General features: G+C 33.7%; 1 protein-coding gene across 5 annotated transcripts; it reads right to left on the reverse strand.

Moving 5' to 3' along the window:
- Nucleotides 1–4216: 4216 nt before the first annotated feature.
- On the reverse strand, nt 4217–66207 carry ZFX (zinc finger protein X-linked). 5 transcript variants are annotated; one of them, XM_074300906.1, is made up of 10 exons: nt 65816–66207; nt 63092–63159; nt 58041–58188; nt 48681–48769; nt 37930–38499; nt 12852–13001; nt 12307–12450; nt 11426–11560; nt 10718–10858; nt 4217–9753 (listed from the first exon to the last, which is right to left on the reverse strand). In XM_074300906.1, exons 4-10 carry the CDS (start codon nt 48739–48741, stop codon nt 8570–8572), a joined length of 2385 nt encoding a protein of 794 aa, XP_074157007.1. In that variant the 5' UTR covers nt 48742–48769; nt 58041–58188; nt 63092–63159; nt 65816–66207; the 3' UTR covers nt 4217–8569. The 5 variants fall into 5 exon arrangements, with proteins under 5 accessions (XP_074157007.1, XP_074157006.1, XP_074157009.1 ...); XM_074300905.1 differs by lacking the exon at nt 63092–63159 and having other exon boundaries at nt 65816–65983; XM_074300908.1 differs by lacking the exons at nt 48681–48769; nt 63092–63159 and having other exon boundaries at nt 65816–65949.
- Nucleotides 66208–144179: the final 77972 nt, after the last annotated feature.

Raw genomic sequence — 144179 nt, forward strand, 5'->3', positions numbered from 1 at the left:
ATAATAATGACTCTATAAGATTGTTTTTCGAACATATATTCAAATATATAGTCCATCTGGCAGAATGGATTGAGCCAGCTGCAGTCAGGAAGACTTGAGTTCAAGTCCCAACTATGACACATACTATCTCTGTGTCCTGGGAAAGGGGACTTAACACCTTATTTTCAGCTCTCATTCCCAACTTTCTAAGACTCTAAGTTACAGAACAATTGTCCATCTTTTCAGATGGCTTATTCAACATTTCCCCATACCAACAAAATCATAGGGAAAAAAAATTGAAGCACACTGCTTTACATGACATAAGACTATATCCTCCTAAGAACATACAACTGACAAAAGCATTTTCTTAAAGTGTAGTTTCCTTGCTGACAGTCTTTCCTCAAAAATGTTCAGTAGTTCCTCATAACTATAGATTAAAATACAAACTCCTTACCAGCCTCATTTCATGTTATTTTCCTTCACAAATTCAATATTCCTGGAAAAAAACTGTACTAGCTGTCCCTTGAACTCAACATTTTTATCTCTGCCATCTTTGCACCTCTATATATCTAGAAAGTATTTTCATCTCCAAAGTTTACAATTCTTATTTTTCAAGGTTTAGTTCAGGTGCCACCAACTGAACTGAGACTTTGAGTCCCCAATTATAAGTGCTCTCCTCTCCTCAGTTTTCTTCTACGTATTTGGCAATATGCTGTATTCCCAGTGCCATCCCTTTAGAAACTTCCCTCCTCCTCTTCCCTGTAAAATTCCATGGGCCAAAAGCTGCTTTACTTCCATATTCCCAAGTGCTTAGGATTTTTGGTTTTAACCCGTCATTTCATTTGTATAGAACTTCTATAGAAACATTCTCCACTAACGTGATTCTAGAATGTGTCATAAGAATCTAAGGAGTACTCTATGAGTGATTTGTACTTGGTAGTATTTCAAAGATAGCAAGTTGTCATGTTGCCTCTTTAGGTAGGCATTTGAATTTTTATTTGAATCCCTATTGACAATCTATAGGCAAAGGAGAAAAGTATAGCTGAGATGGGGCAAAAAAATAACTATCAATAAGACTTTTATGCCTGGTGGTCTTATCACTCATGTGCCCTTAAAATAGGAATGAATTATCCCAAAACATTTCTAGGCTTCAGTTTTCTCTAGAATGTCTTTTATATATTTTCCCTTAAAGATATGGGGATGAATAGAAAGTTTTTTTTAGAACAAGCAGCAAATGAAAATATGGAAAGTAGATTCTACACTTTAAACAAAACATGGAGGAAAAAGCTAGGATATTTGCAGAGAAAAGCAATGAAGAATATAATCCAAAGCATCTAAAGTATCTAAAAGACTAAAACCAAAATAATTTAAATGAAAAATTCAGCAAATATAGGACTTCAGTTCCCATGTAATTACCTATAAAGATCACGCCTCTTCTATAACTTAATATTATTATTATAGTTGAAAATTTCATCACCAGTGATTCAACCTGGTGAAGGGCTTTCTTTGAAAGTGAATGGAGGATTCCAGGAAGATGGCAGAGTATATCAGTAAATTTCAAGTTCTCCAGATTTCCTTCACAAACAGAACAAATTTGCATCTCAGGGTGAAAAACCAAGATGACTTGGGGCAGAACTGGGGTCTTCCTGGCACAATGCAAGATCTGAAGAAAGACCCCAGGCAGATATTAACCTGTATGATGTGCAAACACCTCCAGGTTAACTCCACAGAAACACCAAGTGGAGACCTAGAGCTAGGTGGGTTTGGCTGGAGCCTCAGTAGGAACCACAGAAACTTTTAACTCTCGGACTACATGTGAAGCTGGGGGTCTGGATTTAGGTAGACTGAGGAACCTGTTATCAGGAACGCCAGGACCAGCAGGCTGCTGAAATGCAACGCCGGGCAAGAAGGAACCAATGAGTCCAAGGGTAGGAAGGTAGGGATACTGCTAGCTGCTAGAGGAGGAAGCTATTGGTTCGGAGTTCCAGGTCAGAGGAAAGAATTGAAGTAAAGCCAGAGGCACCATCCTCCCACCCCCATGATTAGAGGTGCTTATATTAATACTTATTAAAAAAAAAAAAATGAACCAGCAAAGAGTCCACCCAACTATAGAAACTTACTATGAGAAATGGAAAGACTGGGGTTCATCTTCAAAGGACACAAGTAAAAAAAAAAAAAAAGAGCTTCTTTTAACCCAAAGAGTAATGTGAAATGGCTTCCTGCCCAGAGAAAATTTATTAAATTCAAAAAAGAATTTTAAAATCAAATGAGAGACATTGAGGAAAAACTAAAAAAAGAAAAAAAAATTTTAAAATAAAGATCACCCAAAAACCACAAGAAAATTATGAAAAAAAAGTTAACTAGAAAAGGAATTACAGAGTCTTAAAAGATGAAAATGAGAAATGGGCAAGTCAGGAAAGCTATAAAAGACCAAGAAATAACAAAATATAAAGAATGGAAAAAATAGAACAGAATATGAAACATAATAGCTCTGGAGAATAGATTAAGTAGAGAAAATATAAGAATTAAACTACAGGAAAACTGTGGCCAAAAAGAGAACACCGACACAATAATGAAAGAAATAATTCAAGAAAATTGTCCTAAAGGGAAAAGTAGAATTAAAAAAACTGATTATCACATCAAAGAGATACCTTGTGGAAAACACGTAGGAATATTATTGCCAAATTTCAAAAACCCCATATCAAAGAGAAAATTTTGCAAGAAATAAGAAAAAAGCAATTCAAATATCCTGGAACTATAGTTAGAATTGTACAGGACTTATCAGCAACCAAAATAAAAGACCACAGGTCCTGGAATCATATATACTGGCAAGCAAAAGAACTAGACCTGCAGCCAACATCATATCCAGCAAAATTATCTACAATATTGAATGAAAAAAATGAACATTCAACAAACTTGCAGATTTTCATGACTTTCTATCAACCAAAACTCAAAATAAAATTTAACAATATTAAGAGCCAATATCAAAGGTCACTTTCAAAGAACTTAACATGGACAAATTGTTTTTTACATGGAAATGTATACCATATGTTTAAGACTGACATCAGCAACTGGGTAACTCAAAAGAAAGATTGGAACAAAGTTGAGTATGATCTGACACAAATGAGGTACAGAGGCATTAGAGAGGGGAATAGGGCTCATAGTTCTGAAAATCTTCTCACATTGGGAATAGGTTAAATAGGCAACACTAATATATACCATGAAAAATACAGTACCCTTCAAAATGTATAATGAATAAGAAGGAAGGGATGGGTGAAAAGGGGAAGCAAAGGGTGGGGGAAGATGACAAGGGAGGGATCCATAGGAGGTCAAGTAATAGCAAGACAAGTTTAGGAGCAGAATTAAAACAAAAAGTCAGCAGAAATATGAAAGATGTATGTGTGTATATGGGGGAAGAGGTGTATGTCTGTGTATGTCTATTATCTATATAAGTATACATAAATATATCCTTGCTTAACTATAGCCTGCTTGGGGGAGGTGGGAAGAAGGGGAAAGTTGTAAAGGGGGGGGGAGAGAATAAAGTAAAAGATGTGTCCAGCAGAGAACCTACAAGGAAGTAAGATGGACACGAATATAATTTCTTCTATTTTACCTACTTTCTTGAACTGATTATTATATATTTTGAATCTTCCCTAATGTTCCCCTGGACACATGACAAATGTTCTATTTTATTTTGTTGTTTTCCTTTTGTGTTTTGTGTTGTTTTGTTTTTTTTAATGAAATTAAGTGGATACTCCTTGGATAGCATTCATTACTGGAATCATGGATGTATTAACTACACAATTAAATGCTATTTGGAATAGTGAAATACTCATGTACAGGCTCATCTCTCATTTATCTCAATTGGTTGACCTGATGCACAGGAAAAAAAAAAAAAAAAGGAGGCTATGTGGATAAGAAAAATCTCTGAATAATTCAACAGTTTTGTAGATTTGCCCCAAATTAAAAAATCAAATTGTTTGTTAGACAATTTACTTCATAGCATGTGAAAATTAAAATTCTATGTTGTATATGAAAAGTACAAAACAAATCTTGGTGCTATATAACAATGCTTATTAGATTATTAAAATGGTGAATTAGCTCATTCATAACAAATTAGGAGTGGAACAATATTCTTACCCCTCTCAGCTCTCTCAGCTTTAAGAACAAAATCACCTCATCTTGTTTGCTCACACAAATATACCTTTATCCATAGCCAACACTCTACTAGAATAGCTTAAAACAAAATAGGAATTTATTTACAAACGATAGCAAAGCTGTCAAAAGAACAAAGGAACAATATGTAACAAATTCAAGAATTACTTTATAAACAAAACAAACAATATATACATGATGGAACATAAAGTAACATAAACCAAAAGGGCAAATTTTACCTAGACCATACCTAAACAATTGCAAGAGGTGGAAAGCATGTTTTTTGAGAACTTTTAAGAACCCCTATGGTAAGTAAAAAAATAAAACACAAAAGCTGTCTTTACCTTTTACTTAGCTGACCATCTGTCTACATAAGGAATGTAACATATTGGAAACTTTGCAAAATTGAGAAATGGAAGAGATGTTTTAACCCTTTGACGGACATCTTATTGAACTTTTATCATCCAAACAAGGTATAAATAAGAGATTCAAACTTTGCAAGCTATGTTTCAACTCCAACTTCTTCATTCTGATGTTTTGTAATTCTTTCCCTTTTATGTCCCATACAATGAAATGTCAAGACTAGTGATCCTAATTTCTGCCAGTGCTCTAATGTTGCTTTTCCTTTCAAAAATAGTGGGGGGGAAGGAAGGGGGAAGAATAACAATTATTACGCATACCAAAAGGATAAAGAGTTTACAGTCTCAAGAGAAGGCTAGATCAATTAACTGTCTTAATTAAAATTAGTTAGCTAAATCCTGGATTGCTATAGTTTTTATATTTGATTCACAACTTCAAATAAATTAACAATTATGGTATTTTGTTTCACTTAACTGTCTTGAATGGTAGTTTCAATTAAGTTGGTTTTTTCCCTTGAAGATTTTCTCAATAATCAGACAGTGCATCAGATAAGCGAGGCTAATTATTATTTTATATTCAGAAATGACATTTACTAAACTAGTTCCTGAATATTAATAATTGTCACCTTATTCTTATCTTGTCAGAGTTCCTTGTTGGACTCCTGCTAGCTAACTTCTTACTTCAAACTTGACAATGACCAGTCAGCTCTCAATAGACTAGACACTTGAAAGACTGAAAAACACCATGGGATATTTTCTGCCACAGACATAATGAAGACTCATGAAATTAAACACTGATTCAATGTGTTGTGAGTATAGAAAAAAAAAAAAAAGAAAAAAAATTTAAACACTTTCAAAAACAAGCTTTATGGACATTGTGGCATTACTCTATACAATATATTTCTTCTTTTTATCTCTTCCTCTCAATGGCTAATGAGATTAAAAAAACAAACAAACAAACAATAACCCACAAATGAATTTCAAGGACATACTCATCAAAGATCTCACCAATTACCTCAAATTTTATAAAATATTGCTTGCAAAATCACAGAACTAAAGGATTCTCAATATTTGCATTTGTGTCAAAAATTCAAAGCAATGACATTTTGCATTCCAGTACTACACAAAATGAGTTAAGAAATGGGGAAATGAAAATAATCCACTGTATTTTGTTTATTAGGTTTACAAAAACTGTACATTTTTTTCTTAAGAAAAAGCATTAACTTAGTACTGGTATCAAATAGACTAAACATTCATTAACAGGAAAATATTCTGATTTTTATTTTTGCACGTTATTCTCAAGTACACAATTACAATAATGTCACACTTCCCTATATGATTTTCTTTTTATGTATTTTACTTTTTTACAAAGTGTACAGAGGGAGGGACATACAATATTTAATAGGATATTTCTACAGAACAATAACTTATATTATGTCCTTGTAAAAATGCTGTACCTCTTTAAAACATTTAACTGAAACATCCATTTTATAGCATTTGCTAAGCAAATTGTTTTAAGAATTAAAACTATCCTGTAACTAATGTCAGTACATAACAATAACTACAATTTCATTTTCTCTTTATACAGACGAATACATTTTACAAAATCCACTTGACCAAACCCTTAATTACCTTTTAAAGGTTTCAATATTGTGCTTTAAAAAAAAAAAAAAAATGTGTATGATTCCAGACTATGTAAGAGAAATACAAAGTGTGTAAAGTGTTGTGTTCTTTATCTTTCAGTTTATTTAAAAAAATATAGTTAAAATGGCTACTTTCATACTAATTTCATTTTATAGCATGTTCTTTCAGTTCTTTTACACTGTTTAAAAGAAAATCAAAATTAACAGGGGAGACTTTAAAAGAAAATATTGTGATGAAAACATTAACATTTAGTTTTCAAGGACAACACTAGACATCAATGGATTGCACAACCATATGTGAGCAATGAAATATAGAATGTGGGACAGTATATTATGGAGGACATTAAAGTACAGAAAACATAGCTTTGATTACCATCAATCCAACTTCATAACAGCCTGAAGCATTTAACTTACAACTAAATAAATCCAATACCCTGGGGATACGTCAAATACTTTGAAAAATGTAGTATTCTACACAATTCTGAATCAAAATATTGGGGCTAAAAGATGAAAGATGAAAATCTGAAAGCAAAGGTAAGACAGAGCAGCGTGATAGTAACAGGCAGCACTGGTATCATCCGACTTAACATGTAGCAGGCAAGGCAATGGGAAGAGGTATTAGAAACTTCCAATAAAATGCCACAAACAAAAGGGAACTGAATTAAGTGGCAGTAGCCATTTCTGGGTACTTATATGTACTTCCCTCCCCCACTTCAAAATTCATATTAATTTCAATAAAATTTATGTTAAGAATGTCTGGAATCTATTATCTATTATATCCTTGCTTGTTTAGATTGATTTAGCATGGCTTAAAAAATTCAATTGCAATGAAAGACCAAACAACAAAAGACTTAATAACCAATACAAGGTCTTAGCTCATTTTTTTTTTTCAGTATACTTAATAAAGCTGTAATCTTCAATTCAGTGCTGACAAAGGTGTTGAACCATTTACATTTTCACCCATTGCAATTGCTTAAGGTATAGTAACTTGAACTTGCTACGCTTATATAGTAATCAGTACCCATTATCTATTTCAGAGATCTATAGCTCCTTCATACTCTTCATACTCTCAGCTTGGTGAGATAGATACATAGTGTTCTCTCAAGCTGCTTATATCACAGAACTGAATTTAGTTGTGTATGGATAATAATTACTTTTCTGGAATAATAAGAGGCTGAAATATCATGAAAAACATTCTATTTAGATATGTATCATTTCTATTTCTCAATTATTAAAGATATTTACTGAAAATACCTTTATTCTTTTAAAAATACTACTGTACGTATTTTCTTTCTACTTCTTTACCTGAGATCTCTTCTCTAAATAGCATGTTTTACAAAATTGTCTATCATATACATCCCTGGATTTTTCATGAATTACTGTAAATTAAGTACTTTTTTAGTTTGAAATTTTTAACTCAGCCATTGTCTTAGGATGTGTGTATAAATGTGTAAAATAAATAATACACACAAATATATGTATACTAAAATTTGGGGTATACTTACATACAAAGTTGCAAACTATTCTATGAGCCATAGGAATGATCTCTCAAATTCCAAAATTCAAAGTATTGTTTCATTTGTAGTACACAATCATTCCAAGACAAAAAAAAAGCACAGATGGAATAGCAGACACAATAGTAAAGAGCAAAAATCTTCAGTATGTCTTTTTAAAAGTTTGTTGTGCTGACAAAAGATGTAAATACTCCAAAAAAGCCCCAATTTTTTCTGCTAAAAATGAAAATTTAAAAACAACCACAGCTTTTTCATTTAGTAATGTTACAGACTTAAAAGCTTAAATGTAAAGTTCTGTTGTCACGTGATCTTAAGATATTAAACAAGACAATTAAATGAGTTCCGTATTATGACAGCTAGATCTGACAATAAAATCTCCCATATATATTTATATATGTATATATATATATATATTAGATGTGTCTACGACAATTTCATCATGAGAAAATGCAAATTACCTTTAAAATTTGTGACACAAATGAGTCAACATGAACACTTTGCGAGTTACCAATCTTAGATTACCTTTAGTTAAATGGTATTAGATGAGTACCAACAAGGTAAGCAAGGTAAATATTTAAATAAATATAAAAACTACTAGGATTGAAAGATTCAGTATAGAGGCAGGGATTACTTTATTAAATGCAACTTTATTGTTGCCATCTTTTCCTCATTTATTAAACAAACTGAATAGAATCCAGAACACGCTATTGAACAAAATGTAAAAAACAAAAACAAAAACAGAAAAAAAAAAAAAAAAAAAAAAAAAAACAACTAGAAGCAATAATCCTATTTGTATACAGCATAAATCAATGCACAGTATTTTTTTTGTAATCACAACTGATTGGCTTTAAAATGAATTGACTGTCTCAAGGCCAATATTCTTTACAATTCCACTCCACAGAAGTCAGTGAAATAATTTTTATGGCAGTCCGACATCTTTATGATGTCGCATGATGTGCTGGTTCTTTTCTGAGGGTCTTCGAAACCCTTTCTTGCAGTACTCACACCGATGGGGATAGTCTTTTGTATGAATGGAAATAACATGCCGCTTAAAGCCCGAGGCATCTGTAGTGCTATACTCACAGTACTCACACTGGTAAACTTTCCTGCCGCTATGCGTCTTCATGTGTTTTTTGAGCTCATTTTGCTGCCTGAACCCTTTTCTACATCTCTTACACCTAAACGGAAGATCCTTTGTGTGAACAGAGAGAATGTGGCGACTTAGAACAAATGGATCTGCAATCTTAAAGTCGCAATGTCTACATTGGTGCATTTTTTTACCCTTATGGGCAGCCACGTGTTTCTTGAGTTCTGAAGGCCGATGGAAGCCTTTATCACACATGTCACACTTGTGGGGGTAGTCCTTTGTGTGAACTGAAATTATGTGTCGTTTCAAATCACTTGAGTTCGAGCTCTTGTGGTCACAATGCAAACACTGATGTGTTTTGCTTTCTTGGTGGATAAGGGCATGCTGCTGCACCTCTTTGGTATCCGAGAAAGTCAGAAGACAAATCTCACACTTGAATGGCATCTCTTTACTATGTTTAGTCTTTACATGAGTTTTCAAGTTAGAAGAGTCAGCAGACCTATATTCGCAGTACTGGCACTGGTATGGCTTCTCACCAGTATGAATACGCATGTGTTTCTTGAGCTCTGATGGGTGACGGAAACCTTTGCCACATTCCACACAGATATGGGGAAAATTCTTGCTATGGACAGCCAGAAGATGGCGGTTCAATAATCCTTGTTCAGCTGTCTCATAATCACAAAATTTACACTTGTGCATTTTGTTGGCTCCCTTTTCCTTATGCACCATTTTGTGAGTAAACAATGCTCCAGCATGAGAGAAATGTTTCCCACATTCATCGCATTCAATTGCCTTTTCGGTTTTGTTGGTCAACTTGTGGCTCTCCAGATGGTTGTGTAAACTAATTTTTTTATTAGTAGTGTAATCACAGTCTGTGCATCGATATTTTTTCTTGGTAAGGTGCTCTGGATGGTTTTTCATATGCCTCTTCAAGAATCCTCTAGATTTAAATTTCTTCCCACAAATCATGCAAGGATAGACAGTCAATGGATGACCATCAGGGCCAATAATTATTGCTGAAGAGGAAGAAAAAAAAATATTATGAACATTAAAAACAAAGATTTCTTTAAGAGCATTTAAATGATATGTTCCTACATATTATTAGGCAAGTATAAATTACAATTTTTCTATAATTCAATGCTCAAGACATCTTCATCAGAAAAGTTATGTCCATGACCACAGACATAGCTTTTTCTTATTACTATATACTGTATTACTACATACTACTTTACTTAAGTACTATCCTAGTAACTCCCATAGGTAAATATCATCAGCTCAAAACAGCAAATGAAGCTATCTCATGTTGAACTCTACAGTAACAGATCAAATCGTCAAGGGAAAGAAAAAATAATATATAACATTTCCACATCCTGTCTAATCTTTCCAAAACTGTTATTTAAACTGGACTTAACATATAACTGAAATAGATTTTTAAAAAAAACCAAGAATTAAGAGACCTTAAAATATTTCTGCAAAGAAAGTACAGTGAATATCACTACCATTCCTAGACAACATGGTTTCTTATTTCTTTTAAAAAGGCTACATTATACCCTTGGCCCAGAAAGTGAAGGAAATGCACCCTCCAACCTTCTTTACAGAACTGAGGGATCACAGGTTGGTACATTCATTAGCTGCCAGGGATGGACTATACTATTTTCACCCCCTTAACAAAAAGAAATCTCTGTTGTAAGAGATGGCCTGCCAGATATGTGACAAGGGAGGGATACATTCAGGTATAAACATGATATACACAAAAGATATCAGTAAGTTTCCAAAAAGCAATAGCATCATGGTGGTGAGTGGGGGAGGAGGGAACCTTTCCATCTGAATTGAAATCAGTCAAGCTAAATCTTCCTTACTCTCCAAATCTCCGAAGTTCTCTTGCATTTTCAGATCTCACACACAATTCCAACTTAAACAGCACAGCATGTCCTTAGTAGATAGCCTCAGCCCAGCCCACCAACCTCCTGGCCCCCTCACCTGTTTGGTACTGCCTAGAATCAGGCCTTCTCCTCTTCTTTGGTTTTTGTTTTGCCAGTCTGCCAAGTCCAGCAGACTCATCTATGTGCAAGAGGGCACTTGCAGTGCCATTCCGGTTTTCAATTCCATCAGTATTATTACCTAACAATGCGCATTAAAAACAAAATTATACAGTATTATCACTTTGAAGACTATGTGTATCATGGATTCTTTATTAATAACAACATTACAAGAACAGCCATGATCCTCATGAAAAACAAAAATTCCCCATCCTAAAAAATGAGCTTTAGAATTTTTTTTTTGGGGGGGGGTGATGGGGGTCTAGGAAACTCCTAGTTGTCAATTAAAAAAAAACACATTACAGCATTTTGCCCCATGGAATCCCTTGTTGTCTCCCAAAATTGTAAAGCCACAGGGCAGATATTATCAAGATGGAAATTTTCAGCTTGGAAGTCTGTGTACTTCTTGCAGTACTTCCTTCTACGTAATATAGACATGAAGGAAATTCCTGTTAAAAATAGAGACAAAAAGTAGACTTTATAATCTTCCTCTATCCTTGCTGAAATTAAATAACCTTTATAGGCACTGGTATTTTAGCTTTCTGGGTTTTACACTACAAAGAGGATTCTTTGAATGTGCACAGATGTTTACAGAAAAAGCACCAGCTTTTCTTGTTCTCAAGGCCTGAAGAGTTTGCATGTGACTTACCATATGCTGCTGCCCAAGCTATTGGCATGAAAGTTTTTATTTCAGTGTCATCAATTTGTTGTTCATGTGCCACTGCTGCATCTTCCTCACCAACAATCACTTCCATATAAACTTCATCAGCAATTTCTGCAACATCTAAAAAAAAATAAAAGACATAAGTATTAAAATTTTCCATAAGCAGATCTCTAGATATTTGTAGCAAGATAGGTAAAACTATGCAACAGTCATAAATCCTAGAATGAAAATCTGCACAGGTTCTATTCCTCAGTCACCTCCAACAACTCGTTTTGTGCTCTAAGGAAAATTACTTTGCTTTTCTAGACCTCAGTTTTCTTATCTGTAAAATCAAAGAGCTAGACTTGATAATAAGATCTCTTTTCTAGTATTAATATTCCATGTCTTTCCTCTTCTAACACTGTATAAGTTGAAATATGATGGGGGCAGCTAGGTGGCGCAGTGGATAGAGCACCAGCCTTGAATTCAGGAGGACCTGAGTTCAAATCTGATCTCAGACACTTAACACTTCCTAGCTGTGTGACCCTGGGCAAGTCACTTAACCCCAGCCTCAGAAAAAAAAAAAAAAAGAAAGAAAGAAATATGAGATAACATTTTTTCAATTTAATAGTTATTATATCAATAAAGAAAAAAATGAAGTTCAAATTAAATAACCACCTAGTCTTATTTCCCCCATAGGTCTGTCACCCGTATAAAAGTTTAGGCACACAAAGAAAAGCTTCATAGAGCATCTTTATTTTTTAGTTTTTGGAAGTCACATAAATTTTTTAAAAAATGAACACTGCCATTATTGTCAAATATCAACTGAATAAGACAGTCCTAAAAATTATATAAAATTTTCTCCCACAAAAAGGCCACCTACTTACTTAAATCTTCATCTTCTTGCTGAGAGTCATTTACAGTCATATAAACCATCTTTTCCCTTGGAACACGAATACTGCTACTCTGATCAAGTAGTCCAACTCCATGATCATTCTCAGGTTCACTCTCTACAATATCCACTGTACCACCTAATGGGAATGATTAAAGAACAATTTATTTTCAAATTTCATATCCAATTAGTTATGCTACTACATTGGAAAGTTTTGTTCAAAGCATTAACTTTTAACTGTATAAATATGTATACATATATTGGATTCAACATATATTTTAACATATTTAACATGTGTTGGACTCAAACCTGCCATCTAGGGGAAGGGGTGGAGGGAAAGAGGGAAAAATCTGGAACAAAAAGTTTTGCAAGGATCAATGTTGAAAAATTACCCATGCATATGTTTTGTAAATAAAAAGCTTTAATTAAAAAAAAAATCAAAGCATTATCTTTTCACAATAACAATATGTCATAAAAAATATAAAAAGGGACAAGAAATTGGATTAAGGTATACAGCACATAGTAAATATTTCATCTTACCTAAATCATCTTCTCCAGGATCAGCCTTAAAAATATAAACTTTGATGACTTCAGGGCAGGTACCATCTACTTTACATGGGTCAATTTCAGATTCAGCATCCATGGTGATTTCAGAAGAGACATCATGTTCTATCTTTCCAGCATCATCCACTACAAAGCAAATTGTAAAATAGAGCAAGTAAAACTAGGTTTCAATGAGGCTTCTAATACAGAACCATAAATGGAAAATATGTGGTTTTCTAGAAAACTAAAAATGGGGGAAAATATGTAGCCTTCCTGAAACACACTGATAAATGTAACTTTAAAACTATGTTTGGGGGCAGCTAGGTGGCGCAATGGGTAGAGCACCAGCCCAGAAGTCAGAAGGAACTAAGTTCAAATCTGTTCTCAGGCACTTAACACTTCTTAGCTGTGTGATCTTAGGCAAATCACTTAATCCCAATTGTCTCAGAGAAAAAAAAAAAAAAAAGCAGCAACTATGTTTGTAATATTTAAGCTAAAACTACATACCCATCACAACCTATTCATTTCTATAGAAAGAATGCAGTAATGAAATTAGAAAAAACAAAAATATTTCCTAAGTCATGACTACCTGGTAAAACTTACTTTTGACAATTATTAAATAGGTTCCAAATAAACCCTTTGGAAAGTTAGATTGTTTACAATGTTACATGTTTAACTGTTTAACAGTTAAAATTCAACTTAGTCAAAAAAAGACTGAAGCATTAAGATCACTATATAATATAGTATCAAAACCCTTTAGAGTCCTAAGAAAAAACATGACACAAGCACATTTATTTAGGTAGTATTCTTGATATTCTTAGTCAACATAAATAAAACATGAAGGAAATTATGCATCCCTAGTGTAGAGTATATAGTGTATATAGTATCTCAAAGGAGATACTAATGAATCATAGTCTGGAAAGGCTTCAAGTGTGAATGAGAGATTCAGAGTCTATACACCGAAGAACACTATCAAAATTTATAAATACTCTTCACCAGATTGGCCACCAGGTAATAATTATTTCTTCTGGTTTTAAGAATTCATAAGGAGCATAAACTTTTACTCATGATCTCTATTGTTGGAGATGAATCTACACCAATGAAATAAATGGCTCTTTAGAACCATTTAAGCAAATATAGTACTTATGCCAGAGGGAAAATTTATTCAATTTTTAAAAAATTAATCTCCTTAAAGGAAGAGTTAACAAAAAAGCTAAATACCATTTGCTTATTTCAATTGATTTGGGATCTTCCCAGTACAAATCCATTCCTACCTTGGATCCTCCGAGAATGTTAAAGATTATTTTATCTAAATTCACAATGGTGAATATTTTGTAGGTATCAAGGTAACTACTGAGAACAACTTGATTGATCTTGCCACTAAATTAAGCCATCTTTTTCCAGGCACATGTGTCACAAATGTTTTCTACATCATTTTTGAAAAGCAAGTCTCTGTTAGTGACAGGATGTAGCCTATTTATGTATACCAGGCACTTTCCCACTGCCCTTTGGATCATTTACAAATTTTGATTTTTTGGAGAGAATAGTGTTGTATATAGCAGCAGAAGAAGAACATAGGTGCCCAAAACATAAGATTTTGTGCCAAGCAGCAACATAAAATCACTGGAAGCATCAGGCAACTTCCCAAAGGCAATTCATCTTGTTCTCCTATTTATCTACACTCAGGTTAAGATGAATACAATGACAGATTAACTCAAAGGATACTTAACCAACTTCATATATAATGTGAGTAATACCAATTCTTGGGCTACATCTCTGCTTAAAAGTTAAAAAGCCATAAAGTATTTGCAGCATGACTGATAAGCACGTCATGTGTTAACAAAAAACATCTAGAAGTAGATAGTAGATTCTTTCTTCTCTTCAGCCTCTGGAAAGGCATGAGTCTTCACCTCTAGTGAATGAATGTCTCTCACCTCATGTCTCAGAGAGCTAAGACTGGATTTTGCACTAGAATTAAATGACTTACAATTAATATTAGTCTTTTTTTTTTTCCCTTTTTACTGTTATGTGTGGCCATGTGCAAGCGGGTGCACACACTCTCTCTCTCTCTGTCTCTCTCTCTTCTTCTCTCCTCTCCCCTTCTCTCCTCTCTCCTCTCCCTCTTCCCCGCCCCCCCTCTCACTCACTACATGCACAATTGTGTTGCTATGGTCAATGTAGCCACTAAAATTATATGCCGTCTGAGAAAGATCCCAGAACTCCATAAACACACTGGTTGAACAACTTATTTAGAGAAGTGGTATGAGCAATAAATTAGAAGTTAGGCAGAGATGCACAGAGAAGGGTCATTTTAGGAATGGGAAATGATATGAACAATGGCCCAGAGGGAAAGCATTAGAAAGAAAAGACTTCCAAAATAGCTGAGTTACCATGTCAGTAACTAGGTCCAGTAAACAGAAGCAGATTACAAAATAATATAAAAATTACAAATTAATATAGTATAATAAAATAATACAAATACAAAGTGTTAACTAGAATTATACACACACATACACACACACACACACATGGTTTATTTTCAACGGAGGTAAACTCTCAGGCAAAAAATATTCAGGAGAGGTTGGATGACTTTGGTTCCCAACTCTGAAATCCTATGAACATAGGAAACAATACAAATAAAGGCTGTATCCAATCATCCAAAAAAGATGTTATGTGAAACTATGAAGCTGGGGTCTTCATAGATTTCTGCTAAGTGTTTTTATTTAGTTGGGTTGTAGCTTCATTACTGAGGTGTCTAAATGGGGTAAGGGAAACTACTCAACACAGCACAGTGCTAGTGCTGGTCAATCTACAGTGGTAGATATTTTTAATCTACTCCTGGACCTTCAACATCTTGCTTATAAGGAAAGTCAAAATTATTATAACTTCATGTTTTTTCTTTCCTTCTATAGTTTATTCCAACTTTTATCTTTTCTCTAATCAGCTGATGAACCATGTTAAACTGCCAGTTGGTTCTAAAATGCTAAAATGACTACTATGTCAGTAACTAGTTATTCCCTTTCTGTTAAGACAACCAATTTCATTAGTTAAATCATCTGAATAATCCAGAATTCACAAATTTCTTAATCTAGAACCATATTCTCCAGCATAATTTGTGCTGTCAATTGAGCCCACCTTCATAATGAAGTCACCAAGTAAATGGAGATGAATGAGGTGATTTAGCTTGAAGGATCCTGCCAAGTTATTCAAACAATTTTTTTCCTCAAAGAAGAGATACCTCCCCCTCCCCCAGCAAATTCTGGTATACAAACTTTAGTTATTATTGTCATCTTATTATACTTATTATGAATAAATCAATTCACTGGTGAGAACCAAGTATCTCATGAATTAATATTTCTTATTGCCTTTGAGCACAGGATGAAAGTAATGCTACTATTAACTCCATCACCTATCCAGAAAAAGTTGCAAAGTCCTTTCATTTAATTCCCACTTTCCTAGGTCTTCTGTATCTGTTTAAAGCAAAAACATCAAAATTGATATATTTCAGTTCCTTAATAGTTTATCAACCTCTTGGTTGCTAGACAAAGACAAAGATACCTACTCCTAAACTAACATATAGAGAGTCTAAAAACGTCATACCTTCATAGAAAGTAACACATGGGTTCAAAAGGAAGTTAAGAATCCTACACAATGAATTAAAATTGAGGAGACAATGTATTCCAGGAATAGGGGGATAGTATATGCCAAGGCATGAAGATGGGAGAAGGCATGCTGAATTTTGGAAACAGCAAGTGAGCCAATATGGTTAGAATACTGTATTTAAAATAAATATGCATTAATAGGAATAGAAAGGTAGACATTATAAAGGGCTTAAAAAAGTCAAATACAGGTTAGGCCATGTCAAGATAGTAAAAATGACAACACTACAAAATTTATTACAACTTTAATGGTATATTAATCAAATTACTAAAGGGATACTTTACTGAGCCCAATAAAATAAACTCATTTGAAAAACGAAATCTGGAATATTAAGGGAAATAATTAAAAGAGGTAGGAAATGAAGCCAGGAATGGCATTTCCAGACCTCAAACTATACTATGAAGCACAAATCATCAAAAATCAAACTAGAAAAGGAAGTAGTAATCAAAAAGAACTTCATGATTTCATTTAGATCAGTCTAATTTGGTTTCCGTTTTTGACGGTTGACCACATTATAAAGTTAATCTACCAGTTTTAGGAAAACATTTAGCAGTTTTTCTTGATTTTTGTGGACAAAAAAGCTTAAAGTGCTTTTAGGTGGGTTGAAACCCTATCCAAAAGTCAGTCATGAATGAATGGACTGAAGATGATGTCAGATTGGCTAAGATGACAGGAACAAATAATGATGAATGTTGGAGGGGATGTGGGGAAACTGGGACACTGATACATTGCTGGTGGAGTTGTGAAAGAATCCAGCCATTCTGGAGAGCAATTTGGAACTATGCCCAAAAAGTTATCAAACTGTGCATACCCTTTGACCCAGCAGCGCTACTACTGGGATTATATCCCAAAGAAATACTAAAGAGCGGAAAGAGACATATATGTGCCAAAATGTTTGTGGCAGCTCTTTTTGTTGTAGCTAGAAACTGGAAGATGAATGGATGTCCATCAGTTGGAGAATGGTTGGGTAAATTGTGGTATATGAAGGTTATGGAATATTATTGCTCTGTAAGAAATGACCAGCAGGAGGAATACAGAGAGGCCTGGAGAGACTTAAACCAACTGATGCTGAGTGAAATGAGCAGAACCAGAAGATCACTGTACACTTCAACAACAATACTGTATGAGGATGTATTCTGATGGAAGTGGAAATCTTCAACATAAAGAAGATCCAACTCACTTCCAGTTGATCAATGATGGACAGAGGTAGCTACACCCAGAGAAGAAACACTGGGAAGTGAATGTAAATTGTTAGCACTAATATTTGTCTGCCCAGGTTGCATGTACCTTCGGATTCTAATGTTTATTGTGCAACAAGAAAATGGTATTTGCACACATGTATTGTACCTAGACTATATTGTAACACATGTAAAATGTATGGGATTGCCTGTCATCGGGGGGAGGGAATAGAGGGAGGGGGGATAATTTGGAAAAATGAATACAAGGGATAATATTATAAAATATATATATATAATAATAAAAAATTTAAAAAAAAATTTTTTTTGTCAGGAATCAGAATTATTTCTATCAGCTTATCTTTTACAGAATCATTTGGCGAGGGAAGGAGAAAAAAATCAAGACAACCTTTATCCTCTCCAACCTGTAGTTCCATAATTATAAATTGTACAATGGTGTCTCTGCAATCACACCAAGTTCTCTCAGGTTACTACTCTTAAGTCCTCAGGTCTATTCCACCTGTAATATTAGCCCTAAACTATCTGCTATCACTGTTGGTGAATTCTTACTTCAAAATAACTTTACAAAAAAAAAAAAAAAAATTCCACTGAAAAACATAATTATCCCAGAACTTTCACAGCTTATTTGTGGATGGACAAAGTAATTTTTTTCTAATTGTCTCCAAAACATTTTTTCTACCTTCAGTAAAAAAACATTTCTAAATTAGAGGCTCCCCTTTCAGCAAACAACTGCTTGAGAGCATGATCTGAGAATATGTGGTAATATACTTTTATTTCTGCCAATGTTACTTTACTGATTCAACCAAAGTTGTATCCAGGAAGTCAAATGTTATAGAGGGAATGTCACAGGAAAGAAAAATCTCAAAATACTGCTTATGTTTAAATTCTCTTAAAACACAAACATTAGCAGAAAATCATGATATAATTGAGTATTGTCTCTTGCTTTAGGATCAGAGTTCAAATACTGGTTCTGATGATTATTACCATTATGGCTTTATACAAGTCAGTTTCCCCTAACCATCTGTTTCTCATTAATAAGGTGAAGGATAGAGAGCATGTTGACATATGATGGGAGCATTTGAGGTTTCTTTTGGGGCTACAGTTATGATCCTTTGGGAAAATTGTTGCCTGGTATCTTCTCTGAAGAAGTATATTTTTCTAATTGTGATTATAGAAAATTCACATCTGGTAGCTTAGACCTTCACAAAATACACATTCAAAAATAGTTATAAATTAGAACCTTCACAAATACACATTCAAAAATAGTTATAAATTTATACCTCATTAGCAAAAGTAATGATATGTTTATGGCTTGATGCTAACTAGGAGACTAAGGCAGACATCACTCTATTAATAATATAGAAATAACATTTTAATGATGCTACGAAGACAAAGGGCACTAAAAGTGACAACCCATTCAAGTTCATTGCCTTTAAGTATAAAGATTCCTGTCTATACATACTATTACATGAACAAACAATGCCTGTCTATAAGATCTTAAGTGTGCAAAAAAAAAAAAAAAAAAAAAAAAAAGGGGGGGGGGGAAATAAAAATTATAAAATGTATCCTATATCCTAAAGGCATTAGAAATATGTTAGAAAGATTTCCATCAAAAACCATTATAACCAAAAGATTTAGGCTAATCAAAATTTTTAACAATGTTCAATTTTCTGTATGTCTCATTTATACAGAACATCTCAGTCCTACTTTCAGGAAAATGAGGAAGTATTTTAATAGGAAGTGAGTTGTTTCAGTCTCTTCTCATCCTAAAAAATCTAAATTAACAATACAATCTGAAATTCTGAAGATATTTTCCCCCTTCTTAAATAACCAAAACTCATTTACTGGGAACTAAACAAACTTTAAAAAGTTATCGTGAAGGGAACCCTTTACCTAAATGATATCTAATAGTCCTTCCAAATCTATTTCAGGCTATGAAACTATTCACTTGACTATGATTATCCCAAAAGATTAAAGTAATATAGACCCATTAAACACAAGAACTGACAAAGAAACAAGACTAAAGTGTCCAGAGCTTGAGAATTAAAGATTAATCAGAGTTGAACATAAAGGAGTTCTGAAAAATGGGAGGGAAAATGGGATTTGACTTATATATGATTTTCTAAGTAACCTATAAAGAAAGTTATGTTACTATAATCCCTAGGATTCCTTTTTTTCTTATAGCATTGACAATGGAGTGAGATTTGTCACAAGTCTCCTTCACTACTATTCCTAATTCTTTCTAATTAACTTTTGTAAAATGTTTTAGAAAATGCCTGTCTGTTTTATGGTAGCAGTAAAAGAGTAAACAGATATCCTTTGACAAAAGTGGCATTCTAATAAAAAGTGCTTTCATTTCTACATATAGCTGCCTCCCTTCAAGTAAATCAAATTTATAAAAACTTGACTTTGCAAAACATAAACTTTTTTTTACAGAAAAGATTCATAATAGTATTTCCTTCAATAAATACCTTCCAATTAACACCTAAAAATTCAATTTATACATACATTTCTGGAAATATTATATTTGACTACAATTCTCTCTCTCGATACATAGCTAACATTTATACAACATTCAAGATGTACAAAGCTCTTCACATATTTTATCTCATTTGATCCTTACAAAAACCCTATGAAATAGACATTATTATTATCACCTCCCATTTTACAGATGAAGAAACTGTAGCAAAGTACTGTACTTTTCTGTTATATAAAATGTTAGGTTTTGTCAAAGAAAGAATAGCAATTAATTAGAATAGTTCTTCCAAATCTGAGTTACAGTATTTCATTTTCTTTCTGAATGGTTCTCTTGTTTCAAGAGATTTGTAATTTGCCAAGGGTCATATGGCTAGTAAAATATGCGATTTGAGATTCAAACTCAGGTCTTCTTAGCTCTAAACCACTGCTCTATCCAATTTACCGAGTCTTGCTTATATAGTTCTTAAATAACAATTTTGGGAGAAAAAAGCAATGTAGTAGTTTGGCAGTTATTAGATTTAGAATACAGAATCTTACCCCCATATAACAAGATGCTTTATATAAATATTTGTCCTAAATAGAAAAGGTTACATAATAAGTTTGAAAGCAAAAGAAATACATTTTATTGTTATGGCTATGGGAGAACTTGTAACTTAACAAAGGACCATAAAGGTGAAAATGAGGCAATTTTGGTTAAAACAAAACAAAACAAAACAAAAACCTTAAAAGCCTTTTTGTACTAACAAAAGTAATATAGCTAGAAGAGGTTGAGTAGAGGGAAATCTTTGCATTAGATAGCTGTAAAAAGTGATATAAAGGGATATACAGAGAACTGATACAAATATGAAAGATCAAGTGTCATTCTCCAATAGACATGGCAGTGATTATGGTTTCAAATGAAGAAATGCAAATCACCAACAATCATATGAAGATTACAAATCACAAATAATAGTAACACAAAAAACAAAGTTTTACTTCATATCCATAAAAATGGACAAAACAATAGAGACCATGAAAAACGGATGCTAAAGGGGCTAGATGTGAACTGGTCCAACCATTCTGGAAAACAACTTGAGAATTACTTGAGGAAAGTCACTAAACAATTGACTTTTGGCCTACTGAATAGCATAAAATATATATAACAAAGAAGATAATATTATATATAACAAAATATGTACAACTATAGTCCTTGTGGTAACGAAAATATTGGAACAAAAAAATGAGACTAATCATTTGGGGATGGCTAAAAAAGTACCATGTAAATATTTAGTAATATTAAGAGAAAATTTTAAAAAATAAGACTTGAAATGATATAGACTGAATTGAAGCGGACAGAGAACATTAAGCAATATTATAATAATGCAAATCATAATATTAAAAAAAGCTTCACTTAAGTGAACTGCAATAATCAAATTCCAGAAAACAATAAAATGGATTTCTAAACAATCGGAGAATTTTAGAATTAGTAATTTGAAAAATGGTACCAGAAGTAACCATTAAATGACTACAATAGTTATTGCCTTTATCCTGAGTATAAGCTACACATATAGAGAAGAAACAGATTAACAACTTTCTCCTATGAACTACCATCCATTAGTAAACCATAAAAGAATATTTTAAAAATATTATTTAAACAAGATATGATAAAATTTAGAAGTCATTCCATTTGAAAATAATGACTTGATTGCTATAGATCTACAAATCAACAAGACCCTATAAACCATCAAGATTGAAGCTTGAAACAAGAGAACCATTCAGAAAGAAAATGAAATACTGTAACTCAGATTTGGAAGAACTATTCTAATTAACTGCTATTCTTTCTCTGACAAAACCTAACATTTTATATAACAGAAAAGTACAGTACTTTGCTAGATATGTTAGTGTTAGTTTAGAAATTAGCGATATACTTCATAGCATTTAATATTCACTTCCACCCCAAACCTAATTAAGCTTGGCAGTTTTCTGACATGTAGTCAGAGCAATCGTAAAATGGGATTCAATGTTTGTTAAAATCTATTTGATCTTGTCCCTAGACTCAAAAATTTCCTAGGTAAGATCATAGTATAAATATCTGAAGTCTTCCCTAAAGCAGTTATGTTACAGTTTATTACTACCATTACCATTACCACTACTACTACTACTACTACTACTACTACTACTACTACTACTACTACTACTACTACTACTACTACTACTACTACTACTACTACTACTACTACTAAAATAAAATCAGATCAATCTTTACAGGGCTGTGTGAGTAGTTGTATTTATTAAGAGAAGCTTTTGTTCAGTCTGGAATACCCTAGATTGGCACTGCTGGGAGAGACTGCTAGCTAAGGATGTACCTGTGAGCAATTCTATTCTAGATTTAAGAACTATTTTCAGGGTATTTAACTGGGGGCACTGTTTGGCTGATACTATCAGTTTTAGCTTTATTTTGGAGCATGAAAGGGGACAGAACCTGTGCCTCTGGAACACAACAAAGTTACTGAAGTCCTGAAGCTATGCATGTCAATCTTAAAAGTTTGTTGTGATCAAATTCCCAAAAGAAGTGCCTAAATCTGTATCCTACTTGTAAGAAATAGTAGCTAAGAGATGATATGAGTCTTCACCTCTGTCTCTCTTTTTCAGAAGCACCAAAAGCTTGCTACTGCAAGGGATCATTGCATGAAATCTTAACGAAGGTACAAGCATCAACATCTGATGATATCATGCAACAGATAAAATAGGTGGCCTTAGCCCTGACAAAAGTATTTTGTAACATTAATTCACCTCTGACAAAAATGGGAAAGAGTGACCTGACAAGCAGGTTACTATCAAGCTCTACTTCTTACCAGTAAGGAAATTAAATGAATAGATGAATAGGACAAGCAACTAAGAAAACAAATTTTGTTCTCTGTTTACACACACTGTTAAGAGATGATTAGTTAGCCAATGTCATATTTTCAGCAAAAAACAAGCAAACAAAAACTCATTTTACCAATCAGATTAATTTTTCCACAGAAATTGAAGAAAAGTCTGAAAAAATGAATTCTAAACACTAATTCAATCTCCTAGGAAACTAATCTGTTCCAAGAAACTCATTCTAATTTAACAGCTGACAGACATAATAACGATTACCAGTGGCAACCATGCTTTTCAAAAAGATAACTACACTTGAATATTTCTTCTGATCAATGTAATATCTAAAAAATTTTTAAATTAATTTTCTTACTCTTTTCCATTTAAAAGAATGGGATTAAATAAAGAGATTTACTCCAAAGTATCCCAGAATTTCAAAAAACAATATGGAATTAAGAGTCAAGAATATAAATAGCAGTTAAAGAAGATTACAGAAGGAAAAAGAAAGCAGTGCCAACAATTAACAAAATTAATGCTATAACACAAAATCATCAAGATATAAAATGATATGAAATAGGATAACTGAATTTTTCTCAGTTTCATTATGAGTGAAAATAGGTACTTTTTCAAAACACACAGTTCTAATGGGCAAATTAGGTAACTGAGAATTTATATTGATAGCACAATTGCCGAAACCTGTATAAAACTTCAAGAATTTATAATTTGTTGATATGAGTATTCATTCCCTTTAAACACTCAAAATAATAGTTCTTCTGTAGATGTCATATGCAGTATTTGAAAATTACTATGTCCTAAAAAATTCATTGTCTTGTGACTAATATGGTGAAAAGTTTCTCAAAACTTATCAAAACTGTTCCTGTAACAAAAAATATAATGTCAATCACCAAGCCAACACTCAAACACTTAAGTCTTTTAGGATTTCCAGATCTTACACTATATTAACATAGCCCTCGAGAACCTAGAATGATCATGGGAGGTAATTTTAGTAGGCCTTGTTTGTGACTTACTATTACTTTTTGTTGCTCCGTCATTTTTCAAATCAACTCATGTCCCAATTAAGGTCTTCTTAGCAAAGATACTGAAATGGGGAATTTTATCACTTCCTTCTCCAGCTCATTTTATAGTTGAAGAAAGACAAATAAAATTAAATGAGACTTGCCCAGAAGACCACATAAAAAAAAATTGTCTGAGGCCATATTTGAATACAGGACAACAAATATTCCTTACTCCAGACTTGGCACTGCATTTATTCTGCAACCTAGCTGCCCACTTATTACAACTACATGCTAAGATAATGGGAAGTCACTTAAGTTTCTTTCCAAGGCATAATAATAAAAGAAAAAAAAGTAACTTATGTTGTTTAAAAAGCAAAGGAAAAAAAATTATCTAGATGGATTCTATTTGGAAAATTATGTCACTAAGCATTCTTAAGATAAATTAAGATAAAAATGGAAGAGGTTTTATGGTTACAGCAGAAAGAATACTGGGTTGGGCCATATGAGTTCAAATCTCTTCTCTTAACATTTCCCACTTGTGTGATAAGCCATTTAACCTTCATGGGCTCCAGTGTGCTTAACTTTAAAATAAGAGACCTTAAATTCCCCTTCTAGCCATAAATTAGGTATTGAGATCTTTACAGTATGTTTCTGACAAGGTTCCACACCAAGACTAAAAGAAAAATAACCGCCTGGGACTCTTGTTTTGCCACTTAACAGGGTTTAGAGAGAGAAGTCTCTTAAGACACTGGTGACAAACCTAGTTTGACATAACTTTTTTTTAATCAATAATATGAAAGACACAGTATCCTATAAATACACTAAAGTCTGTAGGTCTGAACTCTCTTGAGTAGTCAAAAAGTAAAACTAATAGATAAGCCGGAAGATTTTTTTTTTTTTTAACAATCCCTATGTCAAGAAAAAAGGTGGCAAATGAGTACAGTACACACACACACACACACACACACACACACACACACACACACACACACACACATATATATAAAATCTCAAGTAAGAAACATACTTAGAGGAAAATAGCCTGGCTGTACTTTAAATATGATAGACTTTTAGTTATCCTTTATGATCCTGGGATGATATCTCAAAGAAATAGTCCCAATAGACCTCAGTCTAGATTAACTCAACACAACATACTACTATAGGTTTTTAAAAAGTCAACAAAATTATGGCCATTATTAGGTGAAGCAATGGAAGTAGAATAAAAATAAATCTGCAACAGTTTCTTCAAATTCATAATGACCCACACTTCAATAAATTACCATATCTCAAAATACAGAATTCAAAAGAATAGTACAATAACGAAAATGGAAATTATTAAAAACATGGTTTAGGGAAAGGGAAGTTCTCATGACAAAAGATTCTTCGCTCTGGAAAGATAAAATTGACCTAGATTCTTAGTGGAAGTAATCATCTACATTATTTATTAATATACTGTGTAATAAAGTCCTGGGTTTAGAGTCAATAAGATTTGAGTTCAAATCCTTTCTCAGACAAGTCATATAATCTTGCTTAATCTCAGCTTCTTCATCTATTAAATAATATCACAGTTGTCTTGAGGATTAAATAAGATAATATATGTAAAACAATTTATAAACCTTATTACACTATAAAACAATAGCTATAATTAATATGGCAAAAATGGGTTTAATAGTTGTCAAATTCCAGTTTCCTAGTATTAGGGGGCAGCTTTAAAGAGGTCAATCTAAAGCAATAAAAAGGCAAGCCTCTGATGTTCTGTTCTTTACTATCTACTTCTTATTTGGAAATTACATTCACTACTATCACTTCAACTACCATCTGTAAAGAAGTTAAAACTCCCAATTCTCTCTTTAATATTGAAGTTTTTTCTGAGCTCCAGACCAACACACTGCCAACATTTTATATGGTTTAATTTTCCTAATGGCATTCTAAACAAAGCCATAAACATTCCCCTTTTTAAAACTTTTATCCAACTTAGAAAAAAAATTTTTGATACCCCTAAAGCACTGTGCTACATTGTCAGGCATACAAATACTAAAATAATTTACTCTCAAAGAGCTTACACTCCACAAGAAATTTGGGCTAGACTATTTCATAGTATCAACAACTGAGAAAGTACAGAGAAGTCTTCATGGAAGTGATGACTTTACTATTTCTATTTCTATCTGCAGCACTGTTATTTTTATCTATGCTTCCATATTCAAACCCTTGGAACTTATCCATCTTCACCACTTCTTGTGTGTGTGTGTATACATACATATATACATATATATATATATATATATATACATACATATATATATATATATATATATATATATCGGAAGATCCTAAATCCTACCAATTATATCTCTGCATTAAAATTACCATCTGTCTCCTTCCTCTCCACCCTCACTGCCATGACCACTACACCTCAACAATGGTTCTTACTACTACTAATAGTTTGACAGATTCCTTGTTAATTCTCCTCCCATTCCAATCCATCTTTTAATATCATACTAATTAATAATCATGCAGAGTTCATGATCATGTCACTCATGTACTAAGAAAATCTTCAGGGATTCCTTGTTGCCTGTGGAATGAAATTCTTAACTCCTTAGCCTGGTGTAGTGGATAAATCACTTAATTCAAGAATCAGAAGGTTTGAAGGTCTGAGTCCTGGTTCTGATATTTTTTAGCCGTTTGATTTTAGTCAAATCACTTAATACTTCTCAACATCTTAACATTCATAACATGTAAATATTTGCACTATCTTCATCACAGGGCTGTTTTAGAAAAAGCACTTTATAAATGATGTTAACATTTATTGAAAATACTGTATAAACTATAAAAGTGCTGGTAGCTAACAAGATAACAGACTTAGTGGCAAAGGACTTCTGAAGCCCATCTAGTTCAAGCTTTCTTATTTTGCAGATAAAAAAAACAAAGGCTTAAAAAAGGAGAGAAGAGAAAGGATCCTTAAATTGAGGTAAGATGAAAAACGCCAGTCTATGACTGTCATCATGAAGCTGGCCATGAGGATTTTGTGGCCCTGACTCTTTGAAAGCTTATACATCTGATCACAAGGGACTATCTGCCCACTAAACATTCTTTTCTATGACTGGAATACTTCTCTTTCATCATCACTACCCCAGTCCCACCTTTGCCAGTTGAATTCCTATTCATCCTTTAAATCTCACCTCATTTCTCTGTGAAATCCTATTTGATTCCTCCTGTCAGTGACAAACCTTACTCTCCAATAAAAATCAGGCTTTACATTCTCTCTCTTGTTACTTCCTAATATAGAGAATATGTAATCTTGTTTTGTAGTTACCATAATTTCTATTTCTTTTCCCCCCACAAACTCCATATAGAGCATAAAGTCATAAGACTTTGTTATCTCCTCTTTCCTACACAGCACTTTGTACACAATAGGCAATTAACAAATATTTATAAAATGAATTAATATAATAAACAGTATTATTTCTCACCATGTGTACAAAGCTTAAAGATCTAGTTGTCCCAAGCCAGATTCACACACACACACACACACACACACACACACACACACACACACAAATCCATAAATGATTATAAAGAAAAATGATAAGTTTTAGTAGTCTATTACTAATCTTATGAGGCCAGGCCTCTCCACAAACTATCCTTTGGTATACCAAAGCAAGAAACAGAACATTATATTTGATATACCCAAACCTGACTAAGGCTATTTATTGTTTAATCCCAATTTAAGTCTCTCTGCTCCAGAAGCATATTAAAACAACTTGTTTAAGAATAGGAAGCAAATTCAACATAAATTTAACATACATAAGCAGACTGAGGTAAGCATTATACCTCATTTTCCTAAAACTGCAGGAAGATTTTGGCTAAGGATACAATAGTACATCTTTAAAAACAAGGCTCCATTTTTCTCCTGTGGATATTTTTGTTTTTGTTTTTTAAACAATAAGATCTTCACAAAAATATACTGTTAAAAGATATAAAATAACTTAGAAAAGGATTACTATAAGAATAATTTAATCAAACTTGTATATGTTAACACTATTGCTCAATAACGATTTTTGCCAATTTAGCAATCCCATACCAATTTAACCTTTAATCATTCCAAAATATTTGAGTGGTTACTATATGCAAGTGGACTTTCCTATTAAAAGGAAAGCTTTGGCAATGGCCTTTTTTAACTACATAAAAAGTTGTAGTTCTGTTTAGAAAAGATATGCCATTGTATAGTTTTCTATTTAAGGTAGTATGCTGCTTTTGGTTGATAGTAGAAATTATCAATCAACAGTGTATGTTGTTGACTATGTAATGTGGAGGAAGAATAATCAAAAAGTATTTTCTAAAGGTGCTACATAAAAATGAAGTCATGGGCTATAGAGCTTCAAAGGATGAAAGACTTGAGTTTCACCAGACTGGTCTTTAGCTTCCAATTCCCTTTTCCTCTAATTATAAAGTTCTTTCTTCAGGTCAATTCCTACTTTCTATGAAGGACCTGAAATTTCTAATTGCTAGAGAAATGGGAGGGATTATTGTTCAGCAAGTGGCACATTTCATTAAAATAATATGAATGCCATTCAAAACAACAAAGGAAAAACAACTCTAAGATTTATATATGTTATAATGATTAACTGCTGAAAGTTTTCCTCTCATTATATGGCACAGGCATGTTTAGAAAATTTTACAGTCTATGGATAAAATTACACAAAAACAAGACTGAAAAGGTTCTCAAGAAGATCATTTGGGACAGCTTCAACTACAATTAAACAACAATGAAAACTATTTAAGCCCAACTTTTCAAACAATTTCCTAATTATTCTTAAAAACTTAGAGATTTCCAAACAATGCCAAAGCCTTAGGTTGAAATAAAGATCCTTTGAAATCTCTTCCAAATCTGATTATGATTCAAAAAGATGGAGAACTGTGAAGCCATGAGAATGAGTTTTCCTTCTGCACTTGACATATAAACCTTCAGAATTTATTTCAAATTTTCCCCACTCTTTGGACTGAAGTCTATTATAAATGCAATTTTTTTTTTGAAAGGTGAGCAGGGATGATGGTGGTACCTCTATGCTCTGTACCAAATATCTCAGAGCAGTTTCAAGCTTCAAACTTCACAAGACTTTGTCAATGTTTAAAAACATCCTCAAATTTTAAAACAGTTACATCATAAATTCAACTTAAAAGAATAGTTTGATGGTAAAAAAAAAAAAATTTAAGATATGCTTTAAGATAATAAGAGGACTGACATAAGAAAAAGCATTTGTTTTGTAAAGAACTATTGAATAAATAGGACAAAATTTAGTTGATTTGAGTGAATCAAAGAATACAGTATTGCCCCAAATCTTCCCTGAATACATTAATAAAATTAGCTTAAAAATAATAAATACTAACTTAGGCATCAAAAATTAAAACCAAACCAACTTAATGATTTAAGATATCATTCAATTCCCCTATTCAGCAAATATGCAGATTGTTTGGAAATGGTATAGTTCTAATCTTGGGATATCATCCAATTGTCTTGGCCTTGTCAAAATCATGTGTGTCTAAATGCACTTACCCCACACCTACCAAAAAGTGTTAGTATAAACACCAATGGTCATAATAAGAGTAAAACTTAAATGAAAGAAAAAAAAAGTCTACTTGTTTTAAGAATGACAATTACTTTAAAAACGTATTTCATGTAATCTTATTTTAGGATCTATCCATGTTCAAATGCTCTCTCTCTGCAGAGGAAGGAACATGCCTATTTTTCCTTACCATCATCTATAAAGGTGAAGGTCAAAACCCTAATACATTCCCCCTGGAAACTCACTACAGACCTAGCATTCATTTGTCTAAAATTGCTTTTAAATAAACATTTCATTTTAAATCCCACATGACTTCTTCAATGAGTCTCATTTGACAGTAAGTTCCTTGGGAGCCGGCACAGTCTTTTGTCTCTTCTTATATCCTTGGCCTTTAATAAAACACAGTGCCTGATATATAGTAAGACACTTAGTGTTTATTGAATAGCTGGTTGAGCTCCAAAGGGTCTGTTTTCAATTCTACTTTTATTGTTTGATTTGACAAATAAACTTTTGCTGCCTTTACAAATACCATTGATGATTTTATAGAGTTCAAATCATATCTCTGCTTATGCCTCATCTAGAGAGGCTAAAATTTTATTCTTTTTAAAGTCATTCATATAGTAAGAAGTCCTTCATAGCAGTCATTTATATCTTTTCTAAGTCTATAACATTTTCTTGAGGTTTAGGGATAATCATGAATGTGTAACATTTAGCAATAAATGTAAAACAGCATCTTTATCAAATCTGTACCCACGTTTAAAAAGATTAGACAGTTAAAAATAATGCAAATAAAAAAGCACCTGCCTTTTGTTACTCAACTGTCTTCAGCTTCCTAATTTGCAAATAAAACCAAGTTTCCTATTATTACAAGAAATTTGATTTTAAAAAATCAAAATTAGAATGAAAAACGTTTTTCACAATCCTAGAATATTTTATTAAGTAGCAATTTAATAATGACATCCTTCCCTAGAGAACTTGGAAAACAGCTGACTCATGATGAGAAGTGTTACCATTGCTACTGAGAAGCAGAATGGAAAACCTACTCACCTATTCAGAAAACCTCCAGTTGTCACTCCTCTGCTCAGCTGTTTCCATAGAAACTGGGGCAGGGAAAGCATCAAGGACAAGAAGCAGTCAGGGACCAGCTACTGTTTATTATAAAAATAATGGGAGCAGATTTTGTGCTTCTATATAAAACCTCTGTTACTCTATTTAATCAGCTATGAAAAAGTACCCCCACCCCCCAAAAAAAATTTTAAGAAGGCATGAAGGAAAGAAATTAGAAAAGACAAGGAATAATGAAAAGGGAAATAAGAAGAGCAATAAACAAAAGTCTTGGTGGTGCTGGTTGGATAACTGGTAAATTTTATTTGAAAATGTTTGTTTTCCTTTTTAATAATTCTCTCTTTTCTGTTACTAAAATAAGCAGAAATAGAATCGACAAACAAAGATGGAATCTCAGACTGGAGAATCACTAAGCAAACAAATGTTTTGAACCATTATTGTACCTTAAGAAACAATGAATCTGAAGAATAAAGAGAAGCATGGAAGATTTAAATAAAATCAATGCAGACTTCAATAAGCAGAACCAAAACAATATCTACAAACACATCAATAAAAAGGAAAAGAAAAGTTATGCAATTACAATGACAAAGCCAGGTCCCAGAAAAAGAGCAGAGGAAAATGTACCTCCCTCCCTTCTCTGCAGAGGTGAGAGCTATAAGTATTTAATATTACACATATAATCAGACATGGCTGTCATGTTTGTTGCTTTTGCTGAATGTCTCTTCTCTTTTCTATCAGGAGTGGCTCTGTAGATAAGGCAAGAGGGAGTGATAAGAGCTGGAAGTTAAGATTTCAATAAACAAAATATTTCAATAATATTGAGGCTTTTTTTTAATCCAGTATAAACAAATGGATGAAAATTGTCCATTTCCAAAATATGATGAATACAGAAGGTACTTAAACATTGGGGGAATGAACTTAAATCCTTCTGATAGTAAAATTAGAGTCTAATAGTCAAATGAGGGAAAATTATAAGTCTAAGAAATTCTTTTCTCACTTTTGTTACAAAAATTAAGTAGATGTTCAAAACAGCACATAAAAAAACATTTAGAGTAAAGAGTAAAGGATGATCTTGAAACTTGGGGCAATCATAGACTGTAAAAATAAATAACCAAAACTTCAAGGGCTTTTCAGCTAAAAATTTAATGTTCTATGTTTTAGTCCACTACTATGAATACAATGTAGGTACTAAAAGAAGGGGATAGTGGAAAGAAGAATGGATTCGTAGTCAAAGGATCTGGATTCAAATCCTGGCTCTCCCACTATAAATGGCTTTACAAATTTAAGATCTTTTCCCAAAGCACTACTCATTGGTTCTCTTAGCAAAAGAGGAGGAATAAATCAGAATACCCCTAAGGTTTTTCCTTATTCTAAAACTTAGTTACATGCATTATGATGGTTATAAACCTAGCTTTAAACATCAACAGATCTCCTAAGACATCTAAATTTCTATAGTTGTATGAAACAACTGTGCATACACTGAGTAGTATCTGATTCACTCCTAACTTTCCCATTAAAAAGTGGTCATAAAGTAACAACCTGTCTAAATGCAATGTGATACTTCTAAAAAATGAAGATTCATTCAAGGAGCCTAGTGACAAACTCAATAGCAAACTAAAATCATGAACTATATATCCTAAGCAGGTAACTTCAGTCAAAAACAAGTATAGAAACTATAAAATACCATTAGACCTTTTTTTTTTTTTTTAAACAAGACCCACGAAGCATCAGTTGCAAGAAAGAGAGAAATATACGTCAATTCCTTGTAGCTTTTTGTTCCAGAAACAAGATCAATTTCTACAAAAATGGAGAATGAGATTTATTCAACAAATATTTAATGAGCACATAATGTGTACTAAACACTGTCAAGGATAAAAAATAAGACATAAATCAAAGAAATAAGTGAGCAAAGGGAAGTTTTGAAGGAGTCACAAATTGAGTAGCTTTGGGGTTTGTTTGCTATTGTTTAAAAGAATTATATAATAAAAGTTCAGTTTCATATACAATCCTGTTTTCTGTTCTTTATATGTTGAAATGTTCAAGTCTAAGCTTATAATTAAAATACATGAGAATTTTCATACATCTCTGAAATTTCAAGTTTCTTTTTGGTAAAATAATAATGAAAGCAGCTCCACACTTGCCTCAAAAATTTAGTGGGAATCAGATAAAGTAACATATGTTAAGGCACACTGCTAAAACTCAAAGCACTAGCTAAGATCATAGATTTAAAGCTGTAATTTTGTTTACATGCTAATTTAATCAACATTTCCTTTTTTTTTTTTTTTAAATATATATTTATAGCACCTACCATAGCCTTTAGCACAGAGAAGGTACAGTAATTTTATTTAATCAATCAGAAGGTCTGGGATTTATTAAGCGCAACTGAATGACTAAAGATATCCTGTGCTTTTCCATGATGCTAGTACGAGTAATAATGGAAATTACATTAATTCCCCATTATGAAGAGAGCAAGATAAAGCTAGTAAAGCTAGTTTTATTCAGTTTCCGGAACATCAAAAGCATATGTATGTACATAAATACATTGATAATTATGGCAATGAGGTGAACCTAGGTTCTCGAAGGGCATGTAGGTGGAACAGTGAATAAAGTGCTGGGCCTGTAATCAGCTTCAGATACTAGCTGTGAGATTCTGATTGATTGTCACTTAACCCCATTGCCAGTTTCCTCATCTGTTAAATGAGCTTAAGAAGAAAATGGCAAGACACTCCCATATATTTTCTAAGAAAACTGCGAATGGGTCACAAAGAGTCGGACACAATTGAAATGATTAAACAACAAAAAGGTCCTTGAAAGTAATATATTAGCAAATCTCTGGGAAAGTACTATCTAGCTGAAAAGCCTTTAAAATGTTGGTCATATGAACGGAAAATTATGTCTATAAAACAAGGACAGACAAGTTTGGAAAGGTTCGTCCACACTTCTTGAAAGGTGAGAAAATGTCTTGGGATACAATTCCTGGAGACTATATACTGAACTCTAGAAAGGGATTGCAAGCTGCAACAGTAGGAAAAATACCCACACCAATGAAAGACTAGATCTTTGACATGTGGACACATGTGGAAATGTTAAAAGGTAGCATATTAAGAAAAATGTCCTTCCACAAGTGTAAAGCAACTAGTCAAAATTATTTAGTAATAGATTAAGGATAAGTAAACCAGTGAAACCAAATTATCAAAAATAGATCCAAAACTATTTTAGAGTTTAAAGGAAAATCAAGTCAAACAAATCAATAAGGAAAGAAATAATTATTTCATAAATACCACTGGAAAAACTGGGATATAAATAAGAAATATATCACTATAGCTGGATTAAGGATTTACATTTAAAATTACTTAAACAGTAATCATATACATATTCCAATTTTATGGGGAGATAATTTCTTGACTATTGAAACAAGAAAAGTAATTACCAACAAAAGGAGCAGTTAATACTGCATAAATAAAACATTTCTACACAACAAAATTTTCAAATAGGAATATATATGTATATATTCACAATTAAAATTATAGATAAGATTTTGATATTCAAAATATATAGGTAAGTGATTTGATATATAATCTCCAAAGAAGAAAAAATGATCATAAAAAATAAACACAAACACTAAGTAACTATGGAAATGGTTCTTGTTCAGTAATAACTACAAACATAGAACTTTACTATCATACCCACTAAAATTAGAAAAAAATAAATGAAAATGAAAAAGCACACTGTCAATAATACTAAACTAATAAAAACTTTTTATATTCTTTGAACTCAGTAATGCCATTTTGGGAATGACATTCCAAGAAAATAAAAGGAAAAAACTTTACAAAACTATTTATATCTGCATTACGCATGTGTGTGTATGTGTATATGTACATATATATATACCTATATATGTCTAAACGCTTACCACTAGAATGCTTGTTATGTAAATATATGTGGTAATCTATTAATTTGTGTGTATGTATGTGAGACAAGACACGCAGAGACAGAGAGAGAATTAAGATTAGAACATGGAAACCCTTTGAATACTGCAATTTATGAAAATAATTTTCAAATCCTGGAGCTGCTGTTTTCAGAAGACTGCAATTTTCAAGTGTATGTGGGGATTATGGGACAACTCTGTAGAGCTGGTATAGCATTGGTAGATTGAAAAATTAGCCTAAAGACGAAGGTTCCAGATGGCACCAGGAAAATCCTACAGTCTACAAATAAATACAAAAAGTATTTATCATTATTAATGTTATTTATCTGTTATACCTCACATAAGTCAATGAATAACAAAGTAAGCAACAAAACTATTAAAGAAGTAATACTGTCCACTGGAAGTTTTTTCAAGTGTACCAACACAGCAACAAAATCCTAACCATTTTCAATCTTTCACATAACTGAGAAAATTAGAAGCTATTAGTTATTTCATCAGCTATGGCACCACACAAGTGTTTGAATTCAAAGAAGATATAGAGAAGATATTCTAGAATACATTTACATAACAATTAATTGGCAAGGAAGAAAGAATGTAAGGGTTGCAAAAGACAGAGAAAGTAAAACCATAGTTTTCCCATGGAATGTGTTGGTTACTGGAATTTCTGTTAAATCTTCCCAACCAAGAATCTTTAGCTATTTTTCCGACTGTTTTGGGTCCTTTTCACTTACCCCATTATAGATTTCTTTAGATACTATGCTCCATTTGTAATCAGACATTGCTGACAATTCCAAAGCCACTCAAATCAATGATAGAAAGCAAACTCCTTGAGGATAAGAATGTTTCATTTTTGGTTTTGTACCCCAAGTTAACTAGTACATAACAACTACTTAATATTTGGTTGAAAAAAGAAAATAAGGCTGGCACCTAAAAACTACCATCATAGAATCACAGTTAAAAAAAATTAATAATAATGCAATCATCTCAATGGTTTTTCTTAAAAGTTTATCAAATGGGAATAGAAGAGTGTTTCTCCTTCAATATCAGTGTATATTTGCATTATTAAAGAACAATTAATTTCTTGTTCATCTTAGACACCAGCGCAAACTTATTAAGAAAATAAGCCCTCAGGAGTTCTAATTACAAAAGAATTTAATTCTATTTTCAAATTGCTGATATTAAAATATACTATATAGAAGGGAGGCATTGTGACAGAGTAAAGAGAATGAACTGGGTGTTGGGAAGAGTAGGGATTAATTCTCTCCTCAGACACTTATTAACTGTGTAACCTCTCTCAACCCAATTCTTCTTCTGTAAAATAGGGTTAATGGCATTTCTCACCAAGTAATTTTGAGGATCAAATAAGTTATGTACAAAAATATGCAAAAGTTAAAGTGCTATGTAAATATTAACTATTCTTGCTACTAAAACTAGATTGTGCTAAGATTTGCTCTAAAGGTTTTAGCATTTTTTTAAAAAGCTAAAAATAGCTATTCCCCCTTCAGTATTTATTTAATCAAGAAAAAGGAGGATAGGGAAGAGAGTTCTTTAAATTAGACCCAGGGCCTAAAAGAAAGCTAAGTAAAAATGTTAATAAAAAAAAAAAAAGAATGAACTACATAGTAGAGTACAAAATAAATGATACATTGTACCAGCCCAGCCCAGCCCCTCCCCAGGTAAAGACTGTTTTTCATAAGCCCCTTGAAAAGATGTGAAAGGTGGAAGTGATTGGTGTTAGGCTAAATGCCATTAAAAAAAAAAAAAAAAAAGTGATTCTAAGAATTGTACTCCAGGGAAAACTATATTTGGGTTTTTGTTTTCTTTTTTCCTTTGAGATAAGGAAAAAAATACAAATATAAAATATAAATATCCAGAACTGTCTAAGAACCCTGAGGAACTCCTTTTCCAAGGCTCCCACATTTGACACTGTTAGTCTTAATTATTTCGATTACAGTAATTCTTGTATTCCTAAGATCCTTTCATTTCCCAACCTCTAGTCCCTCTTTCATATTGAATCCATTTTATATCCCAGTGCTAATTTAATCTCCCAAATACAGATCTGTTCATGGCACTATGTTGCTCAAAATCCTGCCAAGATTCTCTAATTGCTGGCCCCAAAGAATCCTGGTCCTTCGAATCCTGGTTTCAAACCATACTTCAATAGACTTATTCCCTGTTTCTCTCTTTCATTTACTTTATGTTCAAACTAAACTGGACTAATAATCATTCACTTCCCGGCTTTCATTTCTTTGCTCACACCATACCGTCCTAGGAATTTCCTCTAACTCTGCCCACTGAAATCTATCCTTTCTTCAAGGATCAGCACCTTCCTTCAACCAAACTTCCTGATTCTCCTCAGTTAGAAATGACTTTATACTTAGAAATGTCCTAGAACTTTATTTATACCTTTCATAACCTGAATGTATTTTTGGGAGGATACCATAAATATTTTTCTGTCTCCTCTCCTTATAAATTCTGAAAGGTGGGGACTATGCTTTATCATTCTTTGTAACTTCTTAGCATCTAATACTTTGAACAGAATAAAGACAAGAAATGTTTGCAAAATTACATTGAATCATTCAAAAATTCTTCAATGTTACAGATTTCCTATGCAGAATATTATTTAACAATGCTCTGTATTAAAAAGAAATAATCAAATAAGACTTTAGAGAAACAAATTGTTTGCAGCAATTTGATAGAAAAATTCATTCTAAAAGAATTAAAATTTTCATATAACGAACTGTGATACATTCAATCTTGAACTGTTTCTGATAACAGAACTAAAAACATTTTGTTCAAGGGCACAGCCACCTGAAAAATTTAAAAGATAGGAAAGAAACAAAATATCCTAGGTGCACTCAATCACCAATTTGTCTTAATTCTTTTGAAGATGTTTATACTTTTCTCTGTACTCACCTCTTATCTGTGGTATTGTACATTTCCTTTTATAACTTTTAAATTACTCCATTTGAAATTTTAGATACTGCACCCCCTAGTTCTAGTTTTCAAGATTAGATGATTCAGCACTCTTCCTGATTTAAGAAACCAATTAAATTCCCTTTCAATGTCTATCTTCCTGAACTGAAAAGTGCTAATCTTTTTAGTCTATCTTTAAACACCACCAAGCAGTCCCTTCAGCCCTTTAATTTTCTTAAAGTTCTAACTTAATAGGATCCAACTGAAACACAAATACAGGTAGGTTTATGAGATTTACTTTAATTTTATAAAAAAAAGTTTCAAATAAAGTAAATATCATCCCTAATATCATTTAGAGAAGACATCTTTCAAAATATATCTTTGACAATAGAGCTTTACCCCAAAACTTACAGGAAATCATAAGGTAATCCTCACAGTTGCTTTTATCATCATCTTGTTGTTCCACAGGGATTCCATTGGCATCTATAACAGCTTCTGAGGCACAGTCTGCTACCAATACTTCTTCTGAAACTACATCAGTTGTCAGAGGATCTGTGACAATTTCTGCTTCTACAACATTGTCATGAACAACATGTTCCACATGTCCAACATCAGGTACATGCATAGAGTCACTTGTCAATACGTGTTCTGGTATAGACATAGTAGCTGTAGTTATGTCAGAGGCTAAAACATCATCAGGGACAGTGCAATGTGCTAACGAGACTTCTTCAGTTACATCTGTGTCCAGCACTTGCTCAGGAATAATGACTGTTTCAGACACATCTGCTTCTTCCATGATATCTGGGCACTGAACATCCTCTATAACAACGTCCTCAATAACATCTTGGATTACTACAGAGTCGGGGTCATCAGGGACAAAATTATGCACAGTTATGTCTGAATCCACCACATCTGAAACAAAAACAGTTTCTTGTACTTCCACAACAATCTGATCACCATCCATGTGTGTAGCATCAGCTCCTTAAAAAAATAAAAACAGAAATGAACAATTTGCAGACATACAAGCCTATTTTAAATGATGGATTACTTTTTTAAAAAAATTTCCTCATGGATACTACGGACTTCAAAGTTTTCTCTTATACTCAATTATGTTAAAACTATGAATGTGTGATTTATTTCTATTTGGGGGAGCAGGGTGGGAAAAAACAAACATAAAATACTGATCACTTTTTAACCCATCATAAGTAAAATAACATATTTTTTTAAATTTTAAACATTTTTTAAAATGTTCAGTACCAAATTTTCACCATCCTCCACCATCCACTGAGAAGGAAAAACATATGATATGCCCATTATACATATGAAGTCATGCAAAACATTTTCCAATAATATTTGAAAAAATGTTCTAGGGAAACCAATGACTGGAGATAATCAGAAAACATATTTATATTATAAAATACTTCTGGAAACACAAGGATAAAAAGTTTTACATGATTAATATTAGCAATATCATCCAAGTATTTACAGATGACTATAAAATTAAAAAATTAAAATTAGTTACCAGAAAATTTGGGCTGCAAAATACATTTTTTCCTTTCACCAAACATTCATTTTTCACCTTTTTCCTTCTCTAAACACTCACCCTCTTCTGATTTATCCTTTCAACTTTTTTCACTAAAATACACTTTCTCCTATCTCCTCAAATTTCTTCCCTTCTGTTGTGACAATAATCTGGAATATAGTGCTACATATGGACATGCATATTATATATTCAAGCTGAAAAAAAGACACACCTTGAATTATGGTATAATTACCATGACAGTAAGTTCAACATAAAAGAGATGTAGAAGTAAGGCATTTTGAAAAGGAAGCAAATAAGGTAATATTTTTTGGTAGTTAAGGACTAGGATAAGAAGGGAAAAGCTAAATTTTTAAATAGGGAAAAAACACTAAAGTGTGGCTTCATCAACTATTCCAATATCCATTCTTATACCTAAACATAAAAGTGACTAACCCAATGTCATACACAGCCAACTTAAGGAGTGACCCAGAACTAGAAGCCAGGTCTTTTGACTCAGACTCAAAGATTTTGTCACTACAAGAAAAATAACTTTAATATCTTAACTGAAAGACCGTTAACTCTTTCATCAAGAGATATAAAATTATTACACACACACACACACACACACACACACACACACACACACACACACACACAAAAACTACTCAAATACAGAAGGACAGAAAAGTTTGGTGAATTTCTTAAATACAGTATTCATTCTGAAGAATAAGTCAAAAAAAAAAAAAAAAGAAATCTTAATTGTCAAAAATTATTTCAAATGAATTAAAACTAATTTTATCATCAATTTAAAAGGTATTTTATGTCTGCTATAATTTCTTTTCTAAAAATTTATATCCATTTTCCTTACATTTATATCAATTTTTCTTATTTTATATATATGTTCTCAATACCATGATTCTAGTTTTAAATATATTTATTTACATCTTGAGGTACAAAAACTACTGGATTAATATGCAGAAATCTGGATATTAAGTCCTAGACTCTGCCATCCAACTTGGTAGTTATGAAATCAACTCACCCTGTTTCTGCATTTATGAAATGGGGACAGTAGCTTCTATGCTTCCCTCACAAGAAAGAGGAAAAGAGATAGGGATAGTTCTGTGATTTCATTAACATATGATAACCCCCAGATGAGGAAACTATCAATGCAGTTCAAAACTTTCTCTGAAACTTGGTCTAAAAAATTTGCCTAGAACACTAAGAGATTAAAAGACTGCGATCACGCAGCTAATATGTGTGTAGCAGAGGCAGGACTTTGAAGCTAGCTCACTAGCCATTATGCCATGCTGGCTATCAAATGAGAAAATACAAATTAAAGTCCTATGCAACTATAAGATGATACTCTATAGTATAATTATTTTATACATTAAAATTTATATATCTCCAAATTTAACAATTTACTGAAAGTCCAACAAATTCTTTTAGAGTTTAGAAATCTGACAGCACCTAAATGTCTTTTCCATTCTTTGAACTACATGGATCTGTCATACTATTACTATTATACTAATTTCTTTAAAGAAATTATTTTGATTTAAAGATAAATTTAACTACCTCTTACATATTTCAATAAAGTAGTCAAGAAAACAGTTATCCTATTTAACAATATCCTCCAATTGGATTATAAGAATTAATTTAAAATAAAAAGGAATGTACAAGTAATATAAACTTATCAAATTACAGAACTGGTAAGAAGGCAAGATAAGGCTATGATGAGAAGCTTTAAATATTTGGACATCTGCTAAAGGACTCCTTCTGCCAAGAGCCAAGCATCCTGACTTGCTTTAATGTAATTTCCTATTTTACAAGGTAGAAAAAGTGACTAGAGAAGATACTATTCTGAACCCAATTTTGAATACCAGGGAAGGACTGGTAAACCAAAAAAGTAGTGTTGGGAGAAAACAATCATATCATTTTAAAGCTTGTGCAAGAGGAAGAATACTGCATAATTTATTGTGTATCCTAGAATTTAGAATAATATAACTGACATGTATCAAGAGAAAAAGAGGTTATAACTGATGAATAGCAAATCTAAAACAAGAGGTTGTATGTAGTGTAAGAGCACTGTTTCTAAAGTCCATTTAAATCCTGCCTCTAAGTATGCCTGACAATTGGGAATGGCTGAACAAGTTGTGGTATATGACTATAATGGAAGAATACTATTGTGACATAAGAAATGATAAGCAAGATAATTTCAGAAAAACCTGCAAAGACATAAACTGATGAAAAATAAAGTGATCAAAGCCAGAAAAATAACATATATAGTAACAGGAATACTATACAATGATCAATTATGAATGACTTAGCTGTTCTTAGCAATACAATGATCCAAGGCAATTCCAAAGGACTCATGATGAAAAATGCTATTCACATCCAAAGAGGAATCTGATTGTAGATAGAAGCATACAATTTTTAATTTTCTTATTATTTTTTCATGTTTTGTTGTTTGTTTTGGACTATTTTCTGTCACAACACGACAATATGGAAATGCTATATATGACTGCATATGTACAATCTGTATCAAACTGCTTACCATCTCAGGGAGCAGGATAAAGAAGATAGGAGGAAGAGTATTTGACTCAATTATTTTTTTTTAAAGTAGTTAAAAATAGTCTTCAAATATAATTGGGGGAAACAAATATTATTATTTTTTTAAATCCTGCCTCACCTGTGATGTTGGGCATAACACAACTTCTCTGGACCTCATGTAAAAAAGAAGGAGTTGAACTAGATGACTTTTCTCAAGTCCCTTTCCCATGAATCTATGATCAAGAAGGGTGAGAAGACTTTTAAAAACAAGTGCCCCAAAATCAAATAAACAAGTAAATCCCAAAGAGGGACTTAAAACATTAATATGGCTATATAGATAATTTTCTAATAAGCATTAGATTTTTAAAAAATATTAGAAAATATGGTTCAATGTCTGGAAATAAAAGAGAGCTAAAGGCTTTTAGACTCACACTTGTATGTCATTAATATCTTCTTAAATTTTTAATCAGTTTAATCAGTGGACCACTGACTAACTAGAGCAAAGATAAAAATCTACAAATAAGAACATTACTAAAGATGAGAAGTTACACTGAACAATTAAAACAATTTCAACCATACCTATTCAAATTATCATCAATGATGAAAAATTGAAACTAGGGGAAAAAAAGACAAATAATGACCTTAACTATTAATATCACTATCAACTAGTATAAAACAACCAAAGAAAGAAAGAAGAGCTCACGAACTGCAATAACAAGTAAACATTTGATCTTCTTGTCAAGAAGAATTAAAAACCAAGGGCAATACTGATTTAGACTACAAATCCATTTGTAAAGCAATAGAGAAAGTATGACAAAAGATTACAAATAATAAAACCTCATAAAAAAGCAAAAAGCAAGTCAAAGGAAAATCTGCCAGGTGACCCAAAGGAGCCATATCACCTCAAAAGTAAAATGATGTAAAATGGAACAAATTTATTAATATTTTTATAACTATTTTCATCATCATTCTTAACACCTATATCCAATATAATCCAAAGAATCAGAAATGGCATAAAAGATAAAATCAGGAAGAAAAGATAAACCAAATCATATACATCTTGGAATCCATGCTAGAGGCATTTCAATGTAAGCAGTATGGAAAAACTTCACAAGGTGTATTATAAGAGAAAAAATGTTATCAAAAGAATAGGGGAAAAGACCACAGACACTATTAATAACTAGTCCCCTCAAAGGAAAATGAAGGAACATCAATAACTACCAATTTATATGTCTATGTTCTCAATTTTATGAAATATTTTATGCAAATTGTTCTATGTACTTCCAGGGTAATCTTGAAGAAAATACGAGAGCTAAAATACAAGGTTTTGCCAACTATCCTCTATAGCTAACCAAGGTAGAGATTACAAAAAAACATTTAGTAAAGCCTTAAAAGGGCCTCTCAAATATCTGTTAAATTCATACAAAATTCTTGATAAATGCAAACATAGTGATAACTATTCAAAAGCCTTGGTGATCAATACTAAGTAAGGTATAGAACCAAGAAATATATGCCCATCAAAGGGATCCATCATTGATCCAATATGTCAGGTCTAAATGAAAGGGAGAGATAGTGAGGATGTTTTCCAAGTGTTTGTCTTTTATGAATGATAATGAGCTGATTTCATCAAGTATATGAATATTATAAAGTCTACTCAAGTAGATTATCACTCTAAAGCAATCAAGCAAATAATCTATAGAGAAATACTAAATGGAATACCTATTATCTAAATCATTACATGAGGCTGGAAGCCCATAATAAATTGTATATGTATGAGTGTGATGTATATGATCATACACATGTATACATTACATATATATATTTGAGAAGATAACATTTATACAGCACTTAGTATATGCCAACTGCTGAGCTCAGCATTTTACAATAATCTCATCTGACTCTTAGAACAACCCTGTTAAAGTGAGTGCTATTATTATACCCATTTTATAAATAAGTAAATTGAGTCAAACAAATTAAGTGACTTGCCTAGGGACCCACTACTAGTGTCTGAGTCTAGATTTGAACTCAGATCTTCTCTGAGTCTAAGTCCAAAACTCTATTCACTATACTACCTAACGCCTCATGTTATGATTTAGACAATTCTCAATACACACAATATCTACAGATGGCACTTTAAGTATATAATGAGTGGGGTTCAAAAGTGGGGGGAAAAAGGTAGTAAACTAGATTACTTTGTTACTTCAAATGATCTCTGATATCATTATTTCCAACATGGCAGGCTGCAAACCACCCATCACTGCCTATCTACTGTGACTTTTTTTCCAAGTCTTCCCACAAATGCACCACAGGTTTACCCACAAATCCTTTTGAGATGAACATGCAGGTTTTTAATCAATAATCCTGTTTTTGCTACCTCACCATCTTTTTTAAAAAACCTATCTTTAATGATGTCCATAACTTCTTCATAATAACTTGTTTGTAATATGTGCAAACCCACCTTGTGCTTCTTAATTGTCCTTTGGGTGATTTTTAATTTCCAACCTTTGGAGTCTATAGTATCTCATAACTCACAACCATACAATTTCACCAGAACAATACTAATATTATAAGGATGGGTCTTTGCTTTAGAGAAATTTGAGGTCATTAAAATAATTATGCAGTTTCCCAAAGACAATCCTGTTGAAGTCTTCAGTTTAAAAGTATAATCACAATTCACTAGCCAGTTATAGAGTCTGTAGTGGACAAAGGCTAAAGGTTGTCTATCTAACATCAAAAAGTCTACACCTTTGATCCCTTTCCAAGTACAAATAGTTTTTACATTTTAAAAATAGTTTTGTGATATTTTAATATGTAAAAAACATTTTTACCTCATAGGCCATACAAAAATAAGCCAAGGCTTTCTAGTTACAGTTTGTCTACTTTGGCTAGACACCAGGAATTCTTCATCTATTTTTTTCTTATAGAAATGGTTAAGGTTAAAATTCTAAGGTTTAAAATGACTTTAACTTACATGAACTATTGCTAAGTGAAATAAGCAGAACCAAGAGAACATTTTACACAGTAACAACAAGATTATATGATGATCAAGTGTGATGAATTTGGCTCTTTTCAACAATGAGGTGATCCAAGACAATTACAATAGACTTATGATGGAGAGAAGCATCTGCATCCAGAGAGAAAACTAGAGAGACTGAATATAGTTCAAACCATAGTATTTTCACTTTTTTTTTTTTTTTTTTTGGTGGTCGGCGTTTGCTCTTGGGTTTTTATTTTTTGCTCTCCCACTTTTGTCTGACTTTTCTTGTACAGAATGACAAATATGGAAATAAGTTTAGAAAAGCTGCATATTTTTAACCTATATTGGATTGCTTGCTGACTTGGGAGGGGAAGGAAAGCAGAGAGAGAAGAAATTTGGAACACAAAGTTTTGCAAAGATCAATGTTGAAAACTATGTTTGCATGTTATTTCAAAAAAAAAAAAAAAAAAAAAAGATACTATTTAAAAAAAAAGATTGATAATACAAATTCATAAAAAGGAAACATATAATGATTTCAATCTTTATCCTAGAACAAACATCTATATTTTTCTTCCAGCAATATTGTCTTATTGCAAATATGAATATATCAGAATTTGTAAGGAATCAAAGATGTAGGTGACCCAAAGGGTAACAGATATGATTAGCACAAATAGGAAATGGCATAAGATATATCATTATGAGTGGTCAGAAAAACAAGTGAGCCAATCTTATAATTGAGCACAAAGAATAACAAAAGGACAGCCCAACTATTCTACTGGGACTCACAAAACAGAAAACGACTGAAAGAAAGGCCCCTCAGGAGTATGGGTAAATCTTAAGGAGATATACACAAAAAAATATAGCCAAGAATCAAATAGAAAGAATATCCATACTTATTTAAGATCTCAGATCCATTGAAATATTCAAGACTATGACATTAGGAACACAATCAGGGATGAATAAAAATAAATCTATGAATGGCTAGCTCCTTGAAGAATGGTGTTAAGACTAGAGCTCTAAGTAAGTTGAAGCTTATGAAAAATTCTAATAATTACAAAAACACCCTTGTAATTACACTGGAGGAAAGAATAGAAACAAAGAAGGTTAAACACTTGGGATCAATATGGTAAAGTTAACAGATGATAGAAAAACTAACTACCCAAATATTTCTGCTTTTTATATACTAAGAGAAATTACTTTCGAATAAAAGGTAAAGTAAAAATGATTTAAGATGAAATTAAAATTGAAGATAAGTGAAGAAGCAAAAAACCACCTGACTGTTCTAATTAAATGAGTAAAAGTCGCTTGGAATTTGAGAATTCCTATATGTTGTTTAAATAGATGACAGCTAAATCATAATTTATCTTTGGAACCATAGTGTAAGAAAAGGTGCCTGGACTAAAAACTAACAAATGTTTCAATTTTCAAAAAAATGAGAAAATGTAAATTTGTTCGCTTTTGACCAGACTCAATGGCCATGATCAATAAAATACTAGAACAAATTATAAAACGTTAGCACTTGTCAAGGATATATTGGTGACTATTAGAAACCATGAAAAGTCATGAAAAAATAAGTGATGTCAGACCAAATCCATTTTCTCTCTTGTCATGGTTATTAGGCAAATATATCAGAATAAACATAGTATACCAAGATTTCAGAAAGGTATATCATTATGGTTGCAGGACACAATGTTGCCTATATCACAAACTTAAGTGCATCTAGTATCCACTGAAAACCTGGATCCAAAGAGTATTAATGAATTTATATCAACATGAACTAGAAAAAACTTAAGTTTTCTCCCATTTCACAAGTTTTTATGATCAAAAAATTTAAACACATAAGGTCCAATCTTCTAGTGTTACAAATGTTCCAAAAATACCACAAAAGACATCAAAGACCATGTAAGACCACAAATGATCAGGTATGTAACAAAAATGGGAAGGGGGGGGAGAGGAGGGGAAATGATTACTCCAAATGTGACACTAGATATTGAAAACACTTCAAATAAATTGAGTGGAACTTCCATAGCAGATTAGAGAAAAGATACAAATAAACATCACTTAAGATAAGAAAGCCACTTAAGATAAGAAAGCATAGAGAGATGGCAGTGCATGTTATATAAACATTAAGAATTGGGAATGATTAGCTTGGAGATTTGAGGCAGACAAGGTCACTGCCCTCAATATTTACATGACTATCATACTGATGAGGGATCATCAAACTTAAGTCTACTTGTCTCCCAAATAAATATCTAGGACTAATGGGTAGAAATTTGAAATAGCTCTTCTTAATCTTATCAATATAAGATAAATCCCAGCAATTAGATTTATCTGAAAGAATGAATTATTTCAAGAGGTAAAGAGTTCCCTAGGTAGAAAGAGACTGGATTGGCATTTGTCAGAGTTAAAAAGATTTATCATTCAAGCAGGTAGTTGACCAAAAGAATTTTCTACAGCTCCTTCCAACTATAGTATTCTAGAGGATCATAAGATTTGTAGCTGAAAGGAACCATGAAGATCATGTATTCCAGTCCTTTCCTTTTATAGAAAACTGAACCCCATAAAAAGTAAACTGACTTGCCCCAGTTCATAATTACACTAAGTAGCACAGACTTTGAACATAAGTTCTAAGACTTCAAGTCCAAAACTTGTTGCATAGATCATGTTGTAGTTCAAAGATTCTAATTATTTTAGAAACAAATTAAAAGAGATGTCAAATTTCTTGTTTTCTGGAAATTTGTTGTTTTTTGGTAATTTTACCAATAATATAATTTTAACCTGAAAAAGCCTATAGGAATTAATAGAAAAAAATGCAAATGAAGATGGCCTAGATGTATCAGATCTAAAACTATATTATAAAGCAGCAGTCATCAAAACCATTTGGTACTGGCTAAGAAATAGTCAATCAGTGGAATAGTTAGGTTCACAAGACAAAACAGAAAAAGCCTATAAAATTGATTGTATTATTTTAAAATGTACCTCTTTGCAATGCTGGTGGTTTAGACTGAAAATTATTTTTTTCACTATATTCATTTTTATAACTATTAAGGGATTTTGGACATAGAGATTACATTATCAAATTCATAATGTTCTATGAGTAAATTACAAATATTTTTCTTCAAAATGCATTTATTTAATAAGTATTAATGAAGATCTACTTCTTTCCCCCCCCTTACCATTTAAAGCATGTGAAAAAACAAAATTATTTAAAAGACTCTTCTATTAAGGAGTTAGCTGTAAAGTAAGACTTAATATACATGAATTAAGCATATGCCATCCTGTCAAAACTATATATGTATTTTATTAAGTGCTATGACTGCAAAACAAGTTAAGACCCATATAGGCTTCCCAGAAAAGGTAAATTTAATTATTAACAGATCACATTTATATACTGCTTTACAATTTGAAGAATAAAAAATTTAAACAGTTGGAAGACATTTCAAGCAAAAAAAAGAATTAGTATTAATGAGTGAAAGGAGGATAGTAAGAAGATTCCTTTGCCATGTAGAATATATTCTTATTGTGACTACAAAAAGCAAAAGATTAGATTGGAGAGGGCCAAGACCGCTGGACTGGAGGCAATAGAGAGCCACTAAAACCAAAGAAGAGTAATGGAATGATAAAAGGAGTTTTAAGATGATTATTCTGATGGACAATGACAACTCTTGGGAAGGAGGAGAAATTGGAAAAAAAGGAAAACAAGAGGTTATTATAATTCAGGAAAAAGGAAAACAACAGGAAAAGTAGCTGAATCTGATTAGCAACTCAACAGAAGAATTTGGTAAGATTTAATGCCTGGAAAAAAAGCATAAAAGCAATAGCAAAAATTGCCTCTAAGACTCTGAAGGCAAAAATAGGAAGTTGGGAGGGAAAGGCAATTTAGGAAGAGATCACAAGACTTAGATCTGGAAGGGATCTTAGATCTCACAATCCCTTGTTTTATAGAAAACACTGAAGCCCAGAATGAGTTAAATTTACCTGTCGAAATTTGGGTATAGATATTGACTCTAAAGTAATAGCATAAACATCCAAATGTGTGATCAAGAATACCACTCATTCACAATTTATCCTCTTTCAGTGATTAAGTTAAAACAACCCAAGAAGTTGTTGTGATACCTGTTGCATCAAAAAACGAGTTTGGCTCTTGTGGCTGCAATTCAAGTCCATCTTCATCCATGGCCTTTAATTCTCATCAGTCACTGATCCTGAGCCAGGAAAAAACCAAATCCCATATTAATCTTTTCATAAGTCAAAGTTATAAGCTTATAAATTATGAAGTTATTTTCCTTGCCTCAGAATGAGCATCTTTTTCTTTGATACATTAAATATCGTCAAAAACTTGTCAGTCCAAATTTTTAAAAATCCATACTCTTAAAAATTGACATGTTTGAAAAATAACTAGGAAAACCAGATAGACCAATGAATAACTCAAACTAATTATTCCCAGTCCAAGGATTTAACTTTAATATCTATTTCCTTTAAGTTTAATTTTAACCCATTCTTTAACTACAGAATTCCCACAAATTGGTAAGTATTTAAGCACCCATTATGTGCCATAAATTGTGCAAGGTGCTAAAGCTACATAAACAACAAAACAATCCTAACTTGAAAAGCACTTAATATTCTAACTCAAAGCTTCTAAAAGGCAAGCCTAATCCTAACATCCTTTGCAATGTTGTTAAAACAAATCCTTAAGATAAAAATTCTATATAAACCAATATAGGTAAAAATTACTTAAGAACAGAAGTCAGCAATTTTTGTTTACTTCCACTGAGAACAAGAAGCAGCTTATGCTCAACTTAAAAACTTTTAGGAGTAAATGTAGGACAATGTTGCAAAATTTTTAGCTCTGAAAAATTGTCAAATAAAAGGACGCAGAATATTTCTACAAAGATAATTACATTTAGTATGACATTAATAAAAAGATTGTCATCTTTTAATATTGATAATGAAAAATACAGAGTGAAATACTGTCAATTACATCCTTAAATGATTTTTATCCAGGAAAAAGTATTAAAAATAGACTGAACATGCAAACTAGAGAATTCAAAGTAGTTTAACAAGACAGTGTTAATTCTGCTTAATGAAAAAAACATTGTCAAATAAATTGATGTTCCAAAAAGAGAATGTGGTTTCTCAAGATTATGTGCCCACAGTTCAAAAACTCCTTGTAAAATTTTATTTCATATGTAATGAAACTTATGATTTTACACTAGATTTCTTATAATGATATAAAATCACAATCTTTGGATTTATCTCAATCACACACAATTCAAATGAAGTTCTTTTATGTGATTAGACGCAGACTAAAAATTACAGCAGTTTTTGAAAAAGCAATGTTATCCAATGCTACTTGTAATTAAACATGGTACCTCAGTCTGGATACAACTGAAATCATCCTGCAAAGAGGAAAAAATTTGAATACGAATACACACACACACACACACACACACACACACACACACACACACACTAACAATAATAAAGATTTTTAATCATAAAAGAGTTTTTTTTTAATCAAATAAGAAGCTATTTAATACCATCTTTTAGGTAAACTGTAAAATATTATATTTGGTTGAACAATATTGGCTTTAACTCTAAGGTCTAGGCTAACTTAAAAATTGTATTATTTTTAAGTCAATTTCATAAATAATTTAAGAAAACATTTCAAACCATTTATCCTATTACTTTTTATTGAAATGACTGTTAGCTAAGACAACATTAAAAAAAAAAAAGAAAGAAAAGAAAAAGAAAACATCATGAAATTTTCATTTAATGGAGTACAGCACAAAAAAAAAAAAATTGGAGGACTTTCTTTTTAATCTTGTCTCTGCTAAGTGGGTGATCCTGGATAAATACGTGAACTTCTCTGGGGCTGATTCCTCCTCTTTCAGACAAGGAGAATCAAAGACTTAATAGGTTATCCCTCTTTTCCCTTGAGAAGGTAGGGGACTAGGGGACTACTCACTTCAGAGACATGAAATACTAAATATATTATCAAATATTAGTGTGCTGACTGGTTTGGTTGACTTGATTTTTATTTCTTAAAAAAAAAAAAAAACTTAATCACAAGAAATAGATTGATGGGCAAGGGAGGAAGGAAAGCTTTATCTGCAAATTTAATATAAAACACATGTGATTAAAAATATATATTAGGACTAGAAGGACATCAGGTCATTTAATTCAACACCTCTCATTAAGTATTTGAGGAAACTGAGAACCAAAGAGGTTAAATTACTTACTTAAGATCACACAGGGAGTAACAACTTAAACCCAGGTTCTCTAACTTGATTAGTTTTTTTTACTGCATCAAGCTGCAATATTTAAGCATTCTTACACATAAACAAGTCTTTTCCTCCTCTTCAAACTTAGATTTTGTGACACCAACCAAACATGGTTACATTCCTACCTCTCTGACTGTTCCCACTTATATTCTTCCTCCCATTTACTTCTTTCCTATCATTCCCTAAAACATGGATATGTTTCTCCCAAAGGTCATGAGATTTTCTTTTCTCTACATTCTCTTAGAAATCTGATCCTTTCTCAGAGTTCCTGCTCCCACCTCACCTTGTAAAAGACTCTCCAAAGTCTATCTACACATAACTCTGATTTTGCTCCAGAATTCCCAGGCTACATTTTAAATTCTGAGATCTTTTGTTATTGTATTACCTAAAATTTTTCTGTATGCCTCCCCATTTGCCCAGAAAATCATCCCATGAAACATGGAATATTTTTAAAGGAGAATAAAGTTAGAAAAACCAATCAATACATTGAAAAATTCTGAAAATACTTGTCTTTCCATACTTCTCTGTACTCAACATTTGTCATTCTTAACAGCACAATAATATTTAATTACTTTCATATATCACCATCTGCTTAGCCATCCTCCAATCAATGTAAATTTATTTTTGTTTCCAGTTCTTTGTAACTACAAAAGTGTTCCTACAAATATTTTAGTGTAGATGGGGCCTTTTTAGTAGTGATCTCCTTGGGGTAATATGCCTAATAGAGGAATCACTGCATCAAATAGTTATAAATATTTTAGTCACTTTATGTGTATAGTGCCAAACTGCTTTTTAAAACAATTGCATTTATTATTACACAGCTTCATCAATTCATTCACTGGTATACTTATGTTCCCACAACTCCTCCAAAATAGATTATTGCCTCTCTTTTTTGATCTCTTCAATTTGCAGGGCCTAGGGGGCAGCTAGGTGGCGCAGTGGATAGAGCACCAGCCTTGATTTCAGGAGGACCCGAGTTCAAATCTGGTCTCAGACACTTAACACTTCCTAGCTGTGTGACCCTGGGCAAGTCACTTAACCCCAGCCTGGGGGGGAGGGGGGAAATTTGCAGGGCCTAAGATGAAACCTCAGAATTGTTTGGATTCAAAGAAATCCAAATAAGAGAAGAATTTTCTCTTATTAGTGATTTGGAGCATTCTTTCATAAGACTAATACTTTGCAATTCTTCTTTTGAAAATCATATGTTCCTATTCTTTCATTTCTTATCTAATGGGAAAAAATTGTTGTTCATATGTATTATGTTTAATATAGGTATAAATAAATGTATATTTTTATGCATGTTTCTTTTTGTACATGTTTTATTTTGTTCTGAGGCAGCAGAAAAACAGAGAACCAGTCCTGAAACCAGAAAAGCCTCAGTTCAAGTATTATATTGTCTCAGGTTCATAATGTTGGCATCACCCCAAAAAGTTATTTAATTTCTCAATGCTTTATCTAGGCAACTAAGATGATAAAATAAGTTTCATAGAAGGTATCAGCCTACACTGATAGTAAAAGTTTCCTTAAGGAGAATTCCTTATATAAGTAAAATCACAGGTCAGGTCCCTATGCTATTACCTATCACTTTTAAATTAAATTAACTATTAATTATGGCAATAAACTGAGAAAATAATATGATCTCTTCTTAAATACTAAGGAGAAGAGAAAGTAACTTATCTTTATAATTAACCCTATATCAATAAACTATTGCAGAGTCCCATAATGTGAGCATTGCTCATAAACAGAGAGCTTTGCTAAAAATGAGCTCCAAATTAGCACAGGAGAAAAAAAACACTGAATTTGCAAACAGAGTCCTTGTACAAGTAACTTGACCACTGTAGGCCTGTTTCCCCATGAGTAAAGAAGAAGTCTAAATGACCACCATCTCTTCAAATTTCCAGCTACTCTTCTTATAAACATCAATAAAGGGATTCAGAACAAAATGTGTAATTAAATCTAGGAGTAACATTTACATGGTTGAATAAAGGTAAAATATCTTAAGTAAAGGTTTCACCATCAGTAATGTCAGTTCCCAGGTCTCACTTCAGTTTCAATTATTTTTTTCATAGGTCTGGTTTGGATCATTTAGTCAAACATCACAATTTTCTAATTTTATTAAGACAGCATGGTATAGTACAGGAGTGGGGAACATCTAGTCTGCAGGTTGCATAACATCCATAAAATCATTTGCTAAAGCAACCACAGGCGATGAGCTGAAAGCTGAAAGCTAGGTATGACAACTTCTTACTGAATTGTAAGCTAATAATTTTGCATGCTTTGCGAATGATATTGATCCAAATGGTTCTTGGAAGAAAGAGGATTCCCTACCTCTAATGGAAAGTTGGACTTGTATGTCAAGAAGTCTTAGGTATAAATCCTACCTCTGACACATACTGACTGTATGATGCTGGGCAAAGTCATTTTACCTCTCAATGCCAATAGGCAATTCTCTAAGGCTGTAAATTGAAGAGCAGTTGTTGATATGCATGGATAGAGGGAGTTTCCTCCCTGGGGATTACCTGTATCAATAAAATCACAAGTTCAAACAAAAACAAAAAAAATATTAACTTTAAGTAATAATAAAACCAACTAATAATAGTTTTGCAGACACAGGGGAAACTAAATGAAGGTAATATTGGGAAAGGTTGAAGGCAAATGAAGAAGGGGGATGGCAAATGATGAGATGGACCAATAATGTCACAGAAGCAATGAACATGAGCTTGAACAGACTTTTGAGAGATAGTGAAGGACAGAAGAGCATGACTGGCGATACAGCAGCCAACAACTGAGAATGAATACAAAGGAAAGGAATGGTAACCTCCTTAAAAAAACATCACCAACCCTAAAGCATTCAAGATACTAAGATTTTTCATGGATGATAACTAAGAGAAAGCCTTTTTCAAGATCTATGCTAGAGGCAGTATGAAGAAGATGATGGAATACCCTCACTTGATCACTCACACAATTATGAAATCTGAAGTCATTCTCAACTCTTAATTCTCCCTTTCTCTCAGTCTATACCCATATGATTTTATTTATACCATATATTCTTATTTATACATATCTGTCACTTGTCTTCCCATCAGACTCTGAGCTCCTTGAAAGTTAAGTCTTTTGTCTTTTTTTTTTTTTGTATCCCCAGAATGTAGCATAGTGCCTGGCACATAATTGGCACTTAATAAATGTTTATTGACTTCTTAAATTGATAATTAAGGCTTTCTACCATTCTATCTTTCTAGATTTACTCTTATTCCTCTCCTTGTCTCAAGTCAAACTAGCTCTTGCCCTGCACTTGCCATGCCATTTCTCATCTTTGTGCCTTTCTAAAACCTGTTTTCCATGACTAGAATGCACTTTTTCTACCCCTCCACCTCTTAAAATCCCTAGCTTTTCCACTATACCATGTTTCCTGTCTTCTTTTTCCTCCCCTAACTCCCTCTTCCTTACCTTTTCTTTTTTCCCCTCTTCTTCTTCATTCCTTTTCCCCTTCTTATTTCTCCTCTTTTCCCCCTTCTTTTCCCACTGATTGTTCTATTTGCCTTCACTTCTCTCTTCCCTCTTTCCTGCTCTTACCTTACACATAAAACTTTTAAAAAATACTACCTCTATGCAAATATTCTATTTTCTCTCCTATTCTTTGCTTGTTAGTCACCTCTGCATTTATGTATTTAAACACAAACACAATGTCCTATTATATAGTTGGATTTCTGAGGGGATGAGAAGTGGATGGGGAAGCAGTCTAGACCTGTAATTTCATCTGTGTAGAAAGAAGACCAGTAAAGAGACTCTTATCTATGCAGATGGGCAACTTTGCTGTAGTTTCTTATCATATGAGAAGTGTCTGGGACATTAGAGTGGCTAAATGACTTGCTCAGTTCATACAATCAGCAGATGTAAAACCCAAATATTCCTGGTTTTGAGACAGGCCTCCACTGACTTCAGCAGGCTGTTAAGCTGCTAACAGAAACAGACCATCAACTAATTGGTCTTCTCATTCTCCTTTCTTTACTTTGCATTACTTCATGTCTTTCTATATTACCTTATATTCTTCATACTTGTCATTCTCAATTGTATTTTAATGATGACAGATTTACAACTACAGTTTCATGAATAATTTTTCTACTTAAAGTGATCTATCATTTCAAAATCAACATATCCAAAAATAAACAATCTTGGAATGACTTCTCTACTAATCTAACCTTCCAACTAAATTTTTCCAGTTTGTTCAAAATTATCAGTACTTTCCTTGGCACTAAGTCCAAGTTGTATTTCATTCACTCTGTCAATCTGCCAGTAAATCTTATACTACTTCTCTCAGAGGGTTTCCTTTCTCTCCATTCCTAATGATACCACATCATTTCATATCAAACATATATCACTTTCTCATATATACGTGTATATATGAATAGACATATATATTTATATATATATATATAGAGAGAGAGAGAGAGAGAGAGAGAGATGTTTGTAAATGCAAATATATACATATGTATTGTTAGAGCTAAAAGAGCATCTAATCCAACTCTCTTATTTTAAAGATGAAGTTCATGCAATTAGTTAATGGCAGAAATTGAAATCAAACCCGGATCTCCTGATTCTCTTAGTGCTGTGATAGATAGAAATATCCCACAAATGAAATTTACCACAATTTTAGCAAAGCTTTTGTTAAAGTATATTATCAGTCTAATTTTCAAAGCATCATCTTTATCACATTACGTTACAAATTCAAGAACTTAGATTCTACATTGCCTTTCTTACACATAACAATATTTGAAATGAATTGAATAAACCAATGCCAATATACAGTAAATTATGTAACATAACAAATTGAATATACAACATTAATCTAAAAATAACAACTTCTAAATTTATCCACAAAATTTACTTTGGGATTAAGACTCTTATACAAATAAGAAACCATTAAGGGCAGGAGAATTAAGATGACTGCAAGTAGCCAGTTAACCAGCATTTATTAAACACCAATGTGCTTATGTGCCAAGCATTGTGCTGAGTACTAGAGATACAAAGAAAGGCGAAACAGTTCCTGATCTAAAGGAGTTGACAACATGCAAACAATTCTGTACAAACAATAAATATGTGGAAAAATTGAAGGACAGTCTCAGGAAAGCGCACTAACATTAAGAAAGATGGAGAAAGAGGGGCATATTGCAGAAGATAAGACTTTAGCTGGACTTGAAGGAAGCCAAGGAAGTCAGGAGTGCAGCTGAGGAGAAAGCATTCCAGGCATGAGGGACAGCCAGTGAAAATACTCAATCAGGAGATGGAATGTCTTGTACAAGAAAGCAAGGAGGCCAGTATCATTGGATCATGGGGCACATAGAGAAAAGATTAGAAAGATACGAAGAGACTCGGTTATGAAGGGCTTTTAAAGTAAAGCCAAAGTTTGCAATAAGAGGAGCTCAATATAAAAATAACACAAGTTAAAAGCAAATAAGAACAACCAAAGCAGAAATTCCTATTACACAAACAAGGAGAAACACAAGCTCCAACATGAATTGCAAATGAGCAGATGTGAAATCAAAGTTCATTTTACTAAAATAACACCTGATATTTTTGCAGTTCATTAGAATTACTTTTGTACATTAATATGTAGGTCCTAGGCTTTTTAAAAAGCCAACACAAACATCTTTCTTCAAATTCTCAACATCCTTCTCAAATCATTCTTCATAATTATGTAGTGCCATGTTGCTAACTCATGAGTGCAAACCTATTTTTGACAGTAACCAATTTTAATATTAGGTTTTCCTTAATTCCAATATACAATTAGTTAAAACTGGTTTTGAATTCAACTTTCCCTTGTGATGGGAGGTGGTGAGGGGGAGTTTTTATTAAAAGCATATTTTAAAAGCAAAAAGCAACCTTATTTTTTATTGAATACAGAGAACCATAAAAAAAAAAAGCTGCCATAAAAAGTAAATCTGAATTAAAAACTGAATTTTTTTCTGAAAAGCAATGAATTAGTAATGAATGAATGGATAATGAATTAGCAATAAAATCCACAAAATCACACTTGAATTCTTTGATTTCAACCAAGTGAGATTAATACCAACGGAAAGTTTACACAGTGAAGTTATGTATATAAAAATCTAATCAATACAAAATGCCCCTGGTCAGAAATCACTTTCTCTACTCAATCCATCATCACTGAGATACAGCTAACCTATTTAGCATCATTATAAAAAATTTGTGCTATTCTCCTGATGCAAATGAAGTATTTTTAATAAACAAAATCTCATTTTTCTATTTATATAATTTCTGAGCTTTTCCCCATTCAATTCTGATTTATCTTTATTTACTAGCACATTTCTCCAAACATTTAAGCTTTAAGTTTCTCTTCTCACTGGAGAACTATTCAAGGATTTAAAGAATCATTTGATAAAATTTATTAAGACCTCCAACTTACAAAGCACCATTATAGGAGGGTTATAGCCATTAAACTCATATATTTAATGAACTATATGCCATTTTTTGTAATGTGAATTATTAAAACACCCTAACATGCACCTCTTTTCAAATTCAGATTCTGATAAATCAAATTTCCACAATATGCAGTCTGTATTAATTCATCCAAAAGAAATGACATAAATTCATTCAATAAGCTATTTCCTTTCCCTCATTTAAAATTCACAAATCCTATGTTTTTCAGGAAATACATATGTTAAAGACATGTAGTTTTTCATCCACATCACAGGATAAATTAATATTTAAAATGTTGAAATTAAAACAGAATTAAAATTAAAAATCAAAGTCACAACGTAACTTTGATCATAATAGTTTAGGGAGAAAATAAAATAGGTTTACTTATGATGAAACCATTCAACAATCATTCTTGGATCATAAAGTCATACAATCTAGAGTTGGAAGTAAACTTCTTCATTTTTACATACGAGGAAACTGAGGCCTCTGGAAGTTAGGTTGCAAAAATAAGAAGTGACAGAGACAAGATTTAAACCCAAATCCTCCAATTCCAAACTACTTCTCTACTGTACTACAAAGGTTTAGGGTATAAAAGAAAAGACAACAGAATTTTTACTTGAGTACCTGAACTGACAGAAGGCTGTTCAATTCCAACAATTATTATTTAAGCTCTTATTTATATGCAAAGGGGATGAAAAACCAAAGTGTGACTTCAAAGAGCTTACAATACAATCTACAGCAGAATTCAACTTACAAAAAGCTTTTTCTCTCACTGAAGAGGCAACAGAGTCAGATGGAGAAAGCACTGGATTGGTACTAAGGCCTGGATCCAAATTCTCACTTGGTCACACCATGTGATGATCAACAAGTCACTTCACCTCCTTGAGCTTCAGTTTGCACATCTATAAAAAGAGGGTTGAAAGTAATTATCTAATGTGTCTTTCAGTTCTAACTTTTTTGATTTTATGAACAAATTTTTTTTCTCCTTTATACTCATTCATTCTGAACTAAAAAAAATCCATTAAGTTCCCTTATTTTTCTAATTTACAAATAAACTGGAAAAAAAAAAAAAAAAAGGTGGAGTTAGTTCCATAACTCTAAATTTTAAAGTATCATTTCCAAATTTGTTGTCTGTTTAGTAAGACATTCAAAAGAGTCACTGAAGCCAGTAACTAGGAAATGAAAAAAAGAGACAATATATATAATATGCTCATTTGCTAAGATAATGTATAATATATACATATACATATATATAGCATGTGTGTATATGTGTGTGTATGTATACACACACATATACATATACATATATATATATATATACATATACACATATATATGTATGTATTTATGAATTCTTTAAAATGTACAAGGCCAAAAAAGCTTAAAAACCATTTCAAGCAACAAACATGATCTTTCTGAAAGGGAAAGCTACTGGGCAAACAAGGATAATATTAGTTTAATATAGAGAAGATGATGAACATCTCATTAAAAAAAAAACAATAAGGTAGGAAAAAAAAAAAGCTTATAAAAAATTAGTGGGAGGCTCAATTAAGTGAGAGAATTCCTAAAGCATTTAAGGATGAACTTGAAAGACACTAAACAAATGGGTATCAATTATTGAACTAAATGCCTCCTAATTCTTGTCTTTAGAATCTAGGCAAGCATTCAGTGAATCCATGATGAAGACATGAGAAGGTAACAAGCAAGGATTTATAAATGACATTTTCCAGATGCTCCTATTTGTGGATGACATTGTGATTTCCTCTAGCTTTGAAACAATGCAGAGCCCACAAAGGAAATTCCTGATCATTTACTGGAGATGAGCCTAACTACTCACACATGAAAAAAAAGTGGATGAACGTTGTCCAAACTATGAATGTAGAACCTACAAAGCTATCTATAGACAGAGATAAAATTATCTAGGTATTTATTTTATATTTATATACAAATATATAACTAGCTATTTATAAACACATATTGCTCTGTGTTTATCTATATAGACAGTTATACTTTCTATAGACAGACCTTGAGAAAAAATTGTCAATAAACATGTATTGAGCTCAGAATTAAACAGAAGGGGAAAAAAAGGATGAATTGTAATTTCTGTGCTTTCAACAATCTAAAGAAGCAAAGTTCTATCTCAATAAAAAAATTTATTACAAATGATAAAAATAAAAAATTTTAATAAATAATAAAAATTTTAATTTTAATAAAAAAAATTTATTACAAATGATCAGCCTAGATTTTCCACTGATATCCAAGTAATGTTAAAAGAGCAGGACACTAAGTAGTTGTCTTTTTCTCCCCTCCCCTCTATCAGCTCCCAACTTTGGACTATTTACAGAATGGTCAACTATGGGCAAGAGTTACTTGGATACTGGATACTATTATCCAGGTAAATAAAAACTTTGTGTTAAAAGAGGTACCCACAATAATGAAATCAAAGATCTTCTAAAATATCTAATGATATACTGGCTTGAACTTGCTCATATATTCATTCAAAAGTACCCCACCAAAAAAAACCAATTTTACCTAAGTACATTATTTAAAAATTCAAAAGAAAGAAACTATTAAAACTCAATTGCCTTATTCTACTGTTTTTAATACTTTTTTTTTTTTTTTTTTTTAAGCAGACAGGGAGTAAGTGACTTGCACAGGATCACACAGCTAGTAAGTGTCTGGTGAGACTGAGGCCCATCTTGAACTCAGATCTTCTTGGCTCCAGGGCTGGTGCTCTATTCATTTAGACACCTAGCTGCTCATTTTCAAAAACATGTTTCCCAAATAAGGGAAGAATCTATAATTTGGGAAGTACAGGAAACACGTAGTGTGGGAATTCTCTCTACAGAGAAATGAAAACACATCTATGGCTTAATTCTTAGGAAATTACCTGTATCACATAGCGGTCTCATGACTTGCCCAAAATCCTATAGATAATTAAGTACTGAAATGGAGTTTGAACCCAAGTATGACTAGAAGCTTCATATTTTATCTTTTAAAAACAATATATTTCACTTAAATAAAAAATGAACTCTTGTTCACAATAAGTGATGATGTTATCCTGTCCTATCTAATAACATGAAAGAAAACATCCTCCCCCCCAAAAAAATAATCTACTGACAGGTGGCAGGTCTTTTCCTAATGACTTCAAAGGCAACTATTTTAATTAGCTTTGATAAATAAAACCCAATCAGTTTTCTCATGGAGTTGCAAAATGTGTCCCTGTCCCCATCAGACAAAATTTATTCACTCAACAAATCATTTGAGCAATCAGAATCTACAAGGCCTTATAGGGAACTAAAGGACAAACCACCTTTGATATCCCTTCCACCTGTAAATCTATTACCTTCTAAGTTCTAATCCATAATAAGAAGCCTATATCATAGTAAGAAAGATAAGATATGGAACCAATTTCAATAAAATAGATCAAGTATTATAGTACATTGTAGATTTCAATGAGAAGGCAGAATCTGAAGGAGCTCTGAAGAAAGGACAAAAACAGAGAAACAAAACTGATAAAATATGGGTACAAGATGCACAGAATTATTTGGGGAAGGGAATAAAAATGGGGAGACAGAAGTTGAAAGGAATGAGAGGCTATTAGAAAAGGCCAAATGAAAAATGAGGATCCTAAAGGTGACAGCAGTGGGAATGAAAAGATGAGACTAGAGATATTAGATACATTGATCAATATAGGCACTAAGAGACGGAAGTAGACCAAAGATGATTCTGACACTCTGAGCCTGGGTTATGTAAAATAGTGGTGCCATTAAGAAATAAGAGAAGACAGATAAAGAATGTGGGTTTGGGTAGCAGCAGTGCAGAAAAATGCTTAATTACATTCAAACTCAAAGGTAGATATCCAAAAGAATATTCAGCAAACAACTGAAAATATAGGTCTTCTACATAAGGGGAAGACAGAGTTGGACAGTTCCCAGAATCACCTTAATGAGTGATAGCTAAAGTCATGTAAATAGGTAAGGCAGTCAAGAAAAAGAACATAATTAAAAAAAAAATAGTAAGAACTGTTTAGAGAATATGGATACTTAAGAATATAGTAGAAAGGACAGAGCCAGTGAGAAAGATATAGGAATAGTCAAAGGACTAGGAAAATATAGAATATCAAAATATCATAGGAAACCAAAAGATCAACTTTTAAGGCAGGAGTGGTAACCAGCATCATATGTTGCAAAGGTATAAGGTAGAGATCTACTTGGTCTAAGTGACTAGATTTAGCTATTAGGAAATAGGAAATAAAAATGGCAGAAAAGAGTCCAAACTGACAAAAAGGATGAGTAAGTTAGGCAGTTTAGACAGTATGCATATATAAATTTTTAAAATGCACGTACACATTTTCATACATATATGTTTCTTTGTATCTATAGTAGTTAGATGACACAGTTGAGATAAGAGTCCTGGTCATGGAGTCAGGAAGCTTCATGTTCCCAAGTTCAAATCTGGCTTCAGACACTTACTTAGCTGAGGGACCTTGAGCAAGCCACTTAATTCTATTTGCCTCAGTTTCTTCATCTATAAAATAAACTGGAGAAGGAAGGAAATGGAAAACTACTCTAGTATCTTTGCCAAGAAAACTCCAAATGAAGTCACAAAGAGTAGGACATCAAATTATTTATATATTACATGCATACATATTCATTCTTTTAAGAACTTTGGTGATAAAGGCAAGAGTAATAGTTTGAAGAGTACTGGAGTTAAAAGGGCTTGGACTATTTGTTTTTTGAAAAGGAAAAATCTAACAACATATTTTCCAGAAAGGTGGGGGAGAATGTTTAACATATATTATTTACCATTTAGGGGAGGGAATGGTGGAAAAGGGGGGGGGGAGATTGGAACACAAGGTTTTGCAAGGGTCAATGTTGAAAAATTACCCTTGCATATGTTTTGAAAATAAAAAGCTTCAATTTAAAAAAAAGAGAAAAGAAAGTTGGAGGAAAGGGATTATAGAGGAGATAGAAGATGAAAGAAAAATGTGAGACAACTGATAGGGGATCAAAAAAGAGGTATAGAGTTCAACCTTGAAAAGACAAGATGAGTGAAGAGACACATTAAGGTGAGGGGAGGGAAGTTTCAGGATCTCTCATCAGATGGCATAGCTTTCAGTAATTCTCAGAATTCTCCAGTTAACTGAAGCTTATCCCTTCCATCTCCAAAAGAACATTGGATTAGAAGTAAGAGGACCAAGGTTCTACACCTATTCCTACTATCTTAGCCATATATCAGTGTTTTTGAACCTTACATTTCAATTCATAAAATGAGAAAAAATATTTGCCCTTACTCTCAAAGGGTTGTTTTGAGCATCAAAAAAGTACATTCATATGAAAGTTCTAAACTGTATAGAGCTCAATATAAATGTATAGTAGTATTAATCATTTCTTATGAAAGGCTTTTGCATATATTCTTCCTTTAAAATTCTTATTGAGATATGTTTTAACATCAACTAAAATAGCTGACATATCCCTCCATCCTTTCTAGCCTAGAGCCATTTCTTAAAAGGGGGGAAGGAGAAGGCAGAGGGTAGGAAACAGTTCAGCCAAACAACTTAACAACCAAATTCAACATTATCTGTAGTGTTCTATACCCATAGTTCCCCTTATATCCACATGCAAAAAATTTCCTGCTTTTCTGTAGTAGTATAATTTAATCCCCTCTGGATGATCAATGTGCATTATTCTAATAGGGTAAACAACTACTGTCTTTATTTTTAGCTCTTCTGCTTTCTTCTCTACAGGTCAGACCATCAGCTGTCAGTTTTGCCATAATAGTGTCTTCCTCTAACTTACACACCTCTCTGGAGATTTTCTCATTAACATAACACAGGCTGCTCTCATCTCTCCTAGTTGGGTGCCTCTAATCTGTAGGAAACCAGAAAACCACATTTAAGATATGTTTAATGCAGTCAATTTCATTTACCCCCAGAGCAACTATCACTTCCCTCCCAATACTAATTTAATTTTATTTATTTTTATACTAACTTAAAGTAATCTTAAACAATCTTAATTTTAATCTTAAAAAGAAAATATACCTAAATGAATGAAAATTAACTGCTGGACTTAAGTCAGTTACCAATTTGTTATTCTAAGATTGGGTTCTCTTATTCATTTTATAAAAGTTACTATAAATCTCTTTTATGCCTCTCCAACACTTAAAATGATTCAATTTACAAAACTATGATTCATCCAAGTCCTCAAAAACATATCCACTTCAGTAGGATTGAGAAACTCAACTATTTTCAAAAGCCAGACATGCCCAGAAGAGTGGAAATCTCCAGGAGAAATCCTTTTAGTTAAAAGATGATAGATCATTGGTATGCTACCAGTCATTGGGCTCAAAGCAGTTTATAAAACTACTGGTAACATTTGTGTTGGAATCATCTTTAGTAAACTAACAGAGATTTAGGTCCAAAATTCTAGAATCCAAGAATTTTATTCATCCCCTAGTCTTTAGGATATCCATCATGTAAACATTAGCCAAAGAACTAGATGAACAAACTGAATTACTCTTTCAAACAAAAGGATGATTAATTTCTCCTGAAACACATTGGTTGCATGAGGCAATCTCTAAATTTAGTCAATGCCTTAAAAAAACAAAACAAAACAAAAAAAACTTTTCTACACTATTTTTAAAAATACAAGAAATCAAATTTTACTTGAAGAATTCTCATAAGCCTCATTCCCCATCGTGTAAATTTGACCTACAGCATCATTCCTTGAGTTTGTGAATGATAACAGCTTCTGAACAAAGGTTATTTGGGGTGAGCAAAAGGCTCCAAAAGAAAATGGCAACAGGAGCAGCAATCCACTAAAAGTATTTATGAGGCACTAACTTTTGGACAGGTCTTCCAATTTCATTACTCTGTACATCTCTTTATTGTCCAACAACTGATTCAAAATTTTCAAAGGGTTTTTTGGTGACAACAGTTCAAACCAGTTACTGTTACTATAATTGCTTAATTTTGAAACGCTGTCAACACATTTTAGGCTACTGAAAAACATTGCTAACTTTTTTTTTAAATACTAAAGCATGCTTTAAAATGTTACAAACAGACACTTCAGCAACAAACTCCGCATTACATCACTGTTCTCATTCAATTAGAAATCCTTTAAGAACTTCCATATCTCATCTATCTTCTACATATTTGAAAATGCACCATTAAGGAAAAATGATCTACAAAAAAGGTATTAATATCTAGACTTAATTTTTATTTTTAGGACAAGAATTTTATTAAATGGATACTTTAAATCTTGATGACGTGTTTATTGGTCTGTGTGATTTGTACTTTTTCTGTATGGACAAAACAAGAATGGCTCTAACTTCTTTCCTAGCCAGCTTCTTTTTAATTCTGCAGTAACCCAAAGCAACAATGTTTCTCGTAGTATAATAGTCAAGGGCACAGAACCATCGGAACGTGCCTGTAAAATTAATCTACAATTTCCTTTTAATCTCCTTTCTCTGGGATTCCGTGAGATCTTTGTTTGCTGGACAAGACCATCTTTGAATGCTCCAGTAAGTTACAGGAGCACAGAATAAACCTCGGGGTGCTGCGCTGGACAAGAGCGGGACCCGGGAGGGAAATATAGGAGCAATGAGGGACCCCGAAGGGATGGGGGAGCCCTCGGCGGCTCCAGCCTGACCCCAAGCCCACATCAGGGCGCCGGCTCCTCTGAAGAGGACAAGAGCCGAGTGCAATTCGTGGGAGGCCCACAAGCGTTGGAGGGAGGCGGTGGCGGCCGCCCCAGGCTGCACAGTTAAAATTCCGCGGAAGCTGCAGTCACGGGTGCCAGAGGAAGAGCAGGAAGGTGGCGCTAACTCCAAGAAATTGGAGGCAAAGTGATAATGATGGCGGCGCCGGCTCCAGCAGTCCCAGGGAGAAGAGAGAGCACGCCCCCGTCCGCGCAGACTCCGCAGCTCCGCATCTCCCGAGCTCCAAGCGGGGGCAGCCCTAGCTTACCCTCCCCCCACTCCCCCTCACGGTCTGTAGCGGAATTTTCTATCCCGACGACTAATTCAAGATGGCGGCTCCCCCGCTTCACCACCCCCCTCAACCGCCCTCCTGCAGCAGACAGCGAGTCGCCGCCATCTTGTCCCCCAACCCCCCCTCCCTCGCGGATATTTACATAGCGAAAAATCTCCATCTACCCCCAGCCCGCCTGCGGCCTTCCCCCCACCCCTGCAGCCTTCGCCTCATCCCCGGTTCTGCCCCGTGCACGATACCCCCCGGCCCCGGTGTAGCACCGACCTTGTGTCCCCCCCCCCACCCCGCCTCTCGCCCTCCCCCACCCCCTCCCGCTTACGGAGCGCGCCTCCGCCGGCCCCGCCGCCGCCGCCGCCGCTCTGGGCACACGGGCTCCTCCCCGGGCCTAGCTGCGGCCTCCTCGGGGCCTGCACCGCGCCGCGCGCCATGCCGCCCGGCCTAGTGCGCGGGAGGGGGGCCTTGCGGCCGGCCAGGCCACGACCAGGCCGCCCTTCCGCGCACTAGGCCGGGCGGCCGCCACCGCGCCGGGGACTCACCGTGCAGGCGTGTAGGGATGTCGGCGGCGGTCGCGGGTGCTGCAGGCCGGGCTCTCTCTGGAGCACTGGGCCGGGCTCCGGCTGGTTGGGGCGGGCGGAGGGAGGGAGGAGGGGCCGAGCTCGGAGCTGACAAAAAGCGGCCCAGATCCCCGGCACGGGCCCGCCGTCAGCACGTCACGTCACCGCCCGGGAGAGAGACCCAGGAAAATGCGGAAGGGGAGATGGTCTCTCACCTCCCCTCCGGGTCCCTCCGTCGCCCCGGCCCCGCCGCAGCCTGCACCCCTCCGCCGGGGGAACCCACTTCCCTCGCTGCTGCGGGGTCCCCGGCGGCACCGGAGTCTCCGTGACAACGCTCCCCCCCCTCCCCGCTTCTTTCCAGCACCGACGCCGCCGCCACCTCCTCCTCCTCCTCCTCCTTCTCCCGCCCGCCCGACACACACGCACCGCCACTGCCGCCGCCGCCGCCGCCGCCCTAGCTCGGCCGTAAAAACCCGCTCGGGGCTGCGACTTGCTCATCTCCCACCCGCTGAGACCCGGGGAGACTCTGCCAGGAGGCTACCCTCAAAGCCCCCCCTCTTCCTCTTCTCCGCCAAAAAGGATACCCCAGTGTAGCCTCCGCACCCCCTTTCCCCCGGAGAATCAACCTTGTCCCTTCACTTAGGACTCACCACCAGCCTAGCTCCACGTCGGGATCGAGGATTTCAACTCCATTTGTTGAAGGCCTCGGTATTCCCCCCCCCCCCCCAAAGCGGATTTATTCATCCTCCGTGGCAAAGGAGGATAAATTTTGCATCTCCCCCCTCCCGATACATTAATTTCCTTTTTAAAAATAGTATTGCTCTGATTTTAAAATGAAAACGAACTTACCAGTGTAAATGGATGGGGGAGGGGGGGAAGAAGGGAGGGGAGGAAGGCCAACCTAGTGCAACTGCAAAACAAATTAAGTTAAATATTTTAAATTGTTCATTGATCCATAAGAACCAACTGCTTCTGTTATTTTGCAAAAAAAAAAAAAAAAAAAAGAAAAAGAAAAGAAAAGAAAAAAGGGGGGAGGGAAATGACTACATTTTTTAAATGGCTTTGCACATGTGCAGAAATACATGTAATAAAGATTTTTAAATTGTTATTTTCTACAAGTATATTATTTTTTCCCCCTATGTTGTAGTGATGGTAGCATAGAAATACCCAAGTCTTAGCCTCATAATTTCGAAGCTCAAAGGGATCTTAAGTCCATCTCTCTCATTTTAAAGATAAAAAATCAGAGGACCAGAAAGGTACTTGTCCAAGGTCACATAGATACTAAGTGGTACACTCAATAATTTAACTTAAGTCCTTTGCCTGAGTGTTTTAAAAATTATTTTCCCAAGTGTTTAAGATATAAAGTTAGTTGGTTGCGGTACTGAGGTGAATGTACGCTAAAATAAAGCATTTCTAGTTTAAAATAATTTTGTAAGTAAAAATTTGACATAAAATCAACATTAATAAAAATAATTTTTTTAAACCTTATTTCCTTTTTAAAGTGCATCATTTTTTCCCATTTTACCTGAGCCAAACCCTGTAATTGTCAAAGTGTCAAAGATTGAGCTCTTATTTTTAATACAATTCTGATTGGCTTCATTGTATATGTTCTTTCAATCCAAGTTTAAGTGTTTGTTCGTGCACAAAAAAAAAAAAAAAATTGCAAAACAAAAGTCTCAGAGTCCAGTCACTTTGTAATCCATAGACTAATTTGGCTGTTTGGGGATGGGGTATGGAGGGGGTGTTAATCAATATCCTAAGAATGTATAAAATTATATGTATGTGAATAAGGTTTCTGACTTCAAAGCCCTCAACATGTACTAAAGCACTAGAATCTTAAGAAATTTATGAAAAGAATCTATCAACTCAAAAAAAATGTTAAATGGTAATATGTCAGTATATATCATAAGATTCCATAGTGTTTTAAATACATTTTTCTCAATTTTTTTATTTCTAAGGCTATAAGGGAAAAGCCTAATTCTAAGCATTAGTTTTCATATGGAAACGAAGTGCTAAGTTTAAAAAACAGCTTTTTAATAGGTCCCTTTCAAAAGTTCAGAGACCTCAAACTTAAAAGTATTGGAGTTCAAGAATAATATACATATGACACTCTCAGGTAGCCTTATAACTACTTAGAATTGAGTATTCACAGAAACAAACTCAAAAAACTGCAACCAAAAACTTTGTCATATATTAATTAGATTTATCATTATTACCATTCCTTTATGATGTTTCTAGATCCCTCAGCAAATAAGACTCTTATGGAAACTATTAGCTGCATTTAAAAAAAGCAATTGACATACCTACTGTCAGTAATCTTAAAAGGCCAAAAACTTAGTTTGACTGATGTTAAAATTTATAGGAAAAACAAGGGGGAACATTTGTGATTGTAAAATAGTTCAAGTCAACAAACATGAATTAAATATAGACTTTGTGAATGACACTATGTACTAAGGATAAACAAATGAAAAAAAAAAAAAAAAAAACAGCCAGAAAATTCAGTGTGACTGGGATGTAGAATTCATTATGGAAAATTATATATTACAAGTATGGAAAGGTAGTTTGGAGTCAGGAGTACTCCAAGCAGTTTGAATTTTTATTTTAGTGGGTACACCAAGTTACTACAAGTTATTTAATATGGGAATGTAATGATCAGATTGATTCCTCAGAATAGTTATTTAATTCAAAAAGGATGAATTAAAAAAAATATTGAAAGCAATAAGACCAATTAGAAAGATATTAGGATAAAATAAGACAAGAAGTGAAGCAGTGAAAATTTTTCAACAGATGGTGGCAACTCAGGGACTACTGGGAAGGGAATATGATATGATAGAAATGGCAGGATCTGGCATCTGATTGGATAAGATGGAAAGAAAAGAAAGAGTCCATCAAAGTGACTAAAAATCATGAACTTGAATGATTAGGAAGATGGTGGTACCCTCAATAGAAACAGCTAAGTTAAGAGAAGGGGTATATATTTAAAAGGGAAAATAATGAGTTTGGTTTAGACCTATTCAATTCTGTATGTCAATGTTTATCCAAGTGAAAATGTGAAACAAGTCAGTTGGAAATGGCAAAAGTAATGAAAAGATTAGGGATGAATAGATACAATATAATTTTATAAGTAGCAATATAACCTAATGTGAAAATAGTAAATAACATGTGATCTATATCTGTGTGGATAATTATAGTCAGCATTTGGGGTTGGATTTTTGTTTTGTTTTGTTTTGGTCTTTGGAGTAAGAGAGGAGAAAGTCATTTAGAAGGCTATAAATCAGGTAAAATGCACTTTAAAGTATATTATAAAATGGGTTTCATAACAATAGTAATTGATTAAAGGAAATTTAAAAGAAATCATTTTAAGTAAAATTATAGACATCACACCTCATTGACTCATTATAATCACATAACAAAGTGAATTTTATGAACGTAATGACTCATTCTAAGATAGTTAATACCTCTACTTCTTAGATAATTGAAGATTCTTGACTGTCTTATGACATAGTGCACTCAAGTGTGCTAAATACTACTTCTTGTTGTATTATTATTAAAGTTAATAAGTCCCTATAGAATTCTAGCCACTATACAAAGTAACAAAGGTGTGGTATTTTCCCTTAAGGAAATAAATGTATACTAAAACTAAAGACACTAAAATATAATTCTAAAATGCCATCATTTTCACTAAAAAAAAGTACAAAAAAATTTCTTGCTTGCTTAGAACATAAAGAATGTACAATTAAAAAACATACACAATATAAAAATAGCTAGTTTCACAGCATTTGAAAGAATTTATTCTGTACTAAAATATATATTTCTTCAAAGCTGTTAGTTTGTATCATATAGTTGCAAGTATCTACTGACATTCTTGACAGCTTTTTAATAACAAAACACTTTTTAAAATTCCTTGTCATATTTATAGATCTTTCAGCAAGTAACAATGCAATACCCTGTGATTTTTTTTAACTCAGAGAACAGTTTTTCTTTACTTCATTTATCTAGAAGACTTGTAATATCTCATTTCAAAATAATTAGGTAATCCCCAACCCCAAATACATATTATGTAGAAGCTTACTAATGTCCAGGAAGCCTAATTATGTATTTTGTGAAGGAAAAGTACAGTATCATTTTAATTTGGTCATATTTTGCAATATAATTATGTTCAAGCAGTTCTGGAATTGCAAAATATCATTATGTTAATGATTATTATAAATGTAACGGGGAAGGAACACACATTTCCTACTGGGGGCTATAGGGCAATAGTAGCTAAGTACCTTGACTGTGCCTTCCCTTAAGGTCTAGTATATTTAGACCTTAAAAGGAACTTTGAAATTAACTAATGCAACTCATTTTACAGTTAAGGAAACTGAGAACCAGAGAGCTCAAACAATCTGTCAAAAGTCACATGGATAGCAAATAACAGATGTAGGGGTTTAAATCCTAATCCTCTAACTCAAAATCCAGTGTTCTTCCCACTAAGCAATTTTTAAAATTAAAAAAAAAAAAATTTAAAGTGCCTTTGACAAAAATTGCTGGGAAAATTGGAAAGTAATATGGCAGAAACTAGACACTGACCAATACCTAATATCCTATACTAAAATAAGGTTGAAATGGGTTCATGATTTAGACATAATGGGTGATACTAAGCAAATTAATAGAACAAGGGATAGTCTACCTCTCAGATCTGTGGGAAAGGAAGAAATTTATGGCCAAAGAACTAGAAAACATTATAAAATGAAAAATGGATAGTTTTTGATTATATCAAATTTAAAAGGTTTTGTACAAATGAAACCAATTCAGCCAAGTTTATAAGGAAAACAGACAATTGGGGGGAAATTTATATCTAAGAGTTCTGATAAAGACTTAATTTCTAAAATATTCTTCAATTGATAAATGATAAAAGAATATGAATAGACAATTTTTAGGTAAAGAAATTAAAATCATTTATACTCACATGAAAAAATGCTCTAAATTACTATTGATTACAGAAATGCAAATTAAAACAACTCTGAGGTACCAGTGCACACCTCTCAGACTGGCTAAGATGACAGGAAAAGATAAAGATAAATGTTGGAGGGGATTGAGAAAATTGGACACTAATACATTGTTAGTGGAGTTGTGATTTGATCTAACCATTCTGGAGAGCAATTTGGAATTATGTCTAAAGGGCTATCAAACTGAGAATACCCTTTGACCCAGCAGTTTCTCTACTTGATCTGTATCCCAAAGAGATCATAAAAAAGTGAAAAGGATCCACTTGGCAAAAATGTTTGTAGCAGTCCTTTTGTAATGACAAGGAACTGGAAACTGAGTGGATGCCCATCAGTTAGATAATGATAATAAATTATGGCATATAAATGTTATGGAATATTATTGTTCTATAAGAAACAATTAGCAGGATGATATCAAAAAGGCCTGGAAACATTTACATGAACTCATGCTAAGTGAAATGAATAGAACCAAGAGAACATTGTACCCAGCAACAACAAGATTATGTGATGATCAACTGTGATGGACATTTAACAATGAATTGATTCAGACCAATTCCAATGGACTTGTGATTAAGAGACTCATCTGCATCCAGAGAGAAGACTGTGGGGTCTGAATGTGGATCACAACATAGGATTTTCCCTTTTTTTGTTGTTATTTGCTTGCTTTTTTTTGTCTTTCTCTTTTTTTCCCCTTTTTGATCTGATTTTTCTTGTGCAGCATGATATTTGTGGAGTTATGTACAGATGATTTACAATATGTTTAACATATATTGGATTACTTGATGTCTAAGGGAGGGGTAGAGGGAAAGGAAAGAGAAAATTTTGGAACACAAGATTTTGCAATGGTGAATATTGAAAACTATCTTTGCATATATTTTGAAAATAAAAATCTATGATTTTAAAAAAATAGCATAATTCTAATTCTAAAGGGCAAGAGTAGCCTTTGAGACTTCCTATTGAGTGAACAGATCATTTGATATTGGGATTTTGATCCCATTTCCAGAGACTTTTATTTGCTGAATAGATAGGTGTGTAAGTGCAGCTAACAAATTAACAAAAGAACTGAAAATGTATTGATTAACCCAAGGCATATTGGCTTGGCAGGCTTACAAAAAGGGAGATAATACCAGAATCAAATTAATTTAAGGAAAACTTAAAAGGGACCAAATAAACATAAAGAAAATCCAAGAGAATGGACCAACTCATTGGAAAACAACACTCAACTGTATACTATATGCAAAATCCACATTTCAAATATAAAATCACATAGACAATGAAGATAAGGACCTGGAACAAAACTTATTAGATAATTGGTAATCTCAAAAAAGCAGGAATTACAATAATGATTTAAAATAATGCAACCAAAAAAAAATCCACAGTGTCAATAGCAATAAATGCAAAGTTTACATTTTCCTTAAAGATATCATAGACAATAAAACAACAATATTATTAAATTTATATTTCCCAATAGAGGCAACACTGTAGTAGAAAATTGGCTTCAGAGTTAGGAATATCTGTATTCAAATCTCACCAATGATACTTACAAAATCTATTAGTTATTCAGTGTGTCAACTCTCTAAGATTATCAATTGAGTAACAGATGTCAACTTGCAATGGGTATAAAGAGTTTACTTAAAACAGATTCCTAATATCAATAAAATTGCAAGTTTGAACTTTATCCTATTCCCTCCTCCTCCAACAAAGCACCAAGTGGATTATCAAAATTTAGTTCTTTGGGTTAAAAGCTAACCAAATTACCAAAAGATCTAGAGAGGAACACAATATTTAAGAGAATTTAGTGTTGCTCTTTCAGAGCTGAATCAGTCTAATAGAAAAATCACACAAGGAATTAAAGAGCTGAGTAAACTGGAGAATTACATTTAATATTTTGGTCATGAAGACAACATAAAAGGGTATAGAGACATCAGCGATATTAACAATTAGCATTTATATAACATTTATCTTGTACTAGGCACTGTGCTAAGCGCTTTACAAATATCTCATTTGATTCTTACAACAACACTGGTTGTTATTATTATCCCAACTTTACAATTGAGGAAACTGAGGCAGATAGAGGCGAAATGACTTGCTCATAATCACAGCTACTGTTTGAGATTTTAATTCAAGTCTTTCTGACTGGATAACTAGGTGGCAATAGGGATTGGGACAGGTGGCCCTGGACAAGTTATTTAACCCTGTTTGCCTCAGTTTCCTCAAAAAAGGATATGGCAAACCATTCCAGTATTTTTGCCAAGAAAATCCCAAATGGGGCCCAAGGATTAGACAACTGAAAAAAGACTGCCTAAAGACCTAGGGCTTTATCCATAGTACCACCTAACTATTCTACATAATCCCCAGTATATATTTGAAAAAAATCTTAGAAAGATCTGTAATAAATTAAAAAAAAAAAAAAAAAAAAAAAAAGAAAAGAAAATAGAAGTTAGCTTATCCCTTATCACAACCATGCAAAAATAGATTGGTAGAAATGGGGAGAGGAGACACTCCAAGGAAGTTCACATGTAAACTTTGAAGCCAGCAGAAACAAGGACAAGAGCCATGACAAGAAAGCCAGCACAAGCTCCCTAAATAGACTTGAAACCAGCCAACACTCTAAACAGTGGGGTTACAAGCCAGTCATGTGAGCCCTAATATACTGAGACTTGAAACCAAATCCCAGACTCTGCCTCACTGAACAGAAGCTAAGGAAAGAACTGACTGTCATAAGTTACTGCTCAGGGAGACAGGGACTGTACTCTCTGCAGAGAACTGGAAAATGGTGTGAGAATTCAGTACTAAAACCCCAAAATAGAGTTGGGATATTGCAGACCAAATATCCCTAGCAGAGTCGCAACAAGAAACTGAAGGAGAAGAAAACAGACAACATTTAAAACCAGAATCTGCGATAAATCATCAGAAGATTGAGACAACAGCCAGGTACTGAGGTGGGGAATAGGGCCAAATACTGGTCACTATTCAAATTTTAAATGGCAGCAAACATCTAGAAAAGGGAGAGTAGCGAATCAAGCAAGGTCCTACCCAATGCAGCAAAGGGTTCAAGAGGGGCTGGGCTGGCTCAAGCACAAAATTTCAACTTTAAAAATTGAGACTGAAAATATGAGTAAACAAAAGGAAACAGAACATAATGAAACAATAGTACAGGTTAAGAGATGCCCAATAGGTAAACCCTGAGGAAGAGACAAACCAACCATAGGACACACAATAACCACAAAAAGAAATTCAGGGAAGGAAAATTGACTTGTCCAAAACAACTACAAGAGTGACTGGAAGAAATTAAACTAAAGAGAAAAAAAAATTATTAATGAAGAATTAGGTAGAAAAAAGTTGAGAGAACAAATGGCTTAGAACAAACTCTGACTGTTAATAGTTGATACCCTTAAAAACACAATGGGATAAACAATGCAAATGCAAAATGGACAACTTTGATTACATTAAATTAAAAAGGTTTTGCACAAACAAAACCAACAGAAACAAGAATAAAAGAGAAGTACAAAACTAGTAAAAACTCTTGACAGCCAATGTTTTCTGATAAAGGTCTCTTTTCTAAAATATATAAAGAACGGTATCAAATTTATAAGAATACAAGTCATTCCCTAATTGATAAATGGTCAAAGGATATGAACAGATAATTTTCAGATGATGAAATTAAAGCCATATGAAATAATGTTCTAAAACACTACAACTCTGAGGTACCACCTCACACCTCTCAGATTAGCTAAAATTATGCAAAAAGATAATGTTGGAGGGGCTGTGGGAAAACTGGAACATTAATATATTTTTGGTGGAGTTATGAACTGATCCAACCACTCTGCAGAGCAATATGTAATTATGCTCAATGGGCTATCAAACTGTCCATACCCTTTGATCTAGCAGTGTCTTTACTAGGCCTGTATACCAAAGAGAGCATAAAAAAGGGAAAAGAATCTACATGTGCAAAAATGTTTTTGGCAGTTCTTTTTTGGTGATAAGAAACTAGAAAGTGAGTGGATGCCAATCAGTTGGGGATGTTACAGAATATTATTGTTCTATAAGAAACAATCAGCAGGATGATTTCAGAGGCTTGGAGAGACTTACAAGAACTGATGCTAAATTAGTAAAGCCAGAGAAACACTGTAGACAACAACAGCAAGATTATATGATGATCAATTCTGATGTGTTAGGTTCTTACTAAGTGCTAAGTTGGTACTTAACAATTCTCTAGTTCACACCTTTTGGTTCCGGCCTTTAAGGGGAGTTTTACCTCTTTGAACTTCTGAGGAGGAGTTTACATATGAAAAGGAGTTTACACAACCTTTAAAAGGAGAAAGTTCATTGGTTGAAGTAATTTTCCCATAAGCCCCTGAGTTCTCACACGCCCATTCTCTGGGAGTATAAAAGAAGACAACATTGAGCCTGGAGTGAGTCAAGTCTGGGCCAAAGTTGGGACGGTTGCCTGGAGAAGGAGTTCTGGATTGGGTCAAGAAGAAGACATCCTGTGGATTCACAAGTCCAGCAATCCCATACTTTTGGAGGGGAAGAAGAGGACAGAGAAAAAGATTCACAGAGAAAAGAAACCTCCTCCCAGAGAAGGATTACAATTGAGAGACAACAGGACCTTTACACTAATGGATGTGGCTTTTTCAACAATGAGATTATTCAGGCCAATTCCAATGGTTTTGTGATGAAGAGAGAACATGGTGATGGCTAAGTGTGCATCACAACATAGTATTTTCACCTTTTTTGTTGTTTGCTTGCATTTTGTTTTCTTTCTCATTTTTTTTCCTTTTTGATCTGATTTTTCTTGTGTAGCATGATATTTATGGAAATATGTATAGAAGAATTACACATGTTTAACATATATGGATTACTTGCCATCTAGGGAAGGGGGTTGGAGGAAGGGAAAGAAAAAAAAGTTTGGAACACAAGGTTTTACACATATGAATATTGAAAATTATCTATGTATATGTCTGATAATAAAAAACTTTAATGAAAAAATAAAGATGAATACACAAGCAATGTAGATAAAAATAAATCAATTATAACTCCTAATAATAGATAGAAGAATACTACCAAATTTTTCCTATGACAGAAATATAATTTTGATACACAAAGCAGGGAGAGTAAAAACAGAGAAAGAAAACTGTGGTCCAGTTTTTCTAATGAATATAGATGCAAAAAAAAAAAACTGTAATAAAATTCTAAGAAGGAAATTACAAAAATATATCATAAAGATCATACACTATGACAAGGTAGAATTTATACCAGAAATGCAAAACTGGTTTAATATTAGGAAACTTAGAAGCATAATGATCATAATACATATAGTTCTCATATAGTTGAAGTTGCGGAATCTTAAGCATAACCTTGATGGTGTGTGAAATGAGCACAATTGTTCAGTAATTTGAACATTCCTTGGCATTGCCATTCTTAAGGATTGGGACATAAAAGGATCTTTTCCAACACAGCCAATGTTGCATTTTTCAAACTTGCTGGCATATTGAAGATAAAACTTTAACAGCATCATCTTTTAGGTTTTTAAATAGTTCAACTAGAATTTCAATCTTACTGTTTGTTAGTAACATTCCTAAGGTCCACATGATTTCATTCTCCAGACTGTCTGGCTCTACATCAGTGACTAACTATATCATCCTGGTTATCTGTGATGATAAGAACTTTTGGGGTTCTTTTGTGTATTTTTGCAGAAAAATCCCTATCATTTTTTGTCTTTTATCATGCATATTTTTGAATGAAACTTTCCCCTTCCAAAATTTCTTCCACTACAAGAATAAAATTTGCAACTATTAATCTTTTTGTTAGTTTTACTAGTTTTCCTTTTGTGCAAGTATACCCCCTTTTTAGAATTCACCAAATGAACAGTGGATGAATAATGGGTGGCAAATTACATTCCATTCAAATTGCATCAATATTTGGTAGAAATTAAGCCCTTCTCAGAGTGAGTAGATTAATTTAAATTCTTGTAAAGATTGAGAAGGAAAGCTGCGTGGTACAGAGTGTGTTGGCCCTGGAATCCGGAAAACATGAGTTCAAATCTAGCCTCAGGCACTTGTTACTGTGTGATTCTAGGCAAATCACCTAACCCTGATTGCCTCAATTTTCTCATCTTGAAAAAAAGCTGGAGAAGGAAATGGCAAGCCATTGTAACATCTTAGCCAAGAAAAGCTTAAAAAAAAAAAAAAAAGAAAAGAAAAGAAAAGAAAAAAAAAAAGTTGAGGGACAATAAATGGTTCATTTGTATGAAAAGTCAAGCAGAAAGAATAAATTTACCTCCAAACTATAGATTTTTTCCACCTTTTGTTTAAACACTAATTTATTTAGAATTATAGGAAACTGGTAAATTCTGAATTTGATAATTAACAAATTATTTAATAAAATTAAACTGAATTGAAAATTTCTCTGAAATGTTACAGATGTAATTGAAAAGCAAATTGATGGGCAATATGATCTTATGACCTATTAAGTTTTTTTTTTAAGGGCTTATGACACTTTGAGTGTATTTCTCCTATTTTTCTGAGAAACAAGAGATTTGACCTACTTAAACTTATATGGAAGAGGTAAGTTATATGGAGGAGATAAATAATAAGAGATTAATGTGGCTATCACATTCTTATATAAATCAAACAATGTCATGTAGATCACTCAACATATTTAGCAAACTTAAATAATTCCCATTTATAAATAGTAAAAGTATACCATATTGAAAAGGAGTAAAATTAGTGTTGTGCAAAGAATACTGGACAAGGAGCTAGAAGGCTTAGGTTTCTCATTTGCTATCTGACATTGAGAAAATTGTTTACCCAAAACCCAAGATCTCTTCTTGGTAAAAATGTGGAAGGAGTAATGTGCAAAATTTCAACTGTATTGTTCTATTAAAGGAGCCTATTCTGTCATTGACTCAAATGATCCATTTCATAAATGTAACACCAAGAAGCATCAATTAATTTACACCATGGACTTTGGGGATTTTTTAATTGATTTTTATTAATACTTTATTTTATACTGCCTAATTCCTCCCTATAGTCCTACTTTCACCTCTCCCAGAGAGCCAGCCCTTATGACAAAAATTAAAAAGAAAGAAAAAAGGAAAAAATGCCAGCAAAATCAATTAATATTGTACAGAAAGAATAATAATATTCTCAATGTTTCATATCTATAGACTTCCCATCTCTGAAAAAAAAAATAGAGGGAGGAGATTTTTTAATCTCTTATTATAATTTGTGTAGTTTTCCACTTTTTTTTTTCAATTGTTTTGTAGTTATTTCCCATTCTATTTATATTGTGGTAGTCATTGTAGATATTGCTTTCTTGATTCCACTTAATTCTCTTTGCATTGTTTCATGGAACTCTTTCCATGTTCCTCAAAATTCATATTTGTCATTTTGTACAGCATAATAATTCATTGCATACAAGTATCACAATTTACTGTTATTTCCAAATCAATAAACATCTACTTTATTTCAAGTTTTTCCATACCACCAAAAAATGAAAGGAAGGGAGGAAGGGATGAAGGGAAGAAAGGGAGAGAAGAAGGGAGGGAAAAAGGGTCATTTGTAATCTTTGTCAATTTTCTGGGTAGAAGATGAAACTTCAGGGTTGTTTTTTTTCTTATAAGTGATGAAATTAGTAAATTAGTTCTTTTATATGGCTTTTAAGAGTTTTAAATTCATTTTTTGGGAAATGTTTGGTCATGTCCATTGTCTACATATTTATTGGAGGAATGGAAAGTTTTACATATTTCTGTTATTTGCCTATATATTTTGGCTGTATGGGCTTGGTTTTTAAAAGAGAGGTCAACTTGAAACAAGTCAGATAAACATGGATTTAGTTACCTAGAGAAAATCCTATTCAACTATCACATCCTTGGAGCAGCCAAAGAACTGGAACAACACTATGAAACACATTTCCAGTGAGTCAGACAAAGAAACATGAGGCCAATGCAATTGAGTGTAACTTCCCTGGAGAAGACCTGTCACTAGAGGAAACAGACCAATGAGGAATTAGGCACAAAACAGAAAACAGCCAATTACTAAAAAGAGATATGAAGAATTGTGGCTAGATGCAAATACAAAGAGCAAATGTTAGGGATTCAAACTGTGAAAATGAACCTGTACCTTGGCAAGTATTAAGAGACGTGAATTACATTGGACTAAATAGATATAGATGACAAATAGTAGATTAGAGAGATGGATAGTTGGATGGATAGATAAATAGATGACAAAAATAATAAATGAAACCTTTATTAAGCACTCACTATATGGACACTGTGCTAAGTACTGGGGTACAAATACAAGCAAACAAAACAGTTTCCCTAGAATTAAAAAGCTTATAATATAAATATATAATATGAATCTCTTGACTACCATAAAATTGTAATGATAACTAAATAAAAAACATCACATATATAAATACTTATTAAAATTTTTTAAGAAAAAAACAGATACATAATACAATAAATATATATTAAAGCAGTAACTATGAAAAAATTTTGGTTCATATTATTAAGACACAAAAAAAAATCAAATCTGTCAATAGCCACATGAAAAAATATTTCAAATTCTCTAATGATTAGAAAAAAAATGTGAATCTATCGTTTCATCCAGCAGTGTCTCTACTGGGTCTGAATGCCAAAGAGATCATAAAAGAGGGACAAGGACACACATGTACAAAAATCTTTGTAGTAGTGGCAAGGAAATGGAAACTGAATGGATGCCCATCAGTTGGGGAATGGTTAAATAAATTAATAGTATATGAATGTAATGGAATATTATTGTTCTATAAGAAATGATGAGCAGGTTGATTTCAGAAAAACCTGTAAAGACTTACATGAACTGATGCTGAGTGAGGTAAGCAGAATGTACATAGTTCCAACAAGATTATGTGATGATCAATTTTGAGGGATTTGTTCTTTTCAGCAATGAGGTGATTAAATGCAATTCCAATAGAGTTGTGATGGAAAAGTGCCATCCAGAAGCAGAGAGAATATGAAGACTGAATGTGTATCAAATCACAGTATTTTCACCTTTTATTGTTGTTTCTTGCACTGTTTTCTCTTTTTCATTATTTTTTCCCTTTTCATCTGATGTTTCTTGTACAACATGACGGATATGGAAATATGTTTAGAACTACACATGTTTAACCTGTATCAGATTGCTTACTGATTTGGGGAGGGGATAGGAGAGAAGAAGGGAGAAAAATTTAGAACATAAGATTTTGCAAAGGTGAATGTTAAAAACTATCTTTGCATGTATTTAAAAAATGATATACCGTCATTTACACAATGCAAATTCTGAGATACTACACACATCTATCAAATGAATAGATCCTTAAAAATAATAAAATTAAATGCTTAATACAGTTCTTTGGGGAAAAAGTATATGATCACACTGCTAGTGGAACTTTGCTTTACTGCAATGTCTAGAGAGCCAATATGTTTGAGTAGAGAATACTAGATTTCCTAAGGAAAACCTGAATTCAAAATTTACTTTGAGTCTTATTAGCTCAGTGATCATGAGCAAATCACTTCTCTGTATCTCAGTTTTTTCATAGTTATTTAAGAAAATTAACAAGCACTTATTAAATTACTATTGTGTACCAAGAACTGTAAAATAGTGTAAAAATACCTATAGTAATCATGATAGTTGATATTTATATAATGCTTTAAGGTTTGCAAAGCACTTTACATAAATCATCTAATTTAATCCTTATGACATTCTTCTGAAATAAATACTAGAGAAATGATTAATTGCAGAAAGTAGATGGTGGAATAAACAGTAAATCACCATACCTTTCCTATATTCTCCTCCACACAACCATAAAATAACAACCCCAAACAAATCCTGGAAAAGCAAAAAGATGGGGTGAAACAGTCTTTGAGCTCAAGAAACTTGAAAGATGGAAAAGAAAAGCCTGTCTCACTTAAGTAAAAGGAGAGCACAGTCCAGGACAGGAAGTGCCACAACAAACCAGAAGCAAGTCCCATCTCAGTAAACCAATGGGAGACCCTGAGCTTCAATATGATAGAGCTGGCAAACATCAAAATCAGGACCCCCATGTATCTCAGTATAGCCAAGAGAATGTGTAGGCTCCGATTCTAATAACCTCCATGTGCTTCAGCATAATCCTGAGCAAACAGGCAGCCTTTAAGGGACAGTCCTCCATGCTTCAGCAGAGTCAACAGGCAGCCTCCAGCAGTGCTTCAGTGTAGCCTCAGAGAAATGGAGAAAAACCCCACTGGCCTCAACACAAGCCAGATACCATCATTAAAACTCTGGTTTAGCTTGTACACTATTTCAAAGTCCGATTCTTTTTGTACAGCAAAACAACTGTTTGGACACGTATACATATATTGTATTTAATTTATACTCTAACATATTGAACATGTATTGGTCAACCTGCCATCTGGGGGCAGGGGAAGGGGAAGGAGGGGAAAAATTAGAACAAAAGGTTTGGCAATTGTCAATGTTGTAAAATTACCCATGCACATATCTGGTAAATAAAAACTATTAAAATATTAAAAAAAACAAAACAAAAAAAAAACAACAACTTTGGTTTAGCATCAGATAAGCAGCCAAATACCAATGGCCTCCAGCAGCTCTACCCACTTGCACCACATCCCCTTAGCTTAGCACCAGATACAAGGATCCTCCTTGGGCCTCAGGGAAATATCAATGCAGTTATGGGTAAACTGCACCTAGCACAAGAAGCTTGAGATAGTGCTCCTTCCATCCTAAAAAAGAGAAGAAAGGAAAAAGGCCAAAAAAGGTAAACTTTTTAAAAAAGAATAAGAACTTTTAACAAAAAAGGAATCTGACCATAAAAGGTTATTATGATGACAAAGAAGATTAAAGTACAAACTCAGAAGAGAATAAAAATGGCAAAACACCTGTGAGCAAAGCCCTGAACAAAAACAGGAAGTGGTCTCAAATCCAAAAAGAACTCATGGAAAGAGATGAAAAAGGAGCTTTAAAAAAAATCATATGAGATAGAAGAAAAATTGGGGGGGAAAATGAAAATTATACAAGATAATTATGAAAAAAAAAAGAATCAGCAACTTGGTTAAAAAAAAAAAAAAAAAAAAAGACAACTCCCTAAAAAGTACAATTAGGCAAATGAAGAGGAAGTACAAAACCTAAATGAGGAAAATAAGACCTTAAAAGTTGGAAATGAGTAAATAGAAGCTAATGACTCTATAAGACATCAAGAATTAATCAAATAAATTCAAGAGAATGAAAAAAACAGAAGAAAATGTAAAATACCTCATTGGAAAAACAACTGACCTGGAAAACAGATCTAGAAGAGAAGTCAAAAGGAAGATATGGACTGCATGGTTTTTTTTTTAAATTTTATTTTTCCAAATATAAGTGGATAGTTTTCAATATTCATCTTTGCAAAACTATTCCAAAACTTTCTCCCTCTCTCCCTCCCTCCCTAAGACAGAAAGCAATCTGATATTGTTAAACATCTGCAATTCTTCTATTTCCATATTCACCATGTTGTACAAGAAAAAAAATCAGTTCTTAAGGGAGAAAAGCCACAAAATAGAAAAAAAGAAATTCAATAAAAAACAACAATCAATCTGAGAGGTCTGAAGTAGTACCTTAGGATTGCTGGACTGCAACTTTGAGGAAATTATCAAGGAAAACTGCCCTCCTTTCCTAGCAGTAGAGGGCAAAGTAAGCATTGAAAGAATCTACTGATCATTTCAGGAAAGAGATCACAAAATAAAAACTCCAAGATACATTATTTCAGAACTATCAGGTCAAGGAAAAAATACTGCAACTTGACAAAAAGAAACAATTAATATATCAGAGAGTCACAATCAGGATCACACAGGACTTAGCAGCTGCAACATTAAAGCATCAGAAGTCATGGAACATGATATTCCAGAAAGTAAAATTGCTAAAGACTATAATAAAAAAAATCACTTATCCTGTGAAATTAAGTGTAATACTTCAAGGGGGGGAAATGGTCATCTAATGTAATATAAGGATTTCAAGCTTTCATAAGAAGATCAGAATTAAATAAAAAATGTGATTGCAAATATCAAGACCCAAGAGAAGCCAAAAAAAAAAAGGGGGGGGGAGGGACATAAGGGATTCAATGGAACTGAATAGTTTATGTACCTACAGGTGAAGATACTTGTAATTTTTTTTTAATTGTGCCAGTGATAAAATTGCTAGAAGGAATATACAAAAACTGAGAATATGGGCAGGAACTGAATTTAAGGGAATGATATTAAAAAATAATTAAAGGCTGAGAAAGAGGAATATAAGGGGAGCAAAAGAAAGGGAGAGGTAGAATGGGGTAAATTATTTCACATGAAAAGATGTGAAAGACCCATTAGTGTAGAGGGAAAGATGGAAGGGTCATGAATAGACATCACTTGAACCTTACTATCATCAGTGTTGGCTCAAAGAGGAAATAACAAACATAATCAACTGAATATAGAAAACTCTCTTACCTGAGTAAGGAGTCACTGACAGAAGGGAGGACAGACCATGGGAGGTGGAAGAAAAAAGCAAAATACTGTCAAAGAGGGAAAGAGTGAAAGGAAAAAGAAACAAGAGGAAAATACACAGTTAGTAATCATAACTGTGAATATGAATGGGATGAACTCTCCTATAAAATGGAAATGTATAGCAGAATGGCTCAAAAACTATATAATATGAAGTAATAAAAGCAGGTAGCAATCTTGATCTTAGACAAAGCCAAACCAAAAATAGACCTAATTAAAAGAGATAAAAAATGAAACTACATTTTGATTAAAGATAAAATAGGCAATGAAGTAATAATACTAAACTTATATGCACCATGTGTTATAGCATCCAAATTATTAAAAGAGAAGTTAAATGGCACAAACTAGGCATAAGCCAACTTCTCGCCCATATACAAAGATAAAGTCAAAATAGATACATGATCTAGACATAAAGAATGATAGCATTTGCAACTTAAAAGAGCAAGGAATTGTTTACATGTCACATCTATAAAGAAGGGAATAATTCATGACCAAACAAGAAATATCATTATAAAATGCAAAGTCGATAATTTTGATTACATTAAATTAAAAAAAAAAAAAACTCACTGCAACTAAGATTAGAAAGAAACTAGAAAGCTAGGAAACAATCTTTAAAGCAAATATCTCTGATAAAAGACTAATTTCTTAAATATATAGTGAATTGAGTCAAGTTTATAATAATACAAATCATTCTCCAATTGATAAATGGTCAAAAGTTATGCACAGGCAGTTTTCAGATGAAGAAATCAAAGTTATTTATAGGTATATGAAGAAGTGCTCCAAATCACTTGATTAGAGAAATGAAAATGAAAAGAATTCTGAACTATTATCTCATACCGAACAAATAGGCTAATATGACAAAAAAATGAAAATGATAAGTGTTGGAGAGGATATCAGAAAATCAGAACACTGATGCATTGTTGGTGAAATTGTAAACTGATCTAACTATTTTGGAGAGAAATTTGAAACTGTATCCAAAGGGCAACCAAACTCCATGTATCCTTTTACTCAACAACACCACTGTGAGATCTATATCCAAAAGACATCATAAAAAGGAGAAAATGACCTGCAAAAAATATTTATGTAGCACTTTTTGTAGTGGCAAAATATTGGAAATTGAGGGCATGCCCATCAGTTGGGGAATGACTAAACAAGTTGTGGTATATGAATGGAATGTATTATTATGCAAAAAGTGAATAGACAAATTTCAGAAAAATCTGGAAAGACTTATATAAATTGATGCTAAGTGAAATGAGAAGAACAAGGAAAACATTGTACACACAGTATCAGCAACAAATAAAGAACTGATGAATCAAACCGCTGAATACTTTTTTTCACTTTATTCTTTTTCCTCCCTTTTGATCTGTTTCTTCTTTCATAACTGTAACTAATATTGAAATATGCTTTACATGATTATATATATATATATATATATATATATATATATATATATATATAAAACCTATGTCAAATTGGCTACTATTTTCAGACAAGAAAAAGGGAGAGAATAAAAAAAAATGGAAATGAAAATTTTGTAAAATTGAATAATAACAGAGCTAGAAAAAATAACAAAATTCATCTGGAAGAACAAAAAGCTAATAATTTCAAGGGAATTAATGAAAAAAGAATGCAAAGGAAGGTGGCCTAACTGTTCCCAGACCTAAAACTATATTATAATTGTTATAAAGCAGCAGTTATTAAAACCATTTGGTACTGTTTAAAAAGTATAGTGGATGATTGTAATAAGTTAGCTTCATAAGACACAATAATCAATGATTATAGTAATTTAGTGTTTGAGAAACCCAAAAGCTCCAGGTTCTGGGATAAGAACTCACTATTTGACAAAAATTACTGGGAAAATTAGAAAATATTTAAAATGGCAGAAATGGCATTGACCAATGTCTAACACCCTATACCAATATAAGGTCAAAATGGGTTCATAATTTACAAAAAAAGGTGATACTATAAGCATATTAGGAGAACAATGAATAGTTTACCTCTTAGATCTTTGCAGAAGATCTTTGGATTTATGGCCAAAGAATTAGAGAGCATTATGAAATGCAAAATTCTGATTACATTAAATTAAAAAGGTTTTGCACAAACAAAACCAAGGCAGACAAGATTAGAAGGAAAGTAGAAAGCTGTGAAAAAAAATTATAGTTTTTATGAAGCAGCAGTCATCAAACCATTTGGTATTGGTTAAGAAGTAGAGTAGTGGGTGATTGGAATAGGTTAGCTTCACAAGTCACAATAGTCAATGACTATAGTAATCTAGTGTTTGAGAAATGTGTTATTTCTGATAAAGGCTTCATTTCTCAAATATATAAGAAACCGAGTCAAATTTATAAGAATACAAGTTATTACTCAATTGGTAAATATTTGCCAAAGGATATGAAGAGATAATTTTCAGATGAAGAATTTAAAGCCATTCCTAGTTATAGGAAAAAATGCTCTAAATCACTATTGATTGGAGAAATAAGAATTAAGACAACTCTGTGGTACCATTTCACACATCTCAAATTGACTAAGATAATAGGAAAACATATTGGAGGGAATGTGGGAAAACTGGACACTGATGCATTGTTAGTGGAGTTGTGAAATGATCCAACCATTCTGGAGAGCAATTGGGAATTAAATCCAAAAGACTATAAAACTGTACATATCCTTTGATCCAGCAGTGTCTCAATTGAGTCTGTATACCAAAAAATCATAAAAGAGGGAAAAGGACCCCATATCAAAAATCTTTGTAGTAGCAAGGAACTAGAAATTAAATGGATGCCCATCAATTGGGGACTGTCTGAATAAAGTAAGGTCTATGGATTTAATAGAATATTATTGTTCTATAAGAAATGATGAGCAGACTAGTTTCAGAAAAGCCTGGAAAGATTTATATGACTCTTGCTGAGTGAAGTGAGCAGAATGAAGAGAATATTATATACAGCAACAAGTTTATGTGATGATCAATTATGATGGACTTGACTCTTCTCAACAATGCAGTGATTCAAGTCAATTTCCATAGACTTCAGATGGAAAATGCTATCCACAACCAGAGAGAGAACTTTGGAGACTAAATGTGGATCAAAGTATAGTATTTTCACCTTTATTGTTATTTACTTATTTTTCTTTCTTTTTCATGTTTTTTCTCATCTGATTTTTCTTCCACAACATGATAAATATGGAAATATGTTTAAAAGAATTGCTCATATTTAACTATATTAGATTGCTGTCTTGGAGAGGGAGGAGGTAAGGGAGAAGGAGAGAAAAATTCAGAACATAATGTTTTACAAAAATGAATGTTGAACCTGTCAGATTGGCTAAGATGACAGGAACAAATAATGATGAATGTTGGAGGGGATGTGGGAAAACTGGGACACTGATACATTGTTGGTGGAGTTGTGAAAGAATCCAACCATTCTGGAGAGCAATTTGGAGCTATGCCCAAAAAGTTATCGGGCTGTGCATACTCTTTGACACAGCATTGCTGCTATTGGGATTATATCCAAGGAAATACTAAAGAGCGGAAAGGGACCTGTATGTGCCAGAATGTTTGTGGCAGCTCTTTTTGTTGTAGCTTAGAAACTGGAAGATGAATGGATGCCCATCAATTGGAGAATGGTTGGGTAAATTATGGTATATGAAGGTTATGGAATATTATTGCTCTGTAAGAAATGACCAGCAGGAGGAATACAGAGAGGCTTGGAGAGACTTACATCAACTGATGCTGAGTGAAATGAACAGAACCAGAAGATCGCTGTACACTTCAATGTTTTATGAAGAGGTATTCTGATGGAAGTGGATATCTTCAACATAAAGAAGATCCAACTCACTTCCAGTTGATCAATGATGGATAGAAATAACTACACCCAGAGAAGGAACACTGGGAAGTGAATGTAAACTGTTAGCACTACTGTTTATCTACCCAGGTTACTTATACCTTCGGAATCTAATACTTAATGTGCAACAAGAAAATGGTATTTACACACATATATTGTATCTAGGTTATATTGTAACACATGTAAAATGTATGGGATTACCTGTCATCAGGGGGAGGGAGTGGAGGGAGGGGGGGATAATTTGGAAAAATGAATACAAGGGATAATATTATAAATTTTTTAAAAAATGAATGTTGAAAACTATTAGAAAAAATATTAAAATAAATAATTAAAAATTGTATTGATGTGTGTTAGGATTCTTACAAGGTACTTATGCACTTAGTTCACACCTTTAAAGGAGTTTTCACCTTTAAAGGAGTTCACTCATTGGTTCACACATTAGACTTCACACCTTTAAGAGAGCATACTTTTAAGGAGCTCCCACAAGCCCAGGGAGCACCCACAAGCCCATTCTCCAGGAGGATATAAAAGCCCACTCTGTCAATCTGGATTGAATTAAGGGGAGGACTTCCCGGGAGAATTTCAGGGAAACTCGAGGAGATTCGGAGAGCCAGGATTTCAGTGGGGAGATTTGCAAGTCCAGGAGATTCACAAGTCTAAAGGAAAAGCCTGCTCAAGGACTTCTGGGAAACTCACATCTAGGATTGAATTCTGGGAAACCCACAATCCCACACTTTTGGAGGCAGAGTTTGATTCCCACACTCTAGGACATTCAGAGTCTGATTCATTCCCACGTCTACCTTCACGCTGACTGGAGGCTTTGGATTCAGAGGCAGCTAGAGACTGAAGCTGGCTGGAGACATTCTGACAAGAGCTCAAAGAGAGAGAGAGGCCTCTAAGAAAGCTAGCCAAGCCCCAAGTGAAGGAGACAAGACTTAAAGGGGAAAATAAAGGATCTGGAGATAAGATTTGGAAAGAGACAGTCAAGGACTTTAACTTGTGGCTGCATTTTGGGATTATTGAACTGAACTGAAAGGAAGGCTGCCTCCAGAAACCTCCCCAAGAAACCTGTCCCCAAGAGAAGGATTACAATTTAGAGAAACAGAACATCACTGATGTAGAACTTAAAAAAATAAAATAAAATGGTATTTTAAAAATAAAAACAAAAGAAACTATTAACTCCACTTTATAAAATAATCAACTTTGAAAGACTTTTACTAACTCTGATCAACACAATTATTCACTGCAGTTCTAAAGGACCCATGATGAAACATGTTCCCCACTTCCAGACTGAGAATTGATGGACTCAGAGTACAGATTGAATTATATTTTTTTCTATTTCTTTCTTTTTCTTATTTTTTCAGGGAATGGTGGGGGAGTTCATGGCTACTACAGAAATTTGTTTTGTATAACCATACATGTGGAGACATCTAGAAAGTGCTTAATACTTGTTGCAGTACTAAGTACTGCTTATTGATTGATTCTTATCTGAGTAAAATTAGTGTATGCTGCATTCTAATATTTGTCTTTATGGGGAACCAACACTGTCATACCAAAGTTATGTAAATAAAACTAATCAAAAAGAACTGGGCATAGCCAGAGTCTGACAGCTCAGAATTAGATTCACATTGATAGATCCACAAATCCACAGGCTTGTAGACAATGAGTACCATTAACTTAGAAAGATGGTGCTGCATGTGCAAGAATGTTTGTGGCAGCCCTTTCTGTAGTGGCAAGAAACTGGAAACTTAATGGATGCCTATCACTTAGAGAATGGCTGAATAAATTGTGGTATATGAATATTATGGAATATTATTGTTCTACAAGAAAGGGTCAGCAGGATGATTTCAGAGAGGTGTGAAGAGACTTACATGAACAGATGCTAAGTGAAGTGAGCACAATCAGAATATTATTGTACATGGCAACAAGAAGATTATACGATGATCAATTCTGAGGGATGTGGCTCTTTTCAACAATGAGATGATTCAGACCATTTCCAATAGATTTGTGATGGAAAGAGCTATCTACACCCACAGAAAGGACATAGTATTTTCATTCTTTTTGTTGTTGTTTGCTTGCATTTTGTTTTCTTTCTTATTTTTTTCCTTTTTGATCTGATTTTTCTTGTGCAGCACGATAATTGTGGAAATATGAATAGAAGAATTGCACATATTTGTCAGATATTGGATGACTTGCTGCCTAGGGAAGGGAGAAGGGGTAAGAAAAGGAAAAAAATTGGAACACAAGGTTTTGCAAGGAGGAATGTTAAAAATTGTCTATGCATGTGTTTTGAAAATAAAAAGCTTTAATTAAAAAAAAGAAGAAGAAGAAGAAGAAGAAGAAGAAGAAGAAGAAGAAGAAGAAGAAGAAGAACAACAACAACAACAACAACAACAACAACAACAACAACAACAACAACAACAACAACAAAAACAACAACAAAAACAACAACAACATGTGCTGGAAGATCAAGGAACTGAATATCTGGTCACCAGGAAAAAAAGTCACTCAACACTTTTATTCCAACAAAGCATGGATGTCCCTCGTTAATGACCATTAGTGCCAACCTGGTGGGAATACATGTATAACAATTTGCAAACAGTAAAAATAATTGTTTATGAGTTATTTTTTCAGTCAACTCCAACTCTTCATGACACTCTCTGGGGATTTTGGCAGAGATATTGAAGTGGTTTGTCATCATTGCCTTCTTCAGCTCATTTATAGATGAGGAAATTTAAGCAAATAGTTTTTAAGTGACTTGACCAAAATCACCCAGCTAATAAGTATTTGAAACCAGATTTGAATTCACAAAGAAGAATTTTTCTCTCAGTCTAGTCCTGTGCTTTTTTCCCATTGTATTACCAATACTTAAATGTTAACTTGTGTTTTGAAAACAATATAAAATTAGGCAGTAATAGCTACAAAACTGTTTATGACTTCTGACTCAAGGGCCCAGTCCTAGAAAAATTCATTAAAGATATAACTGACATAAAAAAAAAGATTTATCTGTCCAAAAACATTCTCAGTAACATTACTTATCAAAGTAAAAAGCCATAAGCAATTATATCAAATGTAGAAGATAAACAAATGGTAGTATGTGAATATAATGAAATATTGTTCTGTTATATGGCAGAAAGTAACAAAATAATGACATAAAAATATTACCTCATGAAATATTTCTTGATTTCCCTGATTAGTTTTATTATATACTCTTGCCACTCTTGCCACAAAATTAACTTCTATATTTATCTTGAATATATACCATGGTTACTAATCTGTGAATATGTTGTATCCCCTTAATAGAGCATAATCTTTGAAGTAAAGAACTTCTCAACTTTTATATTTGTATTTCCAGGGCCCAGCAAAGTTGAAGCAAAGTAGTGAAAAAAGTAGAACCAAAGGACTTATCTTGAGTATAATTGTGTAAATAAAGAAAGAGTTTTTAAAAATACATGAAAATAAAGGAAGATCAAGAACATAGAAAGAAACAATGATTTTATTACTTTGTTAGTTAAAATGGAAACTAGAGGTATGTGGTTTAATATATTTTTGATCATATTAATATTTTTGAATTTTTTCTTTGTTGATGGTTATTAAGTTAATAATTTTATCAATTTAGAAAGACAGAAAAAGTATTTTGAAAATTGTAAAGTGATAATAAAATCTAAATATTGTTAATATTGTTTCTCTATTAAAGTCCACCTTTCATGTTATGGTAATGAGCTAGGTTCTCAAAGGCTATCAGTGGAACACAAACTCATTCAAACTAAAAGGACTTTAATGCCTGTGAATGAAACACATGTTTTCTATTTGAATATCACCCTAAGCTAAAATTTAAGACTCATTGCCATAAATCTGGTCACCAGATGTTTTTTTTTTTTTTTTAATGTGCAGCAACTCAATGATAATCTACCAAAGCTGCAACAATGTAAGGAATAGCTATATCAATTAAATCATAGGTGTTTAAATTGTTTGAACACTTCGACAGATCTGTCATCTGTCCAGTAAAAGTATTATTTAATGTAATGTAAAACACAGCCTAACTATCCTATCCTCAATCTCTCTGCTAACCTCAAATCTTGCATTTCCAACTGCCTTTCAGATAGGTCAAACTGGATGTCAAATAGATTTCTTAAAGCAAAAATGTATAAAACAGAACTTTTCTCCTAAACTCTTGCCCTCCCCTTCCTTATTATTATAGAGAGCCATAGTACCCTCCCAGTCCTTCAGGCTTGCAACCTTATGGTTATTCTCAACTCCTCGCTATCTCTTCTATATCTTTCTCTACCCCCAACCAATTTGTAACCAAGGTTTATTGATTTCACCTCTGCAACATCTCTGCAATATACCACTGTCTCTTCTCTGACATTGATACCATTCTAGTGCAGGCCTGTGAGAATTGGATGGGAGTTTAGTTTCCACATAGATATGAAAATTGAATTAGAGAAATACAGAGAAATGAAACTTAAATTAGAAAAAATAAAATTGAAGCCTAAGAAATGGAGATTAGGATGAAGAACAACAAAATAAAAAATAAGCATAAAAGGAGAATGTAATTAGAGATAGGAAATAGAGACTTGAAAATGAAAGGAAAATGTAATAAGGATAGAGATTTAGATATTGTCTTTTTAAAAAATATTCAATAGAAGTATTTTATTTTTGAAATACAAGTAAGCATAGTTTTCAATGTTTGTTTTTATAAGACTTTGTGTTCCAAATTTTTCTCTCTCCATTATTTCGCCCCTCCCCAAAACAGCAAGCAATTTGAAATAGGTTACATATGTGAAATTCTTTTAAACATATTCCCCTTTTTGTCATGTTGTGCAAGAAAAATCAAACCAAAAGGGAAAATCTATGAGAAAGAAAAAACAAAAAATGAAAATATTATGCTTTGATCCATGGTCAATCTCCATAATTCTCTCTCTAGTTGTGGATTATGGCATTTTCCATTCCAAGTCTATGGGAATTGCCTTGAATCACTTCACTGTTGAGAAGAACCAAGTTCATCACAGTTGATCATCACATAATCTTGTTACCATGTACAGTGTTCTCTTGGTTCTGCTAACTTCACTCAGCATCAGGTCATGTGACTCTTTCCAAGCTTTTCTGAACTTAGCTTGCTCATCATCTCCTATAGAACAATAATACTCCATAACATTCATATACCATAACTTATTCAGCCATTCTCCCTCTGATTGGCATCCACTCATTTTCCCGTTTTTTTTTTTTGTTTGTTTTTTGTTTTTTTTTTTGCTCCTACAAAGAGGGCTGCCACAAACATTTTTGAACATGTGGGTCCCTTTCATTCTTTTAATATCTCTTTAGGATACAAACCCATTAGAAACATTACTGGATCAAAGAGTCTACACTGTTTGATAGACCTTTGGGCTTAATTCCAAATTGCTCTCCAAAATGGTTAGGTCATTTCACAATTAAGGATGGACATTTAAAATAAGAACAAGGGTAGAATAAAAACAGAGGGGGAGATTAAGAATAAGAAAAACTATTGTAATGTTGAGGGGAAGGGGATGGATAGATGTAATGATGTGATCAGAAGAGGAAATTTAAGACTTATTCTTCAGACAGAATGAATATTCAGCCAATAGAGAATCACGGGAAGGACTGAACTATTTCCAAATAATAAAAACAGTCCTGCATTCCTGGTATAAATCCCACCTGTTATGATTTTTTTCAATATATCGTTATCTCCTTTCTAATACTTTGTTTAAAATTTTAAATCAATATTCACTAAAGAAATTGCTCTATAGTTTTCTTTTTCTGTTTTACTTTCCCTGGTTTAGTTATCAAAACCATACTTGTAAAATAAAAGGAATTTGGTATTATTCTTTTACCTATTTTTAAAAAGTTTTTGTAGCATTGGAATTAATTGTTCCTTAAATGTTTGGTAGAATTACATACTTACTTTCTTAATTTATTTTATGTTGTGAGTTGGGAATACATTACATATTTTTATTTTTTTACAGTTACATGTAAAACCATTTCTTACATTTGTTTTTAAAACTTTGAGTTCCAGATTCTCTGCCTTCTACCTCATCCTTGCCCCCTTTTAAGAAGGCACAAACAGTGGAGAGAACACCATATAAAAATAAAGTAAAAAAAATTAGTATGAGTCAATCTATATTCAGACACAATCAATTCTTTCTCTGGGTTTGTGTTAGGATTACTAAGTGAGAACTGAGGTTGTCTGGATAGTGACAAGGTGAGAATTCAGGTTTTCTGGACAATTACAAGGTGAGAACTCAGGTTGACTTGATAGAGGGGGCAAGCTCATTGGCTGGGGTGGTTCTTCCCAGAAGCCCTTGCATTATCCCACGCCCATTCTCTGGGAGGATAAAAGAGACAGCACTGGGCGCAGAGAGCAGATCGGCCTGGAGAAGGATAAGAGCTGGAGGAGATTCAAGAAGAAGACTGCACTACATATGGCTTGACGGGGCTATCTGCAGGAAGGGAAGTAACTTCTAAGGACAAGAGTTAACAGCAACTGCCTGGAGACAACGGTTCGTTACAGGAAGAAGAATCTGTCTGAGAGATTTGAGTAGACACAGCAGATCTCTTCCCAGAGAGCGATCCAGCAGCTTCTAGAGACGACAGCTCGTTACAATTGGTGCCCAACGTGGGGCAAGGACTTTTGCTTATCCTGACAAGAGGAGCTAGACCAGACCTTCGCAATTTGGCGCCCGAACAGGGACAGACACGGTCCTGATTCCAGTGGAAAAGCTTCCGATCTAGATCTCAATCTCTCTGACCCAGAACCGTGAGTAACGAGGAAACTTTGTTAAAGATTAAGTGAGCGTGCTAATAGATAAATAAGGAACTTAACTTGTTAAGGGCTAAACCAGGAATCTCTTATAGTGAAATGGGGCAAACACCTTCTGTTCAAGGAAAATGTTTAGAGAGCATCATCAAGATTATGAAAAGCCAAGGATTGATTATAATTTTAGAGGAGATTACTGAACTTTTAAGAACTGTGAAGGTTATATGTCCTTCTTTTTCTCTGGAAAAAGAACTGGATCCAGATGAGTGGAAATTAGTAGGAGAGCAATTAGGTGAACACTACAATTGCCTTTGTGACATTTTGCCCTTTGGTTCCAGACCAAACTCAGTTTCCAAAGATACAATTCATACCTACAATTTAATCCAAATGGCTTTAAAAAATGTTATTCTAAAGGAAGAGATGAAGGAGCAAAATGGGGAAGTGTCAACTAAACTAGGTGAAAAGGATGAATCAGATAACAATGAAGTTAAGTACAATTCTGAGCAACAGCAACAGGAGCACCTCCCATCTCCTCCCTCAATTAACCCTTCAGGGGTGGAGCAAGAAGGAGGAGAGGAAGAGGCAGAAACACAAACAGAATTGTCTGTGAAGCAGTCTAAGCCTATGACAAGATTAGAAAAAGCAATGGTTAAAGCTAAGAGAGAAGGACAGGATATAAGTGATTTTATACATGCATATCCTGTGATTGAAAATATTGACTCTGTAGGTCAAAAAAGGAGAAGATATGCACCTTTAGATTTGAATAAAATTAAAGATTTGAAAAAAGGTTGTACCCTTTATGGGGCTACATCAGCTTATGTCAAAATGTTACTAGATGGTTTATCTTATGAAGTCCTAACCCCAAATGATTGGAAATCCATAGCAAGGACATGCCTGGAACCTGGAGAAAATTTATTATGGCTTGCGGAATTTCATGAATTATGTAAAATTCAAGTCAGATGCAATTTGGAAATAGGAGTTAACACACAATTCACTTTTGAGCACTTAGCTGGTGAAGGTCAGTATAGAGAGAATTCGGAACAGATTCATTATACCATGACAATATATGAACAAATTGCTAAGGCTGCAATAAAAGCTTGGGGTGTCCTTCCTGGACAGAAAGATCGTGGAGAGGCTTTCACTAAAATACAGCAAGGTCCCAATGAACCTTTTGCAGATTTTGTGGGACGTTTGCAAACTGCTGTCAAAAGAACTATTGGAGAAAATGCAGCTACAGAAATAATGACCAGACATCTGGCTAAGGAAAATGCCAATGAGATTTGCAAAAGAATTATATGGGGATTAGACAAAGATGCTCCTTTAGAGGAGATCATAAAACGCTGTGCTACAGTGGGAACAAATGCTTTTTACACCCGGACAATGATGAATGTGGAAAGACAGGGTCCCTCCTGGCAAGGGACTTCTAGAGAAACTCGGCGATGTTTTCAATGTGGAAAAATTGGACATCTAAGAGCTCAGTGTAGGTATGGAGATACAGTGAGAAGACAGGGTGAGAGAAGATCTAAAACCCCATGTCCAAAATGCAACAGAGGACTCCATTGGGCATCAGAGTGTAGAATAATTCAGGGAAATGGGATGAGGGGCCCAGGTCCAGGGCCCCAGGCAAAAAAGACTTGGGGCATGATGGCAGCTGATGTTACACCTAAAGAGCCTTTAGAAGGCCAGGACTCTGATTTAATCAACCAGCAGAAAAGCAATCACATGGCAGAAAGGGATTACCCAATCAGTCAACCAAAAGGCAATCAGATTGCAAAAATGGATTACACTTGGGGAGAATACAGGCCTTTTAAACCAACAGGGCTGTGTCCAGTGCAAACAACTCCAATGTAATTGTCAGATGATGAGAAGAGATTTAGAAAGTGGTAAATAGAAGGAAATTAGATAGGTTAACTGCCTGGGAGAGAGGGTTTGCTTGTATTTCTTCAGCAGGAGAAGGAATCAGATGGGTGCCAACGAGTCATATTCGCCTTGTCCATCAGAGAGAGACAGAAAAAGAGAAAGACCTCAAAATAAAGGAGAAGATCTAAGAAACATCTGACACTGAAAGAGCATGGATAATAAGAAGACTGTTAAAGAACTTTAAAAACCAGCAGGAATCATTGGACTTCCTCACACAAGATGAGACTAATGGACAATGGACTTATGGACATTTATAAATTTTCAATTTATGATTATTTGATTATGTTATTTGTTATATACTTCTAGCATGTATTATGTTACTATGTTACTATGTGCTTATGTAATTTATGTAATTATGTGTAATACTTCCCATATTGATGGATTTATGTTTCAAGATCATGACTGTCCTATGTTCTAAATCAAAAGAAAGGGGGAGATGTTAGGATTACTAAGTGAGAACTGAGGTTGTCTGGATAGTGACAAGGTGAGAATTCAGGTTTTCTGGACAATTACAAGGTGAGAACTCAGGTTGACTTGATAGAGGGGGCAAGCTCATTGGCTGGGGTGGTTCTTCCCAGAAGCCCTTGCATTATCCCACGCCCATTCTCTGGGAGGATAAAAGAGACAGCACTGGGCGCAGAGAGCAGATCGGCCTGGAGAAGGATAAGAGCTGGAGGAGATTCAAGAAGAAGACTGCACTACATATGGCTTGACGGGGCTATCTGCAGGAAGGGAAGTAACTTCTAAGGACAAGAGTTAACAGCAACTGCCTGGAGACAACGGTTCGTTACAGGAAGAAGAATCTGTCTGAGAGATTTGAGTAGACACAGCAGATCTCTTCCCAGAGAGCGATCCAGCAGCTTCTAGAGACGACAGCTCGTTACAATTAATTGCAAAGGTCTGGTCTAGCTCCTCTTGTCAGGATAAGCAAAAGTCCTTGCCCCACGTTGGGCGCCAATTGTAACGAGCTGTCGTCTCTAGAAGCTGCTGGATCGCTCTCTGGGAAGAGATCTGCTGTGTCTACTCAAATCTCTCAGACAGATTCTTCTTCCTGTGACGAACCGTTGTCTCCAGGCAGTTGCTGTTAACTCTTGTCCTTAGAAGTTACTTCCCTTCCTGCAGATAGCCCCGTCAAGCCATATGTAGTGCAGTCTTCTTCTTGAATCTCCTCCAGCTCTTATCCTTCTCCAGGCCGATCTGCTCTCTGCGCCCAGTGCTGTCTCTTTTATCCTCCCAGAGAATGGGCGTGGGATAATGCAAGGGCTTCTGGGAAGAACCACCCCAGCCAATGAGCTTGCCCCCTCTATCAAGTCAACCTGAGTTCTCACCTTGTAATTGTCCAGAAAACCTGAATTCTCACCTTGTCACTATCCAGACAACCTCAGTTCTCACTTAGTAATCCTAACAGGTTTGGATAATACTTTTCATCACAAGCCCAGAGTAATTGTGGATCACTGTATTGCTGAGAATAACAGTCATTTACAATTAATCATTTCACAACATTGCTATTACTTTGTACATAAAACATTTCACTTTGCTTGATTCATGAAGAACATTCCAGGTTTTTTGAGAGCATCCTGCTCATTATTTCCCATGAAACAATAATATTCCATCATATTCACATGCCACAATTTATTCAGCCATTCCTCAATTGATGGACATCCCCTCAGTTTTCAATTCTTTGCCCTGAGAAGAGAGCTACTATAAATATTTTTGTGCATATAGGTTATTTTCCTTTTTTTAATCTCTTTTGGGATTCATGCCTACTAGTGATATTTTTAGTCAAAGGATATGCATGATTTTATAACCCTTTGGGCACAGTTCATCTCTTTTGATCACTTTATCTATTGGAGAATGGCGCTGGTAGAATTGGTTTATAAATCCATCTGATCCTGGGGATTTTTTTCTTAGAGAGAGTTCATTTATGGCTTATTAAATTTCTTTTTCTAAGATAAAGTTATTTAAGTATTTCGTTTCCTTTTCTATTAATAGAGGCAGTTCAAAGAGGATTCAGGGAAGATGGCAGAGGAGGTTGGAAAACTTAGCTCTCCAAATTCCCTCCACACACACACAAAAAGACAAAACACCACCTCAAGAATAGCAGAAATAAACATGGAGTAAAGCATTTGTCTTCCTAAGACAATTTGAAAAGGCTCCAGGAAAAACCTGATATCTAGGAATGGAGGTTCAGCCTAAGTGAAATGGAAAAATCTCCAGGCCAACTTTGCAAAATCAACAAACAATAAGCACTAAATGCAGCTGAGTTGAGAGGCAGCCTCTCAGCCTTAGAACCTCATCTCACTGAGATTGTGGGAGTCTGACAGATGAAAGGGAGAAGATTAAAGGATTCTCTACTGTCTAAGGATATCAAAGACAACTGTGCTAATCAGACACCTTCTGGGTTGTATCTGCGTAAAGAAGGATTGAATACACACCTGGTGAGTGCAGTTGTGAGGGGCAAGGACCCTGTTATCTGTGGACATTTGCAAGAAAGCAGAATCTTTGGAGTCAGTTCAAGAGCTGAGAGGAGAACTGTAGTTTGTAGTCATTGGAGGGACTGAAGAAAGCAAGAATATGTGTAGGACAGTGTGGCTGCAAAACCTAACTGTAGTTTAGGGTAGAAAGGAGATCCCAAAGTCGGGCCCAGAGACAAACCTCAGAAAACAACAGTAAAAAGGATCTGAGGCTTAGGGCATCATTCTCTATACCTCAAGACTATTAACTTGATTACACTAATAGGCTGCTAAAAACAAAATAAAATGAAATAAAAATAAAAATGAGTAAACAAAAGAGAAAGAACTCAACCATAAATAATTACTATGAGGATAGAAAAGATCTATTTAGAAGAAGATAATGGAGCTTAAAAAAAAAAAAAAAAAGCCCACTCCCTTTTCAATGAGAAACATCAAACACACAAAAAAATGTTCTTTGAAGAATTTAAAAAGGACTTTAAAAATTAAATGAGAGTTTGAGGGGAAAAAAATAGAAAATGTATTTATTTTTAAAGTAATACAAGAAAAATTATGAAAATAAAGTCAATCAACTAGAAACAAGAGAATCAAAAACTTAAAAAAAAAAAGAATTCCTTGAAAACTAGGATTGGGCAAAGCCCAATATCAATTTTAAAACTCCAAGAAATCATAAAATAAAATCAAAAGAATGAAAAAAAAAAAAAAGAGAGAGAAAATGAAACATCTCATCAAAACAAAAACTGAACTAGAAAACAGATTGAGGAGAAATAATAGACTATCTGAAAATTATGATAAAAATGAATGTTGATACAATATTACAATAATTTATCAAGCAAAATAATCCTGAAGTTCTAGAATAAGGCAAAGCAGAAATAGAAAAAAAAAATCTATAAACCATCTGAAAGAGATTCCAGAAGGAAAACTTAAGAGTAATATCATATCCAAGTTTCAAAAGCTCCCAGGCTAAGGAGAAAATATTGGAAGCAACAAGAAAACAAAACAAAACAAAACAAAACTGTGGAGCCACAACAAGGATTACACCAGACTAGGATTGAAGGTTTTAGAATACAATATTCTGTAGAACAAAAGATCTGGGGTTACAACCTAAGATAACTTACCCAGCAAATGAAAAAAAAAAAAAAAAAAAAAAAAAAAAAAAAAAAAGGACATTTAACAAACTCAAAGACTTTCAGATTTTTGTGACAAAATCCCCATAACTTTAAAGGAAAAATTGGCACAAAACCCAGGAGATATATAAGGTAAACATTAAAAAGCAATTATAAGAGACCAAATAAGGTCAAATTATTTACTTCACATATGTGAAAATATTAACAGTATTCTGATGATTGTCATTATTATTTGAGTAATTTGAAAGAAAAGTTTGAGCTGATTTGTAGTCACATGAAAAAATGCTCTAAATCACTTTTGATTAGAGAAATGCAAATTAAGTCAACTCTGAGGTACCCCTTCATAACTCTCAGATTGGCTTAAGATGGCAGGAAAAGATAATGATAAATGTTGGAGGGCATGTGGGAAAACTGGATCATTGATGCATTGTTGGTGGAGTTGTGAACTGATCCAACCATTCTGGAGAGCAATTTGGAACTATGACCAAAAGGCTATCAAACTGTGCATATCCTTTGATCAATGTTTCTACTAGATTTGTATCCCAAAGAGATCACAAAAAAAGGGAAATGTTTGTGCAAAAATGTTTGTGGCAGTCCTTTTATAGTGGAAAGGAACTGGAAACTGAGTATATGGCCATCAGTTGGGGAATGGCTGAATAAGTATGGTATATGAATATAATGGAATACTGTTATTCTACAAGAAATGATTTCAGAAAAGCCTAAAAATTGATACTAAGTAAAGTGAGCAGAACCAAGAGAACACTGTACACAGCAACAGCAAGATCATGTGATGATCAATTGTGATGGACTTGACTCTTTTTCACAATGAGGTGATTCAAGACAATTCCACTAGACTTGTGATGGAAAGAGCCATCTGCTTCCAAAGAAAGAAGTCTGGAAATTGAATGTGGATCAAAGCATAGCATTTTCACTTTTTTGTTGTTGTTGCCTTTTTTTTTTCCCTCTTTTTTCTTTTTTCACCTTTTGATTTGATTTTTCTTGTGCAACATGATGAATGTGGAAATATGTTTAGAAAAATTGCACATGTTTAATCTATACTGAATTGTTTGCTTTCCATGGGAGGGGATGGGAGAAAGGACAGAGAAAGATTTGGAATGCAAGGTTTTGCAAAGGTGAATGTTAAAAACTATTTTTGCATATATTTAGAAAAATAAAAAAACTATTTTTAAGAAAGGCTAGAAAAAAAAAAGAAAAAAAGAAAAGCTTGGGCTGAACTGAGTATGATGGGGTGATTCCAAAAAATTAAATCTGTGTAGGGAAGGGTAAAAATCAGGCATAAAAAGAAAAATTGATATAGAAGAAGCTAGTAGGGAGTGAGGGTGAGTGGTACTGAGACCTTACCTTCACCAGAAATTGGTTAAAGAGGGAACAACATATACATGTCTAGAAGGATATAAACATCTTTTAAATTTAGAAAGAACAAGAGAGCAAGGGAATAGGTTAAGGAATAAAAAGGCAAGGTAGAAGGTAGAAGTAAAGTGGAAGAATGAGGAAGGATAGGGTAATTAGAGTGAAAAGAATAGTGAAAAAAGATAGGAAGGAGGAAAATACACAATATTTAATTGTAACTTAGAATGTAAATGGAAAGAATAGCCATGAAACAAAAATGGATAGCAAATTAAAATTTTGAATTCAACAATATGTTGCTTTCAGGAAACATTATAAAAATTAGATATACATATAAAAATAAAATAGAGGGCAAGAATAGAATTTAGAATGTAAAAAAATAGGAGTAGTAATAATGATCTCAGACTAGTTAAAGTTAAAATAGATTCATTCAAAAGTCAAATTAGAGAAACAACACTGTGTCAATAATATAATTTAATATTGTTTTAGATCATTTAAATAACTAGACAGGATAAAATACCTGAACATATACCTGCCCAAATAGACACAGGAACCATATAAACAAAAAAATAAAATACTTTTTATACAAATAAATTCTGATCTAAATAATTGAAGTAATATTTATCATTCAGGAGTTGATAAAGTCAATATAATGTTTAAAAAGACAAATTTAACTAATCTTTTTATTCAATGCCATCCCAATTAAATTATAAAAATTACTTTACTAAGAAAAATAACAAAGTTCATTTGAATGAACAAAAGGTAAGGAACTTCAAAGAAACAAGGGAGAAAAGATGTAAAGGAAGTTGATTCAGCAGTATCAGACTTTTAAACTATATTTAACATGAGAGCATTGTTGAAGTATAAAAGATAATGTCAAATATTTTAAATCAAAATTTTCTTATATAAATAAAACATATGTAGCCAAGAACAGAGGAACACAAAAAATTGGGGGGAAATTTTCATAGACAAACTCTCAGATAGGATATAACTGAGTTGGAATATTGCTATGGTATAGAAAATGATTAGCTGGTCAATTTAGGAATACATTTAAATTTAGAAATACATGGAAAGACTTGGAACTTATGAAGGAAGATGGTATCCACCTTCAAAAAACAGATAATAAGAGGAAAAATGCATAGTATAGTCTTATATGTATGTGTAAGTATATATGTTTATATATATATATATATATATATATATATATATACACATATCTATCTATATACACCCACACATACCTATACATATATGCTTAATTATAGCCTTTTTTAGGGTAGTAGGGAGAAAGAAGAGAAAAAATAAAGTGAAAAGTGCACAGTAAAGCCCAACAAGAAACAAAAAAGAGCTAGGCAGTTTTGAAAACAGTGTGTAATATTTTTTATATAGGTTTTCTTGAAATTGAATATTTTGTTTCATATCAAATCTTCTCTCATGATCTGCTTGTGTACATAACAACTTTTTTTCTTCTTTTCTAATTTTATATTTAAGTTCAAAAGTTTAAAATTTACTCCAAAAATGCAGTTTACATTTTTTGTAAATATTCATCCATTTCACTTAACTGTCATTTTTACTGGCACATAATTGGACAAAATAATTTCCTAATAATTGCTTTAATTTCATTTCTATTGGCAATGCATTAATTTTTCTGTTGTGGTTTTTAATACTGATCATTTGATTTTTCTCCTTCTTTCAAATCAAATTAACAAATGATTTGTCTATTGTTTAGTTTGTTTTCATAAAATTAGCTCCTAGTTTTATTTATTAGTTCAATCCTGGGGGTTTTTTGGTTTGCTTTTTACTTTTTTAGTTTAATAATCTACCCTTTGATTTTAAAAATTAGTGTTTTTCTTTCTCTAGTTTTTTGTTGTTAAAATGCATGTCCAACTCATTGATCTGCTCTTTTTTTTTTTTTTTTTTTTTTTTTTTTTTTTTTTTTTTACTGGTGTATTTATTTAGAAATATAAGTTTTCCTAAGTACTACTTAGCTGCATTTCACAAGTTTGGGTATGTAGCTTAGCATTGTCATTCTCTTTAATGAAAATATTGTAGACTCCATGATTTGTTATTTGAACCACTCATTCTTTATTTTGGGGCAGATTTAATTATTATGATTCTTCCTCTAGATGTCTTGACATTACTGGTACTAAAGCATCTAAACACACTTGATTGGCCCACTTCATTATTTTTTATACTGCTTCATTCATCACTGGTAACATAATTATTTTTTCTTTATTTACTCCCTTTTTTTACCTCTTCACTTTCTATTGGTTGACTTGAAACTTCAATTTTTGAGAGATTGTTTTATTTAAAGAGTCACAGCAATAAATCATTATTTTGAAATATTGTTAAAAGATGGTCATTTGGGAGCAGCTAGGTAGTGCAATGGATAGCACACCAGCCCTGAAGTCAGGAGGACCTGACTTCAAATCTGTTCAAATCTGGCTTCAGACATCACTTCATATCTGTGTGACCTTGGCAAGTCACTTAACCCCAACTGCCTCAGCAAAAAAAAAAAAAAAAAAAAAAAAGATTATTTGTTTCAAGGAAAAGTTTGGGTTAATTAAAAACACAAAACACAGTGTTGGGGAGTAATAAATAGAAAGTTGGTTCAAATCCTACTTCTAACCCATATTAGCAATGTAAGCCATTTAATTACTCAATGCCCTAGGTAGCAACAACCAGAAATCACAGACATGGTCATCCCAAATTGGTAGAGGAATTTTCTTTATCTGGGAGTTCCTGATACTAATGAAATCATAAATTCAGTATCAATTCCTATCCTTAAATTGCACATCACATAATTTTGCAAATTCAATTTAACCTATTCTCGTCTTCATTTTCACTTTTGGGACAAATTATGAAGTACCTTAAATACTGGACTGAGAAATTTGTATTTTATCTTAAAAACAATGGAGAAATCATGTTAAGACTTTTAAGGAGGGAAATAACATGGTTAATATCTCTTTGGAAGCATGTTTTAGCAACTGTGGAGAATGGATTTTTGAGGGGTCTATATTAAGAATAGGAACAGACAACTTTGAAAGATATGTACACAACTCTGATTAATGCCATAGGCAATTAAGACTCCAAAGGACTAATGATGAAATGTGCTACTCATCTCCTGAGAGAATTGATGGTTTCAAAATGCATAAGGACATATTTTCTGACATAACCAATGTGGGGATTTTTTTTTTTTTTGCTTGACTACATGTATTTCTTACAGTGTTTATTTTATTTTTCCTTTTTTCCCCCAATAGAGAAAGATTGGTAGAAAAGGGGCAACGGGAGTACAGCAACAAACTTAAGAAGAGGGGGAAAAGAAAACAATTGAGTTATTGAATTGACTTTTATTTCTTTTAAATGTAAAGAGAAAAGATGGAAGATCAAAAAAGAAGCACAAACAGCTTTGAAGACTAAAAGTTTAGGGGGTAGCTAGGTGGCGCAGTAGATAGAGCACCAGCCCTGAATTCAGGAGGACTTGAGTTCAAATGTGACCTCAGATACTTAACACTTCCTAGCTGTGTGACCCTGGGCAAGTCATTTAACCCCAGCCTCAGGAAAAAAAAAAAGACTAAAAGTTTACCTTAAAAGGAAAAACAAACTGTACATAATAGAAATCGACAGTGCCATATGCAATCTTTTTTTTTTTTTTTTTTTTCTGGTTCTATTGTGTATATACAAAAGCTTGTTTTATTTGGTGCTTGTTTAAGTTCTGGATAAAAATAAAATTTAAAATGTCAACAATAAGGACATATTTTATAAAAAAAACTACTAGAATAAAAATTGAATCACCAGTTCACATTTTACTGTGATGATATAGTGGAAGAACTTTTGAGAGGAATAATCCTGGCAATGGCCATAGGTATTTATGTGCATCTTGTTGATAGTATATAGTCCATAACACTAGGTTCACAACACTCCTACTGTGGCTGAGTGGGAACTGGAGTGAAATATATTTCCTATCTGATTGTAATATGTTGATATAGTAGTTTTAGAAAGAAATACGTGAACAAGTATGTTTTTCTAAGTCTATAAGCATCCTTTTGAATGATTTAGTGGCTCCCATTTCTATTTGAGTTTGACACCACTATTTTATATTATGGCATATCAATGAATGTACTGGAAATTAAGGAGAATACTATTTGAGCATGACCATAAATCTTGCCTCAAAATATATATATACACTTATCATTAATGAGAAGGCCAAGAATGTTAGAATTATCAATATTGTAGCTGTTAGTGTGGTGCTGAAGTATAATTGACAGGAGATTGAATTGCTTAGAACTATTCTTCCAAGCCATCTCCTTTTATAAGATAATTTAAAATATTTATGTCATATCATAAAATCTGCGAAATCAAAATTTTTACCTAGAACATGGGGACTCTACTTTTTAGAGAAATATTATCGTCACTCTCAAGTGGTTTCTATAATGACCCATCTAAAATCATTTAATAAATCAACTCTCAGTTCAAGTCTTAGCTTTCCCAAAATGCCTTTCTTATTCCCCCTGAATCTTTTTATGTTTCCTCTGAGAGAGACTATGTCTAATTTATCCTATATACATTTTGTTCACATATAGTTGTCTGAATGTTTCCTTCATTAGACTTTGATCTCCTCAAGAACAGGAACTAGAGTTTTTTTGTTTTGTTTTGTTTTGTTTTTTTGTTTTACCTTTTTTTGTATCTGTAGCAATTAACGGTACCTGACACACAGATATATAAATGCATGCTTATTGAATTGACTTAATAGCATTTATTCTTTATTGTGTCTAATCAACATTTGTTACATACCTTAAAAACCATAAGGGAAATGATTATTTCCTCCTTCAATGCTGGATCTAAAGTAACCCATGTTCTGAAGGCCATAGCCTCTCGTGAAGACCATCTACATACATCATGGAGGAAATTATTATCTGCATCAGTTGTGAGAGAATACACAAAGAGAAAATCACAGATCTTTGAAGTACTGACCCAAGTGTGGAAGACACAGGTCACCTTTTAAAATTTGTATTATGATGTTATCTTAATACTGTATAGTAGTAAAAATTATAGTCTTTCTTGACTAAAGTAAAGGTCAATCAATCTAGCTATTCACCAGGATGAGGTATCCCTATCAAGAACTATTATTTCAATCAGTAGCATTCTCCTGAGGCTTTTCTACAACTTTATTTCTAACTTAAACATATAGTTAACTTCAAGATCATCCTTCTAAGAATTTTATCTTGTGCATTAATGGCCAACTTTGGTTTCTTATCCCACTTTGTCAATCTCTTTTGTGAGGTTTTTTTTTGGTAGGAGGAAAGCATCATATAACTGATAAGAGTTCTAGATGCAGAGTGAGGAAGAACTGGATTCAAATACTGCCTATGACATTTACTCTGAGATCATGGCAGATCACTTAACCTATGTGTTTCCTCATCTCTAAAATGGCTCTCTATCCATGTGTCCTACTATCTCTCTGTGATGGGGCAAAATTTGTTATGTCTGGAAAGGCAGGCTGGAGCAAATGATGAAGAGCTTTAAGTACCAAAAAATGAGTTTTATTATTATTATCAAATTTTTATTTATTAGTTTTATAAGCATTTATCTCTTCTCACTGCCTCCACAATTGAAAAAATAACATTCAAAACACATATTTATAGTCAAGCAAAACAAATTATGGCAATGGTCATGTCCAAAAAAGAAATGTCTTATTCTGTATTTTAAGTAAATTACCTGTCTAGCAAGGAGTAGTATATTATCCTTCACCTGTTAAAAATATTTTCTTTACAATGTTATTATTATATAAATTGTTCAGTTAGTTTTGCTCATGTCATTGTATCAGTGCATAGAGTCTTCTCAATTTCCCTTGAAACTATCCATTTTGTCATTTAATGTGAAGAATTATTATAAAAAATATTCACCCCATATGAAGCTCTACCTCCAGGGATTTGATAGTCCTTTGAAGGAAAACCCTGAGATACTGCTTACATACAGGAAATATGGCTGTATCCCTAATATAGAGTGGTGTGATGAAGGGAATTTTAGGTCTATATGTTTGCACTATATACCTGGCCTTATCTCATACCATTCTCTATTACACATGTAAACACAAATAGGCCCACATAAATTTGTTTAAGATGGGGTAAATAGAATTAAAGATTGACTAGTATCAGGTTTAAAAACTGAAGGATTTTGATTCAATAGTCCTAGGTTGACTACAAAACCTAGAATGAATTTTAACTCCTAGAATCCTGGACTCCTAGGTTCCCAGACTTGGCTTTCCCACTTTCCCAAATGGCTTACTTTCCTGAGTTTTTGAAACTCAAGTAGTCATAATCTCTAATCTCTAATACCTAAAAAGAAAAAACAAACTCTAAGGCAAGCAAAGAAGAGAGGTCTTATGTTGAGAGTCCACATGTTAGACTTTGATGGGGGGAAGGTTCAAAGCCTTTCCTCTTACAATTTTCTCTCACACAGACTTTATTTAGCAGAAATAAATCAGCTAAAGAGAAGTGAAACTAGCTATGAACATACGCACATACAAAAACCTAACAACTTACCAAAAAAAGAGATAGTAACAATAATTATAGATTTGAAATTTTCTATTTGAAAGTTGCACAATTATAATAAAAAATAAGCAAGATGGGAAATATAGATTTCAAGACATGGTAGGAAATTAATGAGAATATTGAAGAATATTCATATTTCCAATATCACACAACTTTTACAAGTAATTGTGTAGTAACAAAATTTTTAAGTGTAATGACATGAAATCAATTAATAATGAGTGATCAAAGCTACATAGATATAATGAAAATGCTAAAGGTGGTTATAAAAATAAGATGATATATTGACTTTTATAGGATGCAAGCAAATGCAAATCTCAAAGAGAAACTTGTGTCTCTAAAGACAAAATAACAAAATAGAAAGTTAATAAACTGGGGATGCAGTTTTTAAAAGTTTTAAAAACTAAATAGATTCCCAAACAATTACATAAAGTTTAGCAATTTAAGGAGAATAGGTAGATTTAAAACAAGAAGTACACTTGGGGTAATCTCTGAGGAAGAGAGGGATCTCACAAAAAATCCAAGTAAAACCTTAGGGGGAAAATATCTCTTGGTCTCAAAAATTACAAGAGCATCTGGAAGAAATGAAACAAGAGATTCAAAATGGAATATAGCTTGGAAGGGAAAAAAATTACAAGGGAAATTGAGAACAGAACAGATGGTGGAAAACCTCACCCAAGAACTGAATTCCTTGAAAATTCTAATGAACTAGGTAGGCAATGAGAATTTTTACTGAGAATGAAATAACAGAAACAAAACCAAAAAAGTTTTTAAAAAAAAAAGAAATAAAAAATACAAATTGATCTAGGAAATGTATCAAAGAGAAATAATGTTATATTTATGAGATTATCTGAAAATCATGACCAAAAATAGTATCCGATTACTATATCTTAAGAAATTATGAAAGAAAACTGCTCAGAATACTTACAAGCAGGATACAAAGTGAAAATAGAAAGAATCAGTCAGCTTCTGAAAGAAACCCCTAAATGGAAAAAAAACCCTCAAATTTGTATAGTTAAAATCCAGAGCTTTTAAGTAAAATACAAAGAGAAAAAATAAAATTCAAAATAAGGATTACATAAGACATGGCAGAAAATAGTTTTAAAAAGAGGAGAGTTTGAAATCTGATTTTCCAAATGGCAAAAAAAGAAAAGCTTGCCACTAAGAATAACCTATCTGGGGGGAAAAAACCCACAAACCTAAATTTAACCCAATGTGGGGCAAGAGCAGGTGAAGAGGAAATTAAATTTAAATGAAATAATTTATTTTCAAGCATTCCTAATGAAAAGATCAGAAAAGACTAGACATTTTGAATTGGAAACACCTGTTTTGAGAGAAACTTAGAAATCTACAAGCATTTGTTTAATTCACAGGGCATATATGGGGATAAAATGTTTACATACTGATAGGAGAGGGAAAGTAAATGTCTTCTCAAAATTGTCATGTCTTTAAAGGAGAAAATAAGGAAGAAAATGTGAAAATACTATGTTGTGATACACATTCAATCTCCATGGGTGTGTGAATGGCTCTTTCCATCACAAATCTATTGGAATTGCTTTGAATCACCTCATTGTTGAGAAAAGCTATCAGTTGCTCATCACATAATCTTATTACTGCATACAAAATTCTGCTCACTTCATTTAGCATCATTTCTTGCAAGTCTTTCAAGGTTTTTCAGAAATCAACCTGCTCTTCATTTCTTATAGAGCAACAATATTCCATTGCATTCATATGTCACAACTTATTCAGCCATTCTCCAATTGATGGGCATCCACTCAATTTCCAATTCCTTGACACTACAAAAAGGGCTACTACAAACATTTTTGTATATGTCAATCCTATTCCCTCTTTTATGATCTCTTTGAGATACGGAGCCAGTGCTGGATCCAAAGGTATGTACACTTTGATAACCTTTTGGGCATAGTTCCAAATTGCTTTCCAGAATGGTTGGATCCATTCACAACTCTACCAACAATGCATTAGTGTCCTCATTTTCTCACATCTCCAAAATTTGTCATTATCTTTTCCTGTCATCTTTGCCAATCATATTGATGTGAAGTGGCATCTCTGAGTTGTTTTAATTTGCATACCTACACACACTTGCACATATACTATATTCCTTCTATGAGTGTGATATTTGACTTGAAAACATTTATCAATGACAATTCAGATCTGATTTTTTCATATGAAATCTTTCCCTTTTTTGTGAGGCAATTGGCATTAAGTGACTTGCCCAGAGTGACATATCTAGTAAGTGTTAAATGTCTGAGGCTGAATTTGGACTCATAATTTGCATTTCTCTAATCAATAGTGATTTAGAGCATTTTTTAATGCTCTAAAGGATTTTTGGATTTCTGTCTCTTAAAGAATGACAGAATAACAATCTGTTAGATTCTAAGTGAAGTCTTTAATAAGTCATTGGTTTAAAAAAAAAGTCATTGGTTTTTGTATAATCACAAGGTAGGAATTATATGAAGTAAAGATCAGAAAATAATATTCTATAATACTTTTAGAATAAATAAGAAAGATATGTGTTTTTAGACCACAGGAAAGATGTGTATACAAGAAAAGATGTTGAAAGAAAGGTTTGAGGGAAGTTTTGGCTTTAAGTAGGAAGGCTGTGTAAAACTATGTGGAAGTTACATAATAACAATTGCAGCTTTATTTGAAAATAGAGAAAATATATAATAATATTACAACTTGAAATTCTAGAGGCAGCTAGTTAGATGGCACAGTGGATAAAGCACTGGCCCTAATATTAAGAGGACTTGAGTTTGAACCTGACTTCAGACATTTGACACCTTACCAATTGTGTGAGGCTGGGCAATTGCCTCACAAAAAAAAAAGAAATTTTGTGTTATGCCATTTGGGAAATAGATCCAGGTATAATTCTGGTCTCATTTATTTTATTTATTTTGGTCTCATTTCAAGTGAAATATATCTCTCCTAAGATAATTCTTTTTTTTTTTTTTTTTTTTGAGGATAGGGTTAAGTGACTTGCCCAGGGTCACATAGCTAGGAAGTGTCAAATGTCTGAGACCAATTTGAACTCGGTCCTCCTGAATTCAAGGCTGGTGCTCTATCCACTGCGCCACCTAGCTGCCCCCATAAGATAATTCTTTTAATGAATCAGTTATTGGCATTAAGACAAGGTGTTTAAAAAAAAATGCGTTGAGATCTGGAAAATGGATCTAGAAAATTGTTAATTATATGATCTTTAAAACAGTGGTCATAACCATCGTTTTGGCAGAAATTAATGTTTTACTATTACATTAATAACTAATTACTAATTATTAATTGTGATTATTAATTACTCAGAAACTCTGTCTCTGGGGGTTTTCATTCATCACAGTTCCAACTAGAGTTTAATTAGTGAGATTTTACGGTCTGAAGTGAAACCTTTTGGGACAGCCAATGGACATCTGTCTCCAGGGAAAAGGTTGAGATGGTGATCTTGGGAAAGGTAAAGTCAGACCCTCTTGACTTAACTTCCCACATGAGAAATCTTCCCACTGATTAATTCTGAACCTAGCTATAGTATCCTTTCATATGATTGGCTGTTTATGCTATTCTCACAAGAAACCACTTGGAACTAGAAATGTTATGTGCATTTGGCCATTGGCCTGGAGGCTGCAATAGAGGTCCCATGCTTTTTCTTCCCCCCATAGCAAAATCTCTATAATCAGGGCAAGTCTTTCTTTGTACAATTGTTGTTTCAATATCTTAACACCTCCTGTCATTGTAATCTGGGATTCCATACCTTGAACAACTAAGTAAATAGGCATTTGGGCCTTGTCATATGCTTATTTATAATTATAAATTTGTATAAAATCTTTACATTTTTCAGAATGGCATGGGAATAATTTTTGTTATGGGATGATTCATGAAAAAGTCATTAGTAACATTTTCATGATTTGAATTCATGTCTTTTGCTGTACCATTGTATTGTTTAAACACAGTAATTAATCCAATAGTTCATTGTTATTGTAGTACATCAATGTATTGCATCAATATTTGTGCATTAATAGAGGCACATGTGGAGCAATACTGAGAAAAGATGGGAACTAAATCAACTGAATCCTCTTGCTTTTGCAATTGAAAAGCCTAGCAGTCTCTCAGTACTAGGAGTAGATGCTTACCCTAAGAATAAAGATATCCTGAGGCAGCTATGTGGTGTAGTAGATAGAACACCAGTCAGAAGGACAGGAGTTCAAATCTAGCCTCAGACACTTAACACTTCCTGGCTGCATGGCCCTGGGCAAGTCACTTAACCCCAATTGCCTCAACATAAAAATTAATTAATTAATTAATAATACATCTTAAGCATATCAGGCAGAAAAGTGAAAAGATTGGAGAGTATAAAATTAAGGTCACTAGTATTAAAGACAGATCAGACAATTCAGGAAGTTTTCCTAATCATCTGTGAAGATGTTGACTACCGAGATTTGATAGTAAGGAGATATTCCTGGGAATTTCAGACTTGTCCAATCTTTGAAGATGATGAATTGCTTACATTGCCCTTCTAATCAGAGGACATTCCTACAGAAAGATTGAATGATTAAATGAAATCCAGGAATTTCACTTATCTATGAATAAAAATGGGAACACATGTTCACTAGGAGAACAATTTTAGGAGATTTGGATTGGGCAGGCAAGAGTATGCCTGGAACACTGGGAAGCTCCTGAGTCAAAGTTAGAAGACTGTCACTAACCTAAAGAGAATAGCTACAGTGGCAGTTGTTAATCTCACAGAGGCAAGGCCAGATGTTATACCTGACTGCATAAAAACTTTAGCTGAGATGTTTGAAGGGGCAGATCAGAAAGCTACTTTTTTCTCTAATACTGTGAAGCACCTAGGAATAAAACCTATTCTTTTTCGGGGTGGAGCAATATATCAAAATGTATCAATGTATCAAAAGAGGAAGTAATTTTCATTTGCCAGGACCTTTTCTTGATGAAACTATTATACAGTATCCTTGTGAATATCACTTCCTTTTCTAGTTGCTAAGTAACTAATATTCAAAATTTTTTCAGTTGTTAAAGTAATACTTGTTGGTCTATAACCTGGAGATATGATTTTTTTTAATTGTAAAAATATGTCTTCTTAAATCCTGTACTGTCTCTTCCGTTCTCCATGATTTTTCAAATGTCATTGGCAGTAGCTCAGTAGCCATAATTTCAGTATCCCAAAGATATAGTTCATCTGGACCAAATGACATGAACTCAGAAAGGGCATCCAGGTTCCCTCTTAATATTTGCTTTGTGATTTTTATCACCCATCATCTTGAGATAAGAACATATAGCTGGCATTCCAGTCCTTATGACTTAATCACCAGGTTAATTACTGTATTAGATGCCTAATCTGAACTACTTACAACTTCTACTCTTTTCCTACTTCTTGAGAACATGGAGAACATTCCAGGAACACTAACAATACAGTGCTTGAATCAAACCAAAAAGTGGGAGTGCCAATTAATATACTTTCTCTCATTCTATGTTAGCAAATTCCTACTTCCTGCTTTTAAATCTTTTAATTCAGAGAGAGAAGTTATAGTGGTGAAAACCACCTCCTACTTTGACCCCTTCCTATACTCTTACTTTTACTCTCCATTTCTTTTAGTCCCTTTCTCCAGTGTCTATTGTTCTCTAACTTGCTTTCACTGTGTCCTATGGAACCCCTATTCTATCATCAACAAACTGTGTCATCCTTGATCTGTTCCTTACTATTTTCTTGGGTTGACAGGAACCTCACTCTTTGGAAGGTATCTCAACCTTTTCACTCTCTTCGGTCTGATTGCTTATTTATTTCCCTGATATTCTGAGCCAGGAAAAAAAGTTAGTATATTCCTTATTCTCTCCCTCTTCCCCAGCTACTTCCACATTTTCTCATTCTACCACCATCACTTTATAGCCTCTCCTCCTTTGAGACCAATTCTACTCATTTGCATCATCTGGTCCAAATTATTATTATTGTGTCCTACTGGCATCAAGGTCATTCTCTCCTTTTTCAAGGAATTTAGTACTTAGCTTTAGTCTTTCTCTCCAATCAAACCCATTCTATCATATTTGGAGCCTTCATTGATCTCCTCAAATCTCCTTTTCCATAATATTCCTTCCAACTCAGCAATTCACATTGTTTATCATGCCTCAGCTCTCACATCAAACTTAGTTATACCTTATCCATCCCTTTGAATTCTAACAATTCTCCTCCCTTATCATAACTCTTTTATCTGCCCATCTCTTCTTTGTCCTTTCTATAACCTCAAGTGCTTAATGCTTTTCTGCTCTTCCAAGCATCCCTGTACTGATTTCACTTCATAGACTTGACTCCATATACTGTCCTCTACCATTGAAAAAGTTGCTCTCTCAAGTGCCTTATTACTAGGCCATTTATGGATCCACATTTGGTGATTGAGAGGGTTACAGACTATATTTATTTTCAGTTTTTACCACAAATTGATTTGACCATAATTTTATTGAATGGATGAATATGTACAAATATAATTTCTTCAAAAAGCTCTCCCACAGAAAATTTGGATACCATTACTGTATCTTTTACAAACCATTTGAATATTAGAGACAATACTTTTGTAACTGATGATTGAACAGAGAGACAGAGACAAAGAGACATAGAAAAGGAAAGACATACAGAGGGATGAAGAGATGGGGGAGGGGAAAAAAGAAGGGAGAGAAGGAGGGAGTGATGGAGGGAAAGACACAGAGAGAAAACAGAGAAAGAGATAGACAACAAACAGAGAGACAGACACACAGAAACAGAGAGACAGAAACTATAAGACTACAGAGAAAAAAAGACTAAGGATTTTTTTCCTTAAGAGAAGTATTTTAATCTTTATCTTTGAAAGAAACAATATGAAAAGAATTCTCATGAAAAGACTTTGATAGATGTTTCAGAAGAGCTAAATAGTAGGTTCATGTTTCCGTAACTAAGAAATCAGACTTAGCAGTTATGTTTAAAGGTAGCTTCTGCTGTGAGCTTTCTCAGAACTGATATATATAATTATGTCAATTTTATTTATTTGTTACACCATTGATAAATTATATAGCAATATATAATATATATGTATGTATATATATATGTATATATATAATATATAATAAATAAGTAACCTTAATGTTCATTTAAAAACAGAAGATTAATGGGGTTGAGAAAGAAAACAAACAGAAAAGGAAGAAATCAATCTCTTAATCTTCTAGATATATAGATAATTATAAATATACATATATGTGTGCATATATATGACAAATTTATGGGGAAAGAGATAAATTTTGTGAAAAATAAAAGAAAAATTGCTTTATTTGGCCTTCTATCATTAATTCATGTACTTCCATTACTTATGCTCTGCCAATTTTCAATCTTGGTTACTTCCTCCAACCTTTTCTCACCCTATCCCAGAGATGCTGAATGTTCCTAGAGAAAGGCAAACAATGTTGCCAACAAAATTTACAGTTTTTAATCTCCATTGGGTATTCTCAGAACAACATATCAATCTTCTTATTCTTCCCTGATTGACTCTTTTAAAAAAATAATTGCTATTGATTCAGAAAGAAGGTGGTAAGGATTTTTTTTTTACAACCTCATAAGAAGATGTAAAAGTCTATAAAGGAGCATTCAGGAAATTTTCCTTACAATCCCAAAATAAGCCTTGAAAAATCTCAATAATGAACTTGGGAGGATTATAAGGTCTCAGCCTTTGGATAGAAACCATTGGCACAAAGAGGAAAACATCTAATGATTGAAAAAATTAATTGTACTCCCTGGGCTTATATGTTTAAAAAAAAAAAAAAAAAAAAGCAAGTCATGAAGCAATTTGAAAATGGGAAGCAATAAAGGCTCAGAATATTTCTTGAGTGAGACCTCTGAAGGGAAGAAGAGATTTTTCTCCTTTGTCATCAGCTATGGAGTCTAGAAATGATTTTACTCTCCCAGAAGGAGATATACAACAGTAGAATGAGAGAGACTTCAAAAGATAGTCTTCCCTATGTGAGATAGTAGAGGTATACATTCCAGAAAAGACACAGCTGCAGAGAGATAATGATCAGAAGGATAAAGAAGTTTTAATTTAAGAAGCAACTCCTAAAAGTAGAGAAGCAAATGATAGATGGATAGATAGATAGATAGAACGAGCTATTGATAAATAGATGAAAAATAAATAATGATGATTGTTCAGAAGACACAAATTAAAATCCACTTCAGATACTTCCTAGAATTTGACTCTGGGCAAGACACTTAAGTCTCTTTGCTTCAGTTTCCCCATTTATAAAACGGGGATAATAAAAACAGCCATCTCTCACGGTTGGTGTAAGGATCAAATGAAATAATAATTGTAAATCCCCTTAGCACAGTACCTATCACATAATAAACATTATATAAATGTTAATTATTAATAACTGAAAGTTATAGGCCACACACACACACAAAAAAAAAACCCTACAAGGAGAAAAGGACATCTAGGCTGGGTAATGCTAAAGTGTTAAATTGATCCATTATCTATACATGTGTCTTACTGTCATCATACCCTATACTCATTCTTTTCATGGACACTTTGTGGAAAGTTATGCCAGCTTTTTATAATTACTTGTACCATCTTATTTTGCTAAGATCTTTTATTGTGGAGTGATTAAATGGGAATGTAGCTTGTATGCTACTGTATAGATGACATAAATTTTTATCTATTCTTTATTATCTAAGTAGTTTCATGCTATGTATGTATCATAACCAACTTATTGTCTATAAGAAACATGTAAGATAATGTATTTATAGCCATTGTTACACATATGTTATGTACTTTTCTATCTTATTTTATATGTATATTTTGTAATATTCTAAAAGACCTTTTTTTTTCCTTGATTGAGAAAAAGATACAAAATGGAAAACCACTGATGACTGAAAATTACCAATTGTTTTGCAGTACTTTATTATGTTGAGAATATTGTTTTTCTTGGGCTTTTAATTAGCTACTGAATAAATACAGTAGACATATTTGGGTTTTAGTTGGAATTTTACATAGCTTGCATTTTAATTTTAATTTTTTTGGTTCTTTGCTGTTTCTATTAAACCATACCATTATTTTAATAAATAACAACAACAAAAAAAAACCGGTCTTTTTTGTGTCCACTGCCTAACTGTGAGTCAGAAGAATATTGGGACTTTTTGAGTTTTAGTAGTAGGAGCACAGTCTTACAGGATTACCCATAGAACCCAAGGACAGCAGTCTCATTCTGGGGACCCACCTATAAGTGTAAAAACAAGTTTAGAAAAATAAATTAGAATTGGGAGCTAAAGATGGATTTCATTCTTTGATATAGTCTCCCTTTCATCAAATCATGACTTGTAATAAGAAAAACATTAAAGCAAAAGAAACCAAAATGCATCTCAAGACATATGTAACATTTCATATCCACATTTCCTTACCTTTCTACTGAAAGTAAAAAAACTGGTATTTTTAGTCTCTTCTTTTGACCAAGTGATTATTGCATTTATAGAATTGAATTTGTCATACTCTCCAACTTCTCTTTCCTCTATCCCCTTTTAACATTTCTGTACTTCTCCATACTCAACCTCTCTTATTCTCATTTCCTAGTTTACTAAAAAGAATTGACTCTGTTTATCATAAAGTCTCTCTCTCATCTGCATTACACCTCAAATCCCTCTTATAATTGTCTTTCCCCTCCTAAATTCTAAGAAGTGAGAGCTCTTCTTTTTGATGAGACTAGACCTTCTAATGGGTCTTTGTGTCCATAAACCCTCATGTTGTCATTTCTTATCCATTTTTTTCCTCTCTTATTTTGTCTCTGCAATTTATTGTAATCATCTGAATTCTATTCCATACTCCTTCCATCCAATTCCTCATTTCTATCCCTCTCAATTCTCTCACTTCCAACTTTCATCTTAACTCCACTCAAGTCTTTCCTTTGTGCCCTCATCTGAAATGTATGCCATTCCCACTCCTTCCATCTATTATCTAATGTTGAAACATCATTTTCTTCTGATGATGTGGCCACTCTTTTCAGTACTGGCTGCACCTTTGCTCTTTCTCCTCAAGTGAGGGAATTGGAATATTCCTTGCTCCCCATTATCACTTCTAGATTCTCCCCCTTCCCCCATTACCTATATATCTACCACCCAATCAAATCCTGATAGCTATTGTCTATAGGCCTCCAGGTACTTCCCTTCCTTCTTAAATGAGTTTGCTACGTGGTTCATAATTTTTCTCTCCTACTCTACTGTTCTCATATTAAGAGACTTCAATATACATCCCTCAAATACCTTTATCACTCAGTTCCTCAATCTGCTCAACTTCCATGAATTATTTCTCTACTTTCTCTTAGCTTACACACAGTCATTTGTCATCTCCTACAAATGTATCACCTTCCTGTTCAAGAATTCTGACAATAATTTATTGGCTTTTCACCTCTGCCTCTGCTTTTTTTTTTTTTTTTTGCATAATTCTGTTCTTCATCTGTACCATAACCTCCAATCCTTGATCCCTCAATTTTCTCTCTACCTACCTCCCCTACACTAGCTACTTTCTCTTCTTTTCTCTATGTTAACTCTTTAGTGAGCCAGTTCAATTTTACATTGTCATCTTCTTTTGAATCTCCAGCCCCCTTATCTTATGGATTTTAGCCAGCCAAACCTCAGCCTTAGATCATCATGCCCATCCTGTGTTTCCCTATTGACCAATAGGGAAACCAAGCAATCATTCTGAATGGTCTGCTACAAATTTATGTCATATGATCTCAAACACCCTTTTCCTGTTCTCCAAATTTCTCAGCTAAGAACTTGGCCTCATATTTTATAAGAAAAAAAATGAGACCATGCACCACAAATGACTTTTTCTCTCTTCTTCCTCATCTCATATTCTGCTATTTTCTCCTCCTTCACTATTTTACTTGAGGAAGTGGCCTTACTCCTTCCAATCTTTCCATCCCTTCTAACTATTGTTCTATATCTTTTCTGCTCTTTGTACCTAAACTGATTGGAAAGTTCATTTACAATAGATAAGTGCCTTCCTTTCCTGTCATTTTCTTCTTAATCCTTTACAATCTGGATTTTGATCTTTTCATTCCACCAAAACTGCTTTCTTCAAAGCTACTAATAATCTCTTACTTGCCAAATCCAGTACCCTTTTCTCGATCCTCATTCTCCTTGACATTGATTGAAGCTAGGAAGACCAGATTTAAACTAATATGGTGGCAATCTGAATGGACAAAAGGGGACAAATATACTATCAAGTGTAATAGACAGGACTTGGAACCAACTGAATAAGAGGTGAGGGATGAGGAAATCACACACACAAAAAAGTATTCAGATTTTGAGCCTGGATGATTGAATGAGGATGATACCATCAAAAGGAGAAAAAAAAAAGAGCAAGAAATAGAAAATCTGGGAGGAGGAGTAAGTTTTGAGGAAAGGATAATGAGTTCAACTTTGATCATGTTGAGTTTGAAAGATAAGCGAAATAGTCACATAGAAGTCCAACACACATTTGGAAATATAGTAATAGAATTAAGGAAAGATATTGTGTCTTTATATATGGAAGTGGGGGTTATCTTCATAGAGATAAAATTGAAACTATTGGAATATATACATGCTCTTAGGGAGTGGAAAGAAAAAGGTGAAAAAATAATTTGAAGGAATCATAGATAGGAAGAGATGTTGAGTCCAGAATTGGGGGATGATTAACAATGTCAAATGTTATAGAAAAGTCAAGGAGTATGAAAACTGCATGGTGGGGAAGAACATTGAGTTTGATAAAATTTATTGGTCATGCAAAAGCCTAATTCCTTGCTCATTTCCTTTATCCAAACCCTAGTTTATCCACCATTCCCAATTTTCCTCTTCTTCTCACCTATCTGGTACCTCTATTCCTCCATTCCTCCTTTCTACCTTCTCTATCAACCCAAGCTTTTATAATTAGATTTTACCTCTATACCATAATAATAGCCCATATTCATATGGTATTTTACGATTTTCAAAGTGCTTTACAAATATTATTTTATTTTTACAACAATCATTTGAGGTAGATGCTATATTATCTTCTTTTACAGTTAAAGAAACTGAAGCATGAAGATTAAATGACTTGCTCAGGGTCACATAGCCAGTAAGTATCTAAAGCCATATTTCAATTCAGGTTTTCCTGACTCCAGGTCTAGTCTTCTCTCTACCACATCACCTAGCTCTCTCATCTCTGCGGAGAGGGAGGGAATGGAGAGAACAAAGTGAGTTGCTAAGATCCCAAAGTGTGATGAAGTTACTTCCCTAATCTTGGGGTAAGGATAGATATGAAAGTTTTCTGATATAAACCCCACCTTTTTAAAGTGTGGTTTGTGACCCCATATGGAGTCTTGTAATTGAATGTAGAGGTCATGAAATTGTGACTTATTATCTGTAAATGTTTAATTTGTATACTTATTTCATCCACCTATATACCTAGGGTCACATAAAAATTTCTCAGACGAAAAGGGGCCACAAGAGGAAAAAGTTTAAGAAACCCTGAAACATAGTACAGATTATCTGAAAGTTGTTTTCTTTTTTATGATTTAAAAATTCTTATTGAGGAAATAGAATTTGGATATGTATACAAAATTCTCTCATGAGGAACAAAACTGCATTATTTAAATAAACCTCACATTTAGGATAAGGACAAGTATTAAATTCAAAATAAGAAGGAAAGATAAGCACCTAGGACATGTAAGTAAGATTATCTTTATTATTATATAACTAAGCAAGTTTCAATAAAATTAGATGTGCTTAATTCATGCTTATACAAAATACAGCTTTTTCTCAATAATACTGAAAAAACAATGTCCCTAAATAATTGATTTCATCAATCAACCACAGAACAGCAACATATAACTCAATTCTTTAATCCAATTTAACTAGAGCAATAAGTCTCTCCATGACATAATTTATTTACATTTATAGGTAAACACTCCTTTCTTATCTCATGAGAGAGATAAGTCATCCCTTCATAAATACTAGAAACTTAGAAGCACCACTAGACCACTCTAGGATCTGAAAGTGCCACAGGAAACACTATCTTCCTAGAACCCAATTACCAGAAGCTCTCCTGAATGGCAGTCATAGAACCATAGAATCATAGAATGTTAGAGATGGAAAAGACCTTAGTCCCAACCTCTCATTTTATAGATGAAGAAACTGAGTCCCACAGAGGTGAAGTGCCTTGCCTTAATGTCACACAGTTACTTAGCTCCCAGGACAGAATAATAACTTTGATCTTGATTTCTATTCCTCCACTCTTTTCTTTAAACTCATTACTTAATGAACTATTTTCTCTTTTCAGTGAATAGGTATAATAATGAAATATTTATTTTTTGTTGAGGTATTTTTGAAATTATTCCCTATCTTTTCCCTGCTTATTTTTTCACGGAATTTAAGAGAAATAAAATAAGACTCACAAAACTTGTTACTCCTCCTCATGAAATCATCAGTTGCTTTGTTGTTCCCTTGACATGAACTTTTCATCAGCCAAAAGGACCTGACCTGTCCTGCAGCAGTTGTACTCAACTGTCAAGTCACAACCCACATTCTCAACTGCCATGATTCCAACATTCCAACATGAGCAAATTCCAAACCTGCTCAAAATTCCACTTGCTCTTTGGATAGAAATAAAGAAGGAAATACAATTTTCTGTGTAGGTTCACAATCCAGATGCATGAAACAGTTTCTACTGATCTCAAAGTTCTGGACAGAAGTAAAAAGTAGGCCTATAGTCTTTGGTTTCCAATGCTTCAATTAAAACTTACACCAAAGGAAGAAAGGGGGTGGGGGATGAAGGAAGAAAAGAAAAAAAGAATCAAAAAAAGGAGATTCTGGGTTTATTTTTCATTTGTTTTATGTTTTTTTTTCTTAAAACTATTAACATTTGATGGATAGAAAATAACATTTATTAAAATGGAAACAAAGAAAAGAACTGTGATTTTCTCCCTAAGAATTCAAACTCCCCCATCTGCCCAGACTACAGTTTAATGATAATACTTTTAAGACTTAGTAAATAAGACATAGCGAATTACTGAGGTACCCAGAGATGAATACTTACCCACATCATAAGTGTCAGATGTGAAATTTGAGCCCCAAGTCTTTCTGACATAAAATCTAGCACTTTATTAACGATGGCACTTATCTCTTATTAATAATATTTAAGATAGTCACAAATTTGGTAATTCCAAGAAGCCCATATCATATATTTATATGCATGTACATAAATACACAAACCTAATCCAATTTGTCATTTAATTATTTTTTGGTATAGTAAATCTTACAATGTTACTTAATCTCCAAATGACAAAACTAAAAAGAATAAAGGCCTAGGTTACAGGAACTATTAATGAAAACAATCAGAATTTAACTAAAAGGGACCTGAATTTAGAAGTCCTCTTAGAATGGCTATAAAGGGGAGTGAAGATTCAAAATTCCCTTTTAAGTATAATTTATTGTTATTATTTTAATAATGTCTTTTTATTTCAAAATATATGCAGATAGTTTTCATCATTCACCCTTATAAAACCTTGTATTCCAAATTTTTCTCCCTTCCTTCCTCTCACCCTCTCCCCTAGATAGCTAGTAAATCCATGTGCAGTTCCACCATACATATTTCCATATTTGTCATGATAAACAAGAAAAATTAGATTCAAAAAGGAAAAAAAAATGAGAAAGAAAAAGAAAAGCAAGAAAACAACAACAACAAAAAAGATGAAAATACCATGTTGTGATCTACACTCAGTCCCCTAATCCTCTCTTTGGGTGCATATGGCCCTTTCTATCACAAGTCTATTTAAATTGGCCTGAATCACCTCATTATTGAAAAGTCACATCCATCAGAGTTGATCATCACATAATCTTATTGATGCTATGTACAATATTCTCTTGGTCCTACTCATTAAGTATAATTTTTACTAGGATTCTATCACTGCCAAAATTAAGGTGGAGAGAAAATGACCAAAGTTTTTATATATTTAGCTCCAAAGATTCATTTACATAGCAGAAAAGAAGAAACTAAATTGATGACCAAAGTCATAAGTAGGTGGTAAAATTGGTAGAACTATAAAATTTATTTGTTTTTTACACTTGTGTTATGGGCCAGAACTCTGTACTTAAAACAAGGATTCTTACAAGGTGATAATTCAGTGGAATTGATGAGACAATGATTATCTAGTTTAGCATGGTTTTTCTCTATAGTTCAATAGTTCTCTAAGTTCAGTATGACTGATTTAATCTTACAACAAATCATGGTTTCCTAATAATATAATGATTGGTGTATACCCAGTGTAGAGCATATAAGCAGGGACTAAGAGACAGAGAACACAAGAGGACTGGAGGCAGGAGCATAAGCTCTCAGAGCTTATTTTCTTCATCAGCCTTGTGGTGGCTGGCCTATCCTCCTGCTACTGAAAACCACTGAAACCAAATCCCTTCTGAAGGCCATAAGAAAGCTAGCTGAGCGCCAAGCGAATGAGACAATAAAGACTTTTGGACTTTAACTCCTGGCTATTCTTGTGGTGATTACTGAACTGAAAAGACGGCTGCCTCAGGGACCCCCCAAGAAAACCAAAAAATAACATTCCACATTTGAGGCTTATTTTTAGCTTTTATAAACAAAATGTAAAAATATCCTTATCCATATAAGAAAAATTATTTTATCAAGATGAAATAGAGATACAGAAAAATGGGATCACCAAATTCAATATCTCCAAGTTTGTACTTTGCTTGAATAAAATGCTTAATAAGATAGACTCACATCAAGACAATGAATCAAATGTTTAACATGATTTTGGAAATTATAGGATACAAGAGAAACATGAGATAATATACCTGGTCAGGGCAGCTAGGTGGCGCAGTGAATAGAGCACTAGCCCTGAATTCAGGAGGACCCCAGTTCAAATCTGGTCTCAGATACTTAACACTTCCTAGCTGTGTGACCCTAACTCACTTAACCCCAGCCTCAGGGAAAAAAATTTAAAATTAAAATTAAAATTAAAAAAAGATAATATACCTGGTCTCTAAACGGTTTCCAGTCTGCCTGGAAAGAGAAGATAAATACTTAACTTCTTTGGACCTCAATTTCCTCATATTTAAAATGAGATTGTTGGACTAAATGATTTCTAAGATCCCTTTTAGGTTTTGACACCAAGAAATAATTAGTTAAAAGATGTAAGGTGGGTTGTATAGCATTGTATAATAATATATTAATTTACAAAACTTCTATTTCTAAATACATACACACATATACACATAAACTCATATATGGCCATGGGGCAGGGTAGATATAGGGCCAGTCTTGGAATCAGAAAGATCTGGGATCAAGTCTTACCTCTAAAAATAGTGTCTATGTTACAAGGAAACTTTTGTAATATCTCAGTTGCTCTCACCAATTCTTTAGGATTCTAAATAATAGATTAGTTGCTGATCCCTATTAGAGAAAGAATTCTAAATTGCAAATTCCTCAAAAAATAAAATGACAGAACTGGACCAAAACCAATATCAACAAAGCACATGCACATGTATAACATTACACATGAACATAAACACATATTAAAGAAAAACTACTAAATTGCATAATACATACTCTTCCAGACATTATGTTGTGTCATTTTTCAGTCATGCTTGATGCTTCATAGCCACATGTTTTCTTGGCAACAATACTGGAGTATTTTGTCATTTCCTTCTCCAGCTCATTTTACAAATGAGGAAACTGAGACAAACAGGCTTTAAAATGATCACACAGCTAGTAAGTGTGAGGTCAGATACGAACTCAAGAAGATTCTTCCTGACCAGACCCACTGCTCAATTTTCTATACTATCTAGCAGACCTATGAGGTACTATAACATTTCAAAATATGATGCCAAATGTTTAATATAGAACAAAAGTTGACAAAAGCAAAGCATTAGAGAAGGAAAAGATAACTGCACTTTGGTGTCATCACAGAAAGTTTTACAATGATTGAGAATCCTAATCCTGGGCCTCACAGGATAAATGAGACATAAAGTATAGGAAGAATAGCAATAAGAAGTGCAATACCAAAATAATATGTATCTGGGAGATTGCCTGATCTGGTTGAAGACAAAGGAGTTGAAGTCTTTTGAGTTGTAGATGTAATTTTTTAAAAAATAAATCTCTTGAAATGACTTCAAAGGTACTTCACAGGATTACAAATTTTTGAAGTGAAAGAGACCTTAACTGCCATTAAGTCCACCCCTTGAACTCCTCCAAGAAATTGAGGCACAGAGAAGTGATTGTTGTAGAATTGCATAGCTATTAAATATCTGAAGCAGGATGTCAACAAAACTCTTCCTGACTCAATGTCTAGTGCCTTCTGTACTTTAGAAGGATAAATATTAAATTCACAATAAGAAGGAAAACTAAACATCCTACAGCATGTTAGAAAGCTTATCTTTTTTAGTTATATAACTAGACAAATCTAAATAGTTTACTTAACTCATGTTTATTATATAAAAATGTTGATATTTTATATAATATCCTATACTTCCATCAGAAGTCAACATTCTTGACAACTGATAATCCATCCTCTGCTTTAAATTGTCCATTAATGAAGAAATAAATTCTTCACAAAGCAGCTAATTCTATTTTTACTATTCTCAAGTCTGCAAGACTGGGAAAGGCCAAGTTCCATCCTACCTGGGGTTTTATACACTAGCCCGAATATCAAAAGGATGAGAACTTTGGATACTAGACCTCCCAAAGATATAGGTACATGTCCACATATGAGATATTTTGGGGACATACCTCAATTCTCCTCTCCCATCTACCTGTTCCCCATTCCATCTTAGGAAGTAACTACTGAGTAAGTGTCCTAAGGTAGATCCCAGTCTAGTCCAGTATAGTCCCTGAATATCTGCTACAACTCACAGAACTTTCCCACTTTTTTAGAGAAGTGATACTATACCATTACCATCTCCATCATCATAGGACCCTAAAAATAGAAGCTTCAACTAATTTGTTTTTCCTAGTGCAGGAAGAGCCAGATACCTCTTCTTTCTCCAGATTCTCTCAGACTGAGCTACATCACTCAATCAACTGTGGTACCCAGTTGCTCTCCTGAGCCTCTACTGATATGCTTCCCAAATAAGACAAGATGACATCATTAGCTCTTTAAACAATGAAATATTTACTAATAGAAGGCTAAGTGATAATAACCATAACACAACAGTCCATCCATAAACATGGGTCACGCTGCTACCAATAAACCCATTGTCCATAGGGAAAATGGTTATAAACCTATAGGAACTGAGTAATGAGGCAGATAACTCCATGTACCTAGAGCAATTCACAACTGCTAATTGGAAGACTTGATGACCTGGTTCTTCTTAGAGAATATTCTTCACCAGACATTACTTTCTAAGAAAAATTACTTTTTTTCTGGGTTTCTCTGCTTTCTGACTGGATGAAACTACTTTGGCACACTCAGGGTGCTAAAACAGTATTATTGCATTTAAAAAGTTTCAAGACACATAATTTCTGGGTAATTTAATCACTTTATTAATAATGCCAACATTTTAATAAAAAGATAGTCATTTGGCCATCTTGCTCATGGTTATATATCTTTGAAGAAGTGGTGTTCCAGAAGTGGCAATGAACTCTGTGGTTAAAATTAATGAGATGATGAATATTATAATGAGAGCCTGAACCTATCCAAATGAACTTTGATTATGTCATTTACTTCTAAGTTATCAGCCTTAGGTAATCTGTTCAAAGAATTTATCCCCACCCAAACCTAAATACAGCACAATGGCTTCTCCACCTAGCGGAGATCTGGATAGAGGAGGTTAATTCAACCTTCAGAGATTGAAGTCTTGAAACGAAGATAAAAGAAAAAAAGGGAAATCTAAATCTCCCCAAATCATTAATTATTAATAATAATTTTTCTCAGTTTTAAGTTTTCTTTCTTTTTTTTTTTTTCTCTTAATCAACAACAGTTTTAAGTTTGGAATCTGCAGTTTTCCAAGCTTGTTCCCTTGACTGGGTGCTGAAGAAGTATTAAATTATTTTAGTAAATACTCTGTTTCCCTGCAATCAGGGTTAAATGACTTGCCCAGGATGACATAGCTAGCAAGTTTTAAGTGTCTAGAAGCTGGATTTGAACTCAGGTCCTCCTGATTCCAGGACCACTGCTCAATCTCCCACCCCATCTAGCTGCCTCTCTTTTAGTGAATACTATCATTTCCTTTTAAACCTGGATGCTTCATAGCTATTTAGTTTTATTCTCTGGGTTAAGAGCAATTTTCCCCTCTTAATCCATAAAGGGCAGCTTGGGTAAGACTCTGAAGTTTCCCTCTCTTGAAACTTAGAAAGCAACTTGATAAGTTTTTAAGGAGTTTCCTTTTTCTCAAAATATAGATGATGCTAGAAATAGTCCTCATATTGAACATCCACATTAGCTTTGGGACAGCTAGGTGCCACAATGGATAGAGCACCAAGGCCTAAAGTCAGAAAGACTTACTACTTAAACACTTACCCTGTGACCCTGGGTAAGACATTTATTTGTCTTACCCTATTTGTCTCAGTTTCCTCATATCAAATAAACTGGAGAAGGAAATGGCAACCACTCCATTTTCTCTGTCAAGAAAATCCCAAATAGGATCACAAAAGGTTGAACATGACTAAAACAAATGAACAACAAGAAATAATGCCTTACCTTAGTGAGTTCTTCAAATAACACCCAGTATCAAACACCTCCCAGTATCAAACTTTTATCAAATCAGATCAGATACCCACACCAACTATAGAACTTGTCTGTTCTTAGTGATCTGGTCTCATCTGAGCTAAGCTTCTGTTGGCTTCTCAGCTTTGTCAGCTGCTGTGTTCTGTGTTCTGGCTTCTGATGCCTCATCTGTGAATAGCTTCTCTGGCTGGCTTCTACTTTCTATCTTCCTGGCTTCTCAATGTCTCACTGCCACAAGTCAGAACCTCCTCATATGTAATGACCCATCTCTAAGGTTCAGAAACCCCAAATTCATATTTGTGTCAGATATGGCACAAATAGTCAATGTACAATTGTCCCATAGTCCACAAAAAGTTTTTGATACATTTTCTCAGGGATAAATTTCCAACACCTAAAAAGTTACTTGTAAATTGTTTCTGAAAAACAATGGACTCATGGCCACTATCAAGGAATTCTTTTAAGAGAGGCGCTGCTTTTTCTGAGCTTCACTCAAATCTATTTGTATTTCTCAAGGTGAATTATTTTTGTATTTTGTACATAAATATTCATTTTTCTGCTCCCTTCAGGAAACAGCAAATTTGTATCTCCTGCTTCTATGATTTCAGTGATTCATAAAGCTGAAGTTTTCTTCTCCTGCTACACTTCCCTTATACTCTCACCTCCATCTAATTCAATCCAACCCTTCTCATACCCTTTCTTTTCTACTCTCCTTTTCTTCTCCTTTTCTATTGTGCCTCCCTAATCCTCTCAGCCTATAAACTGAACAATTATTGAATTTTCCTGCCTTCTTGATGTCTTCCTTTCACATTCTTTCTATCTTTTGGTTTTGTGGAAATCTGATTTTCCAGAAACCAGCATTATTGATCAAAACTCTATTGTGTTGCTTGTTCTTTTCCTTATATTCCCTGAGAAATTAGGCCAAGACTTGAAGTTGTCACCTCTTTATACTCAATTGGCTCTTCTCCACTTTTCAGGTTCATTCTATCTATCAATATCTTCTTGTCCAGATCTATATTGCTGTCTACTCAGCTCCAGCTTCTGGTTCTTAGATCATGCTTCTTCACCACAGCCATTTTCTATTCTACTATGGACACACACACCTACTCTTTTCTTGGAGAATTGTTAATAAATCAATAATATCTCTAGAAAGAGTATGTCGGGGCAGCTAGGTGGTGCAGTGGATAGAGCACCAGCCCAGAAGTCAGGAGGACCCAAGTTCAAATCTGGTCTCAGACACTTCTTAGCTGTGTGACCCTGGCCAAATCACTTAATCCCAATTGCCTCAGCCAAAAAAAAGAAGAATGAAAGAGTATGTCAGTGGACTTCCCTATTGTTCTATTATACTATTCCTATGACTTCCCAGACCAAAATAACCTTCCTATGCCTCCACTCACCTACATGTATTGTTTTCCTCAATAAGAATTTAAACTCAATAAGGGCAGGCACTTTGTCATTTTTGTATTTGCAGCACCAACATTTAGTATAGTGTTTGGCACATAATAAGCACTTTATTTATTCATTCACTTATCTACCATTCTCTCTTAATAAGTCCCCCCACCCCTGCAGCTTTGTCTTTTTCTTTAGTATAATTCTTGTGCTAATTTTTAGGATGGAGTCCCCAGAATAGCTACAGAAAGTACAAGGTACTTTATGATAGCACAGCTTGTCAAAACAATAGTTCACCAGCCCACACTGTGTCTACTTTTTCTTTAGTCATAACATACATTTAGAAGTAAAGGCATTTTCAAAGGATATAAATAATTTTCAGATGATGAAATTGAAACTATTTCCACTCATAAGAAAGAGTGTTCCAAATCACTATTGATCAGAGAAATGCAAATTAAGACAACTCTGAGATACCACTACACACCTGTCAGATTGGCTAAGATGACAGGGAAAAGATCATGATAAATGTTGGAGGGGATATGGGAAAACTGGGATACTAATGCATTGTTGGTGGAGTACTGAAATGATCCAACCACTCTGGAAAGCAATCTGGAACTATGCCCAAAAAGTTATAAAACTGCATATCCTTTGATTCAGCAGTGCCATTATTAGGTCTGTATCTCAAGGAAATCATAAAGGAGGGAAAAGGACCCACAAGTGCAAAAAGCAAAGAACTGAAAAATGAGAAGATGCCCATCAATTGGGGAATGGCTAAACAAATTGTAGTATATGAAGGTTATGGAATATTATTGTTCTATAAAAAACGATGAACAAGCTGATTTTAGAAAGGCCTGAAAAGACTTAAATGAACTAATGCTGAGTGAAACAAGCAGAACTAGGAATACATTGTACACAGCAAAAGCAAGATTGTGCAATGATCAACTATGAAAAACTTGTTTTTTTTCTCAATAGTTCAGTGATCCAAGATAATCTCAATAAACTTTGGATAGAAAATGCTGTCTGAATCCAGAGAAAGAACTATGGAGGTTGAATATAAATCAATCCATGCTATGTTCACTTCTTTTTTCTGTTTTTTTTCCCCTCTCCTGTGCTTTTTCCCTTTTGTTTTGATTTTTATCTCCCAACATGATTTATAAAGAAATACATATTTGAAAAGATATATGCATGTATAACCAGAAAAAATAAAACAATTAAGAAAAAAGAGTAAAGGCATTTAATAAAATAGAGAAGATTCACTCTATAAATTTAGAGAACACTGCCCAACCATACTATCATAGGATGTTGAAAATACTTCCTAAATGTTCATTGCTGAAAACAAGGCAAAAACCAAGTTGCAATTGTTATTTGCTCACTTTGCTATAGAGAAAATATGCCCTTGTCTTATATGGGGGGGGGGTACACTGTGAGGATTATAGATGAATAACAATCATGAATACTTTCTTCAAATGTTAATTCAAAAAATTAAAATAAGATTCTGAAAAATGTTCAATTGGATCAGATTTATATCAGGAATGCAAGGATGATTCAATATTAAGGAAATAATATTTAAAATAAGATCATCTAAATCTACATAGTCATATTAATAAATGCCCCCCCAAAAGTCTTGTGCTAAAACAAACAAAAAAGCACTACAAAGCATAGACACAGGATCATCTTTATAATGTAACAAGAACTACACATTAAAAATCAGAAATCAACTCTTCATCCAATAAGGAAATATTAGCAGATTTCCCAAGAAATACAAAAGAATAGTAAGGATGATGCAGAGTTTCCCTGATGTAATTTGCCATAGTTCTACACATATAGAAGATGACAGAATAAACAGAGACCTGCCCTCATCAGAGAGCACCAGAGCTCAAATTCTTTTGACAAATAGAAATGATGTGGTCCTGAGTCATTCATTTAGTGTTCCCAATATTAATGAAATCATGTCTTAATTAAGCCTTATCCTAATCATTGAAAGTCTAGCAATAACAATAAGAGAAGGAAATTGAAAATATACAGAAAAAGCAAAGAGGAGACAAAACTATTCTTTATTTTACTGATAAAATAATTGTTTACATGAAAAATCCAAGAAAATTAAGAAAAAAAATGTAGTTAACAGTTTTGGTAAGATAACAGGATAAAAGAAACATGAGTTAATAGCATTTCTATATAACAATAACAACAACAACAAATCCAAGTAGAAATAATAGCAAGGGAATTATCGTTAAAAATTACTACAAGGGATAGCTAGGTGGTACAATGGATAGAACACCAGTCCCAGAGTCAAGAGGACCCGAGTTCAAATGTGGTCTTAGACATGTATTAGCTGTGTACCCTCGGCAAGTCATTTAACCCTAAATGACTCAAAAAAAAAAAAAGAGAGAAAAAGAAAAAAAGAAATTATTATAAAATGTACAATACATTAATCTAACATTTTGAGTTTACAACAAAACTAACTTGTCCAAATCCAAAGTCATTCTACTAGTAGGCAGAATTGTTTTCCTTCAGGCTTAAGCAACTATTCCGCATGGCTCACATAGAGACACCTAGAGGAATGGACTCTGAAAAAGCAATAGAAATGGCCACATACTACTGAAAACTTATATGTCTTATGACCTTCTTGTCACTAACACTGTCTCCCATTTACCTAAATGCAATAAAATTTTGTGTCTGCACCTTCACAACAAACATTGGCATTTAATAAACTATATATAAGAAGATTCAGAATATGAGAATGATAGTGATGTGTGCCACAAATGTTGGCCTGGTCACAGATGTACCCACTCTGAACTAAACATTTGCATTCAACAAAAGCAAAACCCCAAGGCAAGATGACTATTTGAAACATTTTTCTCTGGTAAGATTTGTTGCTAGTTTAGAGGGGAAACTGAGCTGGCATACATTTGGCAACAGCAGAACAGAAAAGGAGCTAGCAGCTTTCAAAGATTTATTATCCAGCACACATTTATTCTTCTCATGCAGGATGAGTAGCAAACATCAAAATGATGGGGAAATTCAGGAAGTGCTAAATGAAAAATGAGAGCTCTACTTTCTTTACCAGTAGGATATATCATCCATCTCTAAGAAAGCAATATTTAATTCCATTAAAAGTAAAGTACAAGGGAACCTTAGAGAGATGTAGGATTCTTATCTCAGTAAAAAGGCAGATAAAATTCAGTTTTACACTGATAGTAAAAGTTCAAAACACTTTTACAATGCTTTAAAGATTATTTACGGACCATAGTGCATCTCAACTACTCAGCATTGATGGAGTCATATTGATAAGTGTTAAGGACATGATCTTGGAGAAATTATCTGAATATTGACATAGCATTCTCAACAGACCATTGTCAACCAATGCTGAAGTCATTAACCATATATCTCAAGTTGAAGTCAATCTTTCTCTAGCTGAACTTCCATCTGAAGAAGAGGTTTTTAATGTCAATGGCTCCTTTCATGTGGCAAAGCACCTGGTATTGATTCTTTCAGCAGAGATTTCTAAGGCAGGGGGTCCCCTGCTCAAACAAAAGCTGACTAAAATCTTCCAGGTTATGGGACAAGGGGAGATTACCCTTCAGGACTTGAAAGATGACTCAATTATACAGCTCTATAAAGGAAAGGAAAAAAAGACTGTCAGGTGACAATTACAGGAATAGTCTCTCTCTTAAATCAATAATGGCAAGACTGATCCTTTAACTAGAGGATGGTCATCTACCTGAGAGTCAATGTGGCTTCAGAAAAGACCAGGTAAAGGTTGATATAGTGTTTGCTGCCTGACAACTTTAGGGAAAATGCCAGGAGCAGAACAAAAGTCAGAAGAGAGAACATAATGTTCCTCCATATGAACAAAGTCTTTGATATTGTCAGTCATGAGGGCTGTAGGGGATCATGGTGAAATTTGGTCACCCAGAGAAGTTGATTGGTATTCTACACCACTTTCAAGAAAGCATGCTTGCATGGGTTTTGAATAATGGATGATGTTCTCACACTTTTCTTGTCACCAATAGAGTGGAACAGGGCTGTGTACTTGTTCCCATGCTTTTTACCATGGTGTTTTCAGTGATGTTGTCAGATGTCTTTAGTAAGAATGAAAAAAGCATCAAGATCACCTATCACATTAAGTGTAAATTATTTAATCTAAAAAAACCCCCAAAACTACAAGTCAAAACGCAAGCTCATCTCAGCTTCAGAAGGTCCCAAAGCAAGGAAATTTCCTCTGAATACAGGCCCAGTGAGGCACTAGATTAGCAGTAAAAGAATGAATGACTTTTTCAGGCATAGCAACTTAAACATCAAATACTAAGTCCTAGAATCATTTCAGTTTAACAATGGGAGTACTTATAATCAGAAAACAAAATATTTTTGAAATGTAAAACAAAAAACAAAAAAAAACTATATCAAGACTAAAGTGGAGGAGACTCGGTGGTCAGTTTTTTTGTATACAGATGACTGTGTACTAAATGCAACTTCTAAGGCTGAGATGCAACAACTTGTGCTAATTTTGGCCTGACAATGAATATCAAGAAAATGGATTCTGCATCAGCCAGCACTGTAGCATCCATACATAGTACCATCAGTGACAGCTAATGAAGAAATTTTTAATTCTGTGGATAAGTTTACTTACCTTGTTCAATATACTTTCCAGGGATGTACATGTAGATGATGAGATTATGCATGCACCTGTTAAGGACAATTCAGTTTTTGGGAAGTTCTAAAGGAAAGTGTAGGAGAAATTATTAAGCTGCCTGACAAATTGAAGGTCTATAGAACTGTTGTACCAGTTTCATTGTTGTGTGTCTGTGAAGCCTGGATAATATATCAGGTCCTGCCAGGAAATTGAATCACTTCCATTTGATTGTTTAAAAGGATTCAAAAGATTCCCCGGAAAGATAATGTACTTGACACTGAGGTCCTTTCTTAAGCTGAACTGCCAAATATTCAAATTCAACTGCAGAGGACACAACTCTGATGGCCTGGCAACACTGTTTGAATACCAAACATACTTTTGCCTAAAAGACTTTTTTTTTCTTTTTCTTTTTTATTATTCATCCAATACTTTATTTTTCCCCAATTACATGAAAAAACAATTTTAAAAACTAGTTTCAAATTCTCTTTTTCCCTCCCCACCCCTCTCATTGAGAAGGCAAGCAATTTGATTCTATAATGCAAAAGCAGATGTCTTGTGTTATGTTGACTGTAGTTTTATGATACTTGAATTGTTTCTTTCTGACTGCTTCCATTATTTTCTCCTTGACTTACCTCTGGAATTTAGTTATAATATTCCTGGAAGTTTAAATCTGAGGATCTTTTTCAGGAAGTAATTAGTGGAATCTTTCAACTTCTATTTTACCCTATGATTCCAGAATCTCAGGGCAATTTTCCTTTTGAAGGGTGATGTCTGGCTTCTTTTATTGATCATGGCTTTCAATCTTTTCTCTTGGATTTCTATAATGTTCTCTCTAAAATGTAATGTTCTCTGTTGAGGTTTTCTTGGGGAATCTGAGAGCAGCCTTCATTTCAGTTCAGTGTAATCACCACACGTGCAGCTCCTTTATATCTCTTTCAAAGTCCTATCTCCTTCACTTGGGGCTTAGCTAGTTTTCTGGAGGTCTTCTGGAGTCTTGGTTTCAATGGGGAAGTGAAAGAGGAACCTGCCACTAAGATGGTGTGAGATGGGATGAATCTGTCTGAGTCCAGGGGCTTGTGCTTGTGCTCCAGCCTTCAGACTCCAGCCTCCAGCTTCCAGCCTTCTGTCTGCTTGTCTCTGAATCTCTGAATCTCCCTGGCTGAAGCTTCTAGCTTATATGCTACACATTGAGTACAAACCAATCATTATATCGCTAGGAAACCATTAAATTAGATTTAACCATTGTCTCCTCAATTTCACTTAGTATTTTGTTTCAAGTTCTGGCCCATAACATCTCCTTGTAGGATTAAATCAATCATACTGAACCATGCTAAATTAGATAGCTATTGTCTCTATTAAGTACACTGACTTAGTACCTTATAAGAATCCTTTGTTTCAAGTAATAGATTTCTTTTCCCGGTCAGTTATTTTTCCAATCAGATTTCACATTTCCCTTAATATTTTTTTTTGCTTTACTTTTTGGTTTTGTTTTATTATTTATTGATTTCTCTTTGCAGATGATATGACGGTATACATAGAGAACCCCAAAGATTCTGCTAAAAAGCTATTAGAAATAATTCACAACTTTAGCAAAGTTGCAGGATACAAAATAAATCTACATAAATCTTCATATTTTTATACATTACCAACACAATCCAACAGCAAAAGATACAAAGAGAAATTCCATTCAAAATAACAATCAATAGTATAAAATATTTGGGAATATATCTACCAAAGGAAAGTCAGGAATTATATGAACAAAATTACAAAACACTTACCACAAAAATAAAGTCAGATTTAAATAATTGGAAAAATATTAAGTGCTCTTGGATAGGCCGAGCGAATATAATAAAGATGACAATACTCCCTAAACTAATCTATTTATTTAGTGCTATACCAATCAGACTCCCAAGAAACTATTTTAATGACCTAGAAAAAATAACAACAGAATTCATATGGAACAACAAAAGGTCAAGAATTTCAAGGGAAGTAATGGGAAAAAAAATCAAATAAAGGTGGCCTAGCTGTACCTGATCTAAAATTATATTATAAAGCAGCAGTCACCAAAATCATTTGGTATTGGCTAAGAAATAGACTAGTTGATCAGTGGAATAGGTTAGGTTCACAGGGCAAGATAGTGAATAAAAATATCAATCTAGTGTTTGACAAACCCAAAGATCCCAACTTTTGGGATAAAAATTCATTATTTGACAAAAACTGCTGGGAAAACTGGAAATTAGTATGGCAGAAACTAGGCATAGACCCACATTTAACACCACATCCTAAGATAAGATTAAAATGGGTCCATGATTTAGGCATAAAGAACGAAATCATAAATAAATTAGAGGAACATAGGACAGTCTACCTCTCAGACTTGTGGAGAAGGAAGGAATTTGTGACCAAAGGAGAACTAGAGATCATTATTGATCACAAAATAGAAGATTTTGATTATATCAAATTAAAAAGACTTTGTACAAACAAAACTAATGCAAACAAGATTAGAAGGGAAGTAACAAATTGGGAAAACATTTTTACAGTTAAAGGTTCTGATAAGGCCTCATTTCCAAAATATATAGAGAACTGATCCTAATTTATAAGAAATCAAACCATTCTCCAATTGATAAATGGTCAAAGGATATGAACAGACAATTTTCAGATGATGAAATTGAAACTATTTCCACTCATATGAAAGAGTGTTCCAAATCACTACTGATCAGAGAAATGCAAATTAAGACAACTCTGAGATAACACTACATACCTGTCAGATTGGCTAAGATGACAGGAACAAATAATGATGAATGTTGGAGGGGCTGTGGGACAACTGGGACACTGATACATTGTTGGTGGAGCTGTGAAAGATCCAACCATTCTGGAGAGCAATCTGGAATTATGCCCAAAAAGTTATCAAACTGTGCATACCCTTTGAGCCACCAGTGCTACTACTGGGCTTATATCCCAAGGAAATACTAAAGAAGGGAAAGGGACCTGTATGTGCCAAAATGTTCATGGCAGCCCTTTTTGTAGTGGCTAGAAATTGGGAAATGAATGGATGTCCATCAATTGGAGAATGGTTGGGTAAATTATGGTATATGAATGTTATGGAATATTATTGTTCTATAAGAAATGACCAGCAGGAGGAATACAGAGAGGCTTGGAGAGACTTACATGAACTGATACTGAGTGAAATAAGCAGAACTAGGAGATCATTAAACACTTCAACAATGATACTGTATGAGGATGTATTCTGATGGAAGTGGCTATCTTCAACATAGAGAAGAGCTAATCCAGTTTCAATTGATCAATGATGGACAGAATCAGCTACACCCAGAGAAGGAACACTGGGAAATAAGTGTAAACTGTTAGCATTTTTTTGTTTTTCTTCCCAGGTTATTTTTACCTTCCAAATCCAATTCTTCCTTTGCAACAACAACAAAAAAAAATCGGTTCTGTACATATATATTGTATCTAGGATATGCTATAAGATATTTAAAATGAATGGGACTGCCTGCCATCTAGGGGAGAGGGTGGAGGGAAGGAGGGGAAAATTCGGAATAGAAGAGAGTACAAAGGATAATGTTGTAAAAAATTACCTATGCATATGTACTGTCAAAAAATGTTATAATTATAAAATTATTTTTTTAAAAAGGAAAATATAGGAGAAAAACTTGATTAAGTATAATTTTATATCCTGTCTAAAAAAATTTATTGATTTCTTATAAAGTCATTAATTTTTATTTGCTCAATTCTAATTTTTAAGGAATTTATTTTCTTCAGTGAGCTTTTGTACCTCTTTTTCCATTTGAGCAATTTTAAGGGTTCTTTTTTCTCCCATGAATTTTTGTGCCTTTTTTTCCATTTGGCCAGTTCTGCTTTTCAAAGCATTCTTCTCCTCATTGTATTTTTCTAACTTTGTATTTTTACCATTTGGTCTATAATATTTTTAAGGAGCTTCTTCACTATTTGTGTCTCCTTTACTAAGTTGTTAACTTGTTCTTCATGATTTTCTTGTACCATTGTCATTTCTTTCCCCAATTTTCCCTTTACTAACTTGATTTTTAAAATCTTTTTTTTTTTTATTTCTTCCATGGTCTGACACCAATTAATATTTTTCTTTGAGGCTTTGGATGTAGGAGTTTTTATTTTGTTTTCTTCTTTGGGGTGTTTTTAAAAATTTTCCTTGTACTATTCTATCATCAGAATTTTTTCTGCTATTTACTCATTTTTCCATATTATTTCTTCACTTTTAATTCTTTTGTAAAGTGTGGCTCTGCTTCCAGAGTATAGGGTGAACTGTCCCAAGCTTCAGGGGTTTTGCACAACTGTTTTCTGAGATTCTTCTAGGGACCTGTAAGTTTTCACTTCCTCCAAAGTGATTTGATCTAAGGAAAGGTATGTTTGCTACTCTCCTGGCTTCTTGGTGCTCTGACTTGTGAGTGACCACAAGCATTCTCTTCTGCCTTTGAAACTTTTCTACCCAGTTCCACTGTGTCTGTGAACTCTGATGTGCTAATGTCCCTTTTCACCCAGGACTACCAACCATGACCGTGGCCTGGATCTGAGTATGGGCAATGCAACAGAGTCCTACCCCAGTGCCAGTAAAAGTTCCCTAGTAAGATTCAACCATTCTGCAGAGCAATTTGGAATTATGCCCAAAGGGCTATCAAACTGCGCATACCCTTTGATTCAGGAATGTTTCTAATGGGCTTGCATCCCAAAGAGATCATAAAAGAGGGAAAGGGACCCACATGTGCAAAAATGTTTGTAGTAGTCCTTTTCTTAGTGGCAATAAATTAAAATTGGATCCATGCCCATCAGCTGAGAAATGGCTGAAAAAGTTGTGGTATATGAATATTACGAAATATTTATTGTTTTATAAGAAAAGATCAGCAGGATGATTTCAGAGAGGCCTGGAGAAACTTATATGAACTGATGCTGAGTGAAGTGAACAGAACCAGGAGAGCAAGATTATATAATGATCAATTCTGATGCATGTGGCACTTTCAAAAATGAGATGATTCAGGACAGTTCCAATGGTCCTGTGATGAAGAGAGCCATCTATACCCAGAGAGAGGAATGTGGGAACTCAACATAGTATTTTTCACTCTTTTTGTTGTTGTTTGCTTGCATTTTGTTTTCTTTCTTATTTTGTTTTCCTTTTTTATCTGATTTTTCTTGTGCAGCATGATAATTGTGGGAATATGTAGACCTGCACACATTTAACATATATTGGATTGCTTTCCATCTAAGGGAGGGGGTGGGGAGAAGGGAAGGAAAAAATTTGGAACAGGTTTTGCAAGGATGAATGTTGAAAATTATCCATACATATGTTTTGAAAATAAAAAGCTTTAATTTAAAAAAATAATCTTCTTCTGACTAGTTTTCCAATTTCCAATTTCCTTATCAGCTGTGAACTGAGAGTTTCAGAAGCAGCTGCTGTTACTGCTGATTCAGTCACTCCTAGGCCTATTCCTGGGTTCCTAAATTCTAGTCTGAGATGGTGTGGCCTGCACTGGACCAAACTCTATTCTCACCCCAGTGTGACAGATATTTTCTGCCTTTCTAGGTTGTCTATGGGTGGAACATTATTTCATCCCATCCTTTTGTGGATTCTGCTTCTTCAGAATTTTTAAGGCATGATTTTAAAATATTCTGAAAGGTTTTGGAGAAATCTCAAGTGAATCCCTATCTTTTCTCTGCCGTTTTTGTTCTGCTTCCCTAAAAACACTATTTTACAGAAAACTCACCCAGGGATCAGAAAGTGATACAAGGATATTCTCAAGGTCTCGAAGAACTTTGGGATTTATTGTGAAACATGGAAAATAATAACACAAGACTGTCCAAGTTACATGCTCATATCAAAGAAGGTATTATGTTCTATGAGCAAAGCAGAATTAGAGTAGCTCATAAGAAACATCAGTTGTGAAAATTTAGAGTCTTCACTCCAAATGTTAATATGGACCACTTGTGACTGACCTGTAATAGTTTTCTGAGCTTGTATTGGTCTAAGCAGCTGAACACACTGTACCTTGATCCCAACATAGTAATGCAATTTTGGTCCTTTTCAAGCATGAAGGACAGCAATCAACCAACTGACCAGATTATCTATAAGTGTCTCAACTTGTTCCAAATTGCAAACCTCAAGCACCAGACCATCCTGAAACAAGTGAAGTCCTCAACAGCATGTTAGGAAGGTCAAATGATCAAAGTATTATTTGTTGACTCTCTAATCTATGATTATTAGTGTTTTTTGTCCCCTATTCTGACAATATAGCAATGTCAGTGTGAAAGTAAAAGAATGCTTCATAGGACTAAAAGATAATTTATATTTTTAGATGTTTCAAGGATTTCATGGGTAAACTATTTTTCACTGAGCAATCTTCTAGTGATAATCCTCTTTATACCTAACTAATCTTGTCACTGACTAGTGAGAGAAAAGATTATTAATAACTAATGATTTGGGGAGATCCAGAGTTCCCCAGTTTTGCTAAAGTTTCCATTTTAAAGGTCAGTCTCTGAAAGTTGAATTTTCTCCTCATGGATGGTCAGATACCACCCAACCTTACAAGCAATTTAATCTAAGGTGGGGAAGCCCATTGTGCTCCACTGAGGGTAGAATAGGGATATATTCCTTGATTATATTGCCCAAGGCAAGGGGTAATTCAGAAGTAAATGACATAATGGAAGTTATACCCCCAAGCCTTTCATCAGAATAAGTCCACCTGTCATTGTAATATTCATTCTTTCATGAACTGATAACCTATCAGAGTGGATTGCCACTCTATAATACCCACTTTTCCAAGGGCATATCCAGTGTGAGACCACTACCATAATAGCCTTTGGCATTAGGAAGTGCCACTGACCTCTTATTAATACAATTCTAGCATTATTAAAACTATTAATTACCCAGAAATTTTCTCTCTCTGATTTTGTAAACATCACATTAAGAAGTCTAATATATTTCCAGAAGTATCCTAAATGCCTTTCCCGCTTGTGTACCTATGGCATCATCTTTAAGAATGAAGGGTCATATCTAGTCTTTAATAAAATATTACATAGGTGGCAAGAGGGAGGGGATTTTATGGAAGAAACTTTTTTTATCATTAAAGCTTTTTATTTTCTCTCTATTTATTTTTTAAAAGCTTTTTATTTTCAAAGCACATGTATGGATAATTTTCAATATTTGCCTTTGCAAAACCTCATGTTTCAGATATTTTTCCCTCCCTTTTCCCCCACCCCCTCCCTTAGATGGAAAGTAATTCAATATATGTTAAACATGTAAATTCTTCTATACATATTTCCACAATTATCATGCGGCATAAGAAAAATCAACTCAAAAAGGAAAAAAAAAAAAAAAAAAAAACCTAAGAAAGAAAACAAAATGCACCAAACAACAATAAGAAGAATGAGAAAGTTATGTTGTGACCCACATTCAGTTCCTACAATCCTTTCTCTGGGTGTAGATGGTTCTCTTCATCACAAAACCATTGGAACTGGCTTGAATCATCTCATTTTTGAAATGAGCCACGTCCATTAGAATTGATTATTGTTTAATCTTGCTATTGCCATGTACAACAATCTCCTGGTTTTACTCACTTCTCTTAGCATCAGTTCATGTAAATCTCTCCAGACCTTTCTGAAATCATCCTACTGATCATTTCTTAGAGCAATAACATTCCATATCATTCATATACCATAACTTATTTAGCCATTCTCCAATTGATGGGCATCCACTCAATTTCCAGTTTCTTGCCATTGCAAAAAGGACTGCCACAAACATTTTTGCACATATGGGTCCTTTTCCCTCTTTTAAAATCTCTCTGGGATACAGGCCCAGCAGAGAAACAGCTGGATCAAAGGGTAAGCACAGTTTGATAGTACTTTAGGCATAGTTCCAAATTACTCATGGAAGAAACTTTTTAATGTTCTTTCCCAAACCTGTCATTGTGTTTCCCAGATCTGAAAACAATGCTACAGATGTAGTATGTCAGGAGCAGAATACTTCAGGACAGTATTACTCATATTTTAGATACTAAAGTCTAAAGTTATTTGATAGATAACAAAAAAATTTTTTTCTCCACAGTTGAGGCAAGTAAATGTTAATATTTTCTTTCCTTTTTCTTCTTTTTTTAATTTTTTTTACTAAGGCAATTGGAGTTAAGTGACTTCCAGCTAGGAAGTGTTAAGTGTCTGAGATGAAATTTGAACTCAAGTCCTCCTGACTTCAGGGTAGGTGCACCACCTAGCTGCCCCTCTTTCCATTTTTAAGATGATTTTTAAGAATATTTTATTGTGATCAAAAAATTCTTCCTAGGAACATAGGATTTCTGTGAGAAGGAATCTTGGAAGTCACCTACCTTTCTTATACAGATGGAAACTGCATAAGAAGAAACTAAAATCCAAAAAGATAAATTAACTGGCGCTATAGCATACAGATAGTAAGCAAAAAGAATTTGGACACAGGTCTTCAGACACTAATTAGTTTGGATTTTGAACTATTTGGACTTCAAACTAATTTTTCTTCTGTACCATGCTACCTCTCATGTTTAGTTAGAATTCTTCAAATGGTCTTGCCTGCTTATAACATTGGACTTGTATCAAGACCAGAGGTTGTTGCCAATCATATATACACATATGTATATATGTTAATATTATTATTATGTTTTGTAACACTATATATTATAAAATTAAATATTTTAGAGGGCAGAGCCAAGATGATGTAGAAAACCAGAAACTCACCTGAGCTTTCCCAAATTCCCCTCCAAACAACTTTAAATTATGCCTCAAAACAAATTCTGTAGCAGAAGAACCCACAAAAGGATGGGGAAGGAGAAACAATTTTCAAGCCCATGACCATTTAGAAGGTTGACAGGAAAGGTCCATTGCATCAGAATGAGCATGAAGATCACAGACTATACCAGCACAGGCCACACTCCTGCAAACCAGGGGCAGCCTTGGAGACAAATAAATCAGCTGCAGAGGCTGTTTCCAGAGCTCTCAGTCCACAGATGGCAACAGGAATGGGTTACTGGTCAAAAAAATTTAAAGAGGTCGCTTTGCTGGCATTGGGGGCAGGACTCATTGCCCATACTCAGATCTAGTTCATACTCCTAGATCACAGTCATAGAGTGAGGAGAAATGGTAGCATACCAGAGCCTGTGGTAAACACAAAGTATGGGAAACCTGGTCACAGTTTTGGAGCAGAAAAAAAATCACTCAGAGTTGAGCACAAATCAGGATAATAGTAAACACACCTCTCCTTCAATTTTGCTACCTTGGAAGAACTGAAAGCTTGAAGATCTCCAGAATTAGCTCTGAAAACAGTTGCACAAAAAAACTTGAAGCCTAGAATTCAATCCTGGGAGCAGACACCAACTTTAATAAAAAGTTAAATATGAAGAAATAGACTGGAAAAAATGAGAGAAAGAAAAAACCTAACCATACAAAGTTATTATGGTGACAGGAAAAATCAAAATACAAAATCAGAAGATAACAAAGTCAAAACAGCTACATTCAAAGCCTCAACGAAAAAATATAAATTCATTGCAGGCCCAAAAATATTCCTGGAAGAGCTCAAAAAGGATTTTTAAAACTTGAATAAAGAGGTAGACCAAATAGTCTACCTATTTGGTAGACAAAAATCTAATGAAGAGAAAAATGTCTTGAAAAGCAGACTTGACCAAATGGAAAAGATATATAAAAATTCGCTGAAGAGAATTCCTTAAAAAATAGAATTGGCCAGATGGAAAAGGAGGTACAAAAGCTCCTTGAAGAAAATAATTCCTTATAAATTAGAATTGAGTAGAAGCTAATGACTTTATGAAAATTAAAGAAATAATAAACTTAAGCCAAAAGAATGAAAAAAATATAAGGGAAATGTGAAATATCTGATTGGAAAAATAATTGACCTGGAAAAGAGATGCAAAAGAGAACATCTAAAAATTACTAAACCATATGAAAGCCATCAAAAAAAACAAAAACAAAAAACCAACCTAGACTTCACCTTGCAATAAATTATAAAAAAAAAAAATTATCCTGAGATTCTGCAACTAAGGAATAAAATAGATATTAAAGAATTTCACTGATTACCTCCTGAAAGAGATTTCAAAATTTAAACTCTCAGGAATGTTACAGATTGCAAAGCTCCCAAGTCAAGGAGAAAATAATGGAAGCAGTCAGAAAGAAATAATCCAAATACCATGGAATCACAATCAGTATAACATAAGATTTATCAGCTTCTACATTAAAGGATCAGAGAACTTGGAACATGATATTCTGGAGAGTAAAGGAGCTAGGATTACAACCAAGGATTACCTACCCAGAAAACTGAGTATAAGCCTTCCGGGGGAAAAATGGATGTGCAATGAAATATAGAACCTACAAGCATTCCTGATGAAAAGAGCAGAGCTAAGCAGAAAATTTTGACTTTCAACTACAAAATTCAAGAGAAGCATAAAAAGTAAACGGAAAGAGAAATGATAAGGAATTTAATATGGTTAAACTGTTCATATTCCTTATATAAGAAGTGATACTTTTTGATTCCTAAGAATATTTTTATTATTAGGGAAGTCAGAAGGAATATATATAGATAGATAAAGGACACAAGTATATGAATTAAAATTGATGAGATAATTACCTAAAAAATAAAATAAAGGAGTGATGCACTGGGAGAGAGGGAAAAGGAGAGGTAGGATGAAATAAATTATGTAAAAGAGGCAGAAAAGAGCTCTTACAGTGGAGGGGAAACTAAAAGAAGTGATGAAAAGTACTTGAAAGTTACTCTAAGCAGAATTATCACAAAAGGATAACATCTACACTCAATTGTTTATGGAAATCTATCTTAACCTACAGGAAAGTAAGAGGGGGAAAAGATGGAGGAGGAGCTGATAGAAAGGAGGGTGGATTGGATGAGGCAGTAATCAAAAGCAAAATACTTTTGAAGATGGAGAAGGTGAAACAAGAGAAAATAGGATGAATAGGTACAGGGATAGGATAGAAGGAAATACAATTAGTAATCATAGCTATGAAAAAAAAATTTACAGC

The sequence above is a fragment of the Sminthopsis crassicaudata genome, chromosome 3 (genome assembly GCF_048593235.1).
Source record: "Sminthopsis crassicaudata isolate SCR6 chromosome 3, ASM4859323v1, whole genome shotgun sequence".
Lineage (NCBI taxonomy): Eukaryota > Metazoa > Chordata > Mammalia > Dasyuromorphia > Dasyuridae > Sminthopsis > Sminthopsis crassicaudata.

What these genes read in the sequence shown, in the direction of transcription:
- ZFX (XM_074300906.1), bottom strand. Translation starts at nt 48,741, where the DNA reads ATGGATGAAGATGGACTTGAATTGCAGCCACAAGAGCCAAACTCGTTT. An exon ending in GGATTACCTTATGATTTCCT is followed by an intron (nt 13,002 to 37,929) that starts GTAAGTTTTGGG and finishes TTTGCTTTGTAG; the next exon opens with TGGATGATGCTGGAAAGATA. An exon ending in AGCTTGGGCAGCAGCATATG is followed by an intron (nt 10,859 to 11,425) that starts GTAAGTCACATG and finishes GCGCATTGTTAG; the next exon opens with GTAATAATACTGATGGAATT.